The sequence below is a fragment of the Mustela nigripes genome, chromosome 2 (genome assembly GCF_022355385.1).
Source record: "Mustela nigripes isolate SB6536 chromosome 2, MUSNIG.SB6536, whole genome shotgun sequence".
In the NCBI taxonomy this organism is placed as follows: Eukaryota; Metazoa; Chordata; class Mammalia; order Carnivora; family Mustelidae; genus Mustela; species Mustela nigripes.
The window spans coordinates 8,071,204-8,183,916 of NC_081558.1; the positions used below are offsets into that span (position 1 = coordinate 8,071,204).

At 51.0% G+C, this 112,713-nt stretch overlaps 1 protein-coding gene and 1 long non-coding RNA gene across 6 annotated transcripts in view; both read left to right on the plus strand.

Moving 5' to 3' along the window:
* Window positions 1-5,730, plus strand: part of LOC132009687 (uncharacterized) — a 9,549-nt gene extending 3,819 nt beyond the window's left edge. For both annotated transcript variants that reach the window (XR_009402035.1, XR_009402034.1), the window contains exon 4: window positions 5,249-5,730. This is a non-coding gene — a long non-coding RNA (uncharacterized LOC132009687). The remainder of the gene's footprint in view (window positions 1-5,248) is intronic.
* Window positions 5,731-10,057: 4,327 nt separating this feature from the next.
* On the plus strand, window positions 10,058-97,967 carry SMARCA4 (SWI/SNF related, matrix associated, actin dependent regulator of chromatin, subfamily a, member 4). Of its 4 annotated transcripts, none has more exons than XM_059389037.1 (35): window positions 10,058-10,164; window positions 24,525-24,774; window positions 26,619-26,751; window positions 27,775-28,179; window positions 28,523-28,621; window positions 29,970-30,228; window positions 32,288-32,414; window positions 32,953-33,126; window positions 34,748-34,921; window positions 36,097-36,264; window positions 36,370-36,420; window positions 41,804-41,934; window positions 42,066-42,123; window positions 50,861-50,982; window positions 52,625-52,775; window positions 53,514-53,677; window positions 58,602-58,668; window positions 59,710-59,820; window positions 61,373-61,615; window positions 63,724-63,837; window positions 64,489-64,596; window positions 65,601-65,687; window positions 66,516-66,562; window positions 68,402-68,568; window positions 71,203-71,366; window positions 73,596-73,823; window positions 74,076-74,174; window positions 74,432-74,509; window positions 75,180-75,398; window positions 79,783-80,036; window positions 93,849-93,954; window positions 94,377-94,478; window positions 95,616-95,748; window positions 95,888-96,030; window positions 97,477-97,967. In XM_059389037.1, exons 2-35 carry the CDS (start codon window positions 24,553-24,555, stop codon window positions 97,507-97,509), a joined length of 4,941 nt encoding a protein of 1,646 aa, XP_059245020.1. In that variant the 5' UTR covers window positions 10,058-10,164; window positions 24,525-24,552; the 3' UTR covers window positions 97,510-97,967. The 4 variants fall into 4 exon arrangements, with proteins under 4 accessions (XP_059245020.1, XP_059245019.1, XP_059245021.1 ...); XM_059389036.1 differs by having other exon boundaries at window positions 10,059-10,164; window positions 93,846-93,954; XM_059389038.1 differs by lacking the exon at window positions 74,076-74,174 and having other exon boundaries at window positions 10,059-10,164; window positions 93,846-93,954.
* The last annotated feature ends 14,746 nt before the right edge of the window (window positions 97,968-112,713 follow it).

The following is a 112,713-nucleotide window of genomic DNA, read 5'->3' on the forward strand; positions in this document are numbered from 1 at the left end:
AGGGCTTGATCCCAGGACCCTGAGATCATGACCTGAGCGGAAGGCAGAGACTTAAGGAACTGAGCCATCCAGGTGCCCTGGTTTCTGTTTTTTTGTTTGTTTGTTTGTTCATTTGTTTTCAACATTCCACATATGAATGAAATCAAATGGTATTTCTCTTTCTCTGACTTAATTCACTTAGCATGATACCCCCAAGTCCATCCATGTTGTCGCAAATGGCCAGATATTATTTTTTATGGCTAATGTTCATATATGCATATGTGCCTACATAATCGCCATGCCACACCTTCTTTATCCATTCATCTGTTGATGAACACTTGGTTGCTTCCATATCTTGGCTACTGTAAATAAAGCTGCAATAACCGGAGGGGGCCAGATAGTTTGTGTTTCATTTTCTTTGGGCAAATACCCCGTAGTAGAATTACTGGGGTACATGGTAAATTCTATTTATTTTTTAAGATTTTATTTATTTGACAGACAGAGATCACAAGTAGGCAGAGAGGCAGGCAGAGAGAGAGGGGGAGGCTCCCTGCCGAGCACATATCCCCATGCAGGGTTTGATCCCAGGACCCTGAGATCATGACCTGAGCTGAAGGCAGAGGCTTAACACACTGAGCCACCCAGGCGCCCTCTCATCGTGGTTTTGATCTGCATTTCCCTGATGATGAGTGCCGTTGGGCATCTTCTCATGTGTCTGATGACCATCTGTATGTCTTCTTTGGAAAAATGTCTATTCTGGTCTTCTGCCCATTTTTATTAGGATCATCTGTTTTGCTGATGTTGAATTATATAAGTTCTTTATATATTTTGGATATTATCTCCTTATCGGATATCATTTGCAAATATCTTCTCCCATTCAGTAGGTCGCCTTTTCATTTTGTTGATGGTTTCCTTCACTGTGCATATTTTTGCTTTCTCTTACTTAAGACATATCTAGAAAAATGTTGGTAAGGCTGATATCCAAGAGATTATGGTCTATGTGTTTAGGAGTTTTCTGGTTTCAGGTCTCACACTTAGGTCTTTAATCCATTTTTTTTTAAAGATTTTATTTATTTATTTGACAGACCGAGATTACAAGTAGGCAGAGAGGCAGGCAGAGAGAGAGGAGGAAGCAGGCTCCCCACTGAGCAGAGAGTACAATGCAGGGCTCGATCCCAGGACCCCGGGATCATGACCTGAGCTGAAGGCAGAGGCTTAACCCACTGAGCCATCCAGGCGCCCCTCTTTAATCCATTTTGAGTTTATTTTTCTGCATGGTATGAGGAAGTGGTCCAATTTCATTCTTTTTGTATGTAGCTGTCCCATTTCCCCAACACTACTGAAGAGAGTATCTCTGGTCCATTACATATTCTTGAAGCTTCCTAATGGAAAATTTTATTGAGATCATTGTTGATTCTTATTCAGTTCTAGGAAATAACACAAATTCCTCACTTTCTCGGTTTCCCCCAACAGTAACCTTTTTTGTTTTTGTTTTTTTAAGTAAGTAAGCTCTATGCCCAAAGTGGGACTTGAACTCATGACCCCAAGATCAAGAGTCGCAAGCTCTACCGGCTGAGCCAGCCAGGCGCCCCCACTTTGTTTGTTTTTGTAGTAAAACACATGTGACATGCAATTTAACATTTTAAAGTATACAGTTTAGTAGCATTATGTACATCTACACTGATGTGTGCAAACATTACCACTACCCATCTCCAGAACTTTTTCATCTTCCCAAACTGAAACTCTGTCCCCATCAAACACTAACTTCCCCACTCGCTTCCCCTGCCCCTGGTAACCGCCATTCTACTTTCTGTCTCTATTAATTTGCTTGTTCTCTGGTACCTTGTAAAAGAGGAATCATACAATACTCGTTCTTTTATGTCTGGTTTATGTCACTTGGCATAATGGCCTCAGGGTTCATCCACGTTGTAGCAGGCATCAGAATTTCCTTCCTCTTTGAGGCTGAATAATATTCCATTGTGTAGATTCATCACATTCTCTATTCATCTGTTGATGGACTCTTGGATTGCTTCCATGTCTTCTCTATTGTTAAGTAATGCTGCTCCGAACATGAGTGTGCGAATATCTGTTTGAGTCCCCAGTGGCAATCTTTTACAAAATGATGTGTAGTATCACAACCAGGAGGTAAATATATAGATTATAGATAAAGATAGAGATAAATTTCCTGCTATGTGGTTTTTTTTTTTTTCCAGCTTTATTGATATTTATCAGGCAGGATATTGACACAGACACAATTCACTAATCTTATTCAGATTTTCTCAGGCTTACTTGTATCTGTTTGTTTGTGTGTATGTATTAAGTTACATACAATTTTATCATGTGGGTGGGTTTCCATATCCACCACCACAGTCAAGATTACAAACAGTTCCAATGCCACTACTATACCTATCCCTTTAGAATCAGCCCTCCCTCCTTCCACCAACTGCTCTTCTGTCCCCATCTAGCAAAAAAGTTACCATTTCAAAAATGTTGTATAAGTGGAATCAGACATTTTGTAACCTTTTGAAATTGTCTTTTTTAATTTTTTTTGTATTCAGCATAATTCTCTGGAGAATCATTCATTTGGTTGTTTGCATGAATCAAGGGTTCATTCCCTTTTATTGCTGATTGGAATTCTTTTTTTTTTAAGATTTTGTTTACTTATTTGACAGAGAGAGAGAGACAGTGAGAGATGGAACACAGTAGGGGCAGTGGGAGAGGGAGAAGTAGGCTTCCCACTGAGCAGCATGCCTGATATGGGACTCGATCCCAGGACCCTGCAATCATGACCTGAGTTAAAGGCAGATGCTTAACGGCTGAGCCACTCAGGCGCTCTGCTGAGTGGTATTCTGTAGTATGGATGGACCATGGTCTGTTTAATCATTCATCTGTGTGAAGGACTCTTGGGCTGCTGCCAGTTTTTGTCTATTAGGTATAAAGCTACTATGAGCATTAATGCACAGTTTCTGTGTGAACATGTTTTTATTTCTTCAGGATAAATGCCAGGAGTGCAATTACTGGGTTGTGTGATACTTGTCTGTTTAGTTTCTTCTGAAACTTCCAAATTGTTCTCCAGACAAGCTGCATCATTTTATATCTCCACCTGCAATAAGGCCCATGTGTATTCTGATGTACTCCAGTTCTTCCACATGCTCACCAGCATTTGGTCTCGTCATTATTTCTCATTTTAGTCATTCTGATAGGTGGTAGTGATTTCTCTGCGTGGTTTTAATTTACGTTTCCTTAATGGCTAAGATACTAACTAAACATCTTTTCAAGTGCTTATTTGCCAACCAGATATCCTATGGGGTGAAATGTCTCAGTATTTCAAACCTAGCCCAAATTTTATGTGATGTATACATATGATATTCATATGTACACATATGTAAAGTTGCTTACATTTGATGGAAGCCCAAAGTACAAGAATTCAAAGAAGTTTAATAAAGTCAACCTCAAATAAAACATGTTATAGCTAAAATAAAACACCAATAAAATTCTGACAAATGTGGGTAGTTAAGTATCCGCTGGATGTGGCAGAGTTTAGTGGATGCCATGCTAGTTACTGGCTGAGTTAAAGCCACGGCTGCCTGTTAAAAGACACTGGGACACCTGGGTGGCTCAGTGGGTTAAGCCTCTGCCTTTGGCTAAGGTCATGATCTCAGCGTCCTGGGATTGAGATCTGGCTCTCTGATCAGCAGGGAGCCTGCTGACTGGCCAAGATGTGGACCTGAACCTGCAGCCTCTGAGCTTGCTAAAGCCATCTGGGAGTTTTATCTTTGCTGAGTAGGGAGTGATGCCGCAAACATGTTACACATCCCCTCGCATATGCAGCATGCCCCTCCCCACACACCTCACACCTCCTTCCCACTAGGGAAGGCAGGAGAGGCAGACAAGGAAGGTGACTTGGCCAAGGACACCTGAGCTGAGGGGTGGAGCTGAACAATGGGACTAACTCTAGGCCAAGGTCATTCTCCCCAGGGCATCTGAGCTGGGGGTGTAATCGTGAGGCCTCAGGAAGCATCTTATAACCCGGGGGGATATACGGGTGATGGAGACAAACACAAAGCTCCTGTTCCAGGATGGGGTATTAGGAACGTGCAGAAAAATAAACCTGGAATGAAGGAGGGGTACTCTGCAACATCACCCGGGGTCAGAGGGAGAGGGGGCCCTGCAGGTGTCAGGAGCGTATGGGCGAAGCTCTAGAGGGGGATGTGCCAGGATGTGTTCTTCAGAACAGAGAATCAGGAGGTCCATGGTGAAGTGGAACGAGCCAGTCAGGGAGGGAGGAAAGGCCTGGTAGCCCCTGGGGATGCCTGACTTTGGGGTTTTTTTTTACAAAAAAGAGAGTAAGAGAGAACTAGCAGGGGAAGCGGGAGAGGGAGAAGCAGGGTCTCGATTTCGGGACCCTGGGATCATGACCTCCACGGAAGGCAGATGCTTATCAGACTGAGCCACCCAGGAGCCCCAGCTTATCTCCTTTTAACACTATTATTCCATTGTCTGCACGGACTGCAGGTTATCTGCTCAGCTGCTGAAGGACATCTTGGCTACTTCCAAGTTTTGACAACTATGAATAAAGGTGGCATAAATATTCCCATACAGGCGTTCATGTGGACCTGTCTTCAACTCTTTAGAGTAATTATCAAGGTGTACGAATACTGGGTCATACAGAAGAGTGTTTTTTTGTTTTGTTTTGTTTTTAAAGATTTTATTTATTTATTTGACAGACAGAGACCACAAGTATGCAGAGAGGCAGGCAGAGAGAGAGAAAGGAAGGGAAGCAGGATCCCTGCTGAGCAGAGGGCCGGACATGGGACTCCATCCCAGGACCCTGGGACCATGACCTGAGCCGAAGGCTGAGGCCCTAACCCACTGAGCCACCCAGGCGCCCCCAGAAGAGTGTTTTTGCAAGGAACTGCCAAACTATCTTCCAAAGTAGCTGTACTATTTTCCATTCATACCAGCTGAGAATGAGAGTTCTTGCTGCTCCATACCCTCGTGGGCATTTTTTGTGTTTCCCAAGTTGGATTTACCCTGTTCTAATAGGCGTAGGGTAGCATGTCCTTGGCGCTTGGACTGGCAATTCCTCAATGGCAGTTGAACATCTTTTCACATGCTTATTTGCCATCTCTGGTTGTCTGTTCGGGTTTGCCCCATTTTTTAATGAGGTTGTTCATTTTCTTATTGTGGGAGTTTTAGGGCTTTACATTTTGGATAACAGTCTTGTTTTCAAGGTTTTATTTTATTTTATTTTATTTTATTTTTCAAGGTTTTAAGTAATCCCTACACCAAATATGCAGCTCGAGGAGTCTGAATTCACACCCTGAGATCAAGAGTCGCATGCTCTACCGACTGAGCCACCAACCTGGATATAACCTTCTATCAGAGGTGTCTTTCCAAATATTTTCTTCCACTCTGTGGCTCGTCTTCCCATTCTCTTGGTCTTTCCCTTTTATTCTTTGTTTGTGTAATATCTTACGTATTTATCTGACAGAGAAAGAGTACAAGCAGGGGGAGCGCAGCAAAGGGACAGGACAGGAAGGAGGACGAGCTCCCCGCTGAGCAGGGAGCCCGATGCGGGGCTCGATCCCAGGACCCCGGGATCATGACCTGAGCAGCTGAAGGCAGCTGCTTAACCCACTGAGTCACCCAGGCGCCTGAGCCACTAGAGGTTTTGAGCAAAAGAGGGATGTGACAGAACTGAAAATTTAACTCCTATTAAATATCCAGTGATGGCATCTGAGAGGCAGGTTTCTAGAGCTCAAGGGAAAGGTCCAGGCAAGAGATAAACATTTGGGAACCATCAGCATGTTAATTTTTTTAATAAAACTTAAGGTGAGATTCGTATAACAAAATTAAACATTCTTTTATTTTTTATTTTATTATTTATAATTTATTTATTTATTTGGCAGAGAGGCAGGCAGAGATGGGGGAGAAGCAGGCTCCCCACTGAGCAGAGAGCCCAATGTGGGGCTTGATCCCAGGTCCCTGAGGTCATGAGCTGAGCCGAAGGCAGAGGCTTAACCCACCAAGCCACCCAGGTACCTCCAAATTAAACATTTTTAAATGAACAATTCAGTGGTATTTAGGACATTCATGGTGTTGTATAAGCACTACCTCTAGTTCCAAAATATTTTCATCATCCCCAAATAAAACCCTGAACCAATTAAACAGTTACTCACTCCCCCCTGCCCCAGCTCCTGGACCATCTGCTCTCTGTCTGTACAGATTTGCCTATTCCAGGCACTTGATAGACTCACAACACGTGGCCTTGAGGGTCTGACTACCTTCACTAACCACGGCTTCAAGGCCTATCTATGTCCAAAGGAATGAAGTATTAGGACTTCATTCCTTTTTGTGGCTGAATATTCCATCGAATGTGTATAGTACAGTCTATCCTTTCCTCTGTTAATGGATATTTGGACTGTTTCCAACGTTTAGCTTTTGTGAAGAGTGAAACAGCAATAAACATTTGTTTATAGGGATTTGTTCACATACTTGTTTTCTACTCCTTTGGGTTAGATACCTAGGATGTAGATGGTTTTGGAAGGTTGGCAAGACTGGAAGCTAAGGGGGTGAATGTACATCGGGGACCAAGTCGTGAGGTAGTTCATTTAAGGTCAGGTGGAAGGAACAGCTATGGAGGAGCCTGGGAAGGAACAGATGATGGGAGGGGAAGAAACCAGGAGTGTGTGGTACACCGGAAGCCAAGTGAATAGAATGTTCTAAGGAGGTAACATGTCAACTGTTGCCAACAGGTCAAGGACATTGCAGAGGAGAACGGACTCCTGCATTCAGCAATAGGCAGGTGCCTGTGACCTTGAAAACAGTCATTTCAGCTGAGTAGGAAAGGCCTGAAAAGAGCAAAGAGAAATTAGAGAAGACCTAAATAAACAGATACACCATGTTTATAGATAAGAAGATTTAGTATTGTTAAGAGAACAATTCTCCTCAAATTGGCCTACAGATTCAATGCCATCCTAATCAAAATCCCAGCAGTTTTTGGTAGAAATTGGTAAGCTGATTCTAAAATTTACACAGAAAGGCGAAGGACCTAGAATAGCTGAAACAATTTAGAAGAATAAAGTAAGAGGAGTACCTGATTTCAAAACTTATACTAAAGCTACAGCTATCAAGACAGTGTGGTCTTAGCGTAAGGGCAGACCTCTCAATCAACAGAATATGGAGTCCAGAATCAGACTCACACTTAAACGGTGAATTGATTTTTGACAGAAGTGCCAAGGTAATTCAGGGCAGAAGCAGACATTTCAGGACTGATGCTGGAACAACTAAACATTCCTGTGGACAACAATGAACTGCCATCTTACCTCAGCCATACACAGAAATTAACATAAAATGTATCACAGACCAAGTGCTGAAAGGAACAGTTTTGCTTAACCTGGGAATCCAACATCAACGTACGGTCTATGAACTTGCTCCCAACAGACATCTTGGCCTGAAAGCCAGACTCTCGCCCCTCCCTTGCCCCCATTCTCACGTCCCCCTTGTCTCACGGGCAGAGAAAGCTGCTCGCAGGCTCACCTCTCAGGTCTATTTCTTGGGTTTCTATCCATTCTACTTCCGACTTCCTCTCACTTTACCTGTGCCACTTTCGCTCTAGTGCAGGCCACTGTCCTCTCCATCCTGGGCCATGCCAATGGCCTAAAGGGACTCATTACTTCCTGTCCTCCTTCAACCCAGTCTCCACCCTGCATGCAGCATGAGCAACTATGGGAATCTCCTGATTAAAGCCTTTTAATTGCTTCCTACTGCACTCCAGGAAAAGCTCACGAGGCCCTCCCTGCCCAACGTAACTGGTGCTTACCTCCCTCTCAGCTGAATGAGTTCTCTTCCTACATTCTTTTCTTTAGGATCTTGGCACATCCTGTTTCCTCTACCCAGTGCCCTCCTTCTCCCTGCTCCTGCTCATCCTTTGGGAGTTGGCATACACCCAGGAGTGCCCCATGTTATGATTGCATTGCGCCTAGGGCTTTCCTTCCATTGCACTTACATTTTCCTATCATGTATTAGCTGGTCAACATGGGAGACAGCCAGCTGAGCTCATGTACTACCCACACCATCAGCAGGAACACTGTCTGCTCAGTGCACCACTGGAGGCCAGGGACCACCTCTGTGTTTAGCAAGTCAAGGACACTTAACCACTACCTGAGGGAGAGATACTGAGGTTCAGACTCCACTTGCCCATCTACTGTGCATTACTCAATATTATGAGCTAAGGTTCAGAGAACTTCCAGGTGGCCTGTTTTCATGGATTCCTCTTAACCAATCTGTGGTCATGCTTGTTTCCAGTGCACAGGTGAAGAAAAGGAAAGTGTAGGTGAGTCCAGTAAATTTTCCTGGCATCACTCAGCTACTGACAATGGAGTCAGGTTTCAAATTCAGGTCTTTTCCGACTCCAGCATGAGATCTCACTGTCTACCCTCTATTGCAAGCGGCTTAGAAAGAAGCAATGAGCTGATGCTGGTATGAAATTCACTTAATTGGCAGCCAATCTATATTATTCTTTCAATAAAAAATTTGAAGTATCATGTACATAGGGGAGGAGAACATCAAGTTGCTTGGTTTGTGTATGGTTTATGTAGATGTAGACAGTGGGTATTCACTGGTGACTAGAACTGGTAACATCTTTGCCATTACATTGAGAGGAGGGAGACAGACAATCAACAGAGCATCCAGGAAATGTGAAGGAAAAGGAAGCAGTAATCAAAAGCAGTGGAGGCTTGAGGTGGTCAGCTGAGACCTGAAAATGAGTAAAAGCAGGCCTGAGAGACAGGAATAGGGACAGGCACAAGCTGTGGGCCCTGACTTTGGGGAGCACTTGCCCACCTGCAGGACTAAAGGATGTGGCACTGGAGACACTTTCAAAACACAGAGAAGCGGCCTAGAGGCTCAGGGCCTTCGTATTTAGAACAAGGCTCTGCCCCTCACTGCTTTCACCTTTTGATTCAAACATCTTCCCAGTGACACCTTCTCTGGCTGCCCCATTTAAAATTCCCACGACTGGGGCGCCTGGGTGGCTCAGTGGGTTAAAGCCTCTGCCTTCCGCTCAGGTCATATTCTCGGGCTCCTGGGATCGAGCCACGCATAGGGCTCACTGCTTGGCCGGGAGCCTGCTTCCCCCCTCTCCACACCGCCTGCCTCTCTGCCTACTTGTGATCTGTCAAATAAAATCTTTAAAAAAAACCAAACAAACAACTAAAATTCCCACGACTGTCCATGTTTCCATCTCAACACAATATATTCTACTTATTTCTTTTGCCTCTTACTTGCTTTCCTAGCAGAGCTCGACAACGGTTAACATGGTTGCTTCGTCTATGCGGTGCCACAAGACTTGCGTCTGGGGCTTAGCAGCAGGTCAAAAAAATATTTAGCAAACGAACAGTGCTGGGTAAGTGCTAATGAAAAGGCAGCCACGATCGAGGTCCACCTGGCCTTGCCCAACAGACCCCGCCATCCCCCGACCAGAAATGAAGAAAAGCTCCCAGACCGGCCCTTGTCCCAAGAGCCACTTAGTCTCAGCCCCAGTCCAGGCTGCCTGCCTCCCGCCCTCACGCACGGCCTTCGGTCTTCACTTCCGAGTTTCAAGGACCCTCGGCCAACTCTTCCCCGCATACCCCGCCGCCATTCCGTCCCCTCCCCCAACCTCCCGTCACAGCCGCGAGAAGAACCACCACCACCACCATAGCCGCCGCAGTGGCGCCTGCTCTGCGCATGCTCCGCGGCGTGGGGACGCTGCGTGAGGACGAAGACCCCGGTGCGCATGAGCGAGACCTTCCCGGACTGAGTTGGGTGGTACATCAGGAGCGCCTGCTCCTTCTCGTCCCGCCCACGTCCCCGAAGGCCCGAGCGGACGCGCACGCGCACTGGGAGCGGAAGGGCGGGCAGGCGCGCGCACGAGGCCGGGCGGGCGGCGGAAGCGAGAGAAGCCGATTGTCGGGGGGGAGGGGAGCTGGCGGGTGCGCGCGCAGCGGGTGCGCGGGCGGCGTGGGGGGGCGGCCGAGACGGGCGGGCGCGCGCGCGAGACTTACCCTCGCTCGGCGGCGGCGGCGGCGGCGGCGGCGGCTTCTTTGTTTCGTGAGGAGAGGCGAGACGCCCACTCTGCCCCCGGCCCCGCGCGGAGGGGCGGGGGCGGCGCCGGGAAGGCGACGGCGCCGGCGGCTCTCGGTAAGGAACGCGGGCCGCGGGGGGAGCGCGGCGCGGGGCTTGGGAGGACGGTTTGAATGGAGCCGGGGCGCCGAGGGGGGAGGGGGCCGCCGGCGCCCGGAGCGGGGCTGGGGTACGGCGGCGCCGGAGGGTCAAGAAGCCTGTCCGGCACCGCGCGCGCGGGGAAGGCCACAGCGTAGCGAGGCCGCGGCGGCTACAGCATCCGCGGGCCGTGGGGTGGGGGCCCGGGCCGCGTGGAGGCCGCGCGCGCGCTCTCGCCGGGGTCGCCGGACAAAGCTCTCCGCCTCCTCTGCGGGCTGGGGTCCCGGCCCCGGGTCGCTGTGTCGGTCGCGGCAGCAACAATAGCAAGGCGTCGGAGCTTTTCTGGCTACGTTGTAACGGGTCCGACCTGAATGTTGTCTTTTTGGGGAGGCAGCGGTGGGAGCTCAGTAGGAAACCCCCCCCAGATGAGTTCAGTGTCGCCTGGAAACGAGCCTTAGCAGTCCCTTTGGGTTAACCTACCTAACATTTTATTAAAAAAAAAAATCACGTATTCTAGATTTTTCAAAGAAAAGTAAATAACTCCCCAATTCTTTGCAAGTGGTGACTTCAAAATGTTTGCCCTGGAGAGTCTAGAGCAAGTGGGGGAGGACGCGTAGAACTGTTTGCTGTTGAAAGCATTGTTTTGGTTTTGCATCCTTTCGCCTTCAGTTGATTTTCTAGGTTAAGGCTTTTATTTTAAAACGTGGGCTTTTAGGAGAGTGTTTTGTGCTGGTCTCACGAAGACACCAGTCTTGATCCCCCCCTTCCCCCAGTGAATCCTTGGGGAAACTAGGGAATAAGTGCGAGAGCCACTTCCTAGGAATTTGAAACAAGTTTTCAGTTTCAGCTGACAGACCGGAATGGAGTTTGATTCCCTGGGCTGTCACTCACTTAGCTGTGTGACCTTGGATAAATAGCCTAATCTCTCTGAACTGCTTCGTTTCTTCCTTTGTGAAAAGGGGATAATGCCACAAATGGAGTTGGTGAAAACCTGTAAAATGGTTTCTGGCAAGTGGGAAGTACTGCTGTTATCATCAGGCCCAATCTCCTCCTTTACTGTTGAGCAAATATTTGTTGAGTCCCTACTGGGTGTTAGATGGCTTGGTGGTTGAATGGCCTAGGAGCCTCTCTAGTCTTGTAGGGGAACAGATGGTAAATGTGGGAACAACTCCCCGTGGCCTATCATGTGATCCTCATTACCCTTCCTGGGAGAGGAGCACAGTGGATGCACAGGGGAGTGATGGGATTAGGGAGGTTGATGGAAGAGGGGGGCCTTTTCTCAGGATCTGGAAGGATGTCCAGGCTCGCATGTGACCACCTGGACTAGTCATTGCTGTCCACTGCTACACTCACATATCGCCTTGATCCTTTCTGTGTAGCAGTTACCCCAGTGTGTAATTACACATCCATCTTCTCTGAGGGCCAGCACAGCAGGGATCATGTCTGCTTGGTCTCCTGGAGCGTACTCTGAGTCTGGCCCATACTAGGTCCTTAGGGAGCATTTGTGGAATGAATGAAGGAGAGTCCTTGTGGGGGATGGAGTAAGTGCATGCATGAAATGCTTGGCACAGGACCGGGGTTGGGTTGTAAGCAATAAATGTTAGTTGCTTGTGTTGGTTTTTTAACTTTCCAGGCCCACGTCCCTGGGAACGAGGGTGTGGGCTGGTGATTAGTATGGGTGGTGGTGAGGACTGCTAATTCTGGAATTGGACCTACTGAATTCACACCCAGCCTTCTAAATCCTAGATTGACCTCCAGCAAGGCATTCACCAGTAGGTTCCCCCCACTTGTGAAATAGGTATGACAGCAATGCTGCCACAGTTGTTGTAAGGGTTGAAAACATAACATGGGAAGTTGTTTAGCACACTGCAGTGCCTGGCATATAGCGAGCACTCAGTTTATTGCAGTAGTTAATGTTGTTCTTTCTGCGTATGTGTGTGTGTGTGTATGTGAATTATTTAAAGAATGCAAAACAAAATTTGAGGTCATCCTATATCCCAGGAAGTTCAGGTTTGATGTGCTCATTATATATATTTTAATTTCTTTAAAATCAATTCATATATAATGATGACAATAATAAGTGCTCCTTCCTGTGCCACATACCCTTATCATTCTTTTTGGACCCTCAGAACACTGGGAGGTAGCCCTAGACCTGATCCTTGTCTTAGCTGTTTATGGGATGTGGGAGGGATTAGGTGTGTGGGGTGAGAACAACATTCTGGTGGTGAAGAAACTGACATTTAGGGATATTTCTTCACCAAGGGCTCTCTTAAGCCTTCTGGATTCGAATCCTGGCTTTACCACTTTCCCTCTTGGTGCCTTAGAGAAATGGGAGATGACAGTTCCTGGCATTTAGTGAGTCTTCAGATATGTCAGCCGGTTTTGGCCTCCATCATTAGGGCTGCCATGGCACAGAGGGATCCATTCTCACTGACCATAGACAGAACACTACATGAGTGACGCCCCCCACTGTCGTGCAAGAAATGGCCCAGCCTCACATTCCTCGTTTGAACAAGTGGGCATTGAGAACCTACCATGAGCCAGGCCCTGATGGGGGCTGGGGATTCAGTGGGGAACAGGCAGACAAGGGCCCTGTTCTCATTCAATCGTAGCCATCTCCTTAGTTGCAAAGGGGGACAGTTCCGTAATGGTACCCAACTATGAGGATTGTTGCAAGGTCTAAACAACAGTAACAACTGTAACGTGCTTAGAACGGTGCCTGGCACACAGTACTGAACAGTTGGTAGCTGGTGTCATTTATTAGGATTCCTACAATGTCCTGGCCATTTGAGATACAGAATATATTTTTGCTCTCCTGTGGTAATAGTTCTGTATGTTTTCAAAGTTGTAGCAAAGGAATCAGCTCTTATGTTTTGTTTCTCATAATTTAAAAATGGTAAGCTTGCACTTTCACCATAATACACTGGAAAGAAAGAAGTGTGTTTGGTGACAAGGGTTTTGGAAAATACCAAATGTTTGTTTTCCATCTCACATATTTCCTTGTAACTTGTAACATTGACTGGAACACTTAAGAGGGAATTGTAGTTTAAAAAAGACTACAGGCGCCTGGGTGGCTCAGTTGGTTATGTCTCCCCTTGGTTTCAGCTCTGGTCATGATCTCAGGGTTGTAATACTGAGCCTGGGGCTCTGCGCTCAGCAAGGAGTCTGCCTGAGATCTTCTCTCTCTCTCTCCGCACCCTCCCCCCGGCCTTCCTCCCCCAAACAAACAAGTAAAACCTTTACAAATAAATAAAAAATTAGGGGGATGTGCAAAATTACTTCCCTACTATAAAACGGGAAGTGACAGCTGCTAGAATATTGGGGGGAAATGTCTGCGGGGAACACATCAGAGTCGCGTCTGAGGCTAAACGGACCTGCCATTGCTGTCAACCTTAAGGAGATCATCCCTAGAAATATAAGGCTCATTGGTACGATTGGAGTTTTCTTTTAACTGCATGCCAATGATACTACTTTTTCATTACGTGGATTTAATGAACACAAGAAATTTGGCCTCGGATCACCTTCATGTAAGGGAAAGGCACTCGAGGGTAGTGCCAGATGTAGCTGGGTTTGCTGGGCCATTGGATTTTGTAGGGCAGAGAGAAAGGAAGGGATGCATTGATTTCCCTCTCAATTACCTTAGAGAAGGGGCTTTCTTTAGAACACAGGTAACTGTTCGCGGGGCATAAACTAGCCCAGGCCCCTTGGAAGCCTTTGGGACTAGACTGGTCCCCAGTGTTTCCCTCTGGGACTGTTACTTTGTTATAAAGGGGGCATGTCTTTATTTTGGCATGTGGATACTTGTTCCTGGGGACAGTGGGTTTTGATCAGCGTGAAGTTCACCAGCTGTGTGTGAGATGAAAGGAGGCCGGACCCCAGATTTAGTAGCAGTGGGCTTTCAAAGGGCTCCTTGGGATGGTTCAAGTTCTCTTTTCTGCTGGTAAGTCATGCCCCGCTGGCTCAGGAAGCAGGTGGCTGCACGGCAGTTGCAGCCTCACCTGTTAAGGGAGGGGATGAGGTTTGATGTGGGTCACTCTGACTTGCACCAAAAGTTCCACTGAAGCAGAATGGTGGGTGCTCTTGTTGTCTGAATGGTGACGCTGAAGCCCGGGAGTCCATCTGCTGTGCGCAGCCAAGCCCGCCTCCTGGGAACGCAGCCGGGATACCCCTGCCTGTCAGAGTGCTCCGCTCTGCCTGCACTTGGCACCCTTTCAGGCTTTCCTCTGCCTTTTGATCCTCAGCCTAAATCAGATCCTCAAGCCTGGAGTCAGACAGACTTGAGGCAGGACTCTGCTTCTTGAGTGATATTGGACCAGTGACTTACCCTTCCTGAGCAGAAAACCCCATTCCCCTCTGTTCCTCCCTCCAACCCTCTCTTACCTCATAGTTTCCCGGGTTGGCACCTCTAGTCACCGATACTGAACCACGGGATGCAAGTTGGAGCTGAAATCCAGCCTTGCTGGGCTTTGCCAGATCTGGCTCCAAGGCCGGTCAGCCCCGAGGAAGGACCACCTTTCATATTTCAAAGGGCATGTGCTTGCTGAAGCCCTGTTGGTTACCTTGGTCACCATTGAGCTTTTCTTTTTCTTTCTTTCTTTTTTTTTTTTTTTTTAAGATTTTATTTTATTTATTTGACAGAGAGAGAGAGAGAGGGAATATAAGCAGGGAGAGTGGGAGAGGGAGAAGCAGGCTTCCTGCCAAGCAGGGAGCCCGATGCGGGGCTCTGGGATCATGACCTGAGTCCAGGTGCGCCTGACTCCTTTCTTGCTTTTAACCTTTCATCTATTCATCAGCGTCTCCAGAGAAATCTTCTAAAACCATCATCAGACCATGTCACCGCCCTGTCCAGAACATTCCAGTGGTTTCCCCTTGCACCTAGAGTAGACTCCTGCCCTCCAGGCCTGTGATCTGCCCTCCGCAGCCGTCTCTGACTTCACCTGCTGCCACATCCCCCTTTCCTGCTCCAGTCCAGCACAGTCCCACTCCGGCGAGCTCTTGTCCTTGCTGCTCGCCTGTCCGTCATGGCTCCCATGGCTCCCATTCCGCTTCAGGTCTCTGCTCGGGTGTATCCCCTCCCTGAGACCCTCCCTGGCCACCATGGTTGGTCCTGTCAGCTTGTTACCCCTGCTGAGTTTTTCATGGTACAAGTTCGTGGCATCTCCCCACTCCCGGCATGAGGAATACCATGTCATCTTTATTTGTGTGCTTGCCTCTGTCACTCAGTTGTCAGTTCCCCGAGGCAGGGATTTTATTGGCTTCTGCATTCCTGATACCTGGTACTCTGTTCAGCGCAGAGTTGGTTTTCAGTCAGTATTTGAGGTGGCTGGGAGGGCCTGTCGCAAGTGACACTGGGCGGTATAGGCACCATCCACCCTGTCCGCAGGTTAGGTGTCGTTCTCAGTGTTGAACAGGTGGCCGGTACCTCAGCCGACCCAGCAGTCGTAGACCTGACATCCATCCGGTGGGGCGTGACCAGCCTTAAAAAGAAGAGAATCTCTCTGCGTTAAACGGGGGGCGTAGTCAGGATAGATTTGTACAGCTGGTTGGATTTACTTGATGTGTGTTTGCTGCGTCATGTCATGACTCCAGGTCATGGTCAGAAGAGTCTGGAAAATGCCCGTGTGGTGGATAGGTGGGTCAGTGTTTGAATTCTCTCAGTGGAGACAGTGTCTCACTGCTGGGTTAGAGCATGAACTCCCCAAGGGCAGAAAACAAGCTTGGTCGTTGTGATGGGTTCACATCTTGTGATGTGTTGTAGATGAGGAGGTCCTCTTCAGTGGGTTTCAAGTGAAGGAAAACGTTTTTTAAGCGGGCAGGAGGTCTGGATTCCAGTGAATATGATGATACATGATTCCCTGGGCTAAAAATAATACAGTAAGACCCCTTATCTGTGGGGGATACGTTCCAAGACCCCCCCCCCAGAGGATGCCTGAAACGTGAGTAGTACTGAAGCCTATCTATACTGTTTTTCCTATACATACATAGCTATGGTAAAATTTAATTTATACATGAGGCACAGTAAGAGATGAACAATGTGAAAATTAATAGTAGGAAACCTCATCTAAATGGAATCAGGAGGACAGAAAGAGGAGCTTTCGAGCCCTACCAGTTGTCAGTTGCAGACCCGGGACAGGAACAGACCTACTTGGAAGTCACCTTGCAGGTCACAGTACTTTATTACCCCCGCTGAGAAAGAAAGGTTTTTTCTTCTGCCCCAGCAACCGCCCAGCCAGTGAGACACTACTACAGTTTGAACTCCCTGTTTACTCCCGCGGACTTCTTGTTTATAGCAGCCCTCCTAACTTCCCCCTTTCCTTCCATAAAGGAGCATTGTTTGTTCTCTGGACTTGCCTTTGGTTTTGCCATAGTTTGCTTGTCGCAGATTATAGTTCTCTGTGACTCCTGAATGCACACGTTTTTGCAGGTGAACTAACTGACAGGTGTTTTTTTTTTTTAAGATTTTATTTATTTATTTGACAGAGAGAGACACAGTGAGAGAGGGAACACGAGTGGGGGGGGTGTGTAGGAGAGGGGAGAAGCAGGCTTCCTGCCAAGCAGGAATCCTGCCTGATGTGGGAGTCGATGTGGGACTTGATCCCAGGACCCTGGGATCATGCCCTGAGCCAAAGACAGATGCTTAACGACTGAGCCACCCAGGTGCCCCGTGTTTTTGTTTTTGTTTTTGGGTTTTTTTGAAGATTTTATTTATTGATTTGATAGAAAGTGCATGCACACACACATAGGCCAGGGACGGGGCAGAGGGAGAAGCGGACTCCTTGCTCAGGACCCGGAGATCATGACCTGAGCCAAAGGCAGATGCTTAACTGACTTGAGCCACACAGCTGCCCTGAAATTTTATTGTATTTTTTATTTTTTAAAGATTTTATTTATTTCTTGGAGAGAACAGAGTGAGCATGAGAGACCTAGAACACAAGCAAGGGGAGAGGCAGAGGGAGGGGGAGAAGCAGGCTCCCACTTAGCAGGAAGCCAAGAACCCCCGGATCATGACCTGAGCTGAAGGCAGCCGCCCAGTCCATTGACCCCCCAGGTGCCCCCTGACAATTTTATTTTTAAGGTTAACAACGACTAATAATAAATGGAACATTTATGACAATAACAGTGTAATACAAGTTGCATGGATGTTCTCTTTCTCTCTGAGAATACCTTATTGTACTGTACTTGCCCTTCTTGTGATGATGTGAGATGATAAAATGCCAGTGAGATGAGAGGAGATGAAGTTAGTGATGTAGGCGTTGTGACGTAGAGTTAAGCTACTATTGATTTTCTGGCAAAACTCAGCAGGAGGATCATCTGCTCGAGGACAAGGACTGTGTAACTGAAACTGGAAAGCGAAACCTGCCTGGGCGGGCTGGTGGGAGGAGGAACTACTGTACTTGGTAACGGACAGACTTGGCATGTCTGCATTTTAGGTAGAACTGATAAGACATTGTAATTAATTATCGTGACATGAGTTTTTTGTTTCTGAAGGGTATTCCTTTTTAAGTGTAGGGCAAGCTTTTGCCGCTTAATTATATTGCAAGGAAAATGCTTGGCAGCTGGCTTGAGCAGCCAGTGTTGGGGAAGCACTGTGTCAGGAATATGCTATTTCCGTATGTTCCCTAAGACAGCAGGTGCCTCATCTCATACGTCCTTCCAGGTTCGCGGACCAGTGTGCCAGGTCTGGTCGGGTATGGACAGTTTTCCTAGTAGAGTATTGGGGGGAACCTCGTTTTGTAGTTTTCATGTAACAAATAAGACTGGTTTTGCTGAAGGCATCCTGGCCAGCTCCTTGACTAATGTGAGTACCCTGGCGCGGCGGAACCACGGTGTGTCTGCTGATGAAACTTGTCGGGGAAGAAATTCCTCCGAGCCCAAAAAGTGAAGTCGCAGCTTTCCTGGGGCCAAACTTAAGTATAATGCTGGTTTTCAGACAAGACAAGAAAAAAACCCAAAATCAAAAACATAGTCTTAGCAAGCAGATTTTAGAAGCTCCCGATTTCCTATTAGCTGTCTGTCCTGCTTCAGTGGCTGGCCACCACCGTTCTTTTTATTTTAACTTTATTTATTTATTTTTTTTAAAATTTTCATTCTGGTATAGTTAACAAGCAGTGTTGTATTAGTTTCAGGTGTCCAGTATAGTAATGTAAGAGTTAGCCCTCCCTTACCTCAGTGCTCAGTGTGGTGAGTGCGGGCTGGGGTCCCCAGCTCCTGTCCCCCGCCCCACCGGTTTGTTCCCTATAGTTCATGAGTCTGGTTTTTTTTTTTTTTTTTTTTGGTTTGTCCCTTTTTTTTCTTTGTTCATTTGTTTTGTTTCTTAAATTCTCTTTTTTCCCCCTTTGCTCATTTGTTTCTTAAATTCCTCATTATGAGTGAGATCATACGGTTTTTGTCTTTCTCTGACTGACTTATTTCACTCAGCATAATACTCTAGATTCATCCATCCTGTTGTGGCCACTGTTGTTTTTTTTTTTTTAATATTTATTTTTTATTTATTTGACAGAGAGAGAGATCACAAGTAGGCAGGCAGAGAGGCAGGCAGAAAGAGAGAGAGGCAGAATCAGGCTCCCTGCCCAGCAGAATCATGACCTGAGCCGGAAGGCAGAGGCTTAAGCCACTGAGCCACCCAGGCGCCCCCCCACTGTTGTTTTTTATAAGAGAAAAGCAAGGGGTGGCATAAAAGAAGAAACTAGACCTACTCCTCAAGCAGTCTGGTTCCGCATTTGAACGTCAGTAGATGTTTCTATTTTAAATGATAATTTTGATGAGGTTGAAAGTAGAAAATAATGCAATCCTCACATCCTTTCATCTTTTTAATTTCCATAAAGGTACTTCTGGACATCTTTTCTGGGTATTTTATTTCCCAGGTATTTTTCTGATCTAGGTTGGTTGGTTGGTTTTAGCATTTCTTTTTTAAAGATTTTATTTTACTTATTTATTTGACAGAGAGATCACAGGTAGGCAGAGAGTCAGGCAGAGGGAGAGGGGGACACAAGTTCCCCACTGAGCAGAGAGTTCAATGTGGGGTTTGATCCCAGGACCCTGAAGCCATGAGCTGAGCGGAAGGCAGAGGCTTAACCCATCGAGTCACTCATGCACCCCTATTTTAGCATTTTTTAAAAATATGATTACAGAACTAATAGAAGATTATCATAGAAAAAATAAACACACACAAAAAACACCGGAGCTCCGTGATGTGGAAAGTGTCAGTTCCCCCTCACATACCTCCTAAGAGAGCTGCTGGCCGCTGCCAGCCATGGCTTGGCGAGCTTACTCTGAGCTGGCTTCTACTATCGGATGAACTCGCACCTGTTCTTACGGTTAGCATAGTGGGGCTTGGGTTGGGCACACCTTGCATCGATGCTCCCTCTTTCCTCTCCTGCTTCTTGGAACTTCCTCCACATCCGTGTGCATGAAGCTGCCTCATCGGGTATGGATTGTGTGGGGGTTCTGATTGTTCAGCAATTGGGGTGCTTCTCAAAGAAGTCAAGGTGATATGGCCACGTCACCTCCAGACCCCTTGGCTCTGGGAACCGGTTTTCATCTTGCAGCTTACTGAATATCTTAGCTCTCAGGTTTTTGCTTCTTGCCCCAGAGTAGTTTTACTTCCCATCACAGTCCTTTAGGCTGCCTGCCTGCATTCCCAGGCTCCATTCCTTCCTTGTGGCGCCCCCAGACACACCCGACCCGTAGACTACACACTCCTCAGTTAGGCTCCCACATACACGTGCCAGTGGTTTCACTATTTTGTCCCCTCCGTCCCCCCGTCCTTCACTTTTCTCATCTGCTTAGGTGTGGCTCTCTGGTCTGGGATGGGTCTCAGTTTTGTGTTTAATGACCTTCTTTCTCCCAGCCCAGACACCAAGTGACTTGTCGTAGAGGAACTTGTTGCAGGAGTCCGGTCTGAACCGTGGAAGCCCCTGAAGCCCTCAAGACCATAGGATGACCTTGGGGACCCTAGGAATTTGCTGACAATGCCAGATCCTTAGTTTACTGTGTAGGAAAGGTAGAGGTGTTCCGTGATGAGTGAAGGAGGCGGTGGGGGGGGCTGTTGTTTGCCCTCAGATCCCACCTCGCTTCTGACATTTCTGGCCAAACTTGGCAAGCCCTCCTGAGTAGGCACGTTGCTGGAGCACCATAGTGCCCCGTTCCAGACCCTCCCCAGCTCTCAAGAGGGGCAGGCCCACCCCTGCCCTTTAAGAAGGTTGACTGGCCGGGACGCCTGGGTGGCTCAGTTGGTTGGACGACTGCCTTCGGCTCAGGTCATGGTCCCGGAGTCTCGGGATCGAGTCCCACATCGGGCTCCCAGCTCCATGGGGAGTCTGCTTTGCTCTCTGACCTTCTCCTCGCTCATGCTCTCTCTCACTGTCTCTCTCTCTCAAATAAATAAAATCTTTTAAAAAAAAAAAAAAGAAGGTTGACTGGCCAAAAGGAGCTTGATGATGGATATGAACACCGCGTTTGTGGCCGTGGGATCCCAGAGGGCGAAGGATAGTTTGTAGCTCAGATCCTGCCCGCTGATTGCCTGGGCGGATCTCATCACTTGTGACCCCTGGTCTTTGCAGTGGGCCTGTGTGGCCTTCAGGCAACCTCTGTTCCTCCCCCAGCTTGGCTGAGGCGCCTTGTGCAGCCTTTACTACCCGAGTTTGCTCCTGAACGCTTCCGGACAGGAGCATCGCTTGAGGTTTGTCCTGTGGGGTAGGCTAAGTTAGGAAGCTTATTTACTACTTGTCTCTTTAAGAGAAGAGGAGCGCCTCGGGGGCTCAGTCATTTAAGCGTCTGCCTTTGGTTCAGGTTGTGATCCCAGGGTCCTAGGGTCAAGTCCCGCATGGGTTCCCTGCTCCTCAGGGAGCCTGCTTCTCCCTCTGCTTCTGCCTGCCACTGTCTCTCTCAAATAAGTAAATAAATACATCTTTTTTTTTTTAAAAAAAGAGGAGGATGGAAGGACTTAATCTGCATATTGCTTCTGGGTCAGTAGTGACAAGCAGTAAGCAACTGCTCAGTAAATGTGGGGGCCCTTGGCTTTGCCAGCAGGGTTGTGTTACTTCCTGCCTATACATGCCTTGCCTGCGTTAGCTCAGGTGATGCTGGCGACACCTGAGGGAGGGATTGGTCTCATCTCCAGCCTACAGAGGAGGGGACAGGCTGGGGAAGGTTAAGTCACTCATCTAGTATCATGCGGTTGGCCAGTAAGAGAGTCCAGACTCAGTGCAGGCTGCACTTCAGTGAGTTTCTTGGTGGCTTTGGCCTTGTGACTCTAACAACTTCACTGAGATGCTGGGGGGCCGGTGAGCCGTAGGGACCCCTCTGTCAGCAGGGCCCATGATAGTCTCGCTGGGAGGTGCAAGGGTGTGGGCTCAGTGAGTAAATCTCAGTCCTTGCCCCCAAATGGGCCCACAGCCCTGCTTCCCCTCTGGCTGGGTCATCTTCCCTGTTACTTCTGTCACTGATTGTATCCTCAGCAGTTGTAAATCGCAAGGAGGCAGGAGCAAGTCACACTCCCTCTGGATTTTAAAATATCTCTTTCCTTCCTCTTATCTCCATGACCCTGAGATAGTAAAGGAAAACTGGTTTCCTCCGGGGACACCAGATGTGTGGGTTTTCCACCCGGGGCAAGTTTCTGCAGATACCTGCTGGGTGTCCTACACGTCAGTTCTGATGCTAATTACCTAGAGCTAGTGCAGACCCAGAGGTAAAAGGCTCAGTCCCACAGGACTGCTCCCCCCTTAAGATGCCAGTCCCAAGTAGTCGGCCCCCATGTTACCCACACTTCTGCCCCCACTTGGTTACAGATGGGGTTCTCACAAACTGCTCGTCAGGTTTATTTGATATCAGAGCTCACAAAACTCAAGGAGATACATATGTTTACCTGTTTATTATAGAGGATACAGATGAACAGCCATATGAAGAGGTAAATAAAGTGAGGCTTAGAAGGATCCTGTGCCTGGGAGCTTTTGTCCCCCACGGAGTTGGGGTACACCGCCCTCCTAGCATGTGGATGTGTTCCCCACCCCAGAAGCTCTCCTGGCCTCTTAGCTGAGAGATTTTATGGGTGCTTCATCTTGTGGGCGTGGTTGATTATTCACGTCTCGATTCCTCTCCCCTCCTTTGGAGGATGGGGCTGAGCGTTCCAACCCTCTAATCATAGCTTGGTCTTTCTGGTAGCTGGCCCCCCCGATCCTGGAGCTGTCCCGGAGTCCACCACGAGTCACTACATTAGAACAAAAGACCCCCCTACCACTTAGGAAATTCCAGGGGTTTTAGTCTAAAACTGAAGCAGAGACCAAATACATATATCTATTATGTCAGGTAGACAAAATTTTCTTTCTTTCTTTCTTTTTTTTTTAAGATTTGATTTATTGTGGGGAGGGGGAGAGAGAGAAAGAAAGAGTATGCAGGAGCAGGGGGAGGGGCAAAGGGAGAGGGAGAAGCAACCCCCTGCTGAGCAGGGAGCCTGACACAGGGCTCTATCCCAGGACCCCAAGATCACGACCTGAGTTGAAGGCAGAGGCTTAACCGAGGGAGCTACCCAGGCAGAGAGAGGGGAAGGGAAGCAGGCCACCCCTGCTGAGCAGAGAGCCTGATGCGGGGCTCCATCCCAGGACCCTGAGATCATGACCTGAGCCAAAGGCAGAGGCTTTAACCCACTGAGCCACCCAGGCACCCCAAGAGAGGGGCTTTTATTTTATTTTATTTTTTATGTATTTTTAAATAGAAGATTTATTTATTTATTTATTTATTTGACAGACAGAGATCACAAGTAGGCAGAGAGAGAGGAAGGGAAGCAGGCTCCCTGCTGAGCAGAGAGCCGGGTGCTGGGGCTTGATCCCAGGACTCCGGGATCATGACCCGAGCCAAAGGCAGAGACTTTAACCCACTGAGCCACCCAGGCTTCCCGAGAGGGGCTTTTAAATAACGCAGTACGTGGCAGAGTGAGGGAACTCAGTGGAGCCACTAGAATCCACCTTTTGAGGACTACTGTGTGATAAAATGATAAAAAAGATACTCTGTGATAAAAACGGTCCTGCATATAATTCTCTGGAGGAAAGCTTGCCTAGAGTGGGCAATGACTAATGAATAATAAGTAGTACTGTTTAATGTGTGTGTGTGTGCGCGCGCGCGCCTGTGTGCGGAACAATCTAGAAGGGAGGCAGGGAGGTGTGTAGGGGTCCCAGCGGCAACATGAGGGCCGCTCTCCCCTCCCTGAGAGGGCCTACCCTGCATGGCTCAGCTCCAACCTTATGGCTCTGGTGGTGTCCCACGTCTCTGAGGAAACCCCCAACCCCTTCTTTGTACTCCTCACCTCCCCCTGCCCTGCTGGGAAGGGGTAAAGGAGAGCAGGGTGGCTTGTTGCTCTCTGCGGAGCTGGTAAGCGCTTCTCCGTGTCTGGTGGGATTTCTGTGTTTTCTGCATTTCAGCACTGCAGATGTATTACTCTGTCCTCACGAAAGAAGTTAGGAAATTGAAAGGAATCATATTTAAGGCCATATATACATAAGTACACAACAGAAAAAGGGTTACCTGAACATTGAACTCTTACTATAAAAAGCATATGTAAAATTTATTAGCTCATGGCCCTGTGGGTGGCAAGGAGAATTTACCATCATCATTAGATTTTTTTTTTTTGTAGTGTAGTTTTGGATCTCGTAGAGGCTTTGGGTTATGGTTCCTGAGTATCAGTTTTTAGTTTTGGGCAGCATTTGGCAACATTCATTTAACCTCAGACACTTGAATATCTCCGTAGAACTGCTTCAGATATCAGAGTGCTGTTACTTCTGTAATACTTTTCTGTAAGTGAACCTGCATTTCAGACTTCCATTCATTTATTTTAAAGGAAGCTTGGTCTCACTGCCTCAAGGGGAAAACCAGCATCGCTTGCCGGGAATCTTTGTATTTGCTGAACTTCTGGAGGCCCAGTTGGATACTGTTGCTGGCAATGACTTTGAACCTTAGTCTTGCTCTCCCTTGTTGTTATTAGGAAGGTGGTAGGTATTAGGTGTGAAGGGCGTATCACCGCTGCCCTGAGACCTTGTCTTGGTTGTGAGCAGAACAGCAAGGGCAGTGAGACCCCAGGTGGGGCCGGGCCGTGGCTGTGGACCTCCACCTCCTGAGTCCTGTCTTGTCTCTCAGGGGATTTTGGTCTGAGTTTATATGCCTGATGTATTCTCATTTGTGAGAGGAACGGAGGAGAGAGGTCTGGGTGTTGGGGGTTGCATGTCAAAGGTGTCCGCTCCTTATCAAGTGGGTGCTTCTTGCAATACTGCCTGGGGTCCTCCCTTGCCAGCTCTGACGCCCTGGTGATGGCCATGACCCCCAGACTGACCAGGACTTCTCTCCATCAGGAGACCACTGTCTGCAGCTCCTGTGAAGATGTCCACTCCGGACCCACCCCTGGGTGGAACTCCGCGGCCAGGCCCTTCCCCGGGCCCGGGCCCCTCCCCTGGAGCCATGTTGGGCCCTAGCCCGGGTCCCTCACCAGGCTCTGCGCACAGCATGATGGGGCCCAGTCCGGGGCCTCCCTCGGCAGGACACCCCATCCCAACCCAGGGACCTGGAGGGTACCCTCAGGACAACATGCACCAGATGCACAAGGTAGGGAGCCTGTGCCCACTGCCCTGACTGACTGGGTCCCTGTGATCGGAGGAGGGACGATGGGCAGTGCATCCGGCCTTCTGCTCCGAGCCGGCCGCCTTCCCGCCTGGTGTCTCCGGTACCATCATCCCACATGGGACATGTGGTCCCACTGCTCCAGAGTTGCCTTTCCTTAAAAAATGAAGATGTCCAAATCCCTAAAAGGTGGCTTATGTCACATGGTTTCCTGCACTCGGGTGGCTCTGCTCACCTGTGCTCTGTGTCCCCACCCTGTCCTGCACTTGGGCGCCACGCACTCACTGTCCCAACGACTTTGGGAATTGATCAGATGCTTTTAACCTCTTAACACAAATAGTTTTCCTTTCTTTCTGTGTTCCTGGGTGATCCTCCTATCTGTGTCAGCATCTAAAGGAAAAAGTACCATGTTCAAGCCTCAGAGACCACAAGAGATCCTCGTGGAAGATGGACATGGTGCGGCTTAGAGGCGAGGGGTCTCTGCTGACCCCTCTAGCCTTGCTCCCAGGGCCATCCGTGTGTTCATACCCATTCTGCTTAGCTCTCCCCTTGCCCAGCAGGTGTAGGCTATTGTGCCCATTTTACAGACGAGGAAGTGGAGTCTCAAGAGATGGTCAGTTACCGAGTCAGGGGTGGGGCCGCTCTCATCCTTCTTGCCCTCCTTGCCTTCCCCATCCCCACACGTTTCTGTCAACAGTACGTTGTCGCTTCCTTTTTGGGAAGCTGTTGGTGACCTGACCATCTCCCCACCGCCCCCAGCCGCCACCCCGGCCAAATTGAGTCTGGCTTCTCCAGCACAGCCTCTTTCCCTCTCTGCCCCCTTTGTTTCTTCCTCTTGGAATCACTTGCACATACTCCACCTGTCTGCCAGATGCCTGGCCTTTGCCCTGCGCCGTGTTAGGAGCCCAGGGGCCAGAGGCCGTGGCAGTGGGACACCCCTCGCCTGCAGAGGCGTCAGCTTCCCGAGGATCTCCCCCTCCCTGCATTTGAAGCTGCTCCTGTGGTCCCCGCCAAGCGCCCTCTCCTCCTCTCGCTTCTCTCATGGCGCACACTGAGCTGTAGCTGACTTTCCTGGGCCCCTCCTTAGACTGAGCTCCCAGGGACCAGGATACTCCTGCCAACCAGGGCCTAGCAGAGTGCCCTGGAAGGGTCCTGGACAATGGCCCCTTTACCAGCTATTCCAGTCTGGGAAGTACTGAGTGCTGAGCCTTTGGAAGGAAATTAGGTGTCATTGTTGTGCAGAGGTCCAGTGTGCCTCTTAGGAGGAACAGAGCTATGCCACAGACACTTTACTCCCAGCTAATGGGCTGGAGGCCAATCTCCGATCAGTGAGGACATGAGCGTACGGTAATCATACCTGCAGGCAGAAATTTCTCTCTGTTCCTCTCATTTACAGTCTCCCAAGGAAGAGGGTTTCTGATCCAAAGATCGGTGGTGACCAAGTCTCCTTGTGACGATTAATTGGGAGCTTGGTGTCCAAGCTAAAAACAGCTCCTCTCCAGGAGCTCATGTCTTTTCTGTGTGGTATTTTGGCCATCCCAAACTGTCTTCCGGTGCCCTGATCCATCTGTCCCTTCACTTCCAGACCTCTAGGCTCCTAGGTGGTCGCCCACTGTCGAGTGACATTGTTTCCTGCATCTGCTTGACACTTCAGTCCGTGCCAGGACCACGGCTTGGACCTAAGCTGCTTGGTCACATCAGTGATTCCGTTAGACACCAGGGCGACCTTGGGTGGACATTTCCACTTGCAGTGAACTCTCAGGCAGCACTTTGCATGCTGTTCCTATTCCCCCTTGTTGAGCTTGCCTTGTCCTTGTCCCCTCTTGTAGCCAATGGAGTCCATGCATGAGAAGGGCATGTCAGATGACCCCCGCTACAACCAGATGAAGGGAATGGGGATGCGGTCGGGGGCCCATGCTGGGATGGGGCCGCCGCCAAGCCCCATGGACCAGCACTCCCAAGGTACTGCTTCGTGACTCTTCTTCCCTTGTGTCTGTTGCCTGCCCCCCCGTCCCAACCCTACCCCAGTGTCCTGAGGTTATTTTCGTAGTCGGTCTCTCAGTCTCTCATAGGCAGATTCAGGATAGACCTAGGCAGTCCGGTCTTGTGGGAGACTCTGCCATGGAGGGCTGGGGAGCTTGGGCTTGCCTGGTGCCCGTTTTGGGCTGGCTTGTCTTAGAGCAGCCTCCGAAGAGGGAACCTTGATAGGACGTGTTTATCTGCAGCCGTGGAGTTTAGACAGGGGCTGAGCAGGGCAGGCTTCTCAGGCCAGCAGCTCCCATACCATCCAGGAATGTACTAGCAATACGGATTCCTGGGCCCCACTTCAGACGGCTGGGACAGAATCTTGGGGTTGGGGCTCTGCTTTAACAAGCCGTCCCTGTAGTTTTTCTGTACCGGGCACTTGGAGAAGGGAAGAGTAGATGGCTGTAGTCATCGGGGTGGGGAGCTCAGTGCCTCCAAAGGGCTCCACACTGAATAGACTTTAGAGGCGTGGTCTGTCCAAGTTGAGGGGCAGGAGGGCAGGCCTGAGGGATCTGTGTAACAGCTCAACATGGACCGTCAGCAGGCAGCTTGCTGAAAGCTGAGCCAAACCAAACCGGTCATGCCGGCCACTGTCCAGGCTGCCAGGGTGTCTCCTCTCTCTGGGAGCTGCTCCTTTGAATCATGGGATTAACGTCATTGGCCGCCCCCTGTCTTGGGATAGGAGCCGGTGTAAGCACAGTTGGAATGTTACCATCTCTGCCTTAGAAATCAGAGGATGTGGGGGTGGGATTATGGACATCGGGGAGGGTATGTGCTTTGGTGAGTGCTGTGAAGTGTGTAAACCTGGTGATTCACAGACCTGTACCCCTGGGGATAAAAATATATGTTTATAAAAAATAAAAAATTAAAAAAAAAAAAGATTCTGCATTGTGACGCAAAAAAAAGAAATCAGAGGATGTGTGTTGCCAAGTGACCATTTAGATCCGCGTTGCTTCACAGGTTACCCCTCCCCCCTGGGTGGCTCCGAGCATGCCTCCAGTCCGGTTCCAGCCAGTGGCCCGTCCTCAGGCCCACAGATGTCCTCTGGGCCAGGTGGGGCCCCCCTGGATGGTGCTGATCCCCAGGCTTTGGGACAGCAGAACCGGGGCCCGACTCCGTTTAACCAGAACCAGCTGCATCAGCTCCGAGCCCAGATCATGGCGTACAAGATGCTGGCCAGGGGGCAGCCCCTCCCCGACCACCTGCAGATGGCGGTGCAGGGGAAGCGGCCGATGCCCGGGATGCAGCAGCAGATGCCAACACTACCTCCACCCTCTGTGTCCGCGACAGGACCTGGCCCCGGGCCTGGCCCTGGCCCTGGCCCAGGTCCGGGACCAGCACCTCCAAATTACAGCCGGCCTCACGGTAGGGCCCACGCTCCCCTGTGCTCGGGGTTGGGAGGGGGACGCAGAATGAACTGACCGGGATGTGGGTGGCGATGTCCACAGACCTGGGCTCTCCTGCCCTCAGCATCCCCCAGGAGCCCGCATGGCGTTGGCAGCGCTCAGGGTGCTCGGGCAGCAGGGCTACCTCCATGCTCTGTGTTGCCTCTCCCGCTGCCTCCCTGGCCCCCCTCCCCACAGCCTTATTTGCGCCGAGGGGCTTGTTGCTGGCTGTGTCCCCTGGAGCCAGGCCTGCCTGTGGGGGTGGGAGCAGGCGTAAACACGGGATGCCTTCGATCATCTTGTTTGTTTCTCCTGATGTGTAGGTATGGGAGGACCCAACATGCCCCCCCCAGGACCCTCAGGAGTGCCCCCTGGGATGCCAGGTCAGCCCCCCGGAGGGCCTCCCAAGCCTTGGCCTGAAGGTAAGCCACCTCTGTCTTGGTGACATGCCTCTTCCCTGGCTCCCATCATGGCCTTGTGCCCTGTAGCCCCTGAGAGGGGCCTGTTGAGAGAGAGGCTCCCAAGGACAAGTCCTCGCTTTTTCTGCCTTCTTTGGGTCTTTTTTTTTTCTTTAAAATTTTACTTATTTGGGGTGCCTGGGTGGCTCAGTGGGTTAAGCCTCTGCCTTCGGCTCAGGTCATGACCTCAGGGTCCTGGGATTGAGCCCTGCATCGCACCCTCTGCTCAGCAGAGAGCCTGCTTCCTCCTCTCTCTGTCTCTGCCTGCTTCTCTGCCTACTTGTGATCTCTCTCTCTCTCTCTGTCAAATAAATAAATCTTTGAAAAAAAAAAAAAGATTTTATTTATTTGACAGAGAGATAAAGTGAGAGAGGGAACACACGGGAGTGGCAGAGGGAGACCAGGCTCCCCACCGAGCAGGGAGCCCGATGCAGGGCTCGATCCCAGGACCCTGGGATCATGACCTGAGCTGAAGGCAGATGTTTAACGACTGAGCCCCCCAGGCGCCCCTGCCTTCTTTGGGTCTTATCTGTCCCTGGTCAGTTCCCAGCGGCTCAGGTTTGGTTCCACTGCATGATTCCTACCCCACCTTGTCCTGTGGGTCGTGGTAATCCTGGGGTCTCCTCACTAAGGAGAGGAGGAGCCTAGTGACCGAGTCCACCGGACGCCTCCAGTAAGAGGCTGTGGCGAGGCGCTGCCGCAGCCACAGACCCCATCCTTCAAAGCCCAGAGGCCATGTCTGACCCCCTTCCCTCCTGAGAACGCCACCCCCCCGCCCCCTGTGCTGTGAGAGGCAGGGAGAGTGACAGGGTGGCCCAGGGTTCCGTTTGTGCTGACTGGGTGCAGCCTCCGTGTTCTGTGTAAGATGCCGTCATCAGGAGGTGTTGGAGGGTCATCTCTGTGGGGAAGAAGTATGGACAGAATGGCCTCATTCCTTGTCCGCTTGGAGCCTAAGGTTTAGTGATGGGCCCTGCAGAGCTCATGGCTTAAGTAGGACTCCTTGGGCACAGGATGAAAGTCCGGAAACTGCTGTTCCCGCGAGGCCGCCCACAGAAGGACCGAACCTGGGAGCAGTGCTTAGGCAGGCGGGACTTCGGGGAGGGGAACGTCTCCTGAGATCTGGAGGGGGCAGGAGGGAGGAGGACCCCCGAGGGACCCTTGAGTGAGATGCTGCTTGGGCCTTATCATGTTTGGGGATGAGTTTGTCCCCAAGGCCATAAGCGCCCAGAGGGCTTTTCGTTTACCTCCGGAATCGAGCCGAATTCAAAGCTGTGCCTCTCCCGCCTGCCTCCTCTCCCCCCACCCCTGCCAGGACCCATGGCGAATGCTGCTGCCCCCACGAGCACACCTCAGAAGCTGATCCCCCCGCAGCCAACGGGCCGCCCCTCACCTGCGCCCCCAGCCGTCCCACCCGCTGCCTCCCCGGTGATGCCGCCCCAGACGCAGTCACCGGGGCAGCCTGCCCAGCCTGCCCCCATGGTCCCGTTGCACCAGAAGCAGAGCCGCATCACCCCCATCCAGAAGCCGCGGGGCCTGGACCCTGTGGAGATCCTGCAGGAGCGGGAGTACAGGTAAGGGCGCTGCTGCCTGGGGGCTCTTGGGCTTGCTGCCCCTCGCCTCAGTCAGTCCCTGTGTACGTCGGTTTGACTCAGTTCCAAAGGCCGGTGGGGTAGGAGATGGGAAGTCTGTCACCACTTGCCTAGTTCTCTCTGTTGCTGTGTATCCTTCCAGAGAAGTCCTGTGCGTGTACAGGCAGACAGGTGCCTGTGCTCAGGATGGGCGCGCGGTAGATCTTCCCCTATCTGTACCACATGAGCTTTTCTCCTTGTTGGATGCGCCGTATTCTGGCGGTGGCTTTACCAGAATTGATTTAACCCGGACCCTGTGATGGAAGGGATGTGATGTTGTTTCTAGTTTTTTCCCCCTCATCTTTTGTTAAAACAATGTTACAATCAACACACTTGCATCTCTCTCTTTTCCCATGTGTGCCCATGTGTCCGAGTAATTCCCTGAAAGTGCCACAGCTTGGGTACAGGGGACCCAGGCAGGGAACGTTCCTAGATTCTGCAAAACTGCCCTGCAGAGAGGTCGTACAAAGAGGTGTTGAAGGCAAGTGCCTTCTTCTCCTCGCTCACTTTCCGCTCTTCAGCTCTCTGCGACCTGGCCGAGCCTTGTGGCGGGCGGTCACAAACGTCACTAGTTGCCGGCTGCTTTGCCAAGGTGCCCGGCGCAGGGGGAGAGAGCGGGTGTGTGGGGCCGTGCGGCTTGGGCACCTCAGGTTCACCCCCGAACACCTTGCCCTCTGCTGTTTCCCCATTGCGTTGACAGCTTGTTCAGGACTGGCCTCCCTTGGTAAACATAAACCGCCTGCGGGAGGGGCTCTGCTTGTTGGCCATAATCCCCAGACGCACCAGTAAATCTTGGCCTAATGACGGGCTCCAGAGGGCTCCACCTGAGGTGCTCTGGAGCTCCAGCCCCTGGACCCAGGTGCCTCCCCTCCAGTTCCATGTAGGTAGCTTAAACGTGGCCTTTCCAGATACATCCTTGCATCCGCCACGCTTCCCTCCCGTTTCTGCACCTGCCTGCAGCTCATTGGGCCAGACCCTGCCTCCCCTTCACTGTTGCTCACCCTCCCCCATCCCGTGTCCTCATCTTAGCTCCCCACCCCCATCCTGGGAACTGGTGGCCTTTTCCACGCTGTGGACCCCACCACCTGGTCTGCATCTCCTTGCTGGCTTCCCTGTTCTCCCCCTTGCTTGTGCAGTCTGTTTTCCACACAGCAGTTTGAAGTTTCTTTTTATAATTAACTTCCATTAGACCTGTTCCCCAGGTTCAACCCTGCCACTGGTGTCCCCGAGCCCATCCAATAAGCACCTTTTTGTTTAGCTTCTGCCCAAGGCTCTGTCCTTGCCTACACCCCTGTCCCTGTTCCTCTTTTCCTGTGGAATAAGTGAGACTCATTTCTACCCCCGGCCCTTTACATAAGCTGCACATGACTCCTTGGCTAATTGAGGCCTTATTGCTGAGGTCACCTGCTTATAGAGGCCTTGCCTAACCCCCTCACTTCTAGCCCCTTTCTCAGAGTATTTGGTACTCTCTGCAATTAGTGTAGATATTTAATTTTTTAATTCCTTTATGGGCTGTCTTGCTGGTAAGCCTGAGAGCTCTACGAGAATAAGTCTTGTTTAGTCTTATTTAGTGCTAAGGCCTAATGTCTGGATCAGTCCCTGGCACACAGCAGGCGTTTCATAAATATGGGTGAAACACTGAGAAGGGGGATTACCTCATTTGAACTGTAGACCAAGCCTGGAGCGGTTGCTCTGCGGGGTGGTCCCTGCGTTGAGGTGGAGACGCTGGTCCGCCTGACCCCCAGCTGGCTATCGGGCTGCCGGAATGTCACAAAGCAGCTGTGCCCTGTCAGGGTCGGGTTTGCTGGGCCTGCCCCGCTCTTCCCGAGTTCTGGGTTTTGGCTGGCTTCCTTTTCTGAGCCATTGCCCATCTTGTGACCAGGACCTGCCCTCCTCGAGGGATGGATTCTCCTGAGGCCCCACCTTTAAAGGGAACGGGTGGGCTCCCACGAATACACAAGAGCTCTCCTCACCTCTCCTTCCTTCTGTCTTTGCCACCCAGGCTGCAGGCTCGAATCGCACACCGAATTCAGGAACTTGAAAACCTTCCCGGGTCCCTGGCCGGGGATTTGCGAACCAAAGCGACCATTGAGCTCAAGGCCCTCAGGCTGCTGAACTTCCAGAGGCAGGTGGGCGTAGGCGCAGGCCCGTCGCTTGAGGGAAAGAGCCTCTTCTGCCAGCATTGATGCTTCCATTCAAAGAGCTGCTTGCCAGGCGGTTCTTAAATAGGCCTTGATAATTAAAAGCAGCAGTGGCCTCACACCCCCTTTGGCTGGCTGTCCCCCTCTCCTGTCCACGTCCTGCTCGGTGGTGGGACGTTAGCCGCTCTCAGGATGCATAGCTGTGGGTCCTTCCTAAAGCAGTAGTTGCCGGCAGGAAACAGAGACTTAAGTGGGTCTGTTTCTGGGGGCGCTCTACCTTTGAATGACCCGTAAGGAATATCTTGCATGTGGTTGATGAGGGGCAGCACTGGAGACCTGAAGATTTGAGAGAACCTTCTGGATATCCTGAAGCAGTCATCTTCTGAGCTTTGCACTGTCTTTGGGCACCCACCAGAAGGCATTTAGAACGGCTCCTTCTGGAAGGAGCCACATGTGTCTAGCTTGAGATAATGTAAAAATGTGTGGATTTGACAATGTCGTGCGCATCGTTTCTTCCTTCCTCAAGCTACGACAGGAAGTGGTGGTGTGCATGAGGAGGGACACGGCCCTCGAGACGGCCCTCAACGCCAAGGCCTACAAGCGCAGCAAGCGGCAGTCCCTGCGTGAGGCCCGCATCACTGAGAAGCTGGAGAAGCAGCAGAAGATCGAGCAGGAGCGCAAGCGCCGGCAGAAGCACCAGGTGCGTCCCTGCCCTGCCGCGAGGCTCGGCCTGTGTGTCAGGGCTGCCAGGGCTCTACTGCCGTCAGGTCTTGTCTGTGTCTGAGCATGCTGTCTGTCTGTCTTTATTGTTCATCACAACCGTATTCTGGTCTGTGTCTGAGCATGCTGTCTGTCTGTCTTTACTGTTCATCACAACCGTATTCTGGGCACCAAGAATACGTTAGTGGGTAAAACCGCATGGTAGCGGGTAGACAGGCCATAGTCACATGTGCCGTGTTTGGGAGGTGATGAGGGTGTGAAGACACGTGAAGCGGGGGAGGGGAGGACTAAGCGGGGGAGGGGAGGGCGGAGGGGCCGCTGGCACAGCACGGTTCGGGGAGTTCTCTGAGAAGGCAGGACCTGAGGGAGGGAGCCACACACACATGTGGGCCAGGAGCCTTGCAGATTGAGGGGAACGTGCAGCGGCCCTGGGGCTGGAATGTGCCATGTGTTGTGTGACCAGCAGGGATCCCAGTGTGGCTGTGAGCAAGGGAGAGAGTGCGGGAGGACAGAGAGGGGGAGGGGACGCAGAGGGTCTGGGCTGAGGAGACCACTTGGGCCTTTACTCTAAGTGAGGTGGGAGCCATGGAGGGTCCCAAGCAGACAAGGGTGTGATCTGACTTAGCTTCTACTCGATCTGTCGGGAAGACCCCATCTCTGCCGGAGTAGGACGTGGGACGATTTGGTTTGTTTGCTCACTGACTTTTTCTAAAGCTCTGCTGTGGTCACTGTCTGGTACAGGTGTAGTTTAGAATTTAAAAAGTCAATACTCGGCATTAACTACCATTAACGTTTTGGTGTATCCTTCAGGTAGATTTTCTGTCCGCACAGAGTATTCAGAAGTTAAATAACCTCCTTTAAACAAACATATACACACGTGGACTTGTTTTTAAGTATTGTGGAAGCATGATTTTTTTTTTTTTAAGATTTTATTTATTTATTTGACAGAGAGAGATCACAAGTAGGCAGAGAGGCAGGCAGAGTGAGAGGGGGAAGCAGGCTCCCTGCTGAGCAGAGAGCCCGATGCGGGACTCGATCCCAGGACCCTGAGATCATGACCTGAGCCGAAGGCAGAGACTTAACCCACTGAGCCACCCAGGCGCCCGGAAGCATGATTTTTAATGTCTACATTGTATTCCTTCTCTGCCTTGGTATCTGCTAATTTATGGAACCATTTCCCTGTTGGGGCACATGTAGCCTGTTCTTAGCCTTGCAGTGTTAGAAATAATACCAGAAGAGGCCTTCTTGACCTTGAATTTTTTTGGCCAATGTCTGCTGTTTTCCTTAAAGGGACTTCCTGGCAGTGGAATGACTTGTTTGGAGGGTGAGGGTGTTTTGAAGTGTGTGTTCAGTGCTAGTTTGGGAAAGGCGGATGGCCCTGCCTGTGACCCACGAGGGAGGGCCCCTCTGCCCACAGTTCCCCACGCGAGGCTTTCCTTACACAGGGATCGCCGAACCTCAGGGGCAGACAGTCATTGTACCGTTTCGATTACGTCCTCTGGGTTTTAAACAAGCTGCCTTTAAAGTTTTGTCTCCTTTTCAGCAACATTACAGTGACCCTGGGGAGTAGCCAGTCCTCTCTTCTGTGTCTGTCCCTGCAGGAGTACCTCAACAGCATTCTGCAGCATGCCAAGGATTTCAAAGAATATCACAGATCGGTCACAGGCAAAATCCAGAAGCTCACGAAGGCGGTGGCCACCTACCACGCCAACACGGAGAGGGAACAGAAGAAGGAAAACGAAAGAATTGAGAAAGAGAGAATGCGGAGACTCATGGTAAATTCTGCCTTCGTGACATCGTGTCCCTTCATGTCCCTTTGTGGCTGCTTTGGGTGTGGCAGGCACCAGGGATCAATTGCCTGGTGTTATTCCCAGGCCGACTGCTGCTCAGAGTTAGAGTTGGGACAGAGAGAAAGAAAGGGCGTGGGTTCGGGAGTCCAGAAGACCTGGCCTGTTCATTCTGTCAGTGTTTGTGAGACCTTAGGCTGGTTAGCTGGCTGCTCTGTGACCTTTCCAGAAAGGGGAGAGGCACATGCTGTAGGTTGGGAGAGTGACTGATGATGTGATTGCTGGCCTGTCCCTCCACCCTTTGTGTTTGGCTGTTTGGGATGATTCAAGTGGATGCTGACAGGCACTGCTGTGTACACACGGCCCTAGCATTAAGGAGAAGCCTGCAGGCCCTACCCTCCCGGCCTCTCCTGCTGGCCGTAGAGAGATGGAGGCCCAGGCCGAACAAACGAGTGTTTTGGGTAGTGTGAAGTACCCCAAAGAGAAGGAAGCCGGATCAGGGAGTAGGGGTTGATGGGGTGTTATGGGAAGGGTGGGCGTGACTCCCTTAATGAAGTGCCTCCCAGGGATAGAGGAACCAAGGGCAGACCCCTGAGGTGGCGGAAAGCCAGGTGCAAGGCACAGCAGAAGGCCCCTAGAAGAGCGTGGTGAGGGCACAAGCTGAGGTCAGAGTCCCTAAGGCAGTCAGGGGGCCTTGTAGACCACAAGAAAGGCTTTAGATTTACTTTTGTGTATGGTGGGAGCCACAGGAGGCTTAAGCTGGGGTGACACCTGATTGATTATTAGAAAGCCAGGAGGGGCTTGCTTCATGGGTCCGTGAGAGTATCTGGCCTGTATTTGGGGGGGTGTTTGTGGACAGAGGGGCTAGGACTTGCCGTTGGCCTTTTCAAATGGCTTCTGGCAAAAGCATATCTGTCCAGCAGGCCCCCTCAGGGTCTTCCCTGGGTACGGGTTGAGGAGATGCTGAAGGGGGAGTCGATAGCCCTGTGAAGGTGTACGTACAGCACGGGTCTGGTGTCAGCTGAGCATTCCTTTGGGGAGGGTCTGGTTGCTGGTTAATGACAGCCCGCAGTGGGCTTCTTGGCTTTGGATTACCTGCCCTGGGCCCTAAGGGACGAGCGCATGTCTCTTGCGAACACCACCATAACCTCACCCTTCTGCAGGCGGAAGATGAGGAGGGCTACCGCAAGCTCATCGACCAGAAGAAGGACAAGCGCTTGGCCTACCTCTTGCAGCAGACAGACGAGTACGTGGCTAACCTCACGGAGCTGGTGCGGCAGCACAAGGCTGCCCAGGTCGCCAAGGAGAAAAAGAAGAAAAAGAAAAAGAAGGTGCGCTGGGCCCGGCCGTGCGCCTGCCCCTGGGTGGGACTGGAGCAGCCAGCTTGGCACGTGTGCCTCGGCCTCCCTGGTGACCGTGTCTCTCTTCACTTGCAGAAGGCAGAAAATGCAGAAGGACAGACGCCTGCTATTGGACCTGATGGCGAGGTAAGGGATCAGGAGTTTCTTTTCATGGAAATGCCAGCCCAGTCCTGGGAGCTTAGGTCTGTCACATCCTTTAAATTTTTTTTTTTCTTTTGAAATCACCAGAGCTATCTATGATGAATGTGTCCCCTGCCACATCGCACCCCCTCCTCAGTCCCACTCCCCAGGAAGGTACATTGTCAGCTCCCGGTGTGTTTCCTTCGGACTTCTTTTGTTGTCCGTCCCGTTATTTTGTTAGTTTCACTCTGACATAATTAAAGGACGGAACTCCAGCATCTTCCTCACCTGGGTTCCGTTTTCCCAAACATTTTTTCCTAAACCGTTGGGAGAGTCACGTGCAGACATGATGAACCCTTACCTCCGTATATTTCAGTGCGTTTCCTAGAAACAAGCTCCTTCTTTTCCGTGACTGTACAATGATCAACAAACAGAAACAAGCATGCCTGCAGTGACACCATGATCTCATCCGCAGTGCTTGTTAAGGCTTAGTCAGCTGTCCCTCTGGTGGCCTTCACAGCAAGTCCGTGGCCACGCGTTGCCTTAAGTGGCGATCCTTCTAGTCCTTTGATCCTGAACAGCTCGTCACTTTGTCTCAGCCTTTTCTGACCTTGGCATTTCTGAAGAGCACAAGCCATGTATTTCTCACAGGGGCCTTTCACTTGGGTTTGACTTGCCCTTTCCTTGTGGTTAGATTCCGGTTATGTATTATTGGCAAGAAGACACCAGAGTGACACTCTGTTCTTCTCCGTGCGTCACAGCGGGAGTCCTGGCGTGGATGGCTTCGGTCACTGGCGATGTTGACCGGGATTCCTTGGTGTCTGCCGAAGCATCTGTGATGAAAAGTTACTATTTTTTCTTTTTGTAATTATTAATTACCTTGTGGAGCGATGCTCAAGACTCTTTAAACAAATTTTACTTCCTCTTTCTTCCACTCGCTCGTTTTTTCATCTGCTTAATTGGTCTTTGCCTGTATCAGTTTTTGCCATGATCGTTACAGAATGGTGATGCCCCCTCTCTTCACCCTGACCCTCCCCTTCCCTCCCCCATGATATCTTCTGCATTTTTTAGATGACTTTCTATAGGAAGGAAGAGTTTCTTCTCTTCTTTCCTGTTTGGCCCATGGTACACAGTTTGCCAGCCCTGGTACCAACCTACAGGATTCTCATTGAATTTAATCCTTTACCATCATTATTTTGATGTTCAAAATAGTCCAGTCTGGGCTAGTAAGAGCCCCTTCTAGTTGGCCCATGTGTCCCTTGAGAGCTGCCTTACTTCCTTGCACACCGAAATGGCCCAAGCTCATCTTCTCCTTTCGGCACCAATATTTAGAAACCAACATCTCTCTCTCTCTTTTTCTTTATCTCCAAGGAAGTTAAGTAAGTAAGTAAGCCAAGTTCTATACCCAGAGTGGGGCTTGAACTCTTGACCCCAAGATCGAGAGTCGCATGGTCTACTCACTGAGCCAGCGAGATGGCCAAGATACTTTGTTAGATGCGATTGTTGATACAGGGCGTCATTGCTTCTAGGCCCTCCTGGCAGTCAGATGTTGGGAGCAGGTATACGGTCGCAGGCATCTGTGCGTTGCTAGTCTGTATGTCCAAAACCTTGCAGTCATATACCCATTAGCCATGGTATATTTCTTTATTTGCCTAATCCTGGAAAATATATTCTGGGAAATACATTCAGAGTTGTTAACTCATACTCCTGTGCAAAAGAGGCCTCCTGGCTAGAGTTTAGTTGGTGTCTGGAGTTACTCAGCCTGAAATTAATGTGCTCCCGGTATTACATTTAAACGACACTTGGATTAGTTCTCTCCTGTGCCCTCATTGGTGCGGTTTCCCCTTTCCTTGTTGGTTTTATTTATTTACTCATCATTTGTATATGTATTTTTTTTTTAAGATTTTATTTATTTATTTGACAGAGAGAGATCACAAGTAGGCAGAGAGGCAGGCAGAGAGAGAGAGAGAGGAGGAAGCAGGCTCCCTGCTGAGCAGAGAGCCCGATGCGGGACTTGATCCCAGGACCCTGAGATCATGACCTGAGCCGAAGGCAGCGGCTTAACCCACTGAGCTACCCAGGCACCCTGTATATGTATTTTAATAAAAATTTTTAAAAGGTTTTATTTATGTATTTGACAGAGATCACAAGTAGGCAGAAAGGGTGGGGGAGACAGGCAGAAAACGGGCTCCCTGCTGAGCAGAGAGCCTAATATGGGGCTAGGTCCCAGGACCCTGGGAGCATGACCTGAGCTGAAGGCAGAGGCTTAACCCACTGAGCCACCCAGGCGCCCTATTTTAATAAATCTGTTAAAAGATTTTATTTATTTGAGGGACGCCTTGGTGGCTCAGTGGGTTAAGCAGCTGCCTTCGGCTCAGGTCATGATCCCAGCGTCCTGGGATCGAGTCCCTCATCGGGCTCCTTGCTCAGCAGGAAGCCTGCTTCTCCCTCTGCCTCTGCCTGCCATTCTGTCTGCCTGTGCTCTCTCTCTCCCCCTCTCTCTTTGATAAATAAATAAAATCTTAAAAAAAAAAAATAAAAGATTTTATTTATTTGAGATAGTGAGAGATAGAGCCCAAGCTGGGGTGTAGAGGGAGAGGGAGAAGGAAGCCCCCCACTGAGCTGGGAGCCTGAGGTGGGACTCGATCCCAGGACTCTGGGATCATGACCTGAGCCGAAGGCCAACCTTAACCGACTTGAGCCACCCAGGCACCCCTTTCATGTCTGTATTTAATATGTGAAACTTTACTCGTCTGGTTCTAAAAGTCCGCACCGTACAAAGTGGCGCACTCGGAGCGGGCTTGCTGCCTCCACTCACTGCTTTTTCCCTACCACATCCCGACCAGCCTCCTGAAAGCCACTGTTCTCCCTCAGTACACTCATTTGGAGGGAAGCTGTCTAGAAGGGGGAGGTGTAAATAAGTAATGTTTCCTTTCCCGCCTTCCCTGCCCCCTCCTCACTCCTACCTTCCAGAGGAAAACTGTGAGTAACCGTTGTGGAAAGCCATGGTTGCTCTGGGGCCTTTTCTGTGCATGTGCCACCAGATGGTTTTCTTTTTCCAGCCTCTCATTGTGTCTCTGACATCTTCCCACGTTAGCTCACATACCTTATTCTTTCAGTGCCACCGAACCGTCGTATTTCTTGCAGAAAATATTTAAACAGTATGATAAAAAGCCAAAGTCCCCACGGCACCTGCTTTCCCGAGAGCAAGCGTGCGGGCTGAACTTGCATCCAGGAATCGTTTGGCCTACATTCTTTCGGTTTGTTTTAAGGCCATTTGGGGTGATCTAGACATAGCTAGACTGCACTCAGCAGGATCTCTTGGGCCACTTTCCAATTCAAGCCATTAATTCTGTTCTAATTTCGTAGTATGGACGTGTTGGCATCTCACTCGGCAGGCAGACGGGTAGTCATTTAGGTTGCTTTGCATTTGCAGTCACAGTGACGATCCTACACTTCTGGCCTCTGATGCGCCGCCGCGCGCCCCTCCCTTCCCGGAGCCGCTTGCCCTGGTTCCCTTCCTCCCGTTGCACACGTTGTTGTCACGAACCTCCCTGGACATGACGTTTCCATGCTCTCTCCCAGTCAGCGTGGCCTGCCGTAACACAGCACCATGGCTGGGCTGGCTTCAGTACCAAGAAAACAGTATGTTCTCCCAGCTCTAGAGGCTGTAACTCCAAGATCAGAGTGCGGCAAGGTTGGTTCCTGGGGAGAGCTCTCTTCCTCGCTTGTGGATAGCTGCCTTCTTGGTGTGTCCCCGTATGACAGGAGAGACAGCAAGCTTTGCTCTCTTTTACAGGGGGGCACTATTCCGTCCCTAGGGCCCCACCTTGTAACCTCAACTAACTCTCATCACCTCCCACCCAAGGCCCCGTCTCCATATATAGCCGCATTGGCAAGTTGGGGCTTCAGCATTGAATTTGGGGTTGGGGGGCACAATTCAGGCCATAGCAGACACACACTGTCTCCTGGAGGCCAGATTCCTAAAGTGAGTGACCAGTGATTAACTCAAATACGTATTTATTTCAAGAGATTTTATTTTCTCGTACTATTTACTTATCTTTTAAGTGGGCTCCATGCCTGTGTGGGGCTTGAACTCATAACCCTGAGATTGAGAGTCGCCTGCTCCGCCCACTGAACCAGCCAGGCGCCCCATGAGGTTTTATTTTAAATGTTATATTGAATTTTTAAGAATGCAGACTGGCGTTTCACCACAACAGAAAGCCTTTGTAAGGGGGTTTGGGGCATTCAGGGGAAAAGTCCTCTGGCGGCCAAGTGCAGCTCAGGGAGTTCTGTTGGGTAGTCACTGACTGCTCGTCCTGCTGAGCACCAGAAGCCTCGCTTTGGTGGTTGTGAACTGTGCTTGATCTCAGCCTGTGCTTCACAGCCTTGGCCCCTCTGAATGGCCTAGGAGCTTTTCTGAAAGCCCCAGAGCAATTGAATCAGAATTTGGGGGCGGGGGGAAGTGCAGGCCTCAGCACCATTAGCCACTCTCAGGGTGCACTCGGCAATGAAAGTCCCCGATGGGGCCCATGGAGGCTGTGCGTGTGGCAGGTGGTTGTTGTCACCTTCCATGGTAGGCAGGTTTGAGGGCCAGGTGGTCTGGTGACGTGAGAGCTGATCTCTACTGTATGGGCCATGTTGACTGTGAGTGTGGTCCCTGAAGGGGATGAGAGAGTGGGAGAAGTTTCTGGAAGGTGTGAACAAAGGTTTAAACCAAGAACTTCATCCTTATCCTGGAGGTTTTCTCCAGGAAATTTGAGGGCACTAATGGAGGGGGAATGTTCGTCCAGCGTTGGCATCTCAAAACAAGAAATGGAGGAATTTCATATATGCTAAGAGGAAGTTAGTTGTTTTGCTTTCCAAATATTCTAGTTAGCTCTTTCACGGAAAAGAATGAGGACCTTTGAGAAAGTCTACAAATGTAGTATTAATGGTGGGGAAAGGGGGCCAAACGAATGTGAATAGTATAGTCATTTGTGTATAAACGGGGAGAGCGCAGTCCTTGTTTCTCACGCGCGGAGCAGTCTACGAGGCTGCGTGAGAGACAGGTACCTGGTGGACGCATATGGAGAGAAACTGTCTGATGGGGTCGGCGGAGGGTCCGCACTGTGCTCTTGTGAGGTTGGAGCTGTGTTACCGGTTTGAAAATGAAATACCTCGAAGAAACAGCTGTCATCAATGGATCGTATATTATTACTGGATTATTAATGTCATTAACCCCTCCCTTTTTTAATGTTATTAACCCATTTTCACAACCACTGGCCATATTTTGTGCCATTTTCTGGGCATGGAGTTGGGAGAGCCCTTCCCAGGGTGGCTGTAGTTAGCAGAAGCCTGAGCTGTGGAAACCCTAGAACCTCAGGTTACATGTATGACCCTTTTTCAGCCTCTGGATGAGACCAGCCAAATGAGTGACCTGCCGGTGAAAGTGATCCACGTGGAGAGCGGGAAGATCCTCACGGGCACCGACGCCCCCAAAGCGGGGCAGCTAGAAGCCTGGCTTGAGATGAACCCGGGGTGAGTTGGCCTTGTTCCGGGGGCTCTGGTAACCGATTCTGCTTTCATTTAGAAGCAGGCCAGTTCACTAAGGCTAGTGAATCCTGTGCGCTCTGGCAAAGTGTGTATTAAAACACTAATATTTTTTCTAGATATGAAGTAGCTCCGAGATCTGATAGTGAAGAAAGTGGCTCAGAAGAAGAGGAGGAGGTAAGAGTCCATTTCCTGGCTGCTGTGGTTCTCAGTGTGGTAACTTCCACTCCTGGGGCCCCTGTCACCCCTTTGCACTGTGATCTTCTCCTGCTCTGAGTGGGTGTTGTATGGGGCAGGAAACACGCCCGGGACAGCCAGGGGCTGAAATTTGGTGCCTTAGAGCTGCACTATCCAATACAGTAACCTCTAGCCACATATGGCTCCCCAGTCTTAAATTAATCAAATTAAGTAGAATTTAAAACGGACCATCCTTAGCTCTACTAGCCGTCTTTCAAGTGCTCAAAATCCAAAGCCCTCCTCTCTGGAAAGATCAGTGTGAAGTTGGAATTATTAGATCATGTACGTGTTTGCCCATTATAATATAATCTTTGGAAACATAAATAGTTGGATTTGTTGTGTAAACTCTAAATCATTTAACTATGTCACCTTATGGTTGGCAAAGCTGTACTGACACGCCACGTTCCCCTCTCTGTGCTCAAGTGCCTCCTAGGAGCACACAGTTTTTACTTTCCTCCTTTTTCTTTTTTTTTTTTTTTTTAAAGATTTTATTTATTTATTTGACAGAGAGAAATCACAAGTAGACAGAGAGGCAGGCAGAGAGAGAGGGAAGCAGGCTCCCTGCTGAGCAGAGAGCCCGAAAGCGGGACTCGATCCCAGGACCCTGAGATCATGACCCGAGCCGAAGGCAGCAGCTTAATCCACTGAGCCACCCAGGCGCCCCTACTTTCCTCCTTATTACCACTTCAACTCATCTGGAATTTTATTTGGGGTAGGCTATGGGGCAGAGCTCTGCCGTGTTTCCTCTCCGAGGAGTACTAAGTGAACTGACATTCAGTTTAGTCCTCCCGTCCCACTGGCCTGTAACATCTTTTTAAATGTGTTCAATTTTTATACCCAGTGGGGTTATTCGAGGGCGGCCTGTTCAGGTTCATTTAACATTGATTGTAATGATTTTCCAGTAAAATTTTGTTGTAATTTTTTGATAGCTCTGTAGAGAGATAATTTAAATACCATAAAATGCGCCCATATGAAGCGTATAATTCGGTGATTTTTTTTTTTTACTGAATTTATAGACTTGTACAGTCTTTACCACACACCAATTTTAGAGTGTCCTGTAATCCCAGAATTCTCCCTCCTGCTGGTTTACAGATTGTTCTGACCCCTTCCTCCAGCTCCAGGAAACCAGGAATCTGCTCTCTGTCTCTGTAGATTTGCCTTTTCTGGGTATTTCCTACAAACGGAATCCTATAACGTGTAGTACTTTGTGTCCGGCTTCTTTCAGATAGCTGTTGATGTTCATCCCTGTTGTATGTGTACCAGGAGATCATGGCTGTTTATGTCCGCGTCCTGTCCTGCTGTGCGGTGTGGCACGCTTGCTTATCCTTTCCCAGTTGATGAGCTATTTGTGTTGTTTCCATTTTTGCTGTTACAAATGATATTGCTGTGAACATTCCCATACACGTCTTTGTGCGGACATATGTTTTCATTTCTCAGGGGTAGATACCTAGGAGTGGAATGGCTGGGTCATGGTAAGTTCATGTTTGCCTTTTTTTAAGAAACTGCCAAACCGTTTTCTAAAGTGGTTGTACCATTTCACAGGTTCCAGTTTCTCCGTATCTTGTCCATACTTGGTGTTATCTGTCCTCTCGATTGAATCCATCCTAGTGGGTGCATAGTAGTATCTCATCATGCCTTTAGTTTGCATTTTCTTAGTAACTAAACAATGTTGAGCATTTCTTTGTGTGTTCGTGCACCTTTCGTATATCTTCTTTGGTGAATGTGTACTCCTGTTTTTTTGCCTGTTATGAACTAGGTTGTCATCTCATCACTGAGTTGTAAGATTTCTTTATATATTCTTGGGACATGTCCCTGATCAAATACAGAGCTCACAGTATCTTCTCCTGGTCACTCTGCCTTTTGCTTTTTCTCTCCATGGTGTATTTTAAAATGCAAAATGTTTTTAATTTCAAGGAAATCTAGTTTATCATAAATTTTTTTGTTCCTGCGTTGTGCTTTTGGAGTTATATCTAAGAACTCTTTGAAGTCACTTAGATTTTTCTTCTGTGTTTTCTTCTAGACGTTTTGTAACTGAAGCTCTTACAGTAAAGGTCATAGTTGAGTCAATGGCTATGGTCTGAGATGCAGGTATAAGATTTTTTTCTTGCCCACGGATAGCCACTGTCTTCGCACCATGTGACAGAAAGATCGCTCTTTCCTCCTTCAGATAGTCTTGGCACTTCTGTTGGAAACCGTTTGACCAGAAATGTAAGGTCGTTTCTGTGTCTCCTTTATGTTCTATTAATCTTTATGTCTGTGGTTGTGCCACAACCACTTTATCTTGGTTGTTGTAATTTTATAATAGTTAGGTGGCGTTACTCTTCCAGTTTTGCGGCTTTCACTGTCTATTTTAGATCCTTTGTGTTCCTTTGTAAATTTTAGGGTCAGCTCATCAGTTACTATAAAAATTTCTGCTGGAATTTGTATTGGAGTTGCATTTAATCTGTGGATTGATTTGGGGAGAATCATACCTCAACAATATTTGGTCCTATAATTCATGCTCATGGAATGTCTCTCCATTTATTTTTATCGTTGTTGATTTCTCTTAGCACTGCTTTGAGGGTTTTCAGTATACAGTTTGTATACTTTATTTGCTAAATCTATTTTTAAATATTTCTTTTGATGCTATTATGAATAGAATTAATTTCTTTCTTTCTTTTTAAGATTTTACTCATTTGAGAGAGAGACAGAGTACAAGTAGGCAAAAGGAGAGGGAGAAGCAGGCTCCCCATTGAGCCAGGAGCACGATTTGGGGCTCAATCCCAGGACCTGGAGATCATGACCTGGTTTGAAGGCAAACACTTAACCATCTGAGCCACCCAGGCACCCCTAGAATTGATTACTTAATTGTATTTTTTGGATACTTTATTGCTATTACATGAAAATACAGCTTCTTATATTAGTTTTGAAAAATATTGGTCTTGTATGTAGATATGAACTTGCTGAACTCATACTATTTGTTCTGATAGTTTGGTTTTGATTTTTGATTTTTGTAGATTCTTTAGGATTTTCACGTGCAGGATCATGTCATGTTTAGTAAATAATGGCAGGTTTACTTCTTCCTTTCCCATCTGTGTGCCTTTAACTTCTTTTTTCTTGCTGTATTCCATTGGCTGGGTTCTCACTACTTGCCGTATTCCATTGACTGGATTCTCTACTACAGCGTTGAGTAGAAGTATTAAGAGCAGATATCCTTGGTGGCGCCTGGGTGGCTCAGTGGGTAAGCCGCTGCCTTCGGCTCAGGTCGTGATCTCAGAGTCCTGGGATCGAGCCCCGCATCGGGCTCTCTGCTCAGCAGGGAGCCTGCTTCCTCCTCTCTCTGTCTGCCTCTCTGCCTACTTGTGATCTCTCTCTGTCAAATAAATAAATAAAATCTTTAAAAAAAAAAAAAAAAAAAAAAAAAAAAAAAAAAAAAAAAAAAAAAAAAAAAAAAAAAAGAGCAGATATCCTTGCCTTGTTCCCACTCACTGTTCTGCGTTTATTCTGTCACTGCTGTTTGGTGTCAGCTGTAGGTTTTTCATAGAGGCTCTTTATCAAGTTCAGTAAATTCTCTTCTATTTTGTCTATTTTTTTGGTCTATTAAGCTGGTGGTCTGGTTTTGTCTTTTATCTGTTAATACAATTTATTATGTAAATTAATTTTGGATATTACCCCAAACCTTGCATTCCTGGGATAAGTTCTACTCTGTCCTACTGTATAATCTTTTCTGTATATTGCGGCGTTGTTGATATTTTGTTGATGACTTTTAGGTCTATATTCATGAGATATTAGTCTATAGTTCTCTAGACAAGACATCCTTGTCTGGTTTTGATGTGGTTAACATTGACCTCACAGAATGGACTGGAAAATATTCCCTTCTCCTGTACTTCCTGGAAGAGTTTGTGAAGGGTTGGTATTAATCCTAGTGTATTTGAGGGGGTACCTGGATGGCTTAGTTGGTTAAGTGTCTGACTTTGACTCAGGTCATGATCTCCGGGTCCTGGGATTGAGCCTTGTGTTGTGCCCTCTCCTCAGAGGGGGTCTGCTTCTTCCTCTCCCTCTCTGATCTTTTTTCAAGTAAATAAATAAAATTTTTAAAAAAAGAAATCTTAATATATTTGGTAGAATTCACTGCTGAAGCCATCTGGGGCTGGCCATTTCATTGTAATAAGGCTTTTATTTACTAATTGACTTAACCCCCCCCCCCCCAGTTTTTCCATTTCTTCTTGACTCAGGTTTAGTAATTGTATCTTTCTAGGAGTTTGTCTTGTTTCATCTTAGCTATTTGTTAGCATAAAGTTATTGATAGTATTTCCTTCTCTTTTTGTGGCTCTGGCAGTAATACCTATTTAATTGCTCGTTTTGGGAATTCAGTAATTTGTCTTTCATTTTTTGGAAGGCAGTCTAAGTTTAGGTTATTCATTTAAGACCTTTTTTTCCTGATATACTTGTTTAGAGCTATAAATTTCCCTCTAAGCACTGCTTAAACCTCAAGCCCGTAATTTTGTTTTGTTTTGTTTTGTTTTGAGGGCGGGGGGAGTAGAAGGAGAGGGACAAGCCTGATGTGGGGCTCAGTCCCATCACCCCGAGATCATGAGCTGAGCCAAAATCAGGAGTCGGATGCCTACCTGACTGAGCCACCCGGCACCCTGTGCCTATAAATTTTGATTTGTTGTTTCTGTGTTCTTTCAGTTCAAAATATTGTCTAATATTTTTTATGTTTTGTGATTTTTTAGGTTTTTTTTTTTTTTGACCATCAGGTCATTTAAAGTTTGTTAAATTTTAAGCATTTGAAAATTCCCTAGTTTTTTTTCTGGTTTTGATTTCTAATTTAATTTTCTCATGGTATGAGAAGAGTACTTTATATGATTTTATTTCTTTTTAATTTATCAAGAGTCATTTACTGGCTCAGGATCCTGGGGAATGTTTCATGTTCACATCTTCTGCATTCTTTGGGTGTAGTGTTCTGTATATGTAGTTCTACTGAGTTGGTGGATAGTATTGTTCAGGTCATGTATATCCTTTATGATTTTGTGTAGTTCTGTTGTTGAGAAAGGAGTAGTAAAATCTCCAACTACTGTTGTTGAATTGTCTGTTTCTCCTTTAAATTCTGTCAGATTTTGCTTCATGTACTTTCATGTTCTGTCGATACGTATATTTTAGTTGTTTCGTTTTCCTGATGTATTTGATATTTTATCATTATTAAGTATCTCTCCCTGTCTCTAGTAATTTTTTTTGAATATGAAAGAACCACGGTTCTTTTTTTTTTAAGTTTTTATTTATTTATTTGACAGAGAGAGATACAGTGAGAGAGGGAACACAAGCACAAGCAGTGTGAGTGGGAGAGGGAAAAGCAGGCTCCCTGCTCGGGGAGCCTGATGCAGGGCACAATCCCCAAACCCTGGGATCATGACTTGAGCCGAATGCAGCTGCTTAACGACTGAGCCACCCAGGCACCCCTCTAGTAATGTTTTTTTTTAAAGATTTCATTTATTTATAAGAGAGAGAACGAACTGGAGGAGATGCAGAAGGCGTGGGAAAAGCAGACTCCCCACTGAGCAGGGAGCCCCTTGCGGAACTTGAACCCAGGATCTTGGGATCATGACTTGAGCCAAAGGCAGATGGTTAGCCAACTGAGCTACCCTGGCACCCCTGGTAATTTTTGTTTCAAAGTCTCTTTTGTCTGGTGTTCGAATAGTCCCTCCAGCTTTCTTCCAGTTACGGTTTCTTTGCGTGGTATGTATGTTTCCGTTCTTTTACTTGAAACCTGTTTGTTCATTTGAGTCTGGAAGAGCAGATAGCTAGATGTTGTTTTTTAAATCTAGTATGACAGTGCCTGCCTTTTGATTGCGTTTTACACTGTTTACGTTTAATATAATTATTGATACGACTTTGTTTACATTTGCCATTTGGCTATTTCTTTTGTCTCATGTCTTTTTGTTCCTCAGTTCCTTTACTGCTTCTTTGTTAACTACTTCTTACTGTATCATTGTATTCTGTATATTTTAATTATTATGGTATCTTTTTAGTTACGTGCCTTGTAGTTGCTCTGAGGATTACGATATGCATTTTGATTGATCACAGTATACTTTAGGTTAATACTAACTCCATTCTGGGAAAATACAGAAATTGTGCTTTATTCTAGGTCTGTTTGCTGCCTTTCCTTTGTGTTGTCTATTACGTAGCCATGTGTTACTTACACATCACACACCTATATACACCTGTATATCGAACCTGTATACGCTATAAACCCTGCAGAGCCGTCTTCTGATTCAACCTCCTGCCATCTCTCGATTTGGTCTGAATAAGTCAGTGGCTTATTCAAGTAAGGGAAGATGGATTTATCCAGTCTTCTGTGTTGATCCGTACAGTTGCCATTCCTAATGCTATTGGTGTTTAAGTTCCTGTCTGTTAGCGACAAATTCTCTCAGGGTTGGTAAACCCACGACTGTATTTCTGTAGCTTTGACTTTGCAAGGATGGTTTAGTTGACACAGATGTCTTTGGTGACAGCCTTTTTCCTTGTGAATGTGTTGTTCCACTGCTTCATGGTCTCTGTCTCAAACGAGAATTTAGCTGCTAATCGTATTGATGCTCCTCTGTACTTGGTAACTCATTGTTCTCTTTCTTGCTTTCAGGATTTTGTTGTCTGGCCTTTTTTGGCGGATTGTGAACCCTCTCTGTATTTATTCCCCTAAGTTTTTGTTCTGCTTCTTGGCTGGGTAGTTTCTTGCTTTTCATCAAACTGGGGAAGTTGGTGTCTAACATTGAGATTCTGTATTTGTTGATTTACTGTGCTTAAAGAGAGTTTTCCTTGGTTGTTTGAACATATTTATAATAAGAGTTGCTTCGAAGATTATATGCTGAGTTCATCATCTGGGAGCAGAGACAGAGTCGTTTGCTTTTTCCCTGAACACACATCACACTTACCCTTTTTGCCCATCATGCAACGTTTAGTGGAATCCCGTTTCTAACCATGCTGGATTCTGACTCCCACTCGCGGCTGGTTGTTTCGGTGGTGTATCTGTTCGGTAGCATACTTGGGCTGAATATGTGGAAATCTTTCCCCAGTTGTGTCTCTGCTCAGTTTATTGTTCGGTTTTATTCTCATTTTTATTTTTAATCCTGGCTTTCTAGGAAGAGGCCATGTTTCCTTGTAACTTAGTAGCCGTCCAGTGACTGGCCGGTGATTGTGCTCAGATTTCTTGAGCGAGTAAAGCTGCTGCCTCTGGTGGGTCAGTGCGTGTGAAGCTGCGCATTCCAAGTTCAGGCCATTTCCAGGTCTGCCCTGGCTTTCACTTTCTGTGAGGCCCCGTCTCATTTTTCTCTGCGCATGGTAACAGGCTTAGCCGGTCATTTGCTTTCTCAACCAGAGCAAAACTGGGAGAACCTCACTTACACAACAGCAGGGCTGCTGGCTGGTATGGGCCTTGCCCCCTGCTCTGCAGTGACTGGGTCCCCTTCAGCCTCGGCTGCCAGTGCTCCCGCCAGTGCTCCCGGCTTGGCTGTCCTGGGAGAACCTTCGGGATGGAGCGGGGGTAAAGAGGGTTGGAAGCGGTTCTCAGAACGCTACCAGCTCCCACTCTTCTCACTCAAGGTTTAGCAGATTTTCAAGCATCAGTGCTTCTCAGGCTCCTGGAGCTGTCAAAAGGTTGTGCTTTTGCCAGTTTTTGTCCAGCTTCAAGAAGACGTGTGCGTGTGTGTGAGAGAGAGAGAGAGAGAGAGAGAGAGAGTGTTTGTGGACTTCCTTACTCAGACTTAGCCAGAAGTCCTCCCCCTATTTTAATTCCAGATACAGTGATACCAGCTAGGATAAGTTTGTACCAATTACGATTTTTTTTCCCCAAAAAATGTTTGTGCTTTCATTATATGCTGTTCATTATTCCAAATGACTTGTAAAATAATTTTGCATGCTCCGAGGGACATCGCACAGGACTTTGATTGGAATCATTTAGTAGACTAATTACAGATATGTTTTAGTTTTATAGAAATCCCGTCATACATAAAGATAACCTGTTGCTACCTTGTATGATTTACCCAGGAATACAAGAATGGTTTAACATTGAGAAATGTATTTGTGTGCCTTTCAGCAGTTTGCCACACAGAATCCCTTTATCATTCGCTCAGTCAAGGCTGAAAATTCCCTTTAATGAAGAACAACACTTAAATCTAATTTCCAAGTTGATAGAAAACCTTGCAGTAAACTAAGATGGCTGTTCTCACCAATGTTACTTGACATAGTGTAAATGTTTTAACCTTGTTGATATACCAGGAGTCAGTCGAGAGCAGCAAGTACCGAAAATTGGCTCTAAAATGTTTAATACTTAGAAGATCTCCGAGAATCAAATGAAAAACTGCTTTGAGTTGGTCGGGCCAGGAATAAGCATGGCTGTATGCATTTTGTGATGGAGGGAGGCACGGTGCGCAAGGCTCGTGCTGTTAGTAAAAGGAAGACAATCCCCTGAGGTAGCTGTAAAAAGAAGTCTCTGCGTTCCGTGCTAGGAAAGCTAAAAAATCGTAAACTGAGCTATAATGAGAAGAGACCAAGAAGAGGCATGACACATTCCGGGACAGTGGGAGGGCCTGAAAACAGCACTGGATTCCAAAAGTGTGTTCCGATCCTGAGGGCCCTGTGCCTGTCCCTGAGGCGGGGGGTGACCTGAGGTGGCCTGAGGTGACGCGGGCTTGTGTCTCGGTAGGAGGAGGAGGAGGAGCAGCCGCAGCCAGCACAGCCTCCCAACCTGCCTGTTGAGGAGAAGAAGAAGATTCCAGACCCAGACAGCGACGACGTCTCGGAGGTGGACGCCCGGCACATCATCGAGTAAGGCATCCCTCCACAGCCTCTTGCTCTGTCGGCTTCCTTCGGGGCCGAACCAGCGGGCCTGTTGAGCTCTAGGCCTCTCTCTGGACGGTGCACACCCCTGTCCAGCCAGCAGACATTGTGGGGCTGCAGACAGAGTGAATCGATTTACTTCAGATTTCACTGATTTTCATATGTGTCGAATATTCCATTCATCCACATGGTTCATCTTGTGCTTGAGAGAGTTGGGTGTGCAAGGACAGCCACCTCACTCCTGCTCCCTGGGTGCCCTGACCCCAGCCCCTCCCTGGAGCACCGTGTGTCTTCAGAGATGGCCCATGTCCAGAGATACAAGCAAAACGTGTATATGTTTTTCTTTCTACTTGTACATGTGTATCCAGGCACACCTTCCTTCCCCCTGGCTTTTTTCCCTGCAAGTTCTCTCAGAGGTGATGCTGTCTCCACGCGGGGCGTCAACCACATGGCATCGTGGGTTCCGCCGTCACGTATGAGCCTGTCCCTAGTGGCGGACATTCCCGTTAGCTTCTCACTTTTGCTCTTATAAGCACAAGTACAGCTAACGTAGTGACTTCATCGTTGCTTATGGTACGAAGTTAATGGATACTCTTTAAAAGAAGTAGAGGGCTGAGAGTTGTGTACGCTACGGGTAGGAAAGCAGCCCTAGAGCAAGCTCCCAAGAAATAGGGCAAACCCCCCAAACTCACTGGAAGATTCTTAAGACATAAATCCACCAAAATCACAGTACAGCATGAAACAGTATGACATATAGGATCACCTGTATGTCACGTTAATAAAACAAACAGGGGTTTTTTTCTTAATTTTTAAAATTTTATTTATTTGAGAGAGGGAGATAATGAGAGTGAAAGCGTGAGTGGGGAGAGGGAGAAGCAGAGTCCCTGCTGAGCAGGAAGCCCAAAGCGTGGCTCGATCCCAGGACCCCGGAATCAAGACCCAAGCCATAAGCGGACACCCGATGGGCTGAGCCACCCAGGTGCCCCAAAAATGTAGTTAACGTCACTTTTTAAAATAATTCCAGGGGCGCCTGGGTGGCTCAGTCATTAAGCGTCTGCCTTCGGCTCAGGTCGTGAGCTCAGGATCCCAGGATCAAGCCCCATGTTGGACTCCTTGCTCAGCAGGGAGTCTGCTTCTCCCTCTCCCACTCCCCCTGCTTGTGTTCCCTCTCTTGCTGTCTCCCTCTCTCTTGTCAGATAAATAGATAAAATCTTGTAAAAAAAAAAAATTGTGATAAAATAATTCCGGGTAGGATCATGGAATAGCCACAATATATAGGATTCTGGTTTTGTGTGGAGCTGTGCCACGTGCCTTTTCCCTTTATGTCCAGGAATGCGCGGTAGAAAGTGTGGGCTATAGGACCAGCCTCTGGTGGAAAGAAACAGTTTTCTTACAATGTGGCAGCGACCTGACTCCTGTTCTGGGCCGGTGGGGTCGGGACCCGCGCACCCCATTTCGGATTAGTGGTTGCAGCCTGGCCCACCCTCAGACTCTCCGGCTGCGCGGCGGCTTATATGGCTCAGGCCGTGGGTCCCCGGGCAGAAGGGCTACTCGCAGAGGCTTGTGTCAGAAGCATGTGGTCACAGATCGGAGTGGGTGTCCTCACACGGTGCTTCCCTGTCACTCCCAGGAATGCCAAGCAAGATGTGGATGACGAGTACGGCGTGTCCCAGGCCCTCGCTCGGGGCCTGCAGTCCTACTACGCGGTGGCGCACGCGGTCACTGAGCGAGTGGATAAGCAGTCGGCGCTTATGGTCAATGGTGTCCTCAAGCAGTACCAGGTAAGGCCGGTGGGGACGCGGCCGCAGGCGGTGTGGAGGTTCCCTGCTGCGGTGGCTGCTGAAGCCACATTCCAGTCTCTCTGTCTGGACACTCGCTCTTCCCCTCTGAACCTCCAGTTCCCCATCGGGGACGCAGGGGCCTGATCGGTTAGCTTCACCTCCGGGAGATGAAATTGTGCGGTCGATCAGCATCTGCTGGGCGCTTAATGTATGCAGGCCGAACAGGAGGCTGCTGCCTGTTGGCTTCTCATCCCTCAGTGACCTTAGTCAGCAGGTGCTTCCATCTCTGAGTTTGGTTGGGGTGGAGGATGATGAGGAACGGGGAGGTGCAGCGATTCCCCAAAATAACCGCTCAGGCCTGGGCGCACAGGTACGCGGTGCATGGTTCCCGGAGCCCTGCCGTGTGTGGCACTGAGACTGGGGAGTGAGATGTCCAGAGCCTGCTTCCAGGTGCCCCTTCTAGGTAGAAACTTAGCTGTTCGGATATGTCCCAGAAAAAGAGATTGGACCCTCTGTCACCAGCGCAGCAGCCCAGTGGTTCCGTAGGAGTGATTCCGTAGGGTGAGACCAAGAAGCCAAGGAGTGGGCTGCTGGAGAGCAAGATGCCAGCACTGCTGACGGCTGCAGGTGGTTCCCTGGGCCAACCGCGCGCCTGGCCGCGCTGGTCTCTGCAGTGTGGACCGTGCTCTCAAGCCCAGCGAGGGCTTCAGTCCTGGCCGCTCACCTCTCTCCTTGTAGATCAAGGGCTTGGAGTGGCTGGTGTCCCTGTACAACAACAACCTGAACGGCATCCTGGCCGACGAGATGGGCCTGGGCAAGACCATCCAGACCATCGCTCTCATCACGTACCTCATGGAGCACAAGCGGATCAACGGACCCTTTCTCATCATAGTACCTCTCTCGTAAGTGCTCTCGCCCGGGGGGTGGTCCAGGAGTGTCCAGTGGGGAGGCCCTCCCTGTTGCTCGGGTTCACCTCATTAGCTCTTTAAAGACCCCCATCTCCAAATACAGCCCCATCCTGTGGGGGCTTGCGGTTACACGACTCAACCCCTGGCATCCTGCCTCTGGTCTCAGGCAGCGGGACAGGAGAAGGGCAGGTGAGGGAGTGCCCCCCCATCATCCCTGTTGGGGCAGCTCTCGCAACATGACCTTGAGGTTCCCCTCAAGGGACACCCCCCCCCCCCCCGACCAGCACATTCCATACAGGGTGTCTCAGGAGCCAGACAAGCTCCCACGAGCAGAGTGGAGCCCTAGCCATTTGAAGAAATACCCAGAACTCTTATTCTCTGGGGCACTGAGCTGTGTGGTCCCCATCCCACCCTTGCCCCGCAATCCTGACGCTTAGTGAGATGGGCAGTGGGGCCTCTGTGAGGGGAAATGGTAGCTACTGGCTCCCTCCTCTGGGTAGGCAGCTCCCAGGGGGCCAGGATGGACCAGCCAAGCCGGGCATCCCTCTTCCTAGCTCAGCACTGCCACAACATGGTTCACCTGCCTCAGAGTTTTTCTAGAAGTCCTGGGGCTGGCTCATGGGCCCACCTCAGGTTTCACATCATGCATGAAACCAGTCACAGGCCTGGGGTACGGTCTACCCTGATGGGGCCAGGCCTCTGTAGTCTGCACTTGGCCTGGCCCTGGAGGGACTTCCGACCCCCACCTTTGGCCAGCACTCATCAGCAACTACTTTATCCTCGAATCAGCTGTCCAGGGGAGGAACAGGGAGCTAAGTGCTTATACCCTGATCCCACAGGAAATAAGATGGCCAGGACCCCAGAGCCCATACAGCCATGCTGGGGGGTCCCAGATCTCTCCCAGAATTTACTTGGAGAAGTTTATTTCTTCCTTCTGCCTTCTCCTCCTCGTGGTCCTGTAAATTTGGCTGCCCTGCTAGGAACAGATCCGCATGAAGAGATCTGTTTGCACATTGTGACAGAAGGTCCCAGCCTGAGGACAGATGGCCTTGCTGCCTTCTCCCTCATACTCAGACCCAGCTTCCCAGCTTTCTGCTGTGCTTCCCTGTGCACTGTCCGCGAGCCCACCAGTGACTAATGTCCCCCCTTAGCTCCGGCGCCCCCTCCTGAAGCGTGAAGTCTGACATGATTTCCACCAGAACAGTTCACTCCATGCTATCCTACAGTGTGGGTGTTTTGTTTATGACTTCTTGTTTTGAAATTATTTCGCTCATAAACAATTATAAAAATAGAATCAAGATTTCCTGCATTCCTTTTTATCAGCTTTCCCTGTCATTCCTAATTCCAGGACCATTATAAAGACAACTGGTCTCCGGACGCCTGGGTAGCTCAGTTGGTTAAGCAGCTGCCTTCGGCTCAGGTCATGATCCCAGTGTCCTGGGATCGAGTCCCACATCGGGTTCCTTGCTCGGCAGGGAGTCTGCTTCTCCCTCTGCCTCTGCCTGCCATTCTGTCTGCCTGTGTTCGCTCTCTCCCTCTCTCTCTGACAAATAAATAAAAAAATCTTTAAAAAAAAAAAAAAAGACAACTGGTCTCCATTAGTGGTATGCCTGTCAGTTTCCCCATGTAATCTTAGGAGTTTTCCTTTGTAATTTGTACGTTTCGGCTGGCGAGGCACTTAGAGACCACGGAAAGGTCCCGTTTCTCATCATACTTTCCCCAGAGATTTCCATGTCTGTCAGATGAGTCTGGCTTGAGACGCTCTTCCCCTATGGGAAGGGCCAGTCGTGGCTTTCTTTCTATTGTTCCTCCCACATGTATGGGAGAACCACTCTCAGGAAGAACTGTGCCTTCTCCGGGTATTAATTTTAATTTATGTAACTCTCTTTGAAGTGGCAGAATGGACACATTCATAATTTTGTTGCTTATCCGAGATCTGGCCCGGGGACACTCTTCAGGTTGGTTTCCTGGTTCCACATCCCAGTCATTGTATTGTGGTGGTTTGCTTTAGAATAGTTTGAGCTTTACCGGAAAGCTGCAGAGATACTCCCGAGGGCTCCATGCGCCCTCCCCCAGGTCCCCTATCGATAACATCTCACATGACTGTGGGACATTTGTCACAACTCAGGAACCAGCGGGCACATTACCGTTAACTAAGCTCCAGACTTGAATCAGTGTTCACTGCTTTTCTCCCAACATCCCTTTGCCATGCCAGGATCCCGTACGGCCTTCAGTCTTCTCGTAGCTGTTGCCCTCTGTGGTCTGCAAGTGCTCCTTGCTTTCCATGTTTTTGTTAACCTTGGTGGCTTTGAGGAGGATGAGTCAGATGTCCCTCAGTCTGGGTCCATCCGGTGATTTTCTCTGCTTGGATAGGATAGGGCGTAAGGGCCAAAGAACACGGGGCTGAAGGGCCCGTGTCGTCATTTCCAGGGTCAGTGCTGTCCATGTGCCTTATTCTGGTGATGTTGACCTTGAGCACGTGGTTGAGGTTTGCCCGTGCGGTTACTCTTTCTCCTCCTTCGATACACTGTTGAGGAGCAGTCCCCAAGCTCAGCCCCCACGTGAGCGGGCAGTTGAGCTCTACCTCCTTGAGGGGCAAATAGCTGTGTAAATCCTTCAGGATTCTTCTGTAGAGAAGATAGATTTCTTTTACCCATATGTTAATTTAGTCATTTATGTCCGTGGTGACTCATGGGTACTTATTTTATACTTTGGTCTGCATACCGCTATTAGTTCATCCTGTTCTCGAATCATTCCAGCGTTTGCCATGGAGAGCTTTTAGGTGGCTACTCTGTCCCTTTGACATGGCCCCATTGTTGTGGGGTTTTGAGACACGCCTTTGTATTTTGGCACCCAAAGATGCTCCCAGCTCGACTTGTATACCTGTCTGAGGCCCAGAATCAGGCATTTCTCTGAGAAGCTGTGGTCTCTGTTCTTAGAGAACAGTATTAGAAACCAAGAGCTGGGCGCTGGGGGTGCCCCTTGCTTCTGATCTTACTGGCAGGCCCTGTCAGTGGATGGCACTAGGAAATAGACGGATGTGTTTACCTAATGGGATTTGTGTCTAGTGGTGCCAACAGCTGTCTCTGACTCAGCTAGAACCGGAGAGCTCCTTCTAGCTTCTCTTTTTCTTTGTTCATGCACAGTGTTTATGTTCGGCTGCGTGTGCATATGCAGCACTTTCTAAACAGTTAATCCGTGCAAAACAAATTTACCAATTAGAGTACAGTGTTTGGATCCAGTTTGCTTTGTCTTTTGGCACAGTTTCCAGTCAAAATACCTTTTCCCAAGATTATTTAGATTGGCTTCAGTGTGTTGATTTTCAGGCCTTTTTACACCCATGTTCCACCTGGACAAGGGTCTGGGCCATCGAATGACACCCCTTCCAGGCCAGAAGAGCTCCTTTGGCCCGAGGGAGCATTTAAGATGGCGAGGATTCAGCTTCCCATCCATCTGTTCAGACGATCACCCGTCCACCATGAGTTTGCTTGTCCTGCCTCCCGCTAGACTCTGACTCCCAGCCTAGCTCCTCAGTCTCCCCCGCCCCTGACTCTCTCGCTCTTCTCCCCTCCTGCTACAGACGTTCCTCACACTTCACATTTTGGCCCTCAGCTTCTTTCTTGGTGCCCTGTCTGCCCTTGCTCTGTACAATAGAATCCAGGGTAATCTTTCTGACCATTGGTAATACCTCATCTGATGCAGGCCCAGGGGCTCCAAGATGCCAGGACCCAGGCTTCTAGAGATTTCTGCTCAGTCACCCTTAATTATGACTTTTGCCTTTCACCTTCTTACCTCATGGTTGCAATATGGCTGCACTGCCTCCATCATTTCATCTACGTTCCCAGGTTGGTAGACAAGGCAAAGAGCAGCTGGTTCTCCCTTCTCTCCACCCTCCTTTGAGAGTTCCCCCCGCCCCCACTTTCACCCCAGCAACTTGAGCTTTATCTCACTGGCTCCAGTGACGTTCCAGCTGGTTGCCCCAGCTTCTGAAGAGCCTGAGAGCTAGGGGCTTAAGGTGAAGACAGCACCACCCTCAGTGGAACTTCTTGCTGCAGGGAGCTGGGTGAGCCACGAGCAGTCTCTGCCACTAGGCCTTTGAGTCCTGTCTTTACAAACTACCCAGACTAGACTTTTTGAGTAAGTTCCCTTTCTTACCGAAAACTGAATATCCCAGTTTTTCTCAGGGAACTCACTCTCTGGGAAGTTGGCCTTGTTGTTGTCACCCTCACCCAAGGCTCTCTCTCTTGTCCAGGTGAATTGTTTCCCATCTGCCTTCCACCTTCCACATGCCTGCCCGTTTCTCTCTGTCCTGCTCCTCCTAGCCTTGCTTGTCCCGTGGAGGCGGATGAAAGTCCGTGCTCCCACCCTGCACGCAGTCTTCTGGCCCTCCACCTGAGCCCAGCGTGCTCTCACCATCTCCACTGGCTCTCACCAGGCAAGAGCCTGCAGTGGCTGGCCATTTTCATTGCCAGGTGGCACAGAGAACTTGCGGTGTCTCCCGTGCTCCCCGATATCCCCAGCAGACCCTCTAGCACGGCTCGAGCCTAAAATGAGGCACTGTGAGTCCGCAGATTTCCCAGCAGCAGGTCCACAGCGCACGGTGTGTTCTCAGAGGGGCCTGGGACCCTACAGCAGTGACAGGGCTGGTCGTCCAGGTTCAGCCCCTGGGTCTGGCCTTCTGCAGCCACCTGGCTCCTGCCACCTTAGCGGCAGCTGCCCCTGTACCTGCTGCCGCATCTCTGTGTCCCTGGTCCTCTCACCCAGGGTGTGACACCCCCCCTTCCCCTAGATGGTCAGTTACTCGGCCGGCTCTGAGCGTCACGGCCACATCGGCCTCGTGCCCCAGTGGACGTTGGCGTAGACAGGAGCTATTGATGAAGGAGTTAGAACCTGACTGTCCCTTCCTTGTTTCCGTCAGCACGCTGTCAAACTGGGCATACGAATTTGACAAGTGGGCCCCCTCTGTGGTGAAGGTGTCCTACAAGGTAGGTCACAGCCTAAAGGGATGGACATGCGTGAGGGCGGGGTGGGAGTGGGAGGTACCGATGAGCCAGGAGGGAGTCCACTTCCGGGAGTGCTGGGCGCACATGCACACGTTTTCCTGTGTTGTATTCATGGGGTCGTGCTCTCCGTGCGGGGTGTGGATCATTCATTTATTTCCGAGTAATGCGTTTGTAAATGGGGCCACGCAGTCAATTAGTGGAATCTGGTGACATCAGCGCTTTCACTGGAAGATTTCATTATTGTGCTCGGAGCTTCGTTAAAACTCATTCCTGTAGGATGCCTGCCTGTATTCTGTAGGACAGGGGACTTGTGGGCCATACCTAGATCGATTCACTCCATGAGGCAGAGACCCATTGTGCATCTTACCTTAGGGAAACAGAGGCAGAAGGGGCAGCCCTCATGCAGTCAGGTTGTGTCCCTGCCTTCCAGGCTCCTGGGTGCAGGCTTTCACCCTGTGCTGTGAGGCTGTCCGCCACATGATGGGGAGGAGGGGGTCCTGACACCGGGAACGGTGTGTGCAGGGAGAACTCAGTGCATTCAAGGAGCCAAGGAGAGTTCTGCCGGCAAGAGCTTTATGGGACGCACTGAAATTCAGTCAGTCTGGAATGTGAGCCTGGAGAAAGCACTGGGTTTATAGAGCCTGGGGCCCTGGTCACGTGGGTCAGGAGTTTGGAGCTGGGGAGGGTCGGGCAGGTTTGCTAACTGGGGAGAAGCTAGAGCCACATCAGGGACGGGTCTGCCGGGCTGCGCTCGCATGGGAAGCCAGGAGGCAGCACGCTGGTGTCCAGCTAGGAGGCCTGGGAAGAGGACGAAGCCCAGAGACCAGGGCGGGTGTGGAGCAGACAGCAAGCTTCCCCAAGGCTCTGGGCTGCCCGTGGCCCACATGCCTTTCTCCTCTCCCTGCAGTTGCCACTCTGCATGGCGGGCTTGGAGGACAGGCCCTGCAGCCTTGCCTAGCATCTTGCCACGGCAGCCACCGTGGCCCCGGGAGGCTAAGACATCTTGCATTCTCTCCCTCACAGGGTTCTCCAGCAGCCAGACGTGCTTTCGTCCCCCAGCTCCGAAGTGGCAAGTTCAATGTCTTGCTGACGACTTACGAGTACATCATTAAGGATAAGCATATCCTTGCGAAGGTAGTGTGTCCCTGTGTAAAACACAGAAGGCCCCCCGTGCTCACATGCTGTCAGTGAACACGTGAGCCAGAGTTAGCCTGCGTGTGTCACACGGACCATCTCCTCAGAGCTTCTGCCCAATTGCTTCGTCACATTCAGTGTCTCCCGACCCGTCAGCCCTACCGTTGTTGTTCCTGGCAGGGTTACAGTGAGGCCAACGTGGTCTCTGCCTGACCCTAGTCAGGGACGGCCCTTCATCCCTGCTAGCCGTGCCACCCCCACCACAGCCCTCAGGACACCAGCCCGCCGAGCAGGTGTGATTTCGGCATTCAGAGCCGAGACTCTGAGGCCCTTTGTGTTCTGTCTGCCTTGAGCTCCTGGGCTGGCACGCATTTGGTGGGGCTTATGCAGGCCTAGGAACCTGCTAATGGGCATAGGTGTGGAGTCAGATGATCAGTGAATCACTGAGACCATGCCTTGACCCAGATGTAAGACAGGCAAGCTTCCTGGCCTGCAGAAAGGCTGAAGATGACGCGTCTGTGTGACCGCTAACCATCGGGTAGAGAGCAGGTCAAGGGATCGTTTTCTGACCCAGGGCTGGAAGTGTTCACAAGTCATCTCTGGGGCTTGGTCACTGTGATGATTTGGGGTGCTTCATCTCGATCTCTAAGCTTAAAGATAGAAACAGAGGCTTGTGGTGTGGGTACACCCCTCTGACTTGTGGCAAGGCCTGGCCCATCCCCAGCCCAAGAACGAGGCTCTGAAAATCCTTATCTGACAACGTCATTAGTGAATGTCAAGGCCAAGAGACGGCGATTCCTTGTGGGAGATGGTTGTCTTGTTCTTGCCTTGGTCAGCTCAGCCCTTTTCACCCTGGGCGTCTGACACATGCACTGCCTCACTCAGGCCTCACTATGCCCACAGATGGTGGAAACTGAGGCCCAGAGCAGTTCGGTGGCTCATCGTGGGGTTCTACAGACCTAAACTATGCTTCAGGCCTGGGGTTCCCACCTGCTTACTCACCCTCCCTCTGAGGCTCGACCTTGAGCCCCGTGTCTGTCGGTCCTATAGCCACCAGCAGGCTCTGGGCACGGCCCCCGCCCTTGGGGCTCACAGCCCGAATTTACCTGTGCTGCTCCTCTTTGGAGGCACAGCCTGATGCTTGGAAAATGTACCCGCTCTGAGCCATATTCCCTGTAGATCTCCCCCCCAAACACCCAGGGCCCTGTCTAATCAGTGGGGCAGGGGGTTACTTGGAGGATTTTTCTGTGCTACGTACAAACACAGGGAATTTGGGGGGAAAGCAGAGTGCGGTTCTGCAGCTTGCAGTGTTCACCTGATAGCAGGTCAAGGGCCTGTCTCCCGTGTGTCTGTCTGCACCCCACGCTTCATAGAGGCAGTGTCATATAGCTGTCAGCTGGTGAGCCAGTCCCTTTTGTCAGGGGACCTTGTCAGGCTCTGGTTCTTCACCTGAATATGCGATTCTATCTGGAGACTTGCCTGGTGCGGGGGGAAGTTCCAGCCACGGTGGAGGCCGCCCTGCCCCTCTGACCACTTGCTCTTGGCCCCGCAGATCCGTTGGAAGTACATGATCGTTGATGAAGGCCACCGAATGAAAAATCATCACTGCAAGCTGACGCAGGTCCTCAACACTCACTACGTGGCCCCTCGCCGCCTGCTGCTGACGGGCACACCGCTGCAGAACAAGCTCCCCGAACTCTGGGCGCTCCTCAACTTCCTGCTGCCCACCATCTTCAAGAGCTGCAGCACCTTCGAGCAGTGGTTCAACGCGCCCTTCGCCATGACTGGAGAAAAGGTGCGTGTGTGGCAGGCTGCATGCGGGGACAGGGCGCCGTGGCTGGGGCCGTGCGGAGAGGAACTTCCCACGGGCACGAGGCTAGGCTCAGCAGCTGCTCACGGGTGTCCGCTGAGGGCCTGGGGCCGAAGGCCATGTGTTCGTGGAGCAAGGCCGCCTTTGCCCTGAGACTGATGGGCACAGATCAAGAGAGTGGACTCTGGGGAGTCTTTCGGGGCTTCCCTGACCCGGTGCCTCAGGCCCAGGGAGGGCACAGCCGGGAATCTGGCTCTGAGGTAGCTGTGGGGCTGGGGCCGAAGGCCATGTGTTCGTGGAGCAAGGCCGCCTTTGCCCTGAGACTGATGGGCACAGATCAAGAGAGTGAACTCTGGGGAGTCTTTCAGGGCTTCCCTGACCCGGTGCCTCAGGCCCAAGGAGGGCACAGCCGGGAATCTGGCTCTGAGGTAGCTGTGGGGCTGGCAGGGCATAGCTGGGGGCCCCTAGGGTCCTGTGGGTCCCTCTAGAGAGTTCACATTTCACGCTAACGGCAGGAAGCTCAGAAAGTTTCCATCAGGGGAGCAACATGGTCAGCTTCCGTAGATTTTGTTTTTAAAAAGCGCTGTGACCAGTGTCTCTCAATGTCTGTCTGGCCGTGGGTGGCATCGTCAGCCTGAAAGCTGGACTACGGTGCATGTGCCATCGGGGGCCTGGTCTTTGTCCGCTTGAGGAGGGCCCCAAGCCGGCTCCCATTGTGAGCCTCCTGTGCTGCTGGGGTTTGAGGGGGATTTGTGGGCAGCTCGTGTTTTCTGTGGAAGGAGGCTGAGGGGCTGGAGCCTGTGGCTGAGGAACTGGGCGCACTTGCCGAGGTTGAGGGTAGCCGAGGAGCGCCACTGCCCACGGTGGCTGGGCTCCCCGGGGCTGCCGCTCCCTGGCCCAGGCAGCTGGTTCCTGACTGTCAGGTCCCCTGCAGGCAGGTCCAGGCCAGCTGGGGCCACCTTACCGTCATCCAAGAGGTACCCAGTCCTTGGCCCCTGTGGAGACAGGAGCCCTCCCGAAGGAGAAAGCTTGGCTTTTCCAAGAGTCTCCAAAGAGGCGCTCCCAGTGTTCCGACTTCAAGGAGCCTTGACGGAGCAAATGTTCTTATTTTGTTTACTTTGAAGTTTAGGAAAAGTTCAAAAGTTCTACTGAGAGGTGATCAGGGGACCCAGGGAAGATAAGTTTAAGTGTGGTCTGTTTGACTTTTCTTTAAAGATTTTTATTTATTTATTTGAGAGAGAGACAGTGGGAGAGAACATGAGCAAGGAGAAGGTCAGAGGGAGAAGCAGACTCCCCATGGAGCTGGGAGCCTGATGCGGGACTCGATCCCGGGACTCCGGGACCATGACCTGAGCCGAAGGCAGTCGTCCAACCAACTGAGCCACCCAGGCGTCCCTGTTTGACTTTTCTTTAACTTTTAAAAGTTGAACTTCGTGGCAGAGTATTCGATGCCTTGGGAGAGCAGCATTTCTTGCGCTCTGTCCTGCCAGGCTGAAAGGAGAGGATTTGGGGCTCCAGCGACCACCTCCACGACAACCACCCGTTTCACACGGTGGTTCTTTTTTTAAGATTTTATTTATTCATTTGACAGAGATAGCACAAATAGGCAGAGCGGTAGGCAGAGGGAGAGGGGGAAGCAGGGAGCCTGATGCGGGGCTTGATCCCAGGACCCTGGGATGATGACCTGAGCCGAAGGCAGAGGCTTAACCCACTGAACCCCCAAGCGCCTCAACCCAGTAGTTCTGTGAACGTGGAGCTCTCCACCTTCCGATTGGATATGTTGGCAGGTTTCCAGACACATGAGATTATATCACTCTTGGGGAAACAACCAAGTATCCTGTGTGTTTCTTTTCATGAGGCCTGTGGGACCTGGTTCCCTGGAGCCTTGGTTTCTATCTCCTAAGAATTCTGTGGAAGGTTCCAGGTCCTTGCAGTTGTCCACAGGAAGAGGGCGCCCCACCAAGGCCCATAAAGCGTAAGGCAGTCTGAAACGGAGGCGCTGAGGGCAGGACGACTCCAGATGACCCTCCTTCGCGTCCCCGGCTCCTTCCTTTGGAGGTAACCTTGGTTTGCTTGTCTCGTGGGGGTGCCAGGTGGACCTGAACGAGGAGGAGACGATTCTCATCATCCGTCGTCTCCACAAAGTGCTGCGGCCCTTCCTGCTCCGGCGGCTGAAGAAGGAAGTCGAAGCCCAGTTGCCTGAGAAGGTAATGGACAGTTCTGAGCGGACAGTTGCGGTGTCGTGCCCGGGGCTTTCCCGGGGTGGGCCCTGTCCGGCGGCGCTGCAGCGGCCCTGGGTGTGTTCTCTCGTGGCCCTGGTCTTGCTTCACTTGGTCGTGTCCGTGTGACATGAGGATGGCCACTCTCGCCCTGGCTCTGTAACATGGAGACAGGTGTGTCTGAGATCGGGGGGGTCCCATCCCACTGCACCCTCAGTGCTTAGCGGCTGTGGGCTGCTCGTGGGCCCGCTCACACCCAGGATGGCTCTGGCTGCTCGCTCTGGGTCCTAGTCCCCTGGCTGTCCCACCAGGCACCCTCTCCTCTCCCCCGACTCGGGCAGGCAGTACTTGCCCTTGGCTCCCAGCAGGCGGGAGAGGAGTTTTGGGAAGGTAGCCAGGTTGCCCCTTTGGGGCCAGGACATCCCCTCCAGGCTTCTCTGTCCCAGTGCACCTCCCGTAGCCTGCTGCCCCTAGTCCCCCTGCGGAGGGGGCTCCTTACCGTCCTCTCTGGTGCCCTCCTCCAAGTCCTATCCTGGGGTCCCGGGTCCTTCTGAGAGGCTCAGAGACCAGACATGGGCACGGGCTGGGCATTCGGCTCAGAGAGTCTCTGGTCTCACTGGTGACACGTGGCCCCTTTAGGTGGAATACGTCATCAAGTGTGACATGTCTGCGCTCCAGCGTGTGCTCTACCGGCACATGCAGGCCAAGGGGGTGCTGCTCACCGACGGCTCCGAGAAGGACAAGAAGGTTAGCCGTGGGCCCCCCCTTTCCCCATCCAAATGTCCAAGGCTGGGGCTGGGGCTCGAGCACTCTGTCACCTGCAGGGCCTTCCGCCTCCTTGGAGTTGACTGTGGAGCTTAGGGCCTGATCTGGTGGTGATCACAAGGGCCTCAGCCGTAATTCAGTCACAGCTGGGGGGGAACAGCCTCGTTCAGTAAGGCTGACGGGTCAGGGGCTGGTGGCTTATCTCCAGGGAGTCCCCCAAGACCCTCCCAGTCTGTCACTCCCCGGTGTTCTCTGCTTATGAAATGCTGGCCTCCTGCAGGTGCATCCGTCCGTAGGGCGGAGGCCAGCATGAACCCGGCAGAGTTAGAATGTTCTCTGGAGCCTCACCATCCTGGCTCAACAGCCATGCCCCTAAGCCCCTTCACCTTGTTACTTAGTGAGCTTGAGGTGATGTGCGGTGAGGACTGGGCGGGCTGCCATCTCCTGGGACCGCTCTGAGGTCGCAGACCCCTCCCTCCCCAGCTCACCTCATCGAGACAGAGATAGCCTCCCGGGTCCCTTGATTCTGCGTCCCATGCTTCAGGCTCGGCCCCGCCTCCCCATGTCTTCCTCTCCCTGTGTTCTTCGGGCCCTTTCTCACCTGAGGGTGCAGCAGCATGTTTCCTGGGTTACTTCTCAGCCTGCAGCCAGCACCCGCCCCCGCACCCTTCCTTCTCTCTGTAGCCAGAAATCTTAAGTCGTTGTGGCCCATCTGGCTGCGGCCCCCCCAGGGACTCCCCACAATGCCCGCCACCAAGGCAGATGCTGGTCTTTCCCTTCGGTCCTGCCACCCGCTCTCGTGTGCCAGACGGTCTCTGCTCCCCGCAGATCTGGCCTTGAGCTCTCTGTGCCGCCACAGCGGCCAGCCCCTTGCTCCCAGTTACCTGCCCTGGAGCGGCTCCGTTCTGCATCCCCCCCCTCCCCCTGCACCCCAGCCCTGGCCTGGGGACGGGACCCAGTGCGGAGCCTCTCTTCTGCCTCCGCAGGGCAAGGGCGGCACCAAGACCCTGATGAACACCATCATGCAGCTGCGGAAGATCTGCAACCACCCGTACATGTTCCAGCACATCGAGGTGAGGCCCGGGGCCGGGGCCGGGGCCGCAGGCCCTCCCATCTCCCGCAGGCGTCTGTCCCTGACGGATGGGCTCTGCAAAGCTAGTGGCTTTTTCCCTGAGGGCTTTTTAAAAAATGCTTTTTTAATACTTTAAATAGGTAATATGTAGTTAGTGTTTCACTGTTGATTTCCTGTTTGTAAGTGCTCCTTGTAAAGAACCTGAACTTAGTGGGGAAATACACAGTAGAAATGAAAGCTCCAGAAAGTCTGCCCTCAGAGAGCCGCGGTCGACACTCAGAGACCCTTCTTTGGGGCTTTTTGTCCCCACCTGATAAGGTCCCACTGTCTCTGCTGCATGGCGCGCTGGCTCTTCCTGCTCAGGGCCGTGGGGGTCTCTTCCTGGTTTGAAGCTCGAGAGCATTCTTCCATGTCAGGAAGTTTCTGGGTCAGAACTTTTTTGGGCCACGATACCCTTTGAGAGTCTGGATGCTTGCTTCTGAACTGCACAATTATGTCTTGACTTTCTGGTGTGAAGTCTCGGGATCTCTGCAAATCCCCTGACATCCCTGGGCTTTCATCCCGCCACCGCCAGGATGGTCTCAGGCCCACACTGCCCCCGTGTACTCATTTGGGTGGTTACCAGTGTCCTGTCATGATTGACTTTTCTTGGCGGGTGAAGCCCCAGAGAAGGGAGGTGGGCGGGATAGAAAAGCCCTGTGCAGCACCTGTGTGGGGCCTCCGAGCCACATCAGAGCCCCTGTGGGTCACTGAGCACCAGCGTGGGGGCTCAGAGGTGTGGGACTAGGTGGCCTCTTCCTGTGCTGACCAATCTCTTATTCTGTTGCAGGAGTCCTTCTCCGAGCACTTGGGGTTTACCGGTGGCATTGTGCAAGGGTGAGAAGCTTCCCCGTGAAGGGGGTGGGCACGCTGTCCATGTGAAGGTCTTTTTCACTTTTTTTCTTTTCTTTCTTTTTTTTTTTTAAGATTTTATTTATTTACTTGACAGAGATCACAAATAGAGGCAGGTAGAGAGAGCAGGGGAAGCAGGCTCCCTGTTGTGCAGAGAGCCCGATGCGGGGCTTGATCCCAGGACCCTGAGATCATGACCTGAGCCGAAGGCAGAGGCTTAACCCACTGAGCCACCCAGGCACCCCTCTTTTTCACTTCTTGAGTGGCTTTATTGCTCTCATGACATTTGTCCAATTTCAGAGAGGCTATAGTCATGTCAGAAAATTTAGGAAATAGAGATATACCCGAAGAAAGGACTAATATAGAAATCCTCCATTAATCTTGAGAGCCAGAGCTGGCTGCCAGGCCCCACGGAGCCACATCTGGGCTCTATGATTCGTGACAGCTGTATTATTTTATTTTTTATTTTCTTTAACGATTTTATATATGTATTTGACAGGTAGAGATCACAAGTAGAAGAAAGGCAGGCGGGGGCGAGAGACGGGAAGCAGGCTCCCTGCTGAGCAGAGAGCCCAATGTGGAGCTCCATCCCAGCACCCTGAGATCATGACCTGAGCCAAAGGCAGAGGCTTAATCGACTGAGCCACCCAGTTGCCCTGTGACAGCCTTTTTAACCGCTCTGGGCCTCAACTCTGTCTGCTAAGAGAGATGCTATTTGATCCACCTTGTTATTGGGGTTTTTTTTCCCAGCATTTTTTTTTTTTTTTTTTTTTTTAGATTTTATTTGTTAGAGAGAGAGTGTGTGTGTGTGTGAGCGTGCACAAGCAGGGGGAGGGGCAGAGAGAGAAGGGTTCTGGGATCATGACTTAACCAAACGCAGGCACATAACTAACTGAGCCACTTAGCATTGATGATGCAACCTAGGCTTCACTCGGCTCTGGTGTTGGACGAGGGTACCCTGTCGAAGTTTCATCACTGCAGTCTTGCTCTAGAGCTGAGGCCAGCAGCAGTTCTCTGAGCTAGTAAACGGTTTTGAAGAACAGGGGCACCAAATAAAAGATCAAAAAAGTTCTTTTGCTCTGTATTTTTTTTTTTTAAAGATTTTATTTATTTAACAGAGAGAGATCACAAGTGGGCAGAGAGGCAGGCAGAGAGAGAGAAAGGGGGAAGCAGGCTCCCTGCTGAGCACATAGCCAGATATGGGACTCGATCCCAGGACCCTGAGATCATGACCTGAGTCGAAGGCAGAGGCTTAACCCACTGAGCCACACAGGCGCCCCTGCTCTATATTTTTCATTCCAAGTTGCATAATGGGGGCTTCTGGATCTGAGTTCAAGTCCTGGCCCCCAGCATATCGGCCGCTATGTCACACGGTACCCCCTCAGCCCGTCTGCTAGGCTGTCAGCTGGGGCTTGTTGACCAGAGGGAATGAGAGAAGCTGCAGTGGCCCTTAAAACTGCGTGGGGTGCGGTGTGGGCCCTCCAGCATGAGCCTCTGCTCCTGGAGTTCCTCCCGTGGGCTAGGGAGGAGGCCCCACTTCCTGTTGTCCCAGCATGCTTCCCGATAGCATCTCTTCTCATTCTTAGAAGTATCTGAGTTGGATGATAATCATGTGCTCACCCTTGACCGAGTATGGCCTTGAGCGTATTTGATTTGGGTTGAAATGGCTTTGCTGGAATTTCATGGAGGTCAGAGGGTCAGCCTGGGAGAACCGCGCCGTTGACCTCCATGTTGAGAGCCTGGAGAGGGGAGGTGCGCTTCCGCCTCTGCCTGTCTGCCAAGGGCCGTCACTAACGTGTTCTTCCCTTGCCCCCTGCTCACCAGGCTGGACCTGTACCGAGCCTCGGGGAAGTTTGAGCTGCTCGATAGGATCCTTCCCAAACTCCGTGCCACTAGCCACAAAGTGCTGCTGTTCTGTCAGATGACCTCCCTCATGACGATCATGGAAGATTATTTTGCGTATCGCGGCTTTAAATACCTCAGGCTTGATGGTGAGTATGAGCAGGAGAGATGTTTGTGGAGGGACAGGTTTATGCACGGTTGCCAAAGCTACTGGCCAGTGTCGCCTCCTTTGCAAGGCCGTGCAAGGCCCGGAAACTGGGTCGAGCATCCAGAGTGAACCTAGCACATTCAGTGAAACAGGCTTACAGGACTAGGAGGGAGGGCTCTGCAAGCGTCGTGGCTGGATCCAAGCCTGTGGCCTAGAAGAGCTTCCAGCCTGGATCCGACACCCCCGTCTCCTAAACATGAGGCTGACAGTGTTTGTACTACAGCTCTGGGTCCAGTGGTTGTCCTCTTTTAGTGGGAGCTGGCAGAAGTCCACATCCTGTGGACATCAGGGACAAGTATAGTGAGTCCCCGGGTTATTCTTGCTTCAGGTACAGCTGGACCCAGGAGTCTCGAGGACAGTGCTGTGGCTTTTCTTGGCTCCGCTGTCCTCCATCTTGGCTTAATACTCAGGCAAGCTGTCCAGGCTCCCTTTATACTTTTTCTGTGTTCCCAACTACAGCCCACCTTCTCCCCCAGAAGTCCAGGGGCTGGCTCTCTCTAGGTTGATGGGAGCCATGTGCCTTTCTTTCCACTGCCAGGTGGTTGTAGAGCTGTCACTGGCCAGGGCTGGAGCTGTAATCGGGTTTGTCCATGGCCGAATCGTGTGCACGGAGGGTAGTGGGGCGGGGGAGAGGGGAGCTGGTGACACAGGATGACAGCAGGCTCTCCTGGGAACAGTGCTTAGCTGCGACTCCCATGCTCTCCTGGGAAGTTGTGTGTCTCTGGCTTTATCCCAGCATGCGGGAGCCCCAGGGAGAAGGTTGCTGAGTGAGATGGTTGACAGCATGTGGGACACATGCTCTGACACATGTCGACTGACCAGGGAGGCCCTGGAGGAAGTCCATGCTCTGTCCAACTGCAAGAGTGCCCGGATGCCCCAGGAGCGAGCTTGGGAGCTTCTGGCTCGAACACAGTTCACTTGGTGGCTCCTTTCTTACAGCTCCTCTGAGCTTTTTTTTTTTTTTTTTTTTTTTTTTTTTAAGATTTTATTTATTTATTTAACAGAGATCACAAGTAGGCAGAGAGGCAGTTAGAGAGTGGGGGAAATAGGCTCCCTGCTGAGCAGAGAGCCTGATGCCGGGCTCGATCCCAGGACCCTGAGATCATGACCGGAGCCGAAGGCAGAGGCTTTAAGCCACTGAGCCACCCAGGCGCCCCATCTCTGAGCTCTTATTGAAGCTCATCGCCAAGTGCATTTCCCTGGCAGGATGCCCCAGACCTCTGCGCCCTCATTTGTCTTGCTGTGCATCTGGTGGAACTGTGGTTTCACAAACTACAGACCTGTGGTTGCTGGGCTGATCGCCCGTCAGTCTCTGGCCTCCCTACCCTCACCCGCAGCCGGCCCTTTGTGTCTGTCTTGCCATCTGTCCTCCTGGTCTTGGAGTTCCATCTGGGGCAACCTTTATAAGCACAAATGACATGTGTGTCTTGCTATGTTCCTGCCTCCTCCTGGGGCCTCCTTCCCAAGGCTTGGAGACTGAAAACTGCCCCCCTGCTAGCAGGGTGGCCGGACCTCTCCAGCCGCCTCGCCCATTCTTCAGGGGCCGGGCCGCGTGCACACTGGGTCTTGTCTGTCACCATGCCAGCCCTCAGGAGAGGCTGTAGGTGGAGACTGTGTTCCCCCGTAGCAGGGGTTCATTTGCCCCTTCTCTTTCCTTGTTCTCCATGGTGAGAAGCCTTTTGTCTACTTAGCCACAGCTACACAGTACACACGTGGGCACAGACCAGCTCTGGCAAAGAATAGACAGGGTAGGGGCTTAGCAGCATGTTGTGAGATGGAACCTACCAGTGTCAAAGCGGTGAGATTGAAGGTGTGGGCTGGGCCTGGGGGCAGCGGGCCCTTTGCCATGGGCCTGCCCCTTCCCTGCCCCAGCCAGGCCCTGTGGGCATCGGGCCTCTGTGCTGTGCAGCGTGATGGCTGGGCAGGTGGCTGGAAGCATTTAATCTTCATTTCATCACCAAAAATGACTCCTGATTTTGCCAAAGGCACCTTTGGTCTGAGCTGGCAGCCACCCACGGGTTTTGTGTGCTCCTCTGGTGCTCACGGGGCTGTGGATCATGTCCTGACTGGTCACGTGAGAGTCCCCGTGGCTCCATGAAGAGGGGAAACCACTGCTGCTCGCAGGGCAGAGTCCGTATGGTGAGGCACCTGTGTGCTCGCCTGCAGAAGCCTCTGGGGATAGAGAAACCCCCTGCCGTGGGATGGAGGCACGTGCCAGCCTCCCAGCTAGTCCCTCATTCCAGGCCCTGTGCCCCGGCACCCATCCTGTGTCATGCCCACATTGGGCCCATTTGACTCCAAGGTGATGCGGTGGCCTGTAGGGGCTCCTTTCCACCTCCTGGGGTGGGAGGAGTGGCGTCCACGTGTTTGCATCTTAAACCTGAACAGCTCTCGTGTCACCGCTCGGGCACGCGTGTGGAGCAATCATGGAGTTGGCCCCGGAGGCCTCTGTGGGATGTGTTCACGTGCTGTCCCCGCTCTATGGAGCCGCTGTTCCTCTGTGCCTCCTCGCCATTGCTCCCCACCCCACCCTGCGTGGTGCCCCCACTCACAGCCTTGTCCCTGCGCCCCTTAGGAACGACAAAAGCGGAGGACCGGGGCATGCTGCTGAAAACCTTCAATGAGCCGGGCTCCGAGTACTTCATCTTCCTGCTCAGCACCCGCGCCGGGGGGCTCGGGCTCAACCTCCAGTCGGCCGACACTGTGATCATCTTCGACAGCGACTGGAACCCCCACCAGGTGAGGCTGGACTGGCCCCAAGTGGGGCAGGGACTCGAGGCTCCCTGGAGACCCTCTTCCATCCTGGGTACCTGGTGGCACCCACGGCGCCTGAGGCCTTTGTAGAAAAGCCCTGAAAGTATTCATTTTTCTTTATTTTTTAAAACATCTCTTTTTGCTTTGATTATGAAAAATACATACTCCGTTCCTGTTTTTTTAAAAGTCCTCATTTTATTTAAATATGTAAAGTGGAAAATGCCCTTATCTTACCAGCCGTCAGTGATTTTCAGTTTTCGGGATCCAAGCCTTCCAGGTTGCATCCTGTGTGAGTTCTCACACACTTGTGCTTTTAGAAACAACTGGGGTGTGTATGTACGCTGCTGCCCTGGTTTTGTATCTGTGTGCCCTCTCCGGGGCTCCATGCCAGTAGCTTCAGAGAACTGGTATTTGGTAGGTACAACAATTTTTTTTTTTTTAATTTTATTTATTTATTTGACAGAGATCACAAGTAGGCATAGAAGCAGGCGGGGGGCGGGGACAGGCTCCCCACTGAGCAGAGAGCCCGCTGCAGGGCTCAATCCCAGGACCCCAGGATCATGACCTGAGTGAAAGGCAGAGGCTTTAACCCACTGAGCCACCCAGATGCCCCGGTACGGCAATTTTTAAGGGAGGTTTTAACTTTTCCTGATGTCTTATTGTAAAAGTAGTAGACTTTTTTAATGCAAATATCAGTAACTCAAAATAACAAACTAAAGAGTCCATTTTCCCCCTCCCACCAATCCCGCTCTTTCTGACCACGTGCTATCGTGTACCTATATGTACACACATGTGTTTTGGTTTTGACAGAAACATGGTGGGTTCTAGCACGTGTTCTTCCCTAGAGCAGCTGCTTTGTTTCTCCTCTCCGGGCAAGCGCACTGCAACTCCACACAGGCATGTCCTCAGCTGCCAGGTGTCCGGACATATGGTGGCCTTAAGGCTTGACTCTGACTGCACTTGGCAGACGTCTGGGTTTTGTTGCTCAGCGTGACCACTTAGGGAGTCCCTTGTCCCCCTTTTGGAGTGTTGGGACAGGACTCACTGACCAGGCAGCCCCGAGAGGTGGGGGTTGCTTGGCCCATGGGCATGTCCTCTGCTCATTCAGGTCACCTCTGCCTGAGTGGCTTCCAGGAGGCTGCCCCAGGTTTCCCTCCCACTACAGAGTATAAGCCCGTCTTTCCCTGCAGCCTGGAGGCACTAGTACACGGTGTGAACTGTAGCCCATCCGTTGGGTGGAGACTCAGGCTGGTTACTAGTGTCCCTTTCTGTCATCAGCCTGGGGTGTAGTTCTCACCAAGACCTCTGTGACCAGCCAGTTTCCTGAGATGTGATTGTGGTGTGCTACCCCCAGTAGTAGGCAGACAGTGGACAGGGGTTCCCTGGAGCCCGATAGCCCGTGCTTGGAAGCACCGCCAGGAAGCGTGCCGGCCGAACTCGGAGTTCAGCTGTAGACACAAGGCATTCCTGGCCCCCCACCTGACCCCTGGGTGTGAATCTTGACTGTAGGCCCCCACTGCTACTGGTCCAGATGTGGGGTTTCATGCGAGTCCTCCTGGTTCGGAGCTGCAGTGATGATGCAGCCGGTGTCGGCAGCCACGGCTACCATGTGATCGGAGCTTGTTGTGCTGCACACTCTGGGCTGAGTGTCCAATGCCGTTTAGTTCTTCGTCCCTCGCAATCACCAGAAGGGTCTGTGTAAACAGAGTGAGTCCTGAGTCTCATAGAGGTTGGACCTCAGCTTGGGCCGCAAAGCAGGGAAGGAGGAGGGCCTACAACCAAACCAGGCATTTCCAAAAAGCTGCCCAGCTTCTTAACCATTCCATGAACGATTCCCTTAACCATGATATGGCCTTCCCAAGCGTGGGGCCTCCTGGAGTGGGTGAGAGGTCCCATGTAGCTGTGACACAAGCTCCTTGGGAACATAATCGCCCAGGACTTGCCCTCCAAATTGTACCATGCCCTGGAGTACCTAGAGAATCCTGTAAGATGGGAAGGGACAGTCCTCGGGGATCGTCAATCTGGCACAGGCTGCAGGATGTGTTCCTGGGCTCCCCGCTCGAGAAGCTGCTGGTCGGGGCAGCAGAAGGGCCTAGCAGGAGAAAGCAGGCACACAAGAAAAAGAAGGCCTTTCTAGACAGCACCGCGAGGTGTTGGCTGTCTCTTAGACCTCCGCAGAGCTGGATTGGGACTGACCTGCCTCTCTTCTTCTAGGACCTGCAAGCCCAGGACCGCGCCCACCGCATCGGGCAGCAGAACGAGGTGCGGGTGCTCCGTCTGTGCACGGTCAACAGCGTAGAGGAGAAGATTCTGGCCGCGGCCAAGTACAAGCTCAATGTTGACCAGAAGGTGATCCAGGCTGGCATGTTCGACCAGAAGTCCTCCAGCCATGAGAGGCGTGCCTTCCTGCAGGCCATCCTCGAGCACGAGGAGCAGGACGAGGTGAGGGCAGCGCCGGCCCCGACCCCCTCCCCGGCGTGAGTGGTGGACGCATGAGCGGCTTTTCATTTTTGTTTTTTTACCTTTTTTGCACTCTTATTTTTTTTGCATCCCTTTGGAGTAAAGGGAGTGTGGGCTGAAAGGAAAGAGGATGAGTACTTGCTTTTTCTTTGAAGTGGTTTTTTTTTTCTAAACTGCTGGTGAAAGACGCCGGATTGACAGCCCTGGAGACTGAAGTCCTCTATTTATCCACAGAGCAGACACTGCAGCACGGGCAGCGGCAGTGCCAGCTTCGCCCACACTGCCCCTCCGCCAGCGGGCGTCAACCCCGACTTGGAGGAGCCACCTCTAAAGGTGAGAGGGGTAGTTCAGTCTCCACGCCCATTCAATCCTCGGCTTCTCGGCTGAGACGGCCAGCAAGGGCCCTGATCCCACGGAGCGTGCGTGTGCGTGTGCGTGTGTGCCTCTCGCTGCCGTGTGGGTCCCCATCCACCGCAGCCGGACAGGGACCGCCAGCTCATCTCCCACGGACCGCCGCCGCTCGCCTCCGAGCCCGGCCGCCGCCCACCCTGGCCTCTCCGCACTCGGACTAACTGTGCGAACCCTTCTAGGAAGAAGACGAAGTGCCCGACGACGAGACGGTGAACCAGATGATTGCCCGGCACGAGGAGGAGTTTGACCTATTCATGGTAGGTACCGTGGGCGGAGGAGGGCGCCCCGCACACGTCTGGGGGCGCTTTGCGGGCGTCGCACACCCCGCCCTACTGACATCAAGTAGAATAAGACAGCTCAGTACAGACAGAGCGAAACTTCTTAGAGATGGTGGTGTCTCTGGTGGGTCATGGAGCTGGGGCCTCTCTCGGGGGGCCCCATGCTGCCTCCTAACTGACCTGTCCTCCTCCCATGGTCCCCGAAGAGAATTGCCACAATGGTGGGACACGCACATGCACATGCACACATGTATGCACACCCATCCTCTGTGTGACCCTCAGGCTTGCCACATGGAGGACTTGCCTGTCTTCCTGATTGTTTTGTCCTTACGATTCCCTTTCAGAGGGAGGTCGTACTGTTCCCGGCCTGGGGTCAGTCAGAGGTGCTCCTTAGCTGTGGGTAAAAGGCGTAAGTCCGCACGGAGTTAGAGTGTAGGCCCTTGGTCCCTTTTCTGCGACCCTCCCATCTTTTCTGGAATTCTCTGCCCCCGAGGCCGAGCCCCTAGCGAGGGTCTGCTCTCAGAGCCAGAAACCTCCGAGATGCCGTTGAGCAGACTCACAGCCTCCCCTTGCCACGTGCCCCTGTGTACCCCCAGCTCTCCCCGAGCTCACACCTCTCTCCCTCTGTCCCCTGCCCCGCGTCCCCCAGCGCATGGACCTGGACCGCAGGCGCGAGGAGGCCCGAAACCCCAAGCGGAAGCCGCGCCTGATGGAGGAGGACGAGCTCCCCTCGTGGATCATCAAGGACGACGCGGAGGTGGAGCGGCTGACCTGCGAGGAGGAGGAGGAGAAGATGTTCGGCCGCGGCTCCCGCCACCGCAAGGAGGTCGACTACAGCGACTCGCTGACCGAGAAGCAGTGGCTCAAGGTACATGCTGGAGAGGGCCGGCCGGGGCGGGGCGGGACAGCAGAGATTCGACAGCCGCGCCGGGGCTCATGCGGAATCCAAGCGGGCTCCCTTTGGCCCTACTTGGTTTTCGTTAACCACGGCGAGACCTCTGTCAGGGGACCGGCTCGCTCCGGTCCTCCTGACCAGCGCGGGAGCTTTACAAGAGCTTCGTGGGAGATCTCGCCGCTCTCCGCTTGCTGTGCTCTCCCCAGTGCCTGGTGGTGGAAAACAGTGACGGGTCAGAGGGTGACCTGCCCCCGACAAGGGGGGAGTGCCAGCAGGGTTCCGACAGCCTCACATGGGGCACGTCGACCCCAGAGCCAGGTCCGCGGCAGCAGCAGGTATAGGTGGCTGAGTCAGGGCCACGGGCGCCTGGTGAGCCCCCTGGGACTGTGGTGACGCGTCAGGCCCTTCCCCATGCAACCCTCCCCAGAAGCCAGGTGGTGGCGTTCAGCTGGGCCCGGCTGATGGGCGCACCCCAGAACAAACCACGGGGCCTGCCTAGGCCTCTGGTCACACTCCCTGGGGTTCCTCGTGACTGACTGCGGCCCTGCTGCCTCCTCAGTCCGTAGGTCTGGCCGCCCTGGCCCTGCCCTGGCAGCTCAGAATGACCCAGACTAGTGAGCCCGCCGGCTCAGGTGCTCACGTGGGGGCCACTGACACGTGCCGGGAGCCTGTGACCTGCGGGTGGGGCCGCTGGCTTGTCCAGCTCCTCAGCCATCGGCCCCGAGCTCCGGGGACAAGAGGAGAACCGCTGGCGATGGAGCGTAGGCCTGAACGCAGACATGTGGAGCTCCCGTGGCTCTGATCCTTTGAGACACGATACCTTTGTGTGTGTGTGTATCTGTAATTTTTAAAAAATTTTTATTAACATATAATGTATTATTAGCCCCAGGGGTCCAGGTCTGTGAATCACCAGATTTACATACTTCACAGCACTCACCCTAGCACATACCTTCTCCAAGAGACACGATACCTTTGAGCATATTTTGCTTTAATACATATACCACTGAATTTACTCAACTAAGTTGTACAGTTCTGTAGATTTTAGAATGTTCAGTGTTGTTCCGTGATCCCCACAAAATAGCTTTGGAATATTCTTTTCACCTCAGAAAAAAGCCCTGTCCTCTTCAGCTCTCTTCCTGTCCCTTTTTCCCCCCTCACTTTTGTTCTGGAGATTTCATATGAAAAGAGGGATGTGTCCTCCCTTTGGCCACTGGCTTCTAGCAATAAGCTGCATATTTTCAAGGTTTATCCGTGTGGCAGCAAGTGGCCCTCCTTGTCAAGGCCAAGTAGTGGCTTGTTGTGCAACTAGACTACACGGTGCTAATGTCTTTGTTTTTGGTAGACGATCAAAGTTCATCTTTTTTCTGTTTTCTACCTCTGGCCTCCTGTGAACATCGGAGGACAAGATTTTGGCAGGATAGATGTTGTGATTTCTTTCTTTCTTTCTTTTTTAAGATTTTATTTATTTATTTGTGAGAGAGAGAGAGAGAGCGAGCACAGGCAGACAGAGTGGAAGGCAGAGTCTGAGAGAGAAGCAGGCTCCCTGCGGAGCAAGGAGCCCAATGTGGGACTCGATCTCAGGACGCTGGGATCATGACCTGAGCCGAAGGCAGCTGCTTAACCAACTGAGCCACCCAGGCGTCCCGATGTTGTGATTTCTATCACATGAACACCCAGAAATAGAATTTCTGAATCAAATGGTAATTTACTTGTTTAGTCTTCTGAGGAACTTCCAGACTGTTTTCCACAGCAGCCACACCATTTTACGTTCCCACCAGCAGTGTGAGGCAGTTCCGGTTTCTCCCATCATCCCAGCTGTGTTTGTCACCTGTCCTTTTGACGCTAGCTTTTCCAGTGAGTACGCCACGGTAACCTCCTTGTAGTTTTTAATAGCATTTTCTTGGTGGCTAACGGTGCTGGGCATCGCCGGAGGTGCTTGTCAGCCATTGGCGTATCTTTTTCAAAACTCCCATTATCGATTGTGTGATTTACAAACACTTTCTCCTATGCTATGGGTTATTGTTTACTTTTTTTAATGGTGTCCTTCGAAGCACAAGTGTTTTTTAATTTTGAGGAAGGCCAGTGTATATCTGTTTTTTTTCCTTTAGCTTGTGCTGCGGTATCCTATCAGAGAATCCACTGAGAAATTTAGGAGCACAAAGGTTTACCCCTTCCTTTGAAGAGTTGTAGCTTTTATGTTTGGGCCCGTGATCCTTTCTAAGCAGTTTCTGTTTACGATAGGAGGTCAGGACCCAGCTCCTGTACAAGCAGGTGTCCAGTTTTCCCAGCCCCATGTGTTGGATCGACTTTCTTCCCCCTACAGGGCATGTGCTTTTTGTACATGTTCTCAATAAGAGTTTGCATTAAAAAAAAAAAAAAAAGAACACGTTTACCCAAAACAGACACTCTCTTTTCTTCGTGGCGGCCACTCTGGTGCCATATGTACCCAAACTCTTGAGAGTGGTGCTGCCTCTTGCCCTTCTGGGCTGACCCATGTGCTTGCGCCTCGGGACCGGAAACCCTAGGATTGCGTTCCTAGGGGAGCCACAACAAGGACCCCGAACTGGGTGACTTAAAACCATAGCAGTTTATTCTCTGAAAGTTCTGGAGGCCTGGAGTCTGGTTTCAGAGTGTCAGCAAGGTCCTTTCTCCTCCGAAGGTTCCAAGAAGGACCCTTCCTCGCCTCTTCCAGCTTGTGGGGGCCTCGGCATTCCTCAGCCTGAGGCCGCATCACCCCCATCTGCTCCTGTCTTACATGGCCTGTCTGCCCTGTGTCTTTGTATCCTTTCCTGTCTCTCCTGGGAACATTCCCATTGGAGTTGGGGCTCACCTTAACTCAGGATGACTTCATTTTTGCTCTTCAAGTAATTAAATCAGTAAAGATCCTATTTTGAAAAAAGATCACATTCGGAAGTTCCAGGTGGACATGAACTTCAGGGGACACTGTTCAGCCCCTCGTGCCCACCTGGGCTCGCAGTGCACACGCTCCCCCATACTGGCCTTATAGTCCTTTCTGCCTGCCACACGTCTTTCGTGTTGTTCCTTTGGCCTGGATGCCTTACCCACCCCCACCCTGCAGCTCTCAGCTTAAGTGCCACCTCCCCTGAGATGCTCCCCTGACCCCCCGCCAGCGCACGTCTGCTACACCATCAGAGCACCACTCACTCTCCTTCCTGGCAGTCAACACGCTTGTCACCATGTTCGTGAGACGTTTGTCTGCTCACTCTCTTCCCTCCGTGAGGGACATGAGCTGAGGCTGTCCTCGACACCTGGCCTTGTGTCCTGCTCCCAGTCACAGCTGATAAATGCGAGACGGACAACCAGACATCCCCTGGAGTCCTGCCCCCACTCCCTGTCCTGATTGCAGGCGCCCCTGGCTTCTCATCTCTATCTGCAGAGATTAAAAATGTGCAAATGAGTTCTTATCATTGAGAATGAATCAGTTAGTGTTGTTCAAAAATTAATCTTGTTCATAGAAACTTGCTCGGCAGTTTCGCTTCAGAAGTCTGTATACAGGGGTGCCTGGGTGGCTCAGTCGTTTCTTTCAGCTCAGATCATGATCCCAGGGTCCTGGGATCGAGCCCTGCATCGTGCTCCTTGCTCTGCGGGAGGCCTGCTTCCTCCTCGCCCGCTCCCCTTTCTTCTTTTGCTTCTCTCACTGTGTTTCTCTCTGTCAAATAAATACAATCTTAAAAAAAAAAATAGTCTATGTACAAATAAAACAGCTGTCTGTCGTGGCCTTCCTCACACAGGGGCCCCTTCTCCACATGGAGAGAGCTGAAATGCCCAAGGACAGGGCAAGTCTAAATGAAATACTAAACAGACATCAAAAATTACATTGCAGAAAAGCGACGGGAAGTACATCCAGGACATAGTAAGCAAAATCCCGAGTCCTGGTGTGGTGTGTGGATAGAGGCCAGCGCTGTCCTCGGTGCTGCCGCACGTCCATGGGAGGGGCCGGGTGAGTCCTGGCTTTGGACGGCGGTGATGGCGCACACAGCGTGAGTGTACCTCACGCCACCTGAGTGCACCATTGAAGGTGGTTGAGGGGTCAGTTTTGTGTCATGTACATTTTGTCACAATTTCTAAGAAACATGGCAAGGATCTAGAGCAGAAGGACTCGTAGTGTTACCTCCTGGTGGAGGGATCCCAGGGTCCAAGTCTTCGGGGACCTTTGGTGGGTCTGTGCCTCTTTAATTGGCAACGAAATGCAGCTGTGGCTTTGCTCAGGCTGGACGTGGGTGGGGAGCACCTGGGGAGGCAGAGCCGGCCTGCCGGGGACTGCGGGTTTGCGCCTCGAGCTTTGCTTGTCGACCCCGGTGCTGGCTGTCCTATTTTACCACTATTGACCCTGAAGGCCATCGAGGAGGGCACGCTGGAGGAGATCGAAGAGGAGGTCCGGCAGAAGAAATCGTCTCGGAAGCGCAAGCGGGACAGTGACGCCGGCTCCTCCACCCCGACCACCAGCACCCGCAGCCGCGACAAGGACGACGAGAGCAAGAAGCAGAAGAAGCGCGGCCGGCCACCCGCCGAGAAGCTGTCCCCAAACCCTCCCAACCTCACCAAGAAGATGAAGAAGATCGTGGACGCTGTGATCAAGTACAAGGACAGGTAAGCCAAGGACCGCAGCGGGTGGGCGCTGGGGGTCCTCAGAGGTGCCTCGCCCGGCATCCTGTGTGCCTGTGAGCCGGTTGTGGGGACAGTCACTGCACAGACATTGGTGGCCTGTCTTTGCCTCAGTACGCCTGCCCTCATGGAACTTACGTTCTGCAAGAGGCAGGCACTCTCTCAGCTGCGGTGAGAGTGAAGAGAAAACTTCATGGGGAGGTGGAGGCAGGGGGCCGTTTTCAGGGATTGTGACGTTTGAGGGGGAGCCCTGAGGAATGGAGGTCTGGGGCCAAGTGCTCCAGCAGAGGCAGGAGCTTGCGCAGAGGCCTCGGGGGCCTGTGATGGGCGAGGCGGAAAGAGAGGGACCTTTGCCTTGATGGGCGCCGATCGCATGGTGGTGGGCTGTGGTACAAGGGCCGGTGTATCTGGAGCCAAGACCAAGCAGCTTCCCTTCTCTAGAGTCTCCACCCTCTCCCCGCACGTGGGGGACATGCCAGCCCAGTTCTCACCCTGGGCCATCGCGGGTGGGCCGCATATGGTGAAGACTGACCAGGCTCTGCTCTGGGATTTGGGGTCCTTGCTCTTGCAGAGTAGGAGACTGTGGCAGATGCGTGTGTGGTTCACAAGTACCATTTAACTAAGAAATCAACAGTTCTCTGAGGCCCTCCCCGGGAGCATGTGCGCATGGTCTGCCAGCTCGGGCGCGAGGCCTGGATCTTGCTCAAGGCTGGGCCCGTAGTGCTCCCCAGTGTCTTAGTTCACTTTCTGGTACACACTGGCCATACTTCTGTCACGATAACCAGACAGTTGTTCTGCTTGATTTTATAGTAACATGTGGCAGTTAGTCATTAAGCAAAGTAAGGACAAATTGTCATCTGTAGGAGGGAAAAGTGTTGAGGTGTATGTAAGCTCTCAGTACATCATTTGGAGAGGCTCACAGGTGTGAAATTTTGGGGGGGATGGTGATGGTTGTACCCAAATAAAGGGTACAGATTGCACTTAAAAAAAGAATCTTATTATTAAAAGAGAAACTAATGACTAAGTGAGAAAGGCTTGTTTCAGCTCAACCATCCACCCTAAAAATGTAGCATAAGCATTAGAGAAGAAAGTATTGAGCTGATACGCAAACTTCACCTTTGAGACAATTTCCACAATTATTTGAAATATGGAATGTGCAAAAATCCAATGAAAACAAAAGATCCCAGTAATCTTTTTGCAAGGGAGCCTCAAAATGATCAAAATGAAGAAGACCTTTAAAGGTTAGAGGGCAAGGATGGACTTTTCGAAGGTCATACTGGTCTCTGGGATATCCAAATGGAGAAGAACCTTGACCTTACCCAACACCTTAACGTGTCAAGTTGAAATGGAAACATCAGTGTGAAAGGTTAAACAAAGTTGTGGAGGAAAGCATCGATGAAAATCTTCATGGCCTCGATGTAGATAGGCGTTGCCTTCTGAACAGGACACAAGCACCGCTAACCAGAAAAGACCTGTAAAGTGGACGTCACTAAAATTAAGAACATCTGTTCATCCAAGGACAACTTCATGAAGCTTGTGAATATTTGCACCAACTGAAATTTTAAAACGGGCAAAAGCCATGAACAGGCATCTCCTGGAAGAAGATAGCCCAGGGACCGATCAGCATGTGAAAAGGTGCTTAGAATCATTGGCATCAACGTTGGTGGTAACATTGAGGTAAAGCGCCATAAAACCAGAGATGCCTCCATACACCCACCAAAATGGCTAAAACTCCTTGAAGTGTTGGCAAGCACATGGACTTTACCTCCTGCTTATGGGAGCGGTCTGCTCTTTGGGACTAAACCTTCTGACCCACAGACTCCAATCCTGGTTGTAAACCAGAGACGGCTGAGTGCCTGTGTCCACCCAAAGACAGGTTCAAGCAGGTGCATAGCAGCCTTGATCGTAACTGCCCCAAACAAAACTGCCCAGTGTCCAGCCATGGGAAAACATATCAGTGGAGGCCTAACCCAAGAGCAGGATTCTACCAACCGCAGGAACAGACATCCCTCCACTCTCTGGGAGAATCTTACAGTCATTTTGAAAAGCTGATCATGGCGACGGGTATGGAACAGTGGTTACCTCGAGACATAAAAACGTTTGGGGTGCCTGCGTGGCTCAGTTGGTTTAGCGTCTGCCTTCGGCTCAGGTCATGGTCTCAGGATCCTGGGGTCCAGCTCCATATCGGGCTCCCTGCTTGGTGGCGATCTGCATCTCCCTCTCCCTTTGCTCCTCCCCCTTCTCCTACACTCTCTCTCTCAAATAAATAAATAAAATGTTTTTAAAAATTTTTTAAAGAGATGAAAACGTTCATCAGGATAAACATTTGATACGCATGCTTTCCTGCAGTGATCCACCTCGGTTTAAAAGAAGACAAAACACAAGGCACTTGGAAACAGTCTCCTGAACTTGTTGCTAAGGCCTTGGCTATTTTTTAGTCATCTCGTGACTTACTGCAGATGCCCCCTGAGCATCAGCCTTAGCCCTGGATCACATGAGAAGAGAGGAACTGACTCCCCCAGCTGCTGCCTACAGTTCTTCCAGCATGTGCAAGATGGCCTGAGAAGTCAGGCGTGAAACTCACACTGACCCCTTGTGGAGGCTGTTCTGCAGGAGGCCGAGATCCAGTTTGACGAAAGCCCCAGCCCTGGGGTCACAGAGCTGCACTCCCGGCTGGCATGAGACCTGTGTGGTGGGACACCTCAGTGGAGGGTTTGACACGTGGTTGACAGCTAACCCCCGTCCTCCCGGAATGGGTGACATCACAGGACTGGGAGTTCTCCGTTACAGTGGAAAGAAATGTAGAGAAGTTACAAGTGGAACTTGTATATACGGTCATTAAAGAAAGCCTCCCGCATGCTGGCGTCGAGAAGTGATTGGAGCGGGTCCATCCGCTTGCTGCTTTGCTGCTGGTCCCCTAGGAAAAGATCAAGCAGGGCACATAGAGACTTGGAAAAATTATCCTGTTTTCCTGCCTGAAAAGTTTCCTCATAGCAAATACTTTCAAAGATGATGTTTGGGTAAAAGGCTGACCTATTTAATGGATATTTTTGACATTCCTTAACATCCTGAATTTGAAACCACAGGGAGAAACAATAGTACCATTCGTCCTGTTGTGAGATTGGGTGAGAAGTGAGACCACCGTCACTCTTGACATCAGTTGCAGAGTTCTGAGAACCTAGACCGCACTCAGGCTTGCTAATTCTCTAGAAGGATTGTCTGGACTTTCTGAAAGCTGTTCAACTCACAGTTCTGGTTTGTTACAGTGCAAGGACACAGATGGGCATCAGGGCAGCGTCATGGAGAGGTGTGTGTGTGGCGCTCCCAAGCGTCCTCTCCCCAGGGAGTCGCTGACAGCACTGACTTCCCTGACACATTAGGAGACAAGACTCACAGAGCACTGCCAGACAAGGAAGCCTCAGTGTCTAGAGTTTTCAGTGGTCACACAGACACGACTAACCACCCAGACACGACTAACCACCCACATGGCTGATCTCAGTCTGTAGCTCCTCTGTGGGTTGAACTGATGCCACATGACCCATCACCCTGGCCTTAAGTCGCAGTCAGAGATTCTGTGGGCCAAAGGCCCCCAGGTAAACAAAGGCAGCCCAGAAGGCAGGACATTTCAAGGGCTGAGAGTTTACCACCCAGAAGCCCGGCACAAAGGCCAGACCTCTCTTTGGACTAGGTTAAACTCTCAGGGCACACCCGTCAGGCACCTGGAACGTTCTGAGGGACCAGACACCAGACCACACCAAAGAGAACTGAAGTGAAATAAATTTGGAAGTATCCCATCACACACTTTCTTATCTCAGACTTCCTTTATAGCTCATTTCTGGAAGAGAAAGTGAAGCATCTTTTTTTTTTTTTTTTTTTTTAATTTTTTTACTTGCCAGAACATTTTAATTAGCTAAAATCTATACTTGGGATAAACACAGAGCCTGAGGAGAGAAGGAACTATTACAGCTTAGTGGCTCCTCGATGCCAGTAAATTGATTACAGGATGTTGTCAGCATTTGGATTCGATACCCCCAAGTCTGCCTTGCCAAGCGAAAGGGTCAGGTGCTACAGATTCCACTCCCAGTGCTCATGGGAACCGGGGTTGGGGTCTCCATGCAGGGACTTGAGATGTTGCTTTTGATTACAAATTTCAGGATCTCCTCCAGCTATATTTCAATACGAGTGCAGTCACGTTTGATATTACCTTTGTACTTACATCGTGTCTATATACAGGTGATGTCTTCTTCTAGAAGCTTTTGCTTCATACCTGCTCAGGTTCAGGATTGCCATGCCCCTCCCTCCCCAGACCCCTGTGTCAAGTGTGGCCTGAAGGCGTGCTGCACAAGCAGAGCTGGAGGATAAGCAGGGGCCCCGCCAGGGGAGGAGGAAGAAAGGAGTGTCAGGAGCAAAGGGGACAGCATATGCAGAGGCCCTGAGGCCGAGGGCACGGACGTCCTGTGTGCAGAGAAGTCCAGCTAAGGCCAGGGGATATCATGGGCTGAGTTCCAGGTCAGGTTGGGACCGGGTCATGGGGCTCTGTGTGCTGCCAGCAGCAGGTAGCCAAGGCGCTGTCTGCAAATGCTGGGCTGTGGGTGTGCGCTGTGGAGCTCACACCTGGGAGCTTGGGTGTGAGAGAAGGGTGTCTGCTGGGGGGAGCCACTGAAGCAGGCCGGCGCCAGAGGACCCTCCATAGTACCTGTGCTCCCTGCTGGGCTTTTGAGCTCGACCGTGACCCGCTGTAGGGCAGAGTCATGGCCGTTGGGCAGAGGAGGGTCGGCGCCAGGTTTCCTGAACTTGATCCTACCCATGTGACAGGCGGGACCACTTGTTCTAGGAAATCCTCGCAGGTTACTCTCGATGGCTCAGGAAGCTGGTGGATGCGTTCAGGCTGCCGAGGCTAAGCCTCCGGGGCCAAGCCCCACTGAGCAGACCCTCTCGGTCCCCTTCCTCCTTCCCCTCCCCAGCCATTTTAAAAGGACTTGGATGACTTGAGTGTCACGGACATCTGGGTTCACCATCCATCTCCCTGCCTCAGTTTCCAGCACAGAAGTAGAATCCCCCAGGGACGCCTGGGTGGCTCAGTTGGTTGGACGACTGCCTTCGGCTCAGGTCATGATCCCGGAGTCCTGGGATCGAGTCCCGCATCGGGCTCCCAGCTGCATGGGGAGTCTGCTTCTCCCTCTGACCTTCTCCTCGCTCATGCTCTCTCTCACTGTCTCTCTCTCTCTCAAATAAATAAATAAAATATTTTAAAAAAAAAAAAAAAAAAAAAGAAGTAGAATCCCCCAAATGGGATTCTAGAGACCCCAAATGTGAGATACCATGGGCCAGGCAAGCTGCCTGGACACCAGCCCTGAATTCATGTGTACAGATCTTGAAATTTGGACAGTGAGGGGCCCTGGCCTCGTCTGTGGTGGCGACTTCGGCCTGAACCTGGCAGCCACTGCCTAATTAAAACCTGTTACCCCTTGCCCTTTGCCCTTGTGGGGAGCCCTGCACCTCCCTGTTGAGAATCAAAGAACAGAAGGTTCTTGGGAGTTGAAAGAGTTGTACATTGATTTGCAAGAAAAACAGGCGCTGTAGCAAGCCCCGGGGCAGGTTGTCTGGCTGACCAGTTCCGGGAAAGATACCTGCTTGGGGCTCCAGGCCCCTCAGGACAGTCTCCTTTCGGGGAGAGAGTAGAGGGTGGACAGGCCAGGGAGCTGTTTCCTGAGGGGACAGAGAGGCCTCAGAGTTCCCTGGCCTCAGCCATGGAAGGCCATGCAGCCCTTCATCTGGAGCCCAGGCCCAGGCTGGGTGCGCTCCAGCAGAAGCTAGCCTCTGCCTGTGGGTTCAGGTCTGGGGTCAGCACTTCCTGCCTGGCGCCTAGCCGGGAGCCCGCCCTGAGAAGTGCCCCGGTGAGCTGCCCTGAGCAAACTGCTGATCCCCGTCGGCCAGGCCCTGGCCAGCCTGGATGCGGGTGCAGGGGCAGGCCGGGCAGAGGGCCCAGTGGGGCTCTAGGCCACAGGGGGTTAGTCCCTGCAGCCTTGCCGAGTCATGCTGCGGTTCCGAAGCTGCCACAGAATTTGCTGGATGCGGTTGCACCTGCCCTGTTTGTCGTCCTGCCAGCTCCAACCCCCCGGGCTTCCCTCCCTGCTGGTGGTTGGTTGCCACAGTAGAAGAAAACAGGGCAGCTGTGTTGGAAGGAGCTTAAAACTAGTTACATATAAGCTCCAAACAGGACAGGACAGACCCTGGGCCCCAGAAATAAGTAGTTTTGGGTGAACAAGTCACACCCTCTGCCTCCCGCAGAGTTCCGTGTGCTGGTGCGTTCCAAGTGTGGGCTCCTTATGCTCTCAGGGAAAGCAATAAGGAAACGGTCATGAAAATAATCAACAGGTAAGACAGGAAGTATGAAAGGAAAATTCAGAATTGCTGGGAAAGGGGGGGTTGTGGACAAGAGGATGAATCAAAGGTTCGAGGTCAAGTAAATGAGAAATCACGAAAGAATAGATTTTAAAATGAAGCTAAAAGACAACTAGCTAAAAGAATTGAAAGGTTAATGTTTTGAAGGTGAAACTAGTTAAAAATGTTAGTTAACTAAACTTAGAAGTTCGGAGGGCAGGGAAGGGAAGGTGTGGAGATGGGTCTGTCTGCTCCAGCTGGACCAGAGGGAACCCTAGCACCCTGGGTCCCGCGCCGCGCATCAGGCGGTCCCTTCCATTTCAAAGAGGGCTTTGCAGCCTCCCCTACAGCTCAGCTGCTCATCCCGCTAGGGGCTCATTGTTCATAGCACCTGCGGCCACGAACTCTGACTCATTCCAGCCAGGGGGCGCGCTTCTCACGGCCCAGATCACCCAGCCCCGCCGAAGGTGGCCTTCCCCCCCTCCCCCCCCCCCCCCCCACACCATGCTCGCACGACCAGCTCCATGGGCCTCTGATGGCAGCTCCCGAGAGAGCTGGGCTGGCTTTGCCTCTCGTCTTCCCCTTCTCTCTCGTCCTGAGACATGCTCTTTGCAGTGCCTCAAATAGGTCCTCAGATAGTGTCTCAAATAGGTCAGAAGGCAAAATTTGAAAGTGAAATAACGAAACCCATTTGTTTACTTCATTAGTATACAATTACTTCTTTTCTTCTCTGGGCTTCTGCTCTTTGTCCTTGTCACCCACAACAAATGTCTTTTGAGCTGCTGCCACCATAAAGCATGGTGCGAGGTCAGCCCCTGCGGCCTGCCTGGGGAAGCCGCCCGGGCATGCAGGGTATGTGCTGGCAGCTGGGAGCCTGGCTGGATTATGATCTGGTTTCTGCTTGCTGTGTGATCCCAGGCTCTGCATCTTTTTTCACACCTCAGGGTCTCGCCTCCAAATCCAAATGGATTTGACGAAAATGTTAAATCCAGGTGCTTCCCTAGCTCAGGTTACTTGTTTCTTTTCTTTCCTTTTTTTTTTTTATTATTGATTAACATAAAGTTTATCGGTTTCAGATGTAGAGTTCAGTTATCCTGAAGGCAAGGAAAACAAAAGCAAAAATGAACTATTGGGATTTCATCAAGATAAAAAGCTTTTGCACAACATCGGGGTTTCTTTAAAATGACGCTTGGATTGCGGTGTTCACCTGTATTAAGAAACACGTGCCCCCCCAGATGTGTCCTTGGCTCATTTGAAACTGCAAGCTCATTAGACACTTAACCAGCATCATAACCTACAGCTAGTCTTGGCCTTGGCACCCATACCCTGAAATAAAGCTTCCCCACCCTACCGGGAGAGCACAGGGCCAGCAGCCCGCAGACCATTATCCTCAGCCAGCTCGCTGGTGAACACCCTTTCCTCTCCCTCGTGCGGGAGTCAGAGTTGTTTCTCTACCTTGCAGCCTTAAGTCCAACAGAACTGGCCCTTTCAGCAGGTGGAGGCTCTTCATAAAAAGACTTTGCAACTAAGTGTTTCAGATTTCTCTGTGATGCTCAAGCTATCCTTGATTTTGTGACAGTAAAAAAGCTGAACCTAGGGGCAACTGGGTGGCTCAGTGGGTTAAGCCTCTGCCTTCGACTCAGGTCATGATCCTGGGGTCCTGGGATCGAGCCCAGCATCGGGCTCTCTGCTCAGCAGGGAGCCTGCTTCCCAGCCCCCACTCTCTGCCTGCCTCTCTGCCTACTTGTGATCTGTCTGTCAAATGGATGGATAAAATCTTTAGAAAGAAAACAAAAAAGCTGAACCTAGAAAATAATTATATACTAACAAAGTAAACATACGGGCTTCGTTATTTCACTTTCAAATTTTGTTTCTGGAAAACCTTCTGAGATGCTGTTTCAGATGGTCTGCAGCTAAGTCAGTTTTGAAATTGCTGAGCTGCTCTATCCGGGACCTTGCAGGCTCAGTTTGCTGATCAGAAGTCAAAAGAGAACATGGTCCAGGGCTTGAAGATGTCCCTGAGCGATGTCATGGGAAGATGGACTAAACTGGACTCGAGGGAGGAGAGCAGGGCTGAGGGACAGAGAGGGAGTCCTTCCTGGCAATATGGGACCACCGCCGTACCTGGCTAGCAGGGTCTGTCTGGGGCACTGTCTTCACTTGCTTGCTTGTGCCTGCCTGGGGACAAAGGGATAGTGCTCTGATCTACTTGCAATGTCTGCACTGGTCAGAGGATTAGACAGGACACCAGGCACTATGTTGCCATCCCTGATAGGGACAGACAGTTGTTTTTAGGATTCCCACCAGCGGCCAGCAAACCCACAAAAAAATAACTCTGCCCCGCCGGCTGTGTATGTATCACCCTGAATTTAAGAATGGAGGATTTTAGAAAAATGAACAATATAATATTCCAAGATATGAAATTAAAGGAAATTCACATTTTGTTGTTCACAGAAGAAGTTTTATGGGAACGCAGCCAGAGCTCATTTTTCTGCATCTTGTCTGTGGCCAGTTTTGTGCAACAGTGGCAGAATTGAGTAGTCATGATAGAGATGGGATAGCCCGCAAAGCCTGATAGAGTTACACCAGTGGTTGACAGAAAAAGGTTACTGACCCTTGATTTAGAGCAGCGTATGGGAATGGGTAGGAGGGGTCCCGACTTGGTCGTGGGGTGGTGACCTGTGCAGAAGCCCTGCCTGTCACCATCTCTCATTGCTTCTCTGGTTTCTCTCCATCTGTTGGAAAGGCTTACGGCGGGATGACCTCTTTGATGCAGAGTTCGTGGTTCGGTTCTGTTGTTCTTCCTCCCCATGTTGTAATTTTGCTTTAAGGACACAGTGAAGGGACATTTGGACTTCTGGGCTCTCTGTGTCAGGAAGCTAGTTCTTTGACCTTCATGTCTAAGGACTCCTTTGGCTGGAAGGCTGTAGAAGAGTTAGCAAACACTAGCTTTTGGGACCCAGAGCTGTCTACCACCTCCCCCCTTACCCCATGCAGTGACCTGTGACTGCCACAGCTCTGGGCTCCCTCTGTCCTGAAGGCTTCATACCCCAAGAGGAAAGCATCCTCTGTTTCCTCAACTCTGCAGGGTGGGTTCTGACTGGCCAGCTCGTGTCACTGACACGAGGCCTTTGCCTGGACCCGTCACTGAGACAGGAAGGGTGAGGTACAGCACTTGGCCCAAGTCTTGGGTGAGAGGTTGGGACCAGCGTTGGGCAGCGCCACCAGAACCCTGAGTTGGCATGGGGAGGGCCCACTTCCTTAGGGAGGCAGCCGTGGTGGGTTGAGTAATAAAGGCCCTTATCAGGGCTCTTCAGGATCCAAGAAGGGCGCGTACTACTGGACAGAGCCCTGCCCCAACAGAGAATTAGACTCGTTGCCAAACCTCATTCAGCGAGAAGCACCCACTGGCCTAGACTGGGGAGGAATTGGCTGCTTCGGGCAAGGGGCCCTGACTACGTCCCATGTCCTGTTGTGATGGGGACAGGGCGGTGAAAGAGGGAGAAGGAAATCCCTGCTCTGGGAGCTGGCGTCAGGAGGCGCAAGGGGAGCGCCCTCGTAGTCCTCATGGCCACAGGCAGCAGTGACAATGGCTGCTGCTGCTGCTCCTGTTGCCGAACGACGTGAGTGCCCAGGTGGTGTCTGAGTGGAAATCACAGCCTCAGGATTTTCCCAAGCTCCTTTACTCCCAGATTACTCTGCCCGCAGAAGCTTCTGAGAGCAAGGCTCATAATACAGGAGGCTAACAGGCACACAGCCCTCTCAGGGCAGGAGGTGGATTCTGGTAGTTGCTGCCAGTTCTTTCTGGAATGGGATGGTGTATAGACAACCATGCGGTGTGGGGGGCGATGAGGCGCCCTTGTTCAGAGATGACCTTTGTGACACCAAAGTTTGCTCCATGACCACTGAGACTCTCACCCTGAGCTGTTTCTTCAGCAAACGTTTATTGAGCACCGGCTTTGTACCAGGCTTTGTTCTAGGTGACAGAGATAGAGCAGGAAGTAGAACCGGCAAGGCCTCTACCCTCATGGCTGCCGTTCTAGTCTAGCGAGGACACAGACACCCAGGATTTGGTTGGGAGAAATGACACTGATCTGGGTGACTGGCTTCATATCTAATAACGTAAAGAGGTTGAATTGTCAACATTTCTAGAACACAATGCAGTACCGCTGTGACGGGACAGTACTGGTAAATCGGAATTTGATTCAAACTAGGATCCATTCATCAAAAAATATCATCAAAAAGTAAGAAGACATGAACATAGGATGGAAAAGGGGTTTGCCCAGAGGACTCTGTGGAGGAGGGTAAAGACGTGAACAGATACTGGCCGGAAAGAGGTTGTCGGGGGATCCTCCCACCTGTGAAGCGGAGCCCGGGTTTCCTGCTCATCAAGGAATTGTGAATTAAAGGCACACAGAGGTAGCATTTCGCACCCCGCGTGTGGAACAGCCGCACTGACCAGGAGTGACAGCAGGTTGAGCTGATCAGATGAGAGCCGCCCGGCCCTGCTCTGCAGCGCTCCCCCCCACCGCCCCCCGTGTATCCCAGAAGTGCGGGCCAGCCGCTCCGACATGAGTGTCCCCAGCCACGTGCTGCCGGATACCCAGAACTGGCGCAGCCCAGGTGCCCACCTGGGGCATGAGGCAGCTCCCAAGGTGTGGGAGCTGCGCCTGTGTGTGCCGCAGAGACGGTTGTCACAGCAATGAGGGGATAGCCAGGCCTGGGAGCTGACTGTGCCGGGCCCGCTGTCATCAAGTTCAAGAAGAGGCCAAGCCCACCCAGGTCCCAGAGGTCAGGTGGGCTCTCGGGAGCCTGGTGCACCTCGGGATGCTGAGCGCTGAAGATCTCCTATCTCACATCTTACATCTCACATCTGACGATCTGTAAGAGGGGGTGAGGGGCCACAGAACCTCGGGGGAGCGGGCACTTGCTCTGAGGTGATGTGAAGGCCGCAGCTGGGCTTCCCAGGGAGCAGTGGCTTTGATGATCCCGAGGTGGGGGGAGAGAGGGGTGCTGAGGTCAGAGCCCTGGAGGGCCAGGCCGCCACCACAAGGACTTTGGGCTTTGTGCCCAGTGAGGTCGACAGCTATGACTTTTCCGCCACTAACGCAGAGGGGAGGAGGGCTGGCGAGGGAGCCTGGAAGGCCCATTTACCAGGCTCTTGGCCCCAAGCTGGCCTCAGCAGTGCCTAATGGCAGGGTGGGGGTCTCCAGAAGACTTCTAAGGATTAAAAATGACATCTCAGCACTTAGGCAACTAAAATTTAATGGCAGTGATGTGCTGAGAGAGGATACCTTTTAAAGTCCCCCATCATCCTGGGGCCCTGTCCCTCCATCCCGTGCGCCCAGTTCCGGGCCATCTGTCCTCCGAGCTCACTGCACCAGGGAAGCATCCGGCGCAGGTGGCCACCTGGGCCTTCATTCCTCAGTGACACCCTTATTCCAGAGGTTTGTAAAAGGAGCCCCATTGCTGCCCGTTCTTTCCTGTCTCCGCCAGTTTCTTAGCCCAGTGGAGATGAGAGGGTTTTATGACAAAACTCTCCACTGTATCCCAGCACCAGGGTCTTACTTCATGAGCTCCCTCGAGGGCCACACACATCCCGCGAGGCCCAGCCACCTTCACGGATGCGACAGATGAGTGCAGGGGCGCGTAGCCTAGAGAGCCTGGCCTTAGCGCCGGGCACAACACATTCCACACCCACCAGTGAGCAGCAGAATGAATGTAGCGGGTCACCTGGCGTTTCTAAAATGTGAAATAATGGAGAAAACATCAGAGTTCATCTCACTTGGCAAAGGCAACCCCGTGCAGGGAAACCCCGGGTATTTTACGGCTGCAGGTGCATGTCCTGGGTCAGAGTGAAAGCTGTGGCTCCTGCCGTGCATCCTGGTCAAAACTGTGATGAGAAGGCTGTCAGGGTGAGAAGGGGGAGCTCTCAGAAGGTTCCGGGGGGCAGCAGGACGCGTGCAAGTGGCTTGCAGCTTGGGTCTCCCTTTCCCCGGCCAAGTGCCCAGTGCCTTCTGATTGCAGTTCTCTTCGGAGATATGCGAACAAGCCCCAGCTGTCCATGGCGAGCCATCCATAGCCTGTTCCCGCAGAGAAGGGAAGCCTCCTACTCCGGGGGCATTTCAGGGTTCCCTGGCCAGATGCGCCAGATGCCACGATTACCTAAAGGAGCAGCTTTGCCAACACCGCGGGATCCTAGAAACTTTGCTCTTTCGGGGTTTCTGGCACATTACGGGGCCCCTGGTCCTCCTTCCACAGTTGGGGTCTCCTGAGCTGCCGGCCGCACATACAGGAGCTGGATTCTGGTCCCGACACCTTGCTGGCTTTGGACAGCCATCAGCATTCAGTCCTATCAGCATTCAGTCCTTGCTCTGGGCTGGACACTTGACACACATGTTTCCAGCAAGCCCTGCCCAGACACAGCCTGCCTTGGGCTTCTGCCTTCCAATCTGTAATCCCAGTGTGAAGGGTGCCCACGCTCAGCGAGGACCAGCCCCACCCCGCCTTCCAGGGTGCGTTTTCAGCCACATCCTGCCACGTTGGGTTCAACTGGTCACAGATGAGGTTAGGGCAAGCCTTGGAACAGAGCCTCAACCAGGTCACCGGCCCCCCAGGGTAGGGTCCATGGCTCCAGGCTGATGGAACAGAGAGGGAGACTAAGCTCATAAGAGTTGTCGGCTCTCGTCCACCAGTCCTTAAAGCGCCTGCTCCCTCCGTTCTCAGGCAGGCCCAGGAGTGATGTCCCCTCTGAGCTCCTGTCCCTGGACAGAGGCAGGTCTGGGTGTGGCACAGCCTGGCGCCCAAGTGCATGGCTTGTCTTGAAGTGAGGCCTGGGAGACGGCACTTGACACCCTGCCACGTCACAGAACATCTTTCCTCTGCTTCCTTGTGGAAAACCAGTGCTTTCCCAATGGCAAGGGCTAGAAAACTGCTCGGGTCTTCCCTTCGGGTCTCTCTGGGGAGCATCTCTCCACTGGTTTTCGCCAAATTCTCTGAAGTTCACGGCCCCTGAGTGTGCTACCTGTAAGAGACACGCGTGCAGAAACTGGTCTTTCTCCAAGAACACATACTTACTGCTCCCGACATAAGCAAACTGATTTTTGCATCGTACATAAATGCAGTTGTGATTCTGCCTCTTTCAAGTGCTGAGGCTTAGGCTGCTTGGCATCTGCTGATATTCCCTCCAGGAGCTGGAGGGATTGGGTGAGGGCTTCAGATGCATCCCCGGCTCCTCTGGGCTTGTTTCCCTCAAGAATGTTTCAGAACTCACAGAACAGTACATATACAGGAGATAACTCCTGAGTGCTTCGAATTTCTCATTCTTCAAGCAGCGGGTGGGGGCCGGGGAGGGGGGCTCCCCCAGCTGGCAGGACCTGTGAGTGACGCCCACTGTGTCCCGCCTTGCAGTAGTAGTGGACGTCAGCTCAGCGAGGTTTTCATCCAGCTGCCTTCCCGCAAGGAACTGCCCGAGTATTACGAGCTCATCCGCAAGCCTGTGGACTTCAAGAAGATAAAGGTAAGCCTGGCATGGGGTGTGGGAAGTGTGCCCACATCGGTGTTTGGGGGATCTGAGCCAGTATTTTCCATGTCTGGGTGCTACTGGGGTGTATGGGACAGATGACCCTGGAACAGACTGGGCAGAGCCTGAGCTGTTGGACCCAGTCACAGGCTCTTGGGGTTCCTCATGGCCTCAAGAGCCCTAGCAGCCCAGTTTGTGGGAAAGGGTCCTAAAACTGTTGATGGGCAGCCAGTGTTCGGGGTTCCTTCAAGGTTACCCATGACCTAGGCTTCAGCCGTGCAGCTCTGTGCTCAGTGGGCCTGGGCTTCCAATCTGTACAGAGGTCCCCAGAAGACAGGGCTATGACCTAGTTAGGCAGAGGGACTCCCGAGGCACAGGGCGGAGTCCTGAGGTAAGGCCGCTTCTCCCTCTACCCACAGGAGCGCATCCGCAACCACAAGTACCGCAGCCTCAACGACCTGGAGAAGGACGTCATGCTGCTGTGCCAGAACGCTCAGACCTTCAACCTGGAGGGCTCCCTGGTGAGGAGGCCCCGGGGGGCAGTCGTGGGCAGGGCACCCACTCCTGGCTTTTGCCACCTTCGCAGCTAGGCCCCAGTCCAGCAAGCTGCTTGCTCTGTCTTAAATTGACTGATTAAGGGGCAGCTGGGTGGCTCAGTTGGTTGAGTGTCCCAACTCCTGATCTCAGCTCAGGTTTTTTTAAGATTTTATTTATTAATCTGAGAGCACAAACAGGGGGAGAGGGAGAAACAGACTCCCCACTGAGGTAGGAGTCTGATGCAGGGCTTGATCACAGGGTCAATGAGTTCAAGCCCCGCTTTGGGCTTCACACTGGCATGGATCCTACTTTAAAAAACAAACAAAGGGGCCCCTGGGTAGCTCAGTCGGTTAAGCATCTGCCTTTGGCTCGGGTCATGATCCCAGCATCCTGGAATCCAGTCCCACTTGGGGCTCCCTGCGCAGTAGAGAGCCTGCTTCTCCTTCTGCCTGCCCCTTCCCCTGCTTCTGCAGCTCGCTCGTGCTGTCTCTCTCTAACAAATAAAACAAACCAAAAACAACAGGTTGATAAAAGAATTCTCAGCCACTAGAAATATTTTGTCAATTGTGAAAGCAATGTATTCCTTACTAAAAGAAGCAGAAAGAACAACAAACAGATTAGAGGAAATAAACTCAGTCTGATCCGTCCAGGATGACCCTGTGAGCAATCCAGTGTACATGCTGGAATTTCACTTTGAATTCATTAGTGACTCCTTGAATCGTGTGGATGTGTCCTTTCCTGCAGTGAAATCAACATACACAACCTCAACTCAGCAAACTTTTCCTAAGTGTGCTATGGATAGATTGTTCGTTGGAAAAGAGATTTTAGTCTTAAATTTGGGGGAAATGCTACTTTAAACAAGGGATATGTGTTTCCACCATTGCTGCACACCTTTTCAGAGCCTTTAAAAGCATATCCTCACTGGGATTCTTCAGAGGGAGGGAGGAACTTGTAGTTCTTCCTAAACTAGCACATGCACACTTTTCTCCACGTCTCATGTTCTCTTAGGCCCTGACTGGGAAAGGGTTACGGAGGGCTCTCTGCCCTGCACAGGCTGTCCTGGCCAGAGGGCAGGGCCAGTCAGCCCCCAGCCCACGGAAACCCCACATGTCTCTTTTTAGATCTACGAAGACTCCATTGTCCTGCAGTCGGTTTTCACCAGCGTGCGGCAGAAAATCGAGAAAGAAGATGACAGCGAGGGCGAGGAGAGTGAGGAGGAGGAGGAGGGCGAGGAAGAAGGCTCTGAGTCTGAGTGTGAGTCCCAGCGGCGGGTGGTTGCGCAGACCAGCATCACAGCCAGGCCGCTTCCTGCCACCCCTGACTCGGCTTGCCGTGCTCTCCCAAGCTCACATCTTTTTTCCTTCTCCCCCACTCTTTCTGGTCCCTACCCCAGCCCGCTCCGTCAAAGTGAAGATCAAGCTGGGCCGGAAGGAGAAGGCGCAGGATCGGCTGAAGGGGGGCCGGCGGCGGCCGAGCCGCGGTTCGCGGGCCAAGCCGGTGGTGAGCGACGACGACAGTGAAGAGGAGCAGGAGGAGGTGAGTCCCCGGCACTGGCAGCAGGAGCCGGTGGCCGTGGCGGGCCAGTCTTTGGAGCTCTGTCCGCGTGCCAGGTCTTGGACCCTTCTGTCACAGCCTTGGGTGGGTCAGTGCCCCAACACCCCACTCCACAGATAGGGAGACTGAGGCTTGGGGTTGGACACGGCACATAACTCCAGACCAGGTCCGTGTGACCCTGGTGAACCAGTGCTCTGAGGCCGGTGGGTGCAGTCGCCTCTCCCAGCACACTGGGCCCGCCATGCTGAGGCCAGTGGGGCTGAGTCTCTATCGAGGGTGGGGTCAGGAGACCCTGGGATGAAAGATGCCATCAGACAGGCCCCTATCTGTCACTCCTGAGCAGACACAGCCCCCTCTGTAGCCGAGGCTTTCATGATGCCCTCGCCCTGGGTGACACACGTGCTTCGCCACCAGGTCTCTGCTCATGGCTCTGTTCTGGCCTCTGTAGGACGATTTCCAATCAGTGGTGGTGGATAAAAACAAAAACCAAAATCCCACGATCTAAAATTACCAAAACAGTGTGGAACAGGCCCTGTGAATTATGCCACGAGTGGTGTCTGCGTGTCGCCTCTGCCCCAGAGCGGCCGCTTACCTTACAAGCAGGGAGAAGCGGCAGGAGCATCGAGCCCACAGTGGCCCGCTTTGTGGGAATGGAGGATGGTGGCAACCCGTCTGAGCAGACTCTTGGCCCCCTGGCTGGGGCCTCAGTGCCCAACCCTTCCCTACTGTGGGAGACCGGCTGTTCACTTCGGAGCCTCAGTTTCCACTTCTAGAAAACAGGGAGGCCACGTGGATGTCCTGGGGTCTGGCCCCCGGCGGAACTCCAGTGCTGTCTCAGGGTTGCTGTTTTTCTCATGCAACCATTTGTAGTAATTGCAAAATCTGGAGGCTCGGAACAAACGTGACCATGTCGCGGTAACCCGGTGAGGACATTACCGATGTCCTGGCCGTGGAGCGCTGGCCTGTGTTTCCGGAGAGGAGAGTCTGGGCCGTGAAGCTCCCCATCTGCCCAGTCCTCATGCGGCAGAGCATTCTGTGGGCCTTGCCAAGCTTTTCAAAACGTTTGTGCGGTAGAACAAGCATTCTACATAGAAATAACCACGGTGGTCTTGAAGCTGCAGGTCAGGGGCACAGGGACAGGCACATGCGGTGGGAGGAAGCACAGAGGGCCCAGCGAGGCTCCCGGATCCGAGGAGAGTCCGTGTGGGCATAGGGGCCAGCCCTCGGGAGATCCGCGACACCAGGATTTGGCCATGGCGCCAGGGGCAAAGCCAAGGGCTGCCACACCTTCAACCTCATGGTGCCCCTCGGCTGCCCGCTCCCTCCCTGCCCCGCCCCCAGTGAAGGCAGTCAATGAACGTACTTGACCCCAGGGGGGCGCCCTCCACAGTGGGGCTGACCATGCTCTCTCCTCCTGTCCCCCTCCAGGACCGCTCAGGAAGTGGCAGCGAGGAAGACTGAGTCCCAACATTCCAGAGTCTCGACCCCGGGCCCCTGGTTCCAGAGCCGAGGCGGCGTAGCCCTTAGCAGTAACGGGTAGCAGCAGATGTAGTTTCATACTGAGGGTAAACTGTATAAACGAAAATCTTCCATATTTATACGGCAGAGAAGATGTAGGATTGTTTGTGTCTGGCCCTGTCCTGGCATCCGTAGCGTTTGTAACAGCATTAACTGTTGAAGACGAGAATCATGACTCGGGGAACACGCAACACCCGCTCGTCTTTCTTCTCCCGGCAGTACTGTTGCGGCCGCAGTTGGGAGTCACTGTAGTTTCCGCCGTGGATGCACGCGTGTGGCCATCCACCCCTCGTACTGTATTCTGTGGGGCAGGTCAGACTCGCTGGGGCCGGGGGCCGCAGGCCCGGCGGGGTATGTCAGTGTCACTGGATGTCAAACAGTAATAAATTAAACAGACAAAACTCGCAGCCTTGCCTTCCGTGGTAGACTCATTCCAGGCTCCCTGCGGTGTCCCCGGTGCCTTGCGGGCCCCGCCCTCCTCCCGTCACCACATCCCATGGGTGTTCGTTTCACGGGGGAGGACACTGAGGCCCGGGCAGAGAGAGACCTGCCGGTCCTCACACCATCTGATCTCCAGCTCAGGCTCTTGGGCCTGCCGGTGCCACGGCCATGCAGGGAGCAGGCAGCTCGGTCCCTTCCCTGTCTGCAGCCGAGGGTGACAGCCACAGAGATGGGCAGGGGCCACACAGGTCAGTGTCGTGGCCTGGGAAGCCCAGGGCACTGTGGAGCTCTATGACGGACATGGAAGTCTCCAAGATAGGTGATTTTTTTTTTTTTAAGATTTTTATTTTTTATTTGTGAGAGAAAGCACCCAGGTGGGGGGTAGCAGCAGGCAGAGGGAGAAGGAGACTCCCCACTGAGCAGGGAGCCCAGTGCGGGACTCAATCCCAGGACCCGGGCATCACGACCTGAGCCTAAGACAGACACTTAACCAACTGAGCCACCCAGGCATCCTAAGATACGTGTATTTTTAAAATATATATTATTTAAGTTGTATAAAGACGTGGGCCCCTGGGTGGCTTAGTCAGTTAAGCATCTGCCTTCAGCTTGGGTCATGATCCCAGAGTCCTGGGATCGAGTCCCGCATCACTTGCTTCTGCCTCTCCCACTCACCCTGCCTGTGCTCTCCCTTTCTCTCCATGTCAAAAAAAAAAAAAAAAAGTCTTTAAAAAATGTAGGAAGATGTGTTGATGCCCGTAACAGAGAGACTTTCTGATCCAGCTCTGTAGGCCCGCCTCCCCCACAGCCTGCGGCTGCTGACGTTTCTGCTCGGACCTGGGGTTTTGTTTTTAGGCGTCTTCCTCGAGCAGTCCCCCCCTCGCCGGCCTGGCTTCCAGGTCAGCTGGTGACGGCTCGGCCTTTGTATTCAGACACCTGACTCGCTGAGGCTCTGCGCCAGTGGCCCCGTGCTTAGGCAGCTTTGGAGTTGGCCCTGCCTCGGCTTCCCACCGCCCTCTTTCACGTTTTCTCAGCGCACGCACACGGCCTCCCCTTGGGCAGGCTGTGTGGACCTGCGGGTGGACGGGCCTCTCTCCACCTCTCCCAAGCAGGTGCATGAACTTGCGGGTGCTCCCAGCTTTCTGGCCTGTTGCTGCTCCATGGGGCCAGCTGTGGTTCTGTCGTTCTCCGGGCCTTTCTGTTGCCTGTGTGCCCAGCTGAAGTTACAGCCAAACAACTCGCTCACTGCCTGCTTGATGGTGGTTATCCCTAGTTTGCAGATGAGAAAGCCTGCACGGAGAAGGGAAGCATTTACCCCAAGGCTGCACTGCCAGTCCCAGAGCCACTATTTATTTGTAAAGCATTGCTCACCTTCCTTCCAGGTCGGGTGGTGTGGGTTCCGGTCCTGACCCAACCACTTCCAGGCTGTGTGACCTTGGGCTGCATTCTGCCCCGTCTCTGAGCCCACTGGGAGATGGGAAACCATCTCCTTCAGGCATTTCTGTATTTTCCATGGTAATGGTAAAAAGGAAGATAAATTTTGGTGACTCGGTTTTTGAGTGGCAGACTTTGATCTTGGCTCAGGGTCATGATTCTCAGGGTCTTGGGGAATAATTTTGAAGCCAAAAAAAAAAAGTGAAGGTAATCAGTAGGTGCTGGTGTTTGGCAGAACATCGACACATGGGGACCCGGGGACACATTGACCAGGATGAGGGTGAGAGGTCAGGCTGCAGGACCCCTGGCCCGGCTCCCGCATTGACCTTGGCCTAAGGTCGCAAAACACCAGAACCAGGCACCTCCACCAGCCCGAACTCCTGCTGTTTCGGGTTAGAGATCCTACCTGCTCCCTCCCCACGCCCCAGCCAGACTTCGCTCTCAGCACCCATCTGTCTGGGTAGTGCTTTCCCCTCCAACTCTGCCCTCTGGCCAATGTCTTCCTCCCCCACTTCTCCCAACATCCCGAGGGCATGGGGGACTTTGTGCTTCGTTCCCATTTCACAGATGACACAGGTGGGGCGCAGAGAGGAGAGGCACTTGCTCACCACCACAAATCTGAGCCCAGGTTTGGGAAACACAAGAGTCCTTGGGGACCAGGACGGGCCCTGGGTCTAGAGGAAAGGCCCCGGATCTAGAAGGTGACGGGAGGGGTGGGGAGTTGAGCAATGGGGGCAGACCTCTGTGTCCCCAGGGAAGCACAAGAGGCCTCAGGAAGACATGGTTGAGGATGTGCACGGGATGGCTCATGACTGCAATGTCACGTGGTCAGTGCATGATGGGAAGCCACGAAATGCCCTGACGAGGCTGGGACTGGGAGGGGGGCAGTCACAAAAAACCAGACCAGGGCTCCTGGCTGGCTCAGTCGGTGGAACACGTGGCTCTTGATCTCCAGGTCATGAGTTCAAGCCCCACACTGGGCATAGTTTGCTTTTTTTTTTTTTTAAAGTCACTGGGTGACTTACTAGGTTAAGTGCCTTTGGCTCAGGTCATGATCTCAGGGTCCTGGGATCAAGCTCCATGTTGGGCTCCTCGCTCAGTGGGGAGCCTGCTTCCTGCTTCTCCTCCGGCTCCTCCTCCCCCCAGCTCAGGCTCTCTCTCTCTTTCTCAAATAAATAAATAAAATTAAGGGCTGCCTGGGTGGCTCAGTGGGTTAAGCCGCTGCCTTCGGCTCAGGTCATGATCTCAGGGTCCTGGGATCGAGTCCCGCATCGGGCTCTCTGCTCAGCAGGGAGCCTGCTTCCCTCTCTCTCTCTCTCTCTGCCTGCCTCTCCATCTACTTGTGATTTCTCTCTGTCAAATAAATAAATAAAATCTTTTAAAAATAAATAAATAAATAAATAAATAAATAAATAAATAAAATTAAAAATATCTGTATGTATACCCTTGGAGCTCCTGGGTGGCTCAGTCGGTGAAATATTTGACTCTTGATGGCTCTTGATCTCAGATCAGTTCTTGATCTCAGGATGGGTCGTGAGTTTGCATCCATGTAGGCATGGAGACCACAATAAATAAACACACACACACACATACACATCTTTTCTTCAGGAATTACTCTTAAGGAAATTATTAGAGATACAGTCAGAGAACAGGTACCATTTCCATTGGGTGGGAAAAGCTCTATACAACACAATACTAACACCCCATTAAGGTTCATCCAGAAGACACTGAACAGACATTAAACAGCATATCAGAGGCATGAGAAAGGGATTAGAGGGGCGCCTGGGTGGCTCAGTGGGTTAAAGCCTCTGCCTTCAGGTCGGGTCATGATCTCAGGGTCCTGGGATCGAGCCCCGCATCGGGCTCTCTCCTCGGTGGGGAGCCTGCTTCTTCTCTCTCTGCCTGCCTCTCTGCCTACTTGTGAACTCTGTCTGTCAAATAAATAAATAAAGTCTTTAAAAAAAAAAAAAGGGATTAGATATGACACAAAGAGGGGGTAATGGATACAAATGGTACTGATCAGGGGCACCTGGGTGGCTCAGTGGATTGGGCCGCTGCCTTCGGCTCAGGTCATGATCTCAGGGTCCTGGGATCGAGTCCCGCATCGGGCTCTCTGCTCGGCGGGGAGCCTGCTTCCCTTCCTCTCTCTCTCTGCCTGCCTCTCTGTCTACTTGTGATCTCTCTCTGTCAAATAAATAAATAAAAATCTTTAAAAAATTTAAAAAAAAAAAAAAAAAAACAAATGGTACTGATCAGTGAAATTCGAATTATATCTATAGTCTCATTAATCATATTGTACTAATGTCCGAATGTTAATTTCCAGGTCCAGTAAAGCACTGCGATTATGGAAGATACGTAATGTTACCATTAATTGCACTTACCATTGGGAGAAGCATTGATGGGACCACTCTGTACTGTTTTTGTAACTTTTTGTTTTAAGATTTTATTTATTTGACAGAGACACAGTGAGAAAGACAACAGAAGCAGGGGGAGTGGGAGAGGGAGAAGCAGGTTTCCCACCAAGCAGGGAGCCGGATGCAGGGGCTGGATCCCAGGACTCTGGGATCAATGACCTGAGCCAAAGGCAGACGCCTAACAACTGAGCCACCCAGGCACCCCTGTTTTTGTAACTTTTCTGAGTCTTTAATTATTTCCAAAAAAGTGTTTAGAAAATTGGGGGTGCCTGGGTGGCTCAGTGGATTAAGCCGCTGCCTTCGGCTCAGGTCATGATCTCAGTGTCCTGGGATCAAGCCCCGCATCGGGCTCTCTGCTCAGCGGGGAGCCTGCTTCCCCTTCTCTCTCTACCTAGCTCTCTGCCTACTTGTGATCTCTCTCTGTCAAATAAATAAATAAAATCTTTAAAAAAAGAAAGAAAGAAAGAAAGAAAATGTATCAGTGGGGCACCTAGGTGGCTCAGCTGTTGGGTGTCTGCCATCAGCTCTGGTGGAGGGTCTGGGGTCCTGGGTTCAAGCCCTGTGTCTGGTCTCTCTGCTTGGCGGGGAGCCTGCTTCCCCCCACCCCCCACCTGTCTCTCTGCCTACTTGTGGTCTCTGTCAAACAAATAAATAAAATCTTTTTTAAAAAAGTTTGTATCAGCTAGGACAGTCTGCTGTAACAAACATCCCCATTGTCTAAAGGGTTTAAATCAACAAAGGGTGATTTCTCTTCTTCACATCTACCAGGTTGTGTTACTCAGGGACCCAGCAATATGTTGGCTCCAACATACCATGGGCCTCTATAGTTGCCAAGCCAGGAAAATTGCACTTAGAGCATCCCCCTGAATGTGACACATGTGCCTAGTGTCCTTGGCTCAATCAAGTCATATGGCCACTACTAGCTTCAGTTGAGGACACAAAGAAAATCCTTTGGGGGCCTAGAACAAGTTCAGTGAGTACCACACTGTGAATAGGAAATAATCCCATTTCATAATGATTTACATTGTATCTATATATCTGTCAATCAATTGATCAATCAATCCACAGTAGATGACTAGATTAAATATATTAAATAAATAACATATACATTAAGTAAATAATATATATAACATGTAAATAAAAATATATATATATACTGGATAAAATAAATATATAAATTTAAAATAATATATAAATAATATACACAGAATTAAATAAATAATATAAATAATATATAATAAATACTATATATGTAGTGATGATATTGAGTAGACTGTGGATTACCTCTTGGCAATTTCTGAGTCTAAGTTTTCTACTTTCCTAAAGTTTTTTCTTTTTTCTTTTTTTTTTTTAAGATTTTTATTTATTTATTTATTTATTTGAGAGAGAGAGAGATCGCAAGTAGGCAGAGAGGCAGGCAGAGAGAGAGAGGAAGGGAAGCAGGCTCTCTGCTCAGCAGAGAGCCCGATGTGGGACTCGATCCCAGGACCCTGAGATCATGACCCGAGCCGAAGGCAGCGGCTTAACCCACTAAGCCACCCAGGCGCCCCTACTTTCCTAAAGTTTTTACATTTAAGCATGTGCTGTAATCCAAGACAATGACCAAATAGTTGGAATTTAGATCAACCTCAGGAGAATCGTCTTAAGTAGGAGATGATGAGGCTGAGACTTAGAGGAAGTAACAGCAGTGTTTTTCTAGCCCCAGACACGTGATTTCAGTTTTAATCTCAGAGACATTCTATCAAGCGGGATTCTTGTTTCCAAATGACATCAACCAACCTGGGTGGTTTCTGCCTCCAAAGAACAGTGGGTGTTGGTGTGAGAATGCGATTGGCAGATTCCAGGTCACTTGCTCACATTCTTGTTCAAGGGATGCTGGGAAAGCTAATATCTAGCCTTTAGAATTTCAAAAATTGGAGGTGGGGGAGAGATCCACAAATGCAAGAACTAGGTTCAGACGCTGAATAGACAAACTTGGGGGGTCGGGGGTTCATAGCTTGAGAAAAGGGAGATCAGCTCTACCACCAACTTGCTATGTGACCTTAGGCAAACCTCTTTCCTTCTCTGAGCCTCTGTTTGTCTCTTTGTTAAAGGGGGCCTGAGTAATTTTGCATATATTTGCCTATGAAACATATATTTTATACCTTTTTTAAAAGATTTTATTTACTGGGACACCTGGGTGGCTCAGATGGTTAAGTGTCTGCCTTCAGCTCAGGTCATGATCCCACCAGGGTCCTGGGATGGAACCCCATGTCCCAGCTCTCTGCTCGGCAGGGAGTCTGTTTCTCCCTCTCCCTCTGCCTGCTGCTCTGCCTGCTTGCACTCTCTCTCTCTCCCCCTCTGTCAAATAAATAAACAAAATCTTGAAAAAGTAAAATGAAGGGGTGGTTGGGTGGCTCAATCATTATGCGTCTGCCTTCAGTTCAGGTTAGGATCCCAGGGTCCTAGGATCAAGCCCCGCATCAGGCTCCCTGCTGGCTGGGAAGCCTGCTTCTCCCTCTCCCACTCCCCCTGCTTGTGTTCCCTCTCTCCCTGTATCTCTCTCTGTCAAATAAATAAAATATTTTTTTAAAATTTAAATTAATTTAAATTAAAAAATAAAATTAAACGAATGAGAAGTGCCTGAGTTGTTTAGTTGGCTAAGGTGCCAACTCTTGATTTCAGCTCAGGTCATGATCTCAGGGTCATGGGATTGAACCCCAGCCTGCTCTGCACTGGGGGCAGAGTCTGGTTCTCCCTCTCCCTCCCCCAACTCATTCTCTCTCTCCCTCTCTCAAATAAATAAATAAAATCTTTAAAAAATAAAAATAAGGGATGCCTGGGTGGCTCAGTCGGTTAAACTGCTGCCTTCGGCTAGGGTTATGATCCCAGGGTCCCAGGATCGAGTCCCGCATTGAGCTCCTTGCTCGGCAAGGGGTGTGCTTCTCTCTCTGCCTCTGTCTGCCACTCTGCCTGCTTGTGCACTCCCTCTCTCTCTGAAAAATAAATAAGTAAAATCTTTAAAAATAAAAAATAAATAAAATGTTAAATGGTGCAGCTGCTGCAGAAAACAATATGGCGGTTCTTCAAACAATTAAAAATAGAATTACCAGCGACTGGCCAGCTGAGTCAGAAGTGCCTGAGACCCTTGCCCTTGAGGTTGTGAGTTCGAGCTACAGGCTGGGTGTAGAGATGACTTAAATAAAACTTAAAAAAAAAAAAAAAAAGAATGAGAAAGAGAGTGCTGTGATCGCAGGCAGCTAGCAGTACCCAGCACCTCTGTAGACAGGTGCCATGTCTGCAACCCAGGACCACGACCATGCAGGAGCGAGCACAGAGCCTGGGTTCCAGGCGGGGCGTTGGGGTCACCGAGCATCAGAACATGCAGAATGGGACGATCAGACAGGTCTGCGCCCTACCCCGCCCCCACGGGGATTCTGATGACCTTTCTCTCCCTGGATGCCCATGGGTTCCTGGCAGCCGGGTGGTGGGCAGCCTGAAAGAGGGCTGGGAGGCCGTGCAGCCCTTGACTTCCATCCCGAGGCCAAGGCTCACCAAGGCTGACGCAAGAAGCTGTGGGGGCCAAGGTCGCACACGTGGCTTGCAGGAGATTGTCACAATATTTGGGGTTTTAGTCCCCTTCTCTTTATTTATTTCCCTTCCCTCCCTCCATTCTCTCTTTCCTTCCCTCCTAGATATTCTTTCTTTTCCTTTCTTTCTCTTTTATTTGTGATCATGGCAAACACACATCACATAAAATCTACCATCTTCACCATTCCAAGCGCACAGTGCAGTGGCGCTAAGGACATCCACATCGTTGTGCAACTGTCACCGCGTTGACCTTCAGAACATTTCCATCTTCCCAAACTGAAACTGTCCTCATTAAACACTAACTCCCCCTCCCCCTGGTACCCACCATTTTCCTTCTGTCTCCATAAATCCGACTCCTCTAGGGACCACCTATAAATGGAATTGTCCTTTTGTGAATGGTTCTACTTTTTTAATATTTTTCTTCTTTAAGATTTTATTTTAGGGCGCCTGGGTGGCTCAGTGGGTTAAGCCGCTGCCTTCGGCTCAGGTCATGATCTCAGGGTCCTGGGATCGAGGCCCGCATCGGGCTCTCTGCTCAGCAGGGAGCCTGCTTCCCTCTCTCTCTCTGCCTGCCTCTCTGCCTACTTGTGATCTCTGTCTGTCAAATAAACAAATAAAACCTTAAAAAAAAAAAAAAGATTTTATTTTATTTTTATTCTTTAAGATTTTATTTATTGGGGCACCTGGGTGGCTCAGTGGGTTAAGCCTCTCCCTTCAGCTCAGATCATGATCTCAGGGTGCCGGGATCAAGCCCTGCATCGAGCTCTCAGCTCAGCGAGGAGCCTGCTTTCCCCTCTCCCTCTACCTGCCTTTCTGCTTACTTGTGATCTCTCTCTCTATCAAATAAATAAATAAAATCTTAAAAAAAGAAAAAAGATCTGATTTATTTTTATGACAGACACAGCGAGAGAGGGAACACTAGCAGGAGTGAGAGACGGAGAAGTGAGCTTCCCGCCCAGCTGGGAGCCTGATGTGGGGCTGGATCCCAGGACCACAGCATCATGCCTGACCCGAAGGCAGATGCTTAACAACGGAGCCACCCAGGCGCCCCAATATTTTATTTATTTTAGAGACAGAGCCGGGCAGGGAGGAGAGGCAGGGGGAGGAGAGGGAATCTCAAGCAGACTCCTCGCTGAGTGCAGAGGTCAACGTGGGGCTCAATTTCACAACCCTGAGGTCACAACCTGTAAATCAAGAGCCAGATGTTCAACCAACTGAGTCACCCCATTGCTCCTTGTTTCACTTTTTTCTGAATCACACGAATAGGACACATCCCATAAGGCGTCAAACATCATAGGACACAGCGAAAGGCACTCTCCCACTTGCCTCCTGAGATTGGAACCCAGGGCTATTTGTGTCCCTGGATGTAACCACAGACTTTGGACTGTTGCAGGCAGTCTGGACGGGAGTCCTCACCTCCATCCATCTTCGCTCCTGCCCACAACTGTCCATCAGTCTCGGTTCTTCAGGAGTCCTAGAAATCCACGGACACAGTCTGCTCTTAGCTATACAGCCCACGTGACCACCTGGGCGGAGAGATGCGAGCCCAGCTCCGCCCTCCAGGGGCTGGTGCCTGGCAGGCTGCATACACCCGGCCTTTTACACCAAGAGCAGACTGCTGCTAAAAGAAAGCCTGATCTTGACCTTTGGGTCAAGACCCCATGGCCTCTCAGTCGCACCCTAAGTACCTCACACAGGCTCTTCCTTCTGCCCGCATTGCCTTTCGTTCAGCCAGGTCCTTCTCGTTATCCAGGCCTTCGCTTCAATGCTCCCACGCTCCGAGAAGCCTCCTTCCAACCCCACCTCAGCTCAGCCCAGTGGTGTGAGGCACGTGGCTAATATTATCTATCTTGCTCCAGGTGGTGGCTACACAGATGAGTAGATATAAAATAAACCTATGCCGGGACACCTGGGTGGCTCAGTCGGTTAAGCGTCTGCCTTGGCTCAGGTCGCGATCCCAGGGTCCTGGGATCGATCCCCACATCAGGCTCCTTGCTCAATGGGGAGCCTGCTTCTCCCTCTCTCTGCTGTTCCCACACTGTTCGTGTTCTCTCACTCTCACTTGCTCTCAGATAAATAAATAAAATCTTAAAAAAAAAAAAAAGTCATAAAAAGAGGCACCTCCCACACTCGCCACTCCTTTTTTTGTGTTACCACAAATTTGGGTATGAACAGCCACCTCGCTGATTTGTTTCATGCTTTCTCCCCCCACTGGAACCTCAGCTCCTGGGGCGGTGGGAACTTTGCGTTGTTCCTCTGGTGTCCTCAGCACCTAGAACGTTCCTGAGAGAGAGCAGACGTTCCGGAAAACCTTGTTGAATGAGGAATAACTACAAGGGCACGGAGACCCAGAAAGAAGTGGTTTGTCCAGAGTCCCAGAATTGATGTAATGGAGACACAGAGCTGACCCCACTTCTGGCCAGATTTCCAATACCCGTGAAGCTTTCCAGGATCCTCCAGATCATTCCAGATAGGCCAAAACCATTCAGAAAACTCTCCATGTGTGGGCAGGCAGGCTATAAGCAACGCGCCTCATGTGGTTATGTTGCAGAAACCATGACAGGGGTGGGGACTGTTCATGACTGAACTTTCCACTTCAGGATTCACGAGGATTGATAACCGGTGGATGAGTTAAATATAAAATATATCGGAAGAGGTGCCTGCTCTCCCAGCCCGCCCCTCAACTCTTGCCCAGGGCTCTCTCTCCCATCCCTAACCCATGACCTGTTTAATGAGTCATCTGCCCAAATTACCCCTTGGATCCAGCCGCTCTCAGCTCCAGGGCCTCAGATGCTTCTGACTGCCCTGGAAATAGTTTCCTTCATTCGAAGGGCATGCCAAGGCCTCGAGTGTCCATCCTGGACTTCCACACATGTGCCCCACCCTTCCGCCAACCTCTCTCCGTCTCCACCTCACTGTCTGGCCCGCCATTATTAGACAGTTTGGGGTTGATAGAAAAATGGAGCAGAACATGCAGATTTCCCATATACCACTGCCCTCCCTCACAGGCACAGCCTCCCCACTATCAACAGCCCCACCAGAAGGGTGCACTTGTTACGACGGATGAACCCACGCTGACATGCCATTATCACCCAGAGCCCATGGTAGACACGGCAGTTCATTCTCCATGGGGTATAATCTGTGAATTCAGACAAAGGTATGGCATGTCTTCTGTAATATAGAATAGAGCCACTGGCCTACACAACCTGTGTGCCCCGTGTACATCTCCTCTGCCCCCTGCCGCCACGATACCTGGCAACCAGTCAGCGGTTGGCCATCTTCATAGTTTCGCCTTTTCCAGAATGTGGTAGGCACAGTTGGAAGTGTACAGTATGACCTTTCATCGGACCAGCTTCTTTCACTTTTTAAGAGGCATTGATGGTTCCTGCATGTCTTTTCATGGCGTGATAGCACATTCCTTTTTAGTACGAACATTCCATTGGTTGGACGTGTCATGGTTTATTTAGTCATTTACCTGCTGAAGGACATCTTGGTTGTCTCCCAAGTTTGGGGCCATTATGCATAAAGCTGCTATTAACATCCACCTGCAGTTTTTTGTGTGGACTTAAATTCTCATCTCATGTGGGAAGTGTCAAGGACCATGATGCCTGGGCCATATGGTACGAGTGTGTTTACTTTTAGAAGAAACTTCCAAACTATCTTCCAAAGTGGCAGCTCCATTTTGCATTCCCACCAGCAATGAATGAAGGTTCCAATTTCTCTACCTCTTCACCAACACTTGTGAATTTCTGGTTTTGGCTTTTTAAATATTTTTATAATAGCCATCCTAAGGGGTGTGAGGTACGAGGCATCTCGCTGTCATTTTGAATTGCATTTCCCTAATGATTAGTAATGAATATCTTTTCATGCCCTTATTGGCCATTTAAAAAACTTTTAGGGCCGGTGCCTGGGTGGCTCAGTGGATTAAATCCTCTGTCTTCGGCTCAGGTCATGGTCTCAGGGTCCTGGGATCGAGCCCCACATCAGACTCTCTGCTCGGCGGGGAGCCTGCTTCTACCCCACCACCCCACCTGCATCTCTGCTGGCTTGTGATCTCTCTCTCTCTCTCTGTCAAATAAATAAAGAAAATGTTTTAAAAATTTTTAAGATTTTATTTATTTCTTTGACACAGAGAAAGAGAGAGAGAGCACAAGTTGGGGAGTGGCAGCAGAGGGAGAAAGAGAAGCAGGCTCCCTCAGAGCAGGGGGAGCCTGATGTGGGACTCGATCCCGGGACCCTGGGATCATGACCTAAGCCAAAGGCGGTTGCTTAACCAACTGAGCCACCCAGGTGTCCCCCCCAAACAATTATTTTAAGATTGTATTTATTTGACACAGAGAGAGAAAGAGACATGAGCAAGGGCAGCAGCAGGCAGAGGAAGAGGGAGAGGCAGGCTCCTGCAGAGAAGGGAGCCTGATACAGGGCTCGGTCCCAGGACGCTGGGATCATAACCTGAGCCGAAGGCAGACATTCAACTGACTCCGCCACTCAGGTGCCCCTTACTGGTCATTTTTATGTCTTCTTTGGAGAAATGAGTATTCAAGTCTTTTCCTCATTTTTTAAATTGGAATGTCTGTTTTACTGTTGAGTTGTAGGGACTCTTGACGTATATTGGATGCTAGACCCTTACAGATACAGGATGTGCAATTATCTGGTCTGATGCCGTACATTGCCTTTTCATTCTGTTGAGAGTGTCCTCTGATGCATGATCGTTTTTAGCTTTTCTAAAATCCCCCTTACCTATTTTTTTCTTTCATTGCCTGCACTTTTGGTGTCACATCCAAGAAATGATTGCGAAATCCAGTGTTATGAAGACATATTCCTATTTTTTTCTTCTAAGAGTTTTATAATTTTAGTTCTTCCTTTTATGTCTTTGTTCCAGTTTGAGTTAATTTTTGTACCTGCTGAAAGGAAGACTTGTCCAACTACATCACTGTGCATGTGGATATCCAGTTTTCCCAACACCATTTATTGAAAAGACCGCCCTGACCTCATTGAATGATCTTGGCGCCTTTATAAAAACTCATTGGGGGGGCGCCTGGGTGGCTCAGTGGGTTAAGCCGCTGCCTTCGGCTCGGGTCATGATCTCAGGGTCCTGGGATCGAGTCCCGCATCGGGCTCTCTGCTCAGCAGGGGGCCTGCTTCCCTTCCTCTCTCCTACTGTGATCTCTCTCTGTCAAATAAATAAATAAAATCTTTAAAAAAAAAAAAACAACTCATTGGGGTGGGACGCCTGGGTGGCTCAGTTGGTTAAGCAGCTGCATTCGGCTCAGGTCATGATCCCAGCGTCCTGGGATCGAGTCCTACATCAGGCTCCTTGCTCCGCAGGGAGCCTGCTTCTCCCTCTGACTCTGCCTTCCACTCTGTCTGCCTGTGCTCGCTCTCGCTCCCTCTCTCTCTGACAAATAAATAAATAAAATCTTAAAAAAAAAAAAAAAAACTCATTGGGGGCGCCTGGGTGGCTCAGTGGGTTAAAGCCTCTGCCTTCAGCTCAGGTCATGATCCCAGAGTCCTGGGATAGAGCCCCATATCGGGCTCTTTGCTTGGCGGGGAGCCTGCTTCCCTTCCTCTCTCTCTGCCTGCCTCTCTGCCTACTTATGATCTCTGTCTGTCAAATAAATAAATAAAATCTTTACAAAAAAATAAATAAATAAAAACTCATTGGACCAGATATGAATGTTTTTGCTCTATTTGTCTGTCTTTATGCCAGTACTATAGTGTTTTGTTTTGTTTTTTAAGATTTTATTTATTTATTTAACATATAGAGAGAGATCACAAGTAGGCAGAGAAGAAGGCAGGGAGAGAGGGGGAAACAGGCTCCCTACTGAGCAGAGTGCCTGATGCGGGGCTTGATCCCAGGACTCTGAGACCACGAACTGAGCTGAAGGCAGAGTCTTAACCCACTGAACCACCCAGGCACCCCATCTGACTTTGTTCTTAAGATCATTTTGTTTATTTGGGGTCTCTTGAGATTCTATATGAATTTTAGGGTGAATTTTTCTATTTCTGCTAATAACATCATGGGACATTTGATAAGGATTACACTGAATCTATAGAGTGCTTTGGGTAGTGGTGACACTAACAATATGAAGTCTTCCAATCAATGAACCTGTGATGTCTTTCCATTCATTTGTCTTTTTAAATTTTTTTAAAAGTTTCTGTTTATTTATTTGACAGAGGGAGAGAGTGTGTGAGAGCACAAGCAGGGGGAGCAGTAGGCAGAGGGAAAAGCAGGCTCCCCAGCTGAGCAGGGAGACCAATGCAGGGCTCGATTCCAGGACCCCAGGATCATGACCTTGAGCCAAAGGCAAGCACTTAACTGACTCAGCCAGCTAGGCACCCCTGAATTACACTCAGTAATGTTTTTTAGCTTTCAGTGTGGAAGTCTTTTTTTAACATTATATTTTATTTGTTTATTTATTCATTCACTTATTTATTCATTTATTTATTTACTCTTTTAGTGAGCCCCTGAAGGCAGAGGTAAGGGACAGAGGGAGAGAGAAAATCCCAAGCAGACTCTGCTCTGGGCACAGAGCCCAACATGGGGCTTGATCTCAGGACCTGAGCAGAAAGCAGGTGCTTAATGGACTGAGCCACCCAGGCGCCCCCATCTGTTATATTTGAAAAAAAAAAAGACTATCGGCTGGGGATCAAAGTTGAGTTCTGCATTATCAAAATCCTAACAAAAGTGGAATTCAGAAATAGTGCATCTCTGATACGGCAGCCTTGCCAATGATAATTCCTTTATTTTCCCTTATTTTCATTACCTTACCAGAGCCAGGCACTGGAGATGGAAGCCAGGGCCTCTGGTCTCACGTGGCTAATGGGCGTCTGATGGAGATAACTGAAGGCCCAATAGAGTCAGGTCCTTGATCACACCTACGGGAACACTCCAAGGTCCCCATGAATACTTACCTCTCTGCAGACTTCTGAGCCAAAGGGCAAGCTGCAGCTGGCATGGCTCACTTCTGGCAAAAGGCCTGGTGCCTCTGGGCAGAGGCTCATTCTGGTCTGAGCCTCCCCATGAATTAGAGGTAAAAACCAGGACAAGGCAGGGTGTCCACTGGAATGAGGATTATGCAAGCCCGGCCACTTTCAAATGAAATGGATTCTGTGGAAGGATTTTTGTTTGTTTGTTTAGAAAACTAATATTAAAAAAAAAAAACAAAACACCTAATATTTATTATTAGATTGAAGGTGCAATACAGGTTTCCAAAAAATGTGGCAGTGTTGGGGCGCCTGGGTGGCTCAGCGGGTTAAAGCCTCTGCTTTCAGCTCAGGTCATGATCTC

Bases quoted from the DNA above. Each gene is read 5' to 3' on its own strand.
- SMARCA4 (XM_059389036.1), top strand. From the start codon at position 24,553: ATGTCCACTCCGGACCCACCCCTGGGTGGAACTCCGCGGCCAGGCCCT. The intron at 50,983-52,624 runs GTAAGGCATCCC...TGTCACTCCCAG, and splicing joins GACGCCCGGCACATCATCGA to GAATGCCAAGCAAGATGTGG. The intron at 73,824-74,075 runs GTGAGGGCAGCG...ATTTATCCACAG, and splicing joins AGCACGAGGAGCAGGACGAG to AGCAGACACTGCAGCACGGG.